The sequence below is a fragment of the Plectropomus leopardus genome, chromosome 18, assembly GCF_026936395.1.
Source record: "Plectropomus leopardus strain MGB_pleo_1.0 chromosome 18, ASM2693639v1, whole genome shotgun sequence".
In the NCBI taxonomy this organism is placed as follows: domain Eukaryota; kingdom Metazoa; phylum Chordata; class Actinopteri; order Perciformes; family Serranidae; genus Plectropomus; species Plectropomus leopardus.
This window is the reverse complement of record NC_142193.1, coordinates 13,594,098-13,738,276: the sequence shown is the minus strand read 5'-3', so window position 1 is coordinate 13,738,276 and position 144,179 is coordinate 13,594,098. Positions and strand designations below refer to the sequence as shown.

Sequence of the window (144,179 nt, the reverse complement as noted above, 5' to 3'; positions counted from 1 at the left end):
AACTAGGTACTTATCTGCGCTTTGCATATTTTGCAGTTGATGTCATGACACTGCAAATTGATTTGTAAGACACACAGTCAGTGAAGGGATATTGAATATTTACTCTCGCCATGTAATAAAACCTATCATGTCTGCGGTGGGGAGGGTTTCGTTGGCCTTTGGGTCTAGGTAATTTCTCATTGTTCTGCCCGGGCTGAGTGCAAAGCTTCCCGCAAGGCGGCACTGTGGCTGTGAATCACTGCAAAGCCACAGCGAAGGGCCAACACATTTGAATTCATCACCCGTGCTGATAGCCTGCCACTAATTAATATGTAAATTTAACATTGTTTGTTTGCCGCTGTGTCAAACTTTGATGCGAGGAACGGCTTCCAGGTTAACAGAGATTTAGTTGGAGATTGAGGGCTGGAGACCTGCCACATATCCCAACCAGCAATATTTTATTTAAATACATCGACTAATACTGTATGTCTCCACAGCTTAGAACCTGGGAGACAGGCTAATGATATTTTATTAAGCCAGAGTAATTGAGGATCCCATCAAAATATGTAATTAAACACTTAAGCATAATTATCCAACACAGTAGGAACCCGAATGAATTAATTAAAAAAACGTCAATACATCAATTTATTTGAATTCCTTTGTCCCTTTTCCACTTGTAATAATTAACATTTTAATTGCCTTAATTTGTGATGAGTAAAAGAAACTCACTTGTTATTGGACACCGGCAATAAAGCAAGAAATTTGAGCTCACAGGAATGTGATCGCAGGAAAATGATGATGAATGTTATAGCCACATGCAGCTCATTGCAGCGGAGAGAAGGAAAAACTGTTAAAATCTTTTTTGTGGAGTAAAAGTGGGGGATGTGATGGTGTGTGCATGCATGTGCATGTGTGTGTGTGTGTGTGTGTGTGTGTGTGTGTGTGTGTGTGTGTGTGTGTGTGTGTGCGCGCGCGTGTGCATGTGCGTGCATGTGTGTGTTTGTGTGTGTGTGTGTGTGTTTGTGTGTGTGTGTGTGTGTGTGTGTGTGTGTCTTTGCTTGCTCGCTTGCCTGGGTATATGTTCATTATCAGCAGGCTGCCGGGGTTTGATGCATACCTGGAGAGCAACTTAATATCCTCAGGCCACTACTACATGTCAGGCCATGAGAAAGATACACACACAAGACAGAGGAACATCTCTGGCCCCGGTGGAGCCATTTACCTTTCTCCAAGTAGGTTCAAGATATTAATTAAGATAAATCTACCTCAATTCACACATTCTGCCATCTGCCTATTTATCAGAATTATGTTAATCATTTCTGTAGGGCACAAGAATTATTACCCATTTTGTGCGTAATTCGTATTAACATTCAGAACTAAATGATTTTGCATTCTGCTCCATATGGACTCCTTACACCATGACATCTTTTCAGCGTACAGTAGTAAAATAAGTGACACATTTGTAACACGCACACACACACAGCGCATGACAGTGCCTTCCCTCCAGTGTTCCCACAAACAATATGGAAATGTATCCATTCTAATCATACACAGCCTCTCAGGATTTATTCGTCATGATGCACCTCCTGCGTTTGAACAGCTTTAAACAAAACAATAATCTTATGATGATCCGTTCTGTCTCGGTGGCTGTGATTTGAAGTGGCGGCTTTTTTTTTCTTTTTCTTTTGGCCAATAGATGAGCTGGTTAATTAAACTCTGAGGAGATAATTAAGATGAGACGGCTGCTTGAATCACTCCGGTCATTCTGCCATTATCTGGGGCAGGCCGACAGGTGGCACAGGCCTGCATCAGGTGACAGCTCAGCCAACAGATCACACCATATGATGGTATGAGCAAATTTCATAGCATCCCCTGGTGCAAGAGTTGTTGGACTTGATTTTTTAAGTTTTGAGCTATGTGGATGCTTCTGGCTGATGGCACGTCGGGGTCAGAGTTACAGGGTGGAAGGAGAGGGCCTGAGCTAAAACAGGGCAGATCATACTCCTGCACAAGCCAAGGACTAATGAGGGTGAGGACGGGGCCAGGCGATGCTATGTGATTAAATTTAGATCTAGAGGGAGATCTTGACCCATGGTGGCCTACGTCTAAGTGACATTTACCCAAGAGAAACACACTGCAGCTGAGGCTTATTAACCTTTTATAGATCTAAGCACTGCCGCCTATCTTAATTGGCAATTGGATTATTAAATAGACCAAATTCAGAGTGATTTGATCCAACAAGGTCTACAATGTGGAGGCTATTTTGAAAGGTCTGGTCTGTGACAACGGGCGCATCCGATTCATGTAAGGGGTTCAATCTTCTAAAGCAAAGATTCTCAGTCAATTATAGGATTGCAACCAGTGTTATTGGAGGTAAGTCATTAGGTTAACTGTGAATTACACTGTCAATACTACAGAGCTGGAATCAGTTCCTTGGAAATATGAGTGAGAGCAGAAATTATGTTGTTATGGGCACTGTGTTGACCACTTATACCTGGATCTGCATGAAGTTTTTTTTTTTTCCGTTAGTGCAACAAGATTTAATTCCTCAGTTGTGTTTATTATTCAAACTTCTCCCCATTTAAGACCAATTACAGTGAGTAAATGTAATCAGTTGAATATAATGGATAAAAATATTTCTGTAAATATACTGCCTTTTTTTGCTGAATTGTTTACACGTGTTGTGTACCAATTCAACTTGTCTGGGTATAAATTAAGTTTCCTGCAAGTGCCTATAACTATGCACATGTTTTTTGATACTTTGTTTTACTTTTACTAGTTAACCAGTTAAAAATTAAATGGTAAAGTAACTGTTTAATTAATTAACCAAAGTAATGTAACTTATAACATATGATTACTTTAAAAAAAATAGAAAAGAATATAACCCTTTTGTAATCACCAAAATTGTGATTAATAATTGTAATTTAGTTACATATGTTTTCAAACAACCTGTGACTGCTCACGATTATTCTGTAATCTAATTGCATGAAACTGAATACGTGTTATTCCAAAACACTGGTAATTACAATGGTGTTTTCCTCAAGTTTTGCAGAGTAAATTCTGTTGACTGCATAGTGTCTGAGCTTACTGAGGTTAGCATTTGCATGTGTTAAGCTTCTGTTGTTACATGATTTTAAGTACATAAATGATTTCAACAACAGTATGCACGTAAGGAAAAGCAATTTCTCTGTGGTATAATCACTTTCATTAGGCCAGGGAAATGTTTCAGTATTATGAAGCCTAGGTATCGCGATATGAAACTACATATAATCATAGATTTTGGATATTGTGATATCATAAGTGTTGTCTTCTTGGTTTTCAAGGTTGTATTACTGTAGAGTTATGTAATTTCCTAAACTTACTAGACTTTTTTTGCTTTTACCTACTTAGTCGTTTATCCACATTACTCATGATTATTTATCAAAAATCTCATTGTATAAATATTTTGTGAAAGTACCAATAGAACCAATAGACCCTACAATATTGTCGTAAGATCTATGTTTGATTTTCTCCATATTGCTCAGCCTCGCAATTAAAACAAATGAAGCATCATGGTTTCAGATTTGAAACCGTTTTTATTAATGCATGTTTTATACGTGAACAAATGTACTAAGGATAAATATCACTAGAGGTTGATGAGTTACATTTTTAAAGTCGCCTGCATGTTGTATCATTTGATTCTGTATCAAGTTTTAAGCCTTGCCTTGCAGTACCAATCTTGTTTTTTGATATTCTTAAAGCAGATTTTAACAGCCTGTGAAAAAATGTCATTTTTCAGACTGACCCTGAAAGTTACATGATGTTGCAGGTAGAACTTGATCCCAGTTGCAGCTTAAACATTTTAATCATCAGTTTAACTGTGATTATTCACAGACACAGTTTATTTACTCAGTGAGTCTAATGTAAAATAAAGAAGATGAAGTGGCTGAGCCAAATATCATCAGTACAACAGATTTTCCCAGCTCTTAAACTTGTGTGTGTCCTGTGGTGTTGATGCAGATATTCACTCGGAACAAGACGGCCACTTTTATGGACTTCTTACAGTCAGTTAAGATGACCGACAAGCACTGGGAACATTAGTTCTGTGCCACAAGTCCCATACATCAACTGTCTTGTGACGAGTAAGGGAGAGGATCAACATATTCTAAATGAGTAGACATAATCCCACTGAATGTGGAGTTAAGCCATTTCATAATTAGCAGATTTTCTAATGTATGCCAGGCTTTAATGACCTTTGCAAATGAGAATGGTTGTTTGAATTTCCATCCTTCACATCGTTTTATCCCTGCCATATCTGCCTGATAGAATGAGTGCACCAGTTGATGATATGCATAAGCTTAATGAACAAGTGCACACACTTCTGAATGGAAACTGATGGGCTCAAGCCAGGGAGATTGGAAATGCATTTCCACACCTTGCATATCATCATCGTGCCCATAAGTGGTGTCTCTCTGACCCGTTAACAATGCATTTCAAGCCTTTTCCTTCAATTAGGTACACTTCTCACTCAGATTTCACTCATCAAAATACCATTAGCATACTATAGTATAAAAATATATTAGACTTCTATAGCAACACATCCTTTTAACTATTGGAAATGAAAAAAAAAAATTCGTTCAACAGTGCAGATGACAATCAGGAGGAGCAGAGTAGGCTATTGTCTTTGTAGCTAGTTAATATGTTGCTCTCAAGTGCTCCTGTGTAAAATTATAACTGAAAACTCAAATATATCAAGCACATTGAATCACATGACCACAAGTTATGAGAAGTTGCTCACAAAGTCCACAAAGGATGTTCTCCAGCTCTATAAAAACATCTCAACAGAGCCTTTTTAGTATCTTTCAGCTTGTTTTGATTTTTTGCCGACAACTTCACAGTTTTAGTTCACGCTCACAAAGTGTCGTTTTCACAATTATGGCAGAAAATAAGATCCAATAAACTTTCTGCACACAACATTCTCAAAGTAAAGTGCTTTGCAGCTAAATATCCAGATATTTCTGATATTTCAGATAGTGATGGAGACCAAAAACAGAGCTAACAGAGGATTCAATGCCTGTCTTACATCCACCAGAAACACAACTCCTGCTGGATGTGTAAATAGGCAAGTGTTTATTAGTTTTGCATCGCCAGTGCTGAGGAAAGGTCTGGCTGAACCTATCCCAATTCCACACTAAGGGAATAAACACTGGGTTCTGTCTATTTCTTTAAACCAATCACAATCACTTTTGGAGGTGCGAAACCCAAGATCTAGCAATGGTGCCCTTGCAAAACAGTGTCAGAAGGAAACATGAGGTAATTCCATCTGAATTAGGTGGCAATGGCAGGGTTATACGCATAGTCTACTGCTGATGAATCAAACTGTGTACTGAGAAGCTCACCAAAAGGCACACTTAGTTATCACTGCCCCTAAGTGCCCCAAAAATTGGTTATTGCAGGTTTATATATACACTTGGAAATAAATGACCAATGATTCATTATTAGTAGTAGCCATAAATCACACATCCCAGCCTATAACTGTGCGAAGGTAAGGTCAGGACTTTAAGCAGCACAACATTAAGAGGAAGCTACAAAACTTGTGACCACATTACAAAAAATAAATAAATAAAAAAATAAATAATAGAGATGAACAGTGGCATTGACCTGTGTTCTGTTGGTGGGGTAGATACCAGCAGTCATTTTAGCTAGCTTCCCAAATGCCTTGCTTACATTACAGGTAGACACAGGCATACCAATTTTAATTAAAAAGAAAAAAGAAACATCAAATCCGAATTAGCTCACAGCAGCAACAGAGTTCCAAATGCTAGTAGTTAGGATTTCATATGTGGCAATAAATGTTATAAAATGTGTGTTGTCCAAACTATGAAATCCTCAGCTATGAACAATGTGTATTTGCCTACTTTTGAGCAGAGCTGGTACTGATTCTTAAGACATCCTGTAACTTGAGCTGAGCTAAGATCACCACTTACCTTGAAACAGAGATATAAAAAGACATAGATAGATTATTATTATTAATTTATTTATTTAATATGGTTAATTAGGAAACAATCCAGTCACAATAAAACATTTCTTAAAGTTAAAGTTCCACAGTCAACAAACCTACCAAGACGCCTATAAGCAGTTTTTTCTGGACAGAAGTTTCAGGATATTTAACTCGCTGGCTATCAAAGTAGAAAGTTTCATTAAATTCTACCACTGATGTATTTAACGTTCCACATAGTCGCGCTGCATAACTCTTCTCTCGTCAGATGCTTGGTAAGAAGCCACGTGGCGGGCTCTGCTAAAAGCCACCAACATTCATCATGGCTTTAATGCTATCAAACTCTAATCTGTCTGGGATTTCATGTGTGTTAACACAGCTACAAATGCAGAGAGCAAACACTCCAACAGCACTACATAAATGTCTCAATATATTAACTAGACAATAAACAACCTATTCAATTCCAGGGATTTGCATGAGAACTGTGAGCATTAGTGAACAGAGACAAGTCTTGTGCCTTTCTGCTTAGGGGAAGGATGGCTTCAAACATGATCCTTTGTCAGACGGGATGGGAGACACAGACGCACAAGCCTCTCGCTTTTGGCAGATCTGGGCTCACAATGCCATAGATTAGTAACAGCCTGACCACAGAGCCGAAATGAGCTAATTGCTTAATTAGCTGACCCAATTCTTTAAGCTTCTTTTAGCATATTAACAAGAGCTATGTAACAAATAGTAGTGTTTCACAGAGGTGGTGTTTGTTTATGGAATTACAATAATGAGGATCAAACACAAAACATACGGTCAATGGCACTGTGCTTCAGAAAATCAAAGTATTATTTGATTTCAGCAACACTGAGGCGCTTTTATTCATGTAAAACCCAAGTCAGCCTTTGTCTTATCCACATGCAAATGATCACGGTGCTTATTTGTCATTGACATCAATTTTACATCTGCAGTCCTTCTAGTTTTGTTGTTGTTGTTTTTTTATTATGTTAACCAATTAAGCTGCTTCAGGGAACAGTTTGACCGCCCTCTCAATATTTCTGGACATTTGAGCAATGAGGGACAAACGAGAGAAGGGAGAAGAAAAAAATCTTATTAGATTGAATGATGATTGAAATGGATTAATTTACATTTTCTGCATGCATACTTTACATACATGATCTTTGCTCAGCACAGGGAGTTCTGGGCAAAAGAGCACTATTTGTATGAGATGAACTCATCTATATGCTAATTCATTGGCATGTAGACCTGCTTCATTTCTTCCATTCAGGACTGTTTACCTATTAGCTCTTATAGATGCAAAGGGAATTGGAATATTAAAACCAAAAAGCTAAGGAATACAGAGCATTAGTAGTACATCACCTGTTATTATATTTATATTAGGGTGGCATTTCTGCCCTTTGTTTAAGCTGAGACCATGTCAACTTCCAAGACAGTTATTACGAATAAAATAAGCTTTCACTTAAGTGAGACTTGTTGCCCCTGACAAAAGTGGGTTTTTAAAAGTCCTTCAAAGGAATAAAACAGGCTACACCCTGCTGAAAACCATATGAGCGCTGCTGATTCAAATGAGGAATGATCTGACGCCCAAAGACAGAAAACAAGTTGGACTGTTTAGCATTTCACAAGTCGATTTCCAGGTTTTAAGGTGCTCTAATGTTCTTTTGTGCATCATTCATAACATTACAGAGCACAAAACCTGACTTAAATATTGCTTCGAAACATCACCATCGCCTTATAAGGAGATGGTTGACGGATCAAGTTACAAGTGATGCCTAAATGCTAATGTAATTTCATATGAACCAGGCTGAAAGAGATGCAATCAACCATTCCTGATTCCGACCACTGTTGTGTTTAAGAGGATGACAACCCCCTTTCTTATTGTCTATGTAATTCACCAAAATTGCCACTTACAGCCGCTAAGAGCAGGACGTTTCATCTCCAAGCTTCCTCTGGTCTTTGCTACTCATCCCATTTCTACTTCCTCCAAAAGTGCCACCACTTCATTAACCTTGCCAGGCATGAGATAAGAGAGGCAGTGCATCAAAGCTGCCTGCCCACAGAGAGAACAGAGCCCTGCGTGTCTCCGCTACACAGCAGCCATCACACACACTGGCAGATACACAGTCCACAAACCATCCAACATGCAGAAAAAGACCTTTTGTGTTCCAAACTGTCATTCAGAAGTGTTTTTTTTTGTGTGTGCAGGACATCATTATGTTTTAAATATAATTCTAAGTAGGGTGAAAACATTTCCTTGTTCTAGAGGTTTTAAGGGTGTTTGATTGGGGAGGAATGCAAAATAATTGGTCCGGGTCAGACTCTTGATTGCCTCAGACTGTGCAGACACTTATTTTTTGGTGTCTCATAGTCATGTAAGAGGAGTTCAGGTGCTGTCATCGCTATGACCCATGCACTTAAAAGCTTGAAAATGAGAAAATTAAACAAGAAAAGCATCAAAGCCAACTTCAGCGCGATGAGTAACAACTCCTGACTTCCTCAAAGCATGAAAGTAGATGGTAGGAAATGTATTAACTGAGTCACAATATTGTTTTACTTGCACCACATACAAATCTCTCTGGTGCATTTAATCCCTCTACCCACAGTTTCTCAGAAAGGAGGATATAAATTATTTTCCTTTGGTGGAAACTGCAAATCCCTGTCTGGATTCTGTTAAAAGGCTTAAAATGTCACTAAATGCCAAGGCTGAGACTCCTGCTAACACGTAGGTCTTTAAGACAAGATGTTAAAGCGTTGAAAGTTACCTGAAATTGATGAGGTTAATATTCTTATCGCAAACTGAGGCTTCTGTGAGAGTGGATATTGAAAATAGCCAGGTAACCCTTCATATTAGGGGCTATCACAGGGATTAGCAGCATAAACAGCAATTACACATTTAATTGTTTATTGTCAATGGTATTTAGAAAACCTGCCATAGTGCATAAATTAAAAGGGATGTAGAGGGGGGAATTTGCCACAATATAGTATCATCATAAGTGTGTATTTCAGCGAAGAAGACAAGGAAAATGTTCCCAAAATAACAAGTCAAAATGCTGAATGCTGGGCTGTAAATGAGTAATTTACCATGAATATCCGCCCTCTATCCCTTTACGACCATATGAATTTCCGCACCACGTTATACTAGCATGGAAGGGTCTGTCACTGAAATTTGAAATAGAGGACAAAGGGCCACGGAGCAAATAGGTTTTTTTAGACACCATCCTCTGAGTTCTCTGCCAATGTGAATCAGAGGTAAAATACAGTGCATTAAGTCGACCTCTGAGGCAGCACAGAGGAGGGTAGAGTGAGACATTCTGCTATCTATTAAGACTTGCGTTATGTATATATTGTGTTTTGAAGGAATTTTACTGATCCACAAAACCAGCAGGAAAGGATAAGAGTGAGTCCCTAAGACCATGTGGTAAGCAACTGCAGTGCAGAATCTCAGGCAAGTTGAAAGTTGCTGTGCCGTTAAGGAGAAAGTCTGGCAGAATCCTGCATGCCCGCTGATAACATGGTTGGATTAAGGATGTTTAAGGGAAGTGAAAATTATTCATTTGAGATGGATGAAAGCTGCACTTGTCAAGTCTACCAGTCATGCACTTTATACATTTCATTTCCACTAGCCAGCATGCATAATTTCCCCTCAATGCAAATTTCTACACACCGAAAATTGTGAGCATATTTACCCCGCTCCCTTAACACATTCTCTGACACAGAAAATGGATCATCTCTATTGAACAGGGAACAAAACAATGCAATTTTGTTTGCAGAGGTGTGAGAATCTAATTTTGTGCAGGAAGATAAAGTCACAAGACTCGGCACAATACAAACAATGGCTTTCATTCCAAATCTGAGCCAAAAAGAGACAATGTTTTGTCGCCCTGCTCATCAGAATGACATCTAATGGACATAATTTTAGCACACGCCCAATTATCCAACATGTTTTCAGTGTAATTACTGGGTTTAAGTTGCAAAAGTCTCGGCCTCAGCGTTAGTCTTGGAGCATTGTAACTGAGTACATATATATACTGTATATCTGTCTCTCTATACAAATATTATGATCTCTCTGATGAGAATTAAGTCTCCAGCCTGGATGGCCAATAAATTAGAGGCACGCTTCTCGTTTACTCATCAGAGCTAATGAGCCTGATAAAATTACCTCGAGGATCATAATTACAGGCTAGTGGCAGAGACTCTGGCAGGGACTGGAATAAGACGACACACACACACACACACACACGCACAATTTAGATTGTGTTGCAAGTGGCAGCGTACAACAGCTAAAACATCACAAAGCACTCACAGTCTTATTAATAGAATAATATCAGTGTGCATAAGCAAAGATCATACATATTAATTCAGCTAATGAGTATAAAGAAACCTATATTGTTTGACATCTCTACATTTAAAGAAAAAATGCACAAGATTAACATAATGTTAGGCGATGAACAATATTACAATTTCCACCTTTCTGTCAGAGCAGTTCAAACTGATTTTTACCACCGTTTCATAAAGATTAAGCACTTCATGGGTAATGGCATATTTTAATGAACGATGGCAGCCTGGACACAAGAGCTCACCTCAGAGGATTCCATTTCATCACACATTCACAGGATGAATTGTTTTACTTATGAATATTAATGTCCCTCTAATTTGAGGCTGTTGTTAATGCTTGTCGCTAGGAGCTTGGCAAATCAGGTCCCATTCCTGTTAAAACCATGTATTAGACACCCCCCTGACACTAAGCCCTCGCCTTTGATTCTTAATTGCAGAAGTGCAAGCATTTGCAGTAGATGGGGCGCAAAGCTTTAATTAACTCTAATATCACACATTCAGTCTCGACTGTCACCCACATCACGCGTGGCATTTTGTACCAATATCATCCCCAACTCTACTCAGCTAGAAAGATTGTGTTCCAAGTTCATGATCACAATTTCATGCATCTCAAAATGAGGGATATGTAGTTTATAAGTAGCTGCGATATATTGATGCCAGTGAATTATCTTGATGCTGTCCTGAAGAGAAAAAAAAACTTATTAAAAGCATACATAATGTAGCTCTGCGATTTATGCACAAGAGTCACAGCATTGTTGGTTTCTTGGACGTCTAACTTGGCAGTCGTTGAATCAACAGTCGTTGGTGAAGCTTGCAACACGGGGAAGTGGGGTGATAAAAAAAGTTCAAGGATGTGTTTAAATAGAAAGATGTGTGCCAAAGGAAGTTGTTAAGTAAATAATTCAACCTCTCATACACGCTAATCTTCAAAGGATTTATTGGACTACAGATTTCAAGTTTAAAAATACTATAAATAGAGTACAAGAACATCCAGTAACACTTAAAAAGCAACATTACAGTACATTCCTTACAAACACTGCGAATGCCATTTTCACACATGACCGACTCCACACAACGTTTGAACATTTTAATAGCTCAGGTGCGGAGCATTTCTGATGCAGATATTAGTAAAGAGTAATGTTTAATTAAACCCAGTTTGAAGATAAAGAGCTCAATACAACCTATAGTTTATAAGCCTTCCTCGGCCATAAGCTACTGCTCTACCCTAATCCTCTTTCACATAACATTATTGCATCAGCACAGCTGAACATTTTTGCAGCATTTATAAAATTAGCAAAGAAATTAACTGTCCGCACTGTGGCAAATTGGATTTCCAAGTTCCTGCCTTGTGATACAGCATACCCAGGCTGCCACCTACAGTACAGTGTGAGAGAAGATCTGCAGCCTGCAACATGTGTGGCTCTCCATTTTACACTCCACAGCCATTCAAACTTAATTGTCAGGGCGTTTTTTTCTCCGGCTAATATCCTTATAGGAAATTTGTTAAAATCCATTATTGAAAAAATACTGAAATAATTTCATTTGGGATCAGGACTGTTGAAGGATTACACATTTATTCTGCTCATTCATATTTGCATGTGGAACAGCCAGTGTTCACTCGGTAATAAGAAAACCATGATAGCTTGTGTTTTTAACACCCAGCATCCATTTTTTTGACCCAGTGCAAGCTGATGTGCGAAAATTATTAATTAAAAATCTCATACCAATCATTCAATAAATATACAGAATCTTAACATAACAAACATATCCATGATTGATGGCTTTTTCCTTGTTACACTCCTTTACTGAGGTCTAATCAATATAAGGGAAATGCTTGCAGCTGCAACAGTAATTAAGCACCATTTTCATCTTTTGGAAAAAAAAAATTAAAGCAATTGTGAAAAAAGCAAAGATTGAATCATGAGCTAGAAATGTTCAGCAAACGAAGATTTGAAGGTGAACTTTGAACAAATGTAACATGTTTTGATCCATTATCCTTCCCTAATTTGACGTCTTTTCATTTGTCTTTTCATTAGCACACTGTGCAGTACTTAAATATAAAAGCCTTAAAACATTTTAAAATGAGTATTGATAATGCATACAGGACAATAATGCAAATATAGTAAAAATTGCCTTGAAGATTATTCCACTCGCCTTTTACTTCTTCGCCTGAAAAGTTTTGAGATGGAGGATTTCCTCTTATTTTTGGCTTTCTTTACCCCTATTCACAAAAAATAGTGCATATTAGAATGATGCTTTCCAATTTGTATCTCATCTAAAATAAAAAGTATTTCATGCAATACTTACCAAGATTTTGCATCATTTCATTCAACTGCTGATCCTCCTCCACTTCCCTGAAATCAATCAAAAATAAAACTCTAGTTAAACATTTTGTTTGCATATCAAGGTGTTATATTAGTACCGCTCTGCATTACTGATCCCATCACTGTAAGAATTAATCCTAAAATCAAGGATCCTAAAAGCATCGTGTTACCTCAGCCTGTCTTCATCCAGACCCTCCACTATTGCATTCCTGCCATCCACAATCTCCATCAGCCTCTGCATCAACTTCTTCTCCCGCTGGTGCTCCGCTCTGGACTTTAAATGATCTGTGATAACAAGTTGACAAACTTAAGCGTTGCAAGAAGAGCCTTAACAGAGCTGATGTTGAAAAGAGTGTGTGTGATCTGTCACCTGGCTTCTCCAGCAGCCTGCGGAGTTCCCCCTCCACACCTGGCTGCTGCTGCTCCAGTTCTTGAGTCCTGGCTCTGACATATGCATCATTTATATAAAAAGATAAATCTGCTTTATTATGCCCCCCACCCCACAAACTAATATTGATCAATTACAATTGCAAACACATTTGGTTTATAACAAGCATTATGTAAGTGTATAGGAATAAAAAATAAAAATTAAAAAAAAAAACCCAGTTACAACAGGAACTAACAATGGAAACAGATGTTTAAATAGACAGTACAACAACTTACATGTACACAAGCTCTGACTCCTTTCTAATGTACATCTGCTTCTTTCGAATCAGGTTGAACCAATCGACCATCAGTGGATCCATCAATATGTCTCCCTTCCCCTCTGAAGAACACATAAATATTAGTAATGCACTGAGAAACTATCTGTGACCCTTGATAATCTTTTATAATGGTCAAGTTCTAATATCGAAGCACTAATGGTAACATATCTAGTGGACATTCATGAACCAGCTGTGGTTAATTAGTGTACAAAATAATAAACAACTCTAAGGCCTGTCAGCCTTCTAGAAATTTCTGGGGAAAAAAATAGCATTTATTATCTGCTTCAGCAAACTACATTTTAACACAACTAAACTAAATGTTTATGACTTGCACTTCAAGTAAATATAATTCTGCAGGGACAAATTAAGCTCAGAGATTCCAGTGTTCAGACAGCAGTATTTAAATACAGTTTGGACTCCATGCTCTCCTGATATCATAATGCAGTGAGTGAGGTCAAAGAGCAAGCTGTAGATTAATTGTTTTCATTCAAATTATATATTTTAATTGTTGTTTGAAAACAAACAGACATTTTACATCCTTTTATTTAATTTAACAAATCAAAAAGCCTCCACTCATCCAGAATCAGAGCTCATTTTATTTTCACCAGCTCACTTCTTTGTTTCTATGTGACTGTATTAGTTACACAATAATACAATTAAGGGCAATAACACATTAGGGTTTGTTTGGTTTTTTTATATATATATTTGGCTGATTTGAAGCCGGCTGCTGGATTGTTGAGATGGAGGGTGACTCACCTCCTGGGACCATGTCAACACTTCACTGAAAGAACTGTAGCAGCCAAAAATACGCAGTCCTGATCCGTTCATTGTCTTAAATCTGATACTTAACACTTAATGCATTGTCTGACCATTATTAGTAACATTTGATTTATTATAACATGATGTGCACCACTCAGCAAAAGTTACTGATGTAGATGTCTGTCCAATAGTGCTATAGCTAAATTTAAGGAATTGAGTGTTGAATTTTTGTTGTGTGCTGCAGAACAAACATATGTTCAACAGTGAGGAATAAAACTGTCCTGTGTCCTGTGCTGTCCTGTGTCAACATTATTAGTCATCCCTTCTGTTGCACAGACTGCAGCAAAGAACATAACATTCCTTAATCGCACTGAAAGCTTGGGGGAATTATTTATCTTACACTGGATTCAGTTTATTTTCTATAATACAAAATTAAAGATAAAATGATTAGTCGACCAAAATAATTGCTTCAGCCAGTTTTTAAAAAAAATACCAATCATTCTCCGGTTCCAGTTTTTCAAATGTTTCAAATGAAGATAAACCAAATATCTTTGGATTTTCTACTTTTGGTTACACAAAACATGCATTTTAAATGTCACCTTAGGGAATTATAATGAGCATTTGTCATGATTTTCTTACTTTTTATGTAAAAAAAAAAAAACATGAAATGATTAATCAATAGTTAAAATTCTCATTAGTTACAGCCCTAAATACACAGGTCCAAGAACTCCCATCTATAGTACCATATCTCATCTATGCCCCAAAACATTGTCTTATTTAGGCCTATTTTAATTAGCAATTAATCTGTCATTTTCTCAATGACGGGATTAGTTGTTTGGTCTATAAGGTGGTAAAAGAATGTGTATCAGTTTTTTGCAAAGTCCAGAATGACGACCTCAGAAGGTTTTTTTTAAGTCCATAACCGAACTATATACCATTAAACCAGAAAATATTCAAATTTTAGTAACTAGAGTCAGATTATATTTACTTATTTTTTTCTGTATATTTTACTCAGACCTATCAATAGATTCGTCTTATTAGTTGGGGATTAATTTAATAGCTGACAACTAATTGATTAGCCAATTAACAGTTGCAGGTTTCATCTTAATATGCAAGCTTTAACACGCAGGGGATGAAGAGTAATAAAAAGGGAATACATGATGAAGCACAGGTTTGTCTTCATCCCTTATTTGATGATGACTTAGCAAAAATCCAATAGGGACCGGATTTAATTGATTTTTTCACCCAAAGAGCAATAATTAATATATTATATAAAATGTTAAAGGCTGTTTAAATATTCTCCTAAAGTGATATTCATGGGGAAGAGACTCTTCTGGTCCACCTCAGTATTTTGATATACACAGCAACACTCTTGCATTTTCTGCTTTTCTAAGTCAGACTAAAATACGAGAGTAGGTGGATCAATAGATTTTTTTCAGTGAATATTTGCCAATGCCAATTAATCCTTTAAAACATACACCAAAGCCACATTTATAATAACGACTAATCGGGACAGCGTTTAGGGTAAGACAGTCTACATCCTTTTATCACCAGAACAAATGTGATGTTATCCTAAACTTGGGTACCAAGGTTTAGTTTTTACACGACAAGTTGAGAAGTAGATGATCTCGTAGGTGGTGTGCAATTGATGTCAAATTCCGGGCAAGTGATTCCACGCTCAGACTTCCTGGGTGGCGGGTAGGTTGAAGGTGGGGGGGTGTACGTAATCGACCAGAATATATATTACTATACCCAAGTCATGTTGACCTTGAGCAAAGCAATCAGGCCCCCTACTCCCACTACCTCAAAAAGAGAAGCAACATCCCTGTGGGCTGTCTGTGCCTCTCACCTCATTTGGCTGCAGAAACAGTAATAGAAATGGCAGGAAAATCCCCCCCGAACACACACACACAAACACACAGACACACCAGCCCCAGCTGATGTCGAGTGAATGTGTGTGTGTCCCATGTGAAGCAACCAGGATGCAACTCTGCACCAGAGATGCTCTCCCTGAAGTAGCAGTGGGATTTAGGAGTTTGCACAAATACAATAAAATATCAGTCAGGTTATTCACTGCAAGAGAGCAAAACTGACCACTGCATTGACACATACCGCCCCTAAATAACTGATTTTGAGAGAGTGTTTATTTTCAAAATTGCACGGCTTGTTTTTGGCTTCGATTTTGTGTCTAAACAAGGAAAAGGAAGCAAGGGGGGGAGAGGAAGGAAGAGTGACGGGACTAAAGTACCTTCCTCACAGCTTCGGAGTTTCTTTTCCAGCTCCACACCCTCCTTCTCCAACTGAGCCACGTTTGTCTCAATATCATTCAGTTCCCTCTCAATCTGCTCCACTGGAATATGATAAGACTTCACCTGATATAAAACAAAAAGAACTTAAGAGTGTAGATAACTTTAATTTGAAAATTCCGACTTTGGACGCTTAAATGTAAAGAAGGTCGTCCATTTTTTACTGGGAATATAATGAAAGCATATTTGTAGAGCTGTTAATTAATCTCTTAAGAGACTTAATGGAGGGAACTTACAGAGGGTGACCTCATTTCAGTCCTGGAGGCGTTGGTGGGTGACAAATACTTTCCCTTTTTAGCACCTAAGAGGTAGATAAAATAGGATTAGATAGTCCTTTCATGGCAGCTTTTCAGAAAAGCATTGTCACATATGACTTCACCTGATTTTTTTTCCAGTGAAAAATGACTGCTCATATGAAATCAACAAGATGGCTGAGGTTGTGTACGTGTGGCTTTGATGATGACATTTTTAAAAAGCCGAGAACCAACCTGACGAATTTCTGTGATTGGCTGGAGCACTCGTCGAAGAGCTAATAGATTCCACAGCTGGCCGTCTGGTTGGGGATTTCACAGGCGAGTGACTCCCATGTTTAAAACCTAAAATAAGGACGGGAAGGCAGGAAGGTTTACATGCTGGAGATCTGTAGGGAGTTTGATCTGTTAATGCCTTTTTCTGTTTCAGCAGAACACTGAAAAACATATGAAGGGTTCTAAAAACTCAGGTCAGCATTGTTTTTAGCCATGCTTGTGGTGTAGTGGTGTAAAGGTACGGAAATGTTGGAACATCTGTGAGTCAGTCAAGCAAATTGACTGTATAGTTTACGTAGATGTAGCCACTTTGCTCTACCTTTTTAAAGCCTTAAGTTCGGCATTGTGGCCGTCGCCATCTTGGTTTTTTGGAGCCAGAGGTTTTTGATGTGGAGGAGCCGAGAGCGACTCTGACTGAGAACCCAAGGACACCAATATAGTAGCAACTTGTCAATCACAAGGTAGCCACATCCTAAAGCATACACTGCTTTATCTTCCATTTCACTCTAAACTATAAACATAATTTACAAAAAATCATGCTGTATTGAAGAAGACAAAACTGTAAACTCATTAGGAAACTCTTTACTGAGGTAATAAATTAAGTGAGAAGTAGGGTCACTTTCTCATAGACTTCTATACAATTAGAGTTTTTTTTGTAACCACTAAAACTGCCCCCCTGCGGGCCATTTGAAGGAATGCAGGTTTAAGTTATTACCACATTGACTTCCACTTTTCAGACCCACAGATAATCCCTTGGTCCACCACATTGTTCATTCATAGTCCCCAGAAGGTGAGGCAAAATGGCTTTGGAGATCCTCTGACTTTTCCTCTGGCACCACCATGAGGTTGACATTTTTAGTTTTGTCTGAAGAGTCAAACTACTGAATCAGTTGCCGTGAAATTGGGTACAGACATTCATGTCCCCCTGAGGATGGATTGTTATCACTTTTAAGGTCCTCTGACTTTTCCTCTTGCACCATAATCAGGTCATCATTACTTTATTTGTCTAAGACTTTAACGTGTCCACATACAACAGCTAATATTATCTCTTACAAATTAGCGCCCCTACTTGTTAGTTTAGGTTTAGGAAAAGAATCAAGGTTTGTGATGTGATGTATGTAACTTGAAATAAATCAATATTTTTTTGTTTTTTGTTTTTTTCAGATGGGACACAAATAACAGTCGTCTGGTTCAAAGTCCTGTTTGTCTGACCCATTCATCAACCCCTACTGCCTCCCTATGCAGACCTTGTTGTTCTTCATACTATGTAACCTGAGTTCCTCCTTGCACACATCATATGACGGAGGAAAGCCTGCAGCTCGTAAGTCAGATGATCACAGCCTCCTGACTCATGATTATGTGGAATATTTACAGATTATTGTGCATTACTTTATTGGGTATCAGTGCAAATAGTAAATGAGAACAGCCTGAATACTTTGGATTATGATCAAATACTTCCAAAACTAAAGACATCATCAACCTAAACTGTTTGTTAGTATACTAACAAGCTTAGCTAATATGTTGAGTATGGTTAACTTAAGGCATTAAGCAGCCATAATCAATATGATAAAAAGATCAAATGCAAAAACAGTGCTAAAAAAAGGGTATATTGGACTTAAATTTGCAAATAGTCTATTTAAAACAGACATGTAGAGATAGTCACTTAATTTTATGCATGGGAACTGCCTAGACAAGTTAAAAAAAAAATGTTCTATGCACTATGTTCTATGCCACAAGCTCATTATTGACAAATAGCATTACAGAAAATTCTGAACATGGACACTCAGACTACAAATTGACTAAGCAGGTAGACAGATGTCTCTTATTATAATGTACCGTAGGGACTCACCAAGGTTTCCAGAATCAAGCTGAGGTTTCTGGGGAGACACTTGCCTCAAGTGTGCCGGATCAAACAGAGCAGCGCTAACCGGAGGTGCTGCAGATGCTGGAGCCGAGGGAGGCCTTGTTGTACTGATGGGGACATTAGATGAAGTCGTAGACATGAATCCTGGCTTATGTTGCTCAGTAAAGGGTTCAGCTACAGGATCTCTGTTAAAAAGACACAATGAAGTGAGCCTTTAGATGTTACCATTTATAAAAGGTGTTTAAGTACACAATGTACACCATAGGCTGAACATAAAGAATAAAACTACAAGAAAAGGTCTCACCTTTTCATTTTGATAAAAGATGAAATGGAGGAATCACAACAGGTATTTGAAATAAGAGAGGTTAGAGTAGGAAAAGTTCAGGCCAGGCACTTGTCAAGGCTTATTATGATGGAGGACAGAGCTAACTCCTGCACTCTCAGTGAGTCAACATTAACGGTGATGGACCAAGTTCGGTGATTCTGCATTCTGCAGAGTGAATAAGCTAAATGGTCAGGGGTGTTGAAAGAAAAATCCTTTAAGCCATTTTTGTCCACCTGTGTGACATTCTCACTCCCGCCTAAGTGAGTTATGAGGTAAAAGTGAATATTAAGATGATTGAGGATACTTACTTTAAACCTAGCTCAGTTTTCACAGGTTTGAGCTCCAGTTGCCCCCAGACTGGATCTGCAGACAAATGATTACATCAGAGAAGACTGAAAACATAACATATGAGTATAAAAGCATGATGACAAAGGAAAGCTTATCACTACTTTATCACATGAATCACATGAATAACTGTTGAAACCATACTTGATTTTAAAACCAGGGAGACATTATCACAAGGACTGTTTTTTAAAGCTAGGCAGTAATTTTCATATATACTGGGGTCATGAAAAAGTCAGAAAATGTCATAGAAAAGTATATCAGAAAAAAGTCATAAAATATATCATATATATATATATATATATATATATATATATATATATATATATATATATATTTTAGTATTATTATATTATTATTAGTATATTAAGTCAAAAAAAAGTATATAGTATAAAAAAAAAAGTATATAGTATATTAGTAGTATATAGTATATTAGTAGTCAAAAAAAATGTCATAGTATATGTCACAAAAAGTTTGTGTCAAAAAAGTCATAACAGTCACAGTACAATATGTCATAAAGTCATGAAAAATTTCATAGTATAGTGCATCATAAAAAAATCATAAATAATGTAATGTAAAATTTTTTTTTAGAATCATAAAAAATGCCATAGTATAGTTTATCATAATAAGGCAAATGTCAATGTATGTTATTAAGTAAAAGTCACAGAAATTGTCATGGCATAGTATGTCATCAAAGTCATAAAATTGATTTAGTATAGTTATCATTAATAGTCATGAAAAATGTCATAGTATAGTACGTCATAGAAAAATATTCTAAAAAATGTCATAGTATAGTACATCATAAAAAAATGTCATAGTATAGTACATCATAAAAAAATGTCATAGTATAGTATTTCTTTTTAATTCATTAAAAATGTCTTATTATAGTATGTCTTTAAACAGGTCATAAATATGTCATAGTATAGTTTGTCATAAAAAAGTCACAAAAAATCTCATACTATAGTATTTTATTTGAAAATTCATTTAAAAAATTCATAGTATATTATGTCATACAAAATGTCATCATATAATACTTTAATTTTAAAGGTCATAAAAATGCTATAGTATTGTATGTCATAAAAAAGTCACAAAAAATCTCATACTATAGTATTTCATAGAAAGAAAGTCACAAAAAATGTTTAAAATTTATTATCTGATCTCACAACAGTGCACTGAAGTAACTGATCTTCACGTGCACATCTGTATTAGAGATCCAAGTGCTGCTCTAAGCTGTGCATATCAAACAGATAAGCGCACAAACTCAATAAAATTTGACAAGAGGTGATCTTGATTTCACTAATATCCATGGTCAATATGTGGTCCATATTAACAGGCAACATAATTACTTTCCATGATGGGGAGACTTCTCTAAAAGATTATATTTTGATGACCATTTCTATCAAAAACCAACAGTAATTGTGTTTCTGTCTACAAAGCTACCAACTGTCAGGCTGCTGTACCCATGCATGCACATCCATCCAAAGAGAATGACAGTTCAACTATGAAAGTTTATTAAAAGTGTGAGAGAGAAATTAAAAATGTCAGTATCCAGCATTGCGCTAACATCATGCTAAATGCACTTGCTGTGTATAAATAGGGCAGAAATGACAAAAGGGGCTTTGTTTTCTATGAATGCGTTCTGAGACAGACAGACAAAATTGGAGGGGGGAGGTGTTGGCTAGATGTCAAATAATGGATCGAGAAACACTGAAATGAATACAACTTGCCTTCGGCGGTTGTGTGTACAGTTGTTGGCCTTGTGTTGTCTTTGTTGATGGCCTTCAGACATGGCGATTCCTTATTGTTTGTCTGGCTGGTGGAGGGTTGTCCTGCCCTGTTTCCTGCTGGGCCTTGGCTGCATTTATCTTTTCTCAAACCGGGGCTGCCAGCTGAAATTGGCTCATCTCCAAACCTGCAGAGAGAGGAAACCCTCACCATCAGCCTTAATAACTTAAGTCATTACAAAACCATACAGGCAGTGGTGTTAAAGGACATGAAGTACCCACCGTCTCTCTGCTGTTCTGATGGTGAATTGACGTTTGTTGTTATTGTTGCAGTTTTCCTCTGCCAATTTCGTTCCAATGGTTGTCCTGGCTTTGCTCTTCTCATCATCAGGGCTCAGTTGGACCTTTGGCCTTCCTAAAACACTTGATGGCTCTGTGGACTTCCTGTTGCCTGTTGAGGACTCTGTGATTGGCGCTGCAGCCTGGAAAAACCTCTGCCGGGCCGTCTGCGTCTTTTGGGCTGAGGCTGTCCAGGACTTGGAAGGTGGAGTAGGACTAACTGGCTTCAGGACAATATTCAGTGGGGCTGACAGCACTGAAAAGGGGCGTGGTGCAGGCTGGGTCTGGCCAGCACTATTTAATTGCCCAGCTGAACTGGCGGGTCCGTTTTTGATCGCAGCCTCGGAGGAGGAAGGTTTGCAATTGTTCTGGTGGGCGTTACAGATAAAAGTGTCTGGATTCTTTCCAGGTTTGTAGCCTCCTGCATGAAGCACGCTGGAGCATTCACTGCATCTAGTGGAAGTTTCTTAATGTGAAATTATTCTCAGAGAAAATGATAGGAAAGTATCGATGAATATAGATAAAATACTTACTTGAGGCAGCTTCTGTGATAGAGCTTGCCTTCCACAAAGTGCCGCTGAACGAGATGAACATGACTCTTACATGCAACACATTTGCTATTGAGAGTTCCATTTTTGTTGGTGTTTTCTGCCAGAACCACCTTCTGTGGAAGAAAACTAAAACTGAGTTAATGTTCTACGCAAAACTGTTGTAACATGTAACTTATCCAATTAAAATAAATAAATTCCTTTTTCTTAGACATAATAATTAAAAAAAGTATTTGTATGTAACAAGTTGAATTGTGTACACAACTATAATTTCACATTTTTGATTATGTATTCTGACCTGAGTACCGACCTGACCAGCAGCTCTGGCCAGCTTGGGTGAGGTCTGACTAGAAGGTAAACGATTTTCAGTTGCGGTTTTAGACAAAAAGGTCTTGGCAACTACTGGGAGATTTTTCTTCTCCGATGGCTCCTCCTTGGAGCCCTCTGCTGGCCTTTTCACACCTCCCACTGAGGAAAAGAGAAGCACAGGAGAGAAAGCATTTACTTTAACCTCAGACTATGTAGGAAATCTGTAAGAAAATACCCTGAATTGAGGAAAGTATACTTTTTTTTACAGGGATGAACATGTTAAACGTATCTACAAGTGAGTCTTTAGCTATTGTGATTTTTGAGGAGGAAAAAAAGATATTCTTTGTTTTTTCACTTTTGTCCTATTGGACAGAAAAAATAACACATAAAAATTAAATGACAGATTAGTCAATATTTTCATTATATCCAAAAAAGTGGCGTTTTATGGGTGTTATTTTCTAAATTTAATTTGTCCCTGAGGCCAATTTTAGACAATCAACCCTGCTTAATTTTGCATTTATTATATATCTAATATTAACTTACAATACCAATGACACATAAATACCTATTTTAATGAAATGCATCACGTGTTATAAGATATATTCATATTTTATGTATTTTGTCGCAAAAAAAAACAAACAAAAAAAGCACTTGCTCCTTGAAGTTACTGGCATTTCCATCAATCTTAAAAAAAATCTTAATTCAGGATTTTTGTTTTTATTTTTTTTTTTTAGAATTTGTACGTTTGGTAAACACAGCCATAGTCACACGAAAGGCCGATTTGTTGTAATATGAAAACAGCATTTATGCTGTGTACTAGACATTATAGCAAGCTAACATGACATTATTTATTTATTTTTTTATGTGAAAATGTTTTTTCTGCACCCGTCATTCCCATGACTTTATTATTATTAAAAGGAATATGGAAATGTATAATATTGCTGAAAATATTGTATCACTCCGTTTTTCTAAACATGTAACAGATTTTCTCAAAGTCTCGAGACAGAATTAGACCATAGTTGAAGAATGAACCCTAAAGAGTTGCTAAGGATATCTGAAGCAGCTGTATTCTCACTGGGAGGCTGTGCTTTGAAGTAGTTGTAGTACTGGGAGACATAGGTAAGAATGCTCAGCCTGTCTGGGATTCTTAAAGCCACCATGTCTTCTGCATCCAACAATGCTGGAATCCCCAACTTCTCTTCTGCGACTTGAAAAGCCTTAAGAAAAATAAAGAAAAAATGTCACAGTTTAACAAACAGCCCTTCACTCCTGCCAAAATTTAATGGTAGTGTATGATGCACAAAGTAAATGCATCTTAAGCATTTTTGCCCCATAAAAACACAGTATTCACTGGGCACAGCAATGTCAGCTCCTACAATTACACCATGTGTAAAAATGTGAGACAATATAGTCTACTTTAAATAGACTTGCAGTATTCTGTGGCTTGGCCCAGAGAGTCTGTATAATGAATAGCACACTTCCTGTGAGCTTGTAGGGATAAGAAAGGGGATGGAGGGAGCAGGATATCGAGGCATTGTTTAGGATCAGCCTGGACATGCTCATTAAATTTAAAGCAAAGCCTTACTGAATACCACGTCTGCTAATATAAAAGACAAGCACAAAAGATAAAGAATGTGAGGATCTGTTTTGCTGGTTTTCCCACAAACACACACAATTTCTTATTTAACAAGTCTAGAAAAAAAACCTGCAAGAAGAAACATGACACTATTCATGAAAAATAGAAGGGTGTGAATTACATGCCATCCATGTGCTCATGTTTCAGTACAGGGAGCATCTTCAGCAGTTTATTAAAACTAAAACCTGATAAAAGACACTATTCTGTGGCCAAAAATCTGTTTTAAAGTTTTTCTTCTTGTGTAACACCCAAGTATTATACAACAACTGTGGCTTCAAGTGAACTGTCATGATGAGGATTGAGTGGCAGAGGATAGCAAGCCTCATTTAAAATGAATAGCCTGGAGAGCCTCTCCCCTGAGCTCAGGTTTGTTGCTGACACTGCCAGCATCATCCAAGACAACAAGGAAGTCGTATAGAGTGCATACTGTAGCACTCTGCAGGGCCTGTAACCCTCAGAGGAAGCTGGTAAAATGGACGAGGACTAAATAATGGAGAAGCCCCAGCTGTGCTGCTTAGGTCATGTTGAGGTTAACAAAATAAATTAGGTCAAGTGGACAGAAGCTGAGTACAGATTCAGAAAGTTTGATAGGAATCCTGAAAACTGCTACAAAAATTCTTCTTAAAGTGCTCTGCTGTTAAAATGTTGAAATAGCTAAATATTTAAACAATCTGTTAAATACCGAGTCAAGAACAAACACTCTCTGGTGTATCTCTGGATGTGCCATCATGTGTAAGGGGTTAATTAAGTGGATGTTTTGTGCTGCATCAGATTTTACAGCACGAGTATGAACTCTATTCCACTCAATGTGACAAAAGGTTCAACAGCTTGACATCTCACCAGTCTGTTGTTCTCAAACACATCCTCCTCTCTGAGTGAGTCATAGTCTCTGGGAAAACAGAAATACAATGGACAGAGAAAGAAGTTAGACATGCGGGCGGAAATAAACCTCTTCCAACTTGGGCTCTGAAGATTTAAAATATATCAAGGATATATATAGGATAATGGAATATATCTTACATGATAGATGTCATTTGAAATAGCATTTGTAAGAGCATAACTAACACCCCTCACTACATGGAAGCCCATTCCCACCAGTGTGATGGAAAAAAATGTCATTCTATTGTCATTATGATGAGAAACTTTATCAAAAATAATGAGTTAGTATCTCAAAATAATGACATACTTTCTGAAAATGAGTTCTAAAACTAATAAGGAACTTTCTGATACTGAGTAAGTGTTTAAAAAAGTGAGAAACTTTCACAAAATAATGAGTCAGTAGCTCAAAATAATGAGAACTTTCTGGTAACAATGAGTTAAGTTACTTTCTCAATACAAACGTTTAAAGTAATTGGAAACTGTAGCAAAACAATGAGTCTATATTGTTTCTTAATATTCTCACATGCATTCTCACTACTTTCATACACAGTCATAATTTTATGATTACCATTATACCATTATTTTGTGATACTAAGTCACTATTTTTAAGACCTTAATCATAACGAGGGTATTTTATTTTTTCATTAACTTGGCAGAAATGGACTTCCATATAACTAAACTACAAGTACAGCTGAAAAAAACGTATCAAGATTACAAAAGAAGACCACTTTAAGATTAATACATTGTACAAAAAGATACATATAAACCGAAAGCTACAATAAATTATTCTAATGTGTGCAGGCTGCCCAAGGACTGGACATAAGTCGCCTCCTCAACTGAACCTCATCGCAATTTACATTTGAACCACTTGTTAAATACTCACATCAGGTCCGGTCTGTACTTGTGTATGAGCGCGCAGAAAGCCAGTCCGTTCTTGAAAGAGGTCGTCATGTTGGTAATGGCCACATCTCGGTAGCCGTCACATTGTATTTTACACCACTGCTCCAAAGCCTTGATGGCAGCCATGCTCCTAGCGCTGTGCACTCAGCAGCCTCCAGACAAAGTGTGCAACAGGCTGAGGTTTGAGCGTGGAGGAGTCTGAGGAAAGAGTGATAAAAACAAAGTGTCTGTGTTCAGGGTTTGGCCGTGAACTGCGGCGCTGCAGCTGCGTCCTGTTTCCTTCGCTTACCTGACAGGCGGGCGGTGGGACGAGCTGCTGGTGTGCGTCTCTCCGTTTATTACACTAATTGACATCGACTGCTGATTCAGCGATGTAACAATTGAATAACACCCGGACAGAAAGGAAAATAGTTTCACCGGTGTCCATAATGCATACATGCATTTCTTTGCAATTTGCGAACTTAATTAATGCAGAGTTTTCTCAGATGCCCAAATAAAAAATATCAGTGACTTTAACCACTAGCTACTTTCCTTTTTAATGCAGCAGTCATTACAGAAAGCAAATCTACAATTTACAAAACAGTACTGAAGTATTATTATTTAGTCATGTCGATATATTTGAAAAACTTTTTTTTTCTAACGAGTTTTTAACAATAGGACTTACTTATTAGAGTATATATATACTATATATATAGTACACTAAAAGGCAGGGTGCGTAAGGAGGGAGGGTGCGAAGATATGACAACCAACTACAACAAATTAGTATCATGTTTGTTTGTTTTTTGTTGTTGTTATTGTTGTTCTTGTTGTTTTATTATTGTAAAATGCCCCCTTCATGAAATGGATTGTCATAACACAATATTTTATACAGCAGAAGACAGCAAAAATTGATCAATGTATTGACTTACCCCATAGGTGAAAAAATCGCCTACAAAATCAGATCACTCTGAACTTAGTGGTCATTTTTTATGTATTTGTTGTATAACAAATACATGAAAAATGTTATTGATGAGATTGCAGAACTGAAACTACTCACAAGTGCCAAGCATACTGGAGAACTACGATGGACAACGTAAAAGTGCAAATGACCCTGTCCATAGTCACTGTTTTATTTGTCAACAACAGGGCAGACTATGTGAAAGAGGATCCCTTTGAATATTGTACAATTTCTACCAATAGATGCTCCTAAATCCTACACTCTGGACCTTTAAATAAAAACTTGACTTAGGCAGCAATTTCACATAGACACATTTTTAAAGATTTTTTTTTCAAGTCATTTCCAGCTGTGTTTGTGTTTGTTTGTTGTTTTGCCTTTTTTGATATAGCATTAGTTTTCGTACTGTAAAAAGAAAAATCTATGTCCTTAGTGCCCCCCCAAGAGCCTCTGTATTTTCTTATTTTTTTATGATAAAGTATTTCACTCTGCTTTATGTAATGCATGCAAAAGGTCCATTGCAATCTTTTCTAGCTAATATTTCTTTATAGATTATATGGACATAAAATTGAATGCCTCCCGAAATTAATTTCTTGGTGCCGTTGAAGTTGCTGGGGGTTTCAGAGTTGGAGTAAAAATGAAGATACTAGGGTTTCTGAAGTAATTAAATAGAATACTTGTTATTTCTGCCAGCATGTGGGGGTCGGTGTGCACTATGAGAAACAACAACAGAATCTACGGCATACATTTTTTTCACTTCAGTTGTCTTTGTGTGGGGCCTAATTGGAGACTAATTAAGGCCAACTATGGTCATGTAAGAATTCAGTAGCCTATATTATGGTGTCCCATCATGTTTTAGGGAAAATGTTTAACTTGATTTCTCAACAACTTTTACAAAGTAAACTGATTATGAAATATTATACTCAAAGTTTGCTGGAGAATGTCACCTAAAAAAAAATACTATCTTTCTCTGACCCATTTTGAAAATTAGCTTGACCCAGTGACCTCATCAGTGAGTTGAGACTAGAGATGAACTTGAGTCTTTAAAATGCAATCCACACTGACCTCATTCACTGTAACACAGAAACTGTGTAGTAATTGTCAGGACAACAGGATCCACCAGTAAAAAAGCAAGGCACCAGTATTCATGAGTTAGGTAATTAGAACACATATTGTACATATTGTATGTTGTCTCCTCTGAAAAATCAGTCTCATCCAACATGTCTGAGGACATCTTCATGCCCAGAAGGGGGCAGCGTTACACTGCACTGGTGGAGGACTGTCTCACCACTCCAAACCTCTAACAGTCATAGTATAGCATGTCGAAAAACACCATACTAAAGTATATTGAAAAATGGTTGAAAAATTTGTGTTTCCAAATTTCCAAAAGAGTCATAGTATAGCATGTGGCCAAAGGGCCACAGACCGGACTCGAACCTAAGCCACTGCAAAAACCTCAGTCATATGAGGCACGCTCTACCTAATGAGCTAAAGGTCAACCCCTCTCTGCTTAGTTTAACACTCACCCTCTGGCTTACAAAGAAGCCATGTGCCAGACTTTTCCTGACTAAATACTCATTTCAGAGACTGACTGCCCACACCTGCTCTGAGGAGGAGGCAAGTGGGAGAGAATGATTGTTCACACCTGTACTGAAGAGGAAGGAACCAAGTGGAAAAGTCATTTTTATTGTGTTAAAAATGGAAAATAATCGTCACCACTCAGTTTTGTTGCCAATACAACAGAATTTAAATGTGACATGTTAAAGTTAATTGTTGTAACAAGGGGAAGAACCCAAACTAACGTCAGAAAAGTAAGTCTAAAAACAAAATGCGACTATTATGGTTTATGCGAAGCAGGCCAAGCATTGGAGGTGTGAAGGGAGAGTACAAAGGTGAGGTTTGATCCAGTGCCTCAGATCCACTCTGCTCTGCTGACATACTGATACGCTGTGAGGAACCAGTGAAAGCCTGCTTTAAAGGTGATGTAATCCCAATTTTTACCTGCAATCACGATTGACATATGCTGTTTGTTTTGATTTGGAAATTATTGTTTATTTTATTATTAGCTCATTTGTGTTAGTAAAATGCTGGTATTTGGTATTTCATGTTTAACTCTATGTTCTCTACCGCAGGCAAACAAGGGATCGCCCTTGTAAATTGCCCCTCTTTTTCTTAATTTTGAAAGAATAAATCACCCTGACCTGGTACATCTGTGTCCTCGCCATCCTTCCCATTTGTTTTGAGAATCCAGGGTTTTATCGGTATGTTGCCTTCACGTCAGACATAGGTGTGACACATAGTATAGTATGACAAAAACGCCATACTGTAGAATGTCAAAAAAGCGATCACTCCGAATGTAAAAAAAAAAGTCATAGTATAGCATGTTGAAGAAATTTATATTGTGGAATGTTGAAAAAATGTTCCAAAAAGTCAATATTTTAAGTGTTTTTAAATCACTGAATATTATGTCGAAAAACGCAATACTATAGCATGTCCAACAATGGTCAAAAAAGTTGCTTCCAAATGTCGAAAAGAGTTATAGTACAGCATGTTGAAGCAGTATATAGTATAGGACGTTAAAAAACGGTCCAAAAGGTCAGTAGTGAAGGCGTTCTAAAACAAAATTATGTTTTTTAAAAATTCTATATTATGGTGATTTGGACCATTTTTGCAAAATTCTATCCCATGACCTGTCTTGGCATGCTATCTTATGTTTTATGTGGTTTTCAGCTATTTTTTTGACATGTCAGATTTTGACATTTTTGCCATACTATAGCCTTGCTTTTTTCACCATTTTTTCAACATGCTATTTTCTTGGTTTTTCTGCCGTTTTTGGATGTTTTTTCAACACTGTGTACTATAACGTGTGTCTACGTACTTTATAGAGTGTTTTTCAGCTGTTTTTTGGACATGTCGAATTTTGACATTTTTGCAATACTATAGCCTTGCTTTTTTGATCAATTTTTCAACATGCTATTTTCTTGGTTTTTCTGCCGTTTTTGGATGTTTTTTCAACACTGCGTACGATAACATGCCTCTACGTCCTGTACTAAATGGTTTTCAGTGGTTTTTTGGACATGTCAAATTTTGACATTTTTGCAATACTATAGCCTGGCATTTCTTTCTCCATTTTTTCAACATGCTATTTTATGGGGTTTTATACCGTTTTAGGATGTTTTTTCAACACTGCATACGATAACATGCCTCTACGTGCTATACTAAATGGTTTTTTAGCTGTTTTTTGGACATATCAAATTTTGACATTTTCGCCATACTATAGCCTTGCTTTTTTCGCCATTTTTTCAACATGCTATTTTATGGGGTTGTATACTGTTTTTGAATGTTTTTTCAACACTGTATACCACAACATGCCTATACGTGTTACACTAAGTGGTTTTCAGCTGTTTTTTGGACATGTCAAATTTTGACATTTTTGCCATACTATAGCCTTGCTTTTTTTTTCCTCCATTTTTTCAACATGCTATTTTATGGGGTTTTGTACTGTTTTTCGATGTTTTTTCAACACTGTGTACTATAACGTGTGTCTACATACTTTATTAAGTGGTTTTGAGCTGTTTTTTGGACATGTCACATTTTGACATTTTTGCCATACTATAGCCTTGCTTTTTTTTCCTCCATTTTTTCAACATGCTATTTTATGGGGTTTTGTACTGTTTTTGAATGTTTTTTCAACACTGTATACTATAACATGCCTCTACGTGTTATACTAACTGGTTTTCAGCTGTTATTTGGACATGTCAAATTTTGACATTTTTGCCATACTATAGCCTTGCTTTTTTTCTCCATTTTTTTCAACATGCTATTTTATGGGGTTTTATAATGTTTTTGAATGTTTTTTCAACACTGTATACTATAACATGCCTCTACGTGCTATACTAAGTGGTTTTCAGATGTTTTTTGGACATGTCAAATTTTGACATTTTTGCCATACTATAGCCTTGCTTTTTTCACCATTTTTTCAGCATGCTATTTTCTTGGTTTTTCTGCCGTTTTTGGATGTTTTTTCAACACTGTGTACTATAACGTGCGTCTACGTGATTTATAGAGTGTTTTTCAGCTGTTTTTTGGACATGTCAAATTTTGACATTTTTGCCATACTATAGCCTTGCTTTTTTCGTCAATTTTTCAACATGCTATTTTCTTGGTTTTTCTGCCGTTTTTGGATGTTTTTTCAACACTGTGTACTATAACATGCGTCTATGTGCTTTATAAAGTGGTTTTCAACTGTTTTTTGGACATGTCAAATTTTGACATTTTTGCCATACTATAGTCTTGTTTTTGTTTTCTCCATTTTTTTCAACATGCTTTTTTATGGGGTTTTATAATGTTTTTGAATGTTTTTCAACACTGTATACTATAACATGCCTCTACGTCCTATACTAAATGGTTTTCAGCTGTTTTTTGGACATGTCAAATTTTGACATTTTGCCATACTATAGCCTTGCATTTCTTTCTCCATTTTTTCAACATGCTATTTTCTTGGTTTTTCTGCCGTTTTAGGATGTTTTTTCAACACTGCATACGATAACATGCCTCTACGTGCTATACTAAATGGTTTTTTAGCTGTTTTTTGGACATATCAAATTTTGACATTTTTGCCATACTATAGCCTTGCTTTTTTTCTCCATTTTTTTCAACATGCTATTTTATGGGGTTTTATAATGTTTTTGAATGTTTTTTCAACACTGTATACTATAACATGCCTCTACGTGCTTTATAAAGTGGTTTTCAGATGTTTTTTGGACATGTCAAATTTTGACATTTTTGCCATACTATAGCCTTGCTTTTTTTCCTCCATTTTTCAACATGCTATTTTATGGGGTTTTATACTGTTTTTGAATGTGTTTTCAACACTTTATACTATAACATGCCTCACGTGTTATATAGAGTGGTTTTCAGATGTTTTTGGACATGTCAAATTTTGACATTTTGCCATACTATAGCCTTGCTTTTTCGCCATTTTTCAACATGCTATTTTCTTGGTTTTTCTGCCGTTTTTGGATGTTTTTTCAACACTGTGTACTATAACGTGCGTCTATGTGCTTTATAAAGTGGTTTTCAGCTGTTTTTTGGACATGTCAAATTTTGACATTTTTGCCATACTATAGTCTTGTTTTTGTTTTCTCCATTTTTTTCAACATGCTTTTTTATGGGGTTTTATAATGTTTTTGAATGTTTTTTCAACACTGTATACTATAACATGCCTCTACGTACTTTATAAAGTGGTTTTGAGCTGTTTTTTGGACATGTCAAATTTTGACATTTTTGCCATACTATAGCCTTGCTTTTTTCGCCATTTTTTCAACATGCTATTTTAATGGTTTTTATGCCATTTTTGGATGTTTTTTCAACACAGCGTACGATATCATGCCTATACGGGCTATACTAAGTGGTTTTCAGCTGTTTTTTGGACATGTCAAATTTTGACATTTTTGCCATACTATAGCCTTGGTTTTTCGTCAATTTTTCAACATGCTATTTTCTTGGTTTTTCTGCCGTTTTTGGATGTTTTTTCAACACTGTGTACTATAACGTGCGTCTACGTACTTTATAAAGTGGTTTTGAGCTGTTTTTTGGACATGTCACATTTTGACATTTTTGCCATACTATAGCCTTGCTTTTTTTTCCTCCATTTTTTCAACATGCTATTTTATGGCGTTTTATACTGTTTTTCGATGTTTTTTCAACACTGTATACTATAACATGCCTCTACGTGTTATACTAAGTGGTTTTCAGCTGTTATTTGGACATGTCAAATTTTGACATTTTTGCCATACTATAGCCTTGCTTTTTTTTTCTCCGTTTTTTTCAACATGCTATTTTATGGGGTTTTATAATGTTTTTGAATGTTTTTTCAACACTGTATACTATAACATGCCTCTACATGCTATACTAAGTGGTTTTCAGCTGTTTTTTGGACATGTCAAATTTTGACATTTTTGCCATACTATAGCCTTGCTTTTTTCGCCATTTTTTCAACATGCTATTTTCTTGGTTTTTCTGCCGTTTTTGGATGTTTTTTCAACACTGTGTACTATAACATGCGTCTACGTGCTTTATAACATGGTTTTCAGCTGTTTTTGGACATGTCAAATTTTGACATTTTTGCCATACTATAGCCTTGCTTTTTTTTCCTCCATTTTTTCAACATGCTATTTTATGGGGTTTTATACTGTTTTTGAATGTGTTTTCAACACTGTATACTATAACATGCCTCTACGTGCTTTATAAAGTGGTTTTCAGCTGTTTTTTGGACATGTCAAATTTTGACATTTTTGCCATACTATAGCCTTGCTTTTTTTTCCTCCATTTTTTCAACATGCTATTTTATGGGGTTTTATAATGTTTTTGAATGTGTTTTCAACACTTTATACTATAACATGCCTCTACGTGTTATACTAAGTGGTTTTCAGATGTTTTTTGGACATGTCAAATTTTGACATTTTTGCCATACTATAGCCTTGCTTTTTTCGCCATTTTTTCAGCATGCTATTTTCTTGGTTTTTCTGCCGTTTTTGGATGTTTTTTCAACACTGTGTACTATAACATGCGTCTACGTGCTTTATAAAGTGGTTTTCAGCTGTTTTTTGGACATGTCAAATTTTGACATTTTTGCCATACTATAGCCTTGCTTTTTTTTCCTCCATTTTTTCAACATGCTATTTTATGGGGTTTTATACTGTTTTTGAATGTGTTTTCAACACTTTATACTATAACATGCCTCTACGTGTTATACTAAGTGGTTTTCAGCTGTTTTTTGGACATGTCAAATTTTGACATTTTTGCCATACTATAGCCTTGCTTTTTCCTCCATTTTTTCAACATGCTATTTTATGGCGTTTTATACTGTTTTTCGATGTTTTTTCAACACTGTATACTATAACATGCCTCTACGTGTTATACTAAGTGGTTTTCAGCTGTTATTTGGACATGTCAAATTTTGACATTTTTGCCATACTATAGCCTTGCTTTTTTTTTCTCCATTTTTTTCAACATGCTATTTTATGGGGTTTTATAATGTTTTTGAATGTTTTTTCAACACTGTATACTATAACATGCCTCTACGTGCTATACTAAGTGGTTTTCAGCTGTTTTTTGGACATGTCAAATTTTGACATTTTTGCCATACTATAGCCTTGCTTTTTTCGCCATTTTTTCAACATGCTATTTTCTTGGTTTTTCTGCCGTTTTTGGATGTTTTTTCAACACTGTGTACTATAACATGCGTCTACGTGCTTTATAAAGTGGTTTTCAGCTGTTTTTTGGACATGTCAAATTTTGACATTTTTGCCATACTATAGCCTTGCTTTTTTTTCCTCCATTTTTTCAACATGCTATTTTATGGGGTTTTATACTGTTTTTGAATGTGTTTTCAACACTGTATACTATAACATGCCTCTACGTGCTTTATAAAGTGGTTTTCAGCTGTTTTTTGGACATGTCAAATTTTGACATTTTTGCCATACTATAGCCTTGCTTTTTTTTCCTCCATTTTTTCAACATGCTATTTTATGGGGTTTTATACTGTTTTTGAATGTGTTTTCAACACTTTATACTATAACATGCCTCTACGTGTTATACTAAGTGGTTTTCAGATGTTTTTTGGACATGTCAAATTTTGACATTTTTGCCATACTATAGCCTTGCTTTTTTCGCCATTTTTTCAACATGCTATTTTCTTGGTTTTTCTGCCGTTTTTGGATGTTTTTTCAACACTGTGTACTATAACGTGCGTCTACGTGCTTTATAAAGTGGTTTTCAGCTGTTTTTTGGACATGTCAAATTTTGACATTTTTGCCATACTATAGCCTTGCTTTTTTCGCCATTTTTTCAACATGCTATTTTCTTGGTTTTTCTGCCGTTTTTGGATGTTTTTTCAACACTGTGTACTATAACGTGCGTCTATGTGCTTTATAAAGTGGTTTTCAGCTGTTTTTTGGACATGTCAAATTTTGACATTTTTGCCATACTATAGCCTTGCTTTTTTTTCCTCCATTTTTTCAACATGCTATTTTATGGGGTTTTATACTGTTTTTGAATGTGTTTTCAACACTTTATACTATAACATGCCTCTACGTGTTATACTAAGTGGTTTTCAGCTGTTTTTTGGACATGTCAAATTTTGACATTTTTGCCATACTATAGCCTTGCTTTTTCCTCCATTTTTTCAACATGCTATTTTCTTGGTTTTTCTGCCGTTTTTGGATGTTATTTCAACACTGTGTACTATAACGTGCGTCTACGTGCTTTATAAAGTGGTTTTCAGCTGTTTTTTGGACATGTCAAATTTTGACATTTTTGCCATACTATAGCCTTGCTTTTTTCGTCAATTTTTCAACATGCTATTTTATGGGGTTTTATACTGTTTTTGAATGTTTTTTCAACACTGTATACTATAACATGCCTCTACGTGCTTTATAAAGTGGTTTTCAGCTGTTTTTTGGACATGTCAAATTTTGACATTTTTGCCATACTATAGCCTTGCTTTTTTTTTCCTCCATTTTTTCAACATGCTATTTTATGGGGTTTTATACTGTTTTTGAATGTGTTTTCAACACTTTATACTATAACATGCCTCTACGTGTTATACTAAGTGGTTTTCAGCTGTTTTTTGGACATGTCAAATTTTGACATTTTTGCCATACTATAGCCTTGCTTTTTTTTTCTCCATTTTTTTCAACATGCTATTTTATGGGGTTTTATAATGTTTTTGAATGTTTTTTCAACACTGTATACTATAACATGCCTCTACGTGCTATACTAAGTGGTTTTCAGCTGTTTTTTGGACATGTCAAATTTTGACATTTTTGCCATACTATAGCCTTGCTTTTTTTTTCCTCCATTTTTTCAACATGCTATTTTATGTGGTTTTATACTGTTTTTGAATGTGTTTTCAACACTTTATACTATAACATGCCTCTACGTGTTATACTAAGTGGTTTTCAGCTGTTTTTTGGACATGTCAAATTTTGACATTTTTGCCATACTATAGCCTTGCTTTTTTTTCCTCCATTTTTTCAACATGCTATTTTATGGGGTTTTATACTGTTTTTGAATGTGTTTTCAACACTTTATACTATAACATGCCTCTACGTGTTATACTAAGTGGTTTTCAGCTGTTTTTTGGACATGTCAAATTTTGACATTTTTGCCATACTATAGCCTTGCTTTTTTTTCTCCTCCATTTTTTCAACATGCTATTTTATGTGGTTTTATACTGTTTTTGAATGTGTTTTCAACACTTTATACTATAACATGCCTCTACGTGTTATACTAAGTGGTTTTCAGCTGTTTTTTGGACATGTCAAATTTTGACATTTTTGCCATACTATAGCCTTGCTTTTTTTTTCTCCATTTTTTTCAACATGCTATTTTAATAGTTTTTATAATGTTTTTGAATGTTTTTCAACACTGTATACTATAACATGCCTTCACGTGCTATACTAAGTGGTTTTCAGCTGTTTTTGGACATGTCAAATTTTGACATTTTGCCATACTATAGCCTTGCTTTTTTCGCCATTTTTCAACATGCTATTTTCTTGGTTTTTCTGCCGTTTTTGGATGTTTTTTCAACACTGTGTACTATAACGTGCGTCTACGTGCTTTATAAAGTGGTTTTCAGCTGTTTTTTGGACATGTCAAATTTTGACATTTTTGCCATACTATAGCCTTGCTTTTTTCGTCAATTTTTCAACATGCTATTTTATGGGGTTTTATACTGGTTTTTTGAATGTTTTTCAACACTTTATACTATAACGTGCGTCTACGTGCTTTATAAAGTGGTTTTCAGCTGTTTTTTGGACATGTCAAATTTTGACATTTTTGCCATACTATAGCCTTGCTTTTTTCGTCAATTTTTCAACATGCTATTTTCTTGGTTTTTCTGCCGTTTTTGGATGTTTTTTCAACACTGTGTACTATAACATGCGTCTACGTGCTTTATAAAGTGGTTTTCAGCTGTTTTTGGACATGTCAAATTTTGACATTTTGCCATACTATAGCCTTGCTTTTTTTCTCCATTTTTCAACATGCTATTTTCTTGGTTTTATACTGTTTTTGAATGTTTTTTCAACACTTTATACTATAACATGCCTCACGTGTTATACTAAGTGGTTTTCAGCTGTTTTTTGGACATGTCAAATTTTGACATTTTTGCCATACTATAGCCTTGCTTTTTTTATCAATTTTTCAACATGCTATTTTCTTGGTTTTTCTGCCGTTTTTGGATGTTTTTTCAACACTGTGTACTATAACATGCGTCTACGTGCTTTATAAAGTGGTTTTCAGCTGTTTTTTGGACATGTCAAATTTTGACATTTTTGCCATACTATAGCCTTGCTTTTTTTGTCAATTTTTCAACATGCTATTTTCTTGGTTTTTCTGCCGTTTTTGGATGTTTTTTCAACACTGTGTACTATAACGTGTGTCTACGTGCTTTATAAAGTGGTTTTCAGCTGTTTTTTGGACATGTCAAATTTTGACATTTTTGCCATACTATAGCCTTGCTTTTTTTTCCTCCATTTTTTCAACATGCTATTTTATGGGGTTTTATACTGTTTTTGAATGTGTTTTCAACACTTTATACTATAACATGCCTCTACGTGTTATACTAAGTGGTTTTCAGCTGTTTTTTGGACATGTCAAATTTTGACATTTTTGCCATACTATAGCCTTGCTTTTTTCGCCATTTTTTCAACATGCTATTTTCTTGGTTTTTCTGCCGTTTTTGGATGTTTTTTCAACACTGTGTACTATAACGTGCGTCTACGTACTTTATAAAGTGGTTTTGAGCTGTTTTTGGACATGTCACATTTTGACATTTTGCCATACTATAGCCTTGCTTTTTTTTCCTCCAATTTTTCAACATGCTATTTTATGTGGTTTTATACTGTTTTTGAATGTTTTTTCAACATTGTATACTATAACATGCCTCTACGTGTTATACTAAGTGGTTTTCAGCTGTGTTTTGGACATGTCAAATTTTGACATTTTTGCCATACTATAGCCTTGCTTTTTTTTTCTCCATTTTTTTCAACATGCTATTTTATGGGGTTTTATAATGTTTTTGAATGTTTTTTCAACACTGTATACTATAACATACCTCTACGTGTTATACTAAGTGGTTTTCAGCTGTTTTTTGGACATGTCAAATTTTGACATTTTTGCCATACTATAGCCTTGCTTTTTTCGCCATTTTTTCAACATGCTATTTTCTTGGTTTTTCTGCCGTTTTTGGATGTTTTTTCAACACTGTGTACTATAACATGCGTCTACGTGCTTTATAAAGTGGTTTTCAGCTGTTTTTTGGACATGTCAAATTTTGACATTTTTGCCATACTATAGCCTTGCTTTTTTTGTCAATTTTTCAACATGCTATTTTCTTGGTTTTTCTGCCGTTTTTGGATGTTTTTTCAACACTGTGTACTATAACGTGCGTCTACGTGCTTTATAAAGTGGTTTTCAGCTGTTTTTTGGACATGTCAAATTTTGACATTTTGCCATACTATAGCCTTGCTTTTTTTCCTCCATTTTTCAACATGCTATTTTATGGGTTTTATACTGTTTTTGAATGTTTTTTCAACACTGTATACTATAACATGCCTCTACGTGCTTTATAAAGTGGTTTTCAGCTGTTTTTTGGACATGTCAAATTTTGACATTTTTGCCATACTATAGCCTTGCTTTTTTTTCCTCCATTTTTTCAACATGCTATTTTATGGGGTTTTATAATGTTTTTGAATGTTTTTTCAACACTGTGTACTATAACATGCCTCTACGTGTTATACTAAGTGGTTTTCAGCTGTTTTTTGGACATGTCAAATTTTGACATTTTTGCCATACTATAGCCTTGCTTTTTTTTCCTCCATTTTTTCAACATGCTATTTTATGGGGTTTTATACTGTTTTTGAATGTGTTTTCAACACTTTATACTATAACATGCCTCTACGTGTTATACTAAGTGGTTTTCAGCTGTTTTTTGGACATGTCAAATTTTGACATTTTTGCCATACTATAGCCTTGCTTTTTTTCCTCCATTTTTCAACATGCTATTTTATGGGGTTTTATACTGTTTTTGAATGTTTTTTCAACACTGTATACTATAACATGCCTCTACGTGTTATACTAAGTGGTTTTCAGCTGTTTTTTGGACATGTCAAATTTTGACATTTTTGCCATACTATAGCCTTGCTTTTTTTTCCTCCATTTTTTCAACATGCTATTTTATGGGGTTTTATACTGTTTTTGAATGTGTTTTCAACACTTTATACTATAACATGCCTCTACGTGTTATACTAAGTGGTTTTCAGCTGTTTTTTGGACATGTCAAATTTTGACATTTTTGCCATACAATAGCCTTGCTTTTTTCCTCCATTTTTCAACATGCTATTTTAATAGTTTTATAATGTTTTTGAATGTTTTTCAACACTGTATACTATAACGTGTGTCTACGTGCTTTATACTAAGTGGTTTTCAGCTGTTTTTTGGACATGTCAAATTTTGACATTTTTGCCATACTATAGCCTTGCTTTTTTCGTCAATTTTTCAACATGCTATTTTCTTGGTTTTTCTGCCGTTTTTGAATGTTTTTTCAACACTGTGTACTATAACATGCGTCTACGTGCTTTATAAAGTGGTTTTCAGCTGTTTTTGGACATGTCAAATTTTGACATTTTTGCCATACTATAGCCTTGCTTTTTTTGTCAATTTTTCAACATGCTATTTTCTTGGTTTTTCTGCCGTTTTTGGATGTTTTTTCAACACTGTGTACTATAACGTGTGTCTACGTGCTTTATAAAGTGGTTTTCAGCTGTTTTTTGGACATGTCAAATTTTGACATTTTTGCCATACTATAGCCTTGCTTTTTTTTCCTCCATTTTTTCAACATGCTATTTTATGTGGTTTTATACTGTTTTTGAATGTGTTTTCAACACTTTATACTATAACATGCCTCTACGTGTTATACTAAGTGGTTTTCAGCTGTTTTTTGGACATGTCAAATTTTGACATTTTTGCCATACTATAGCCTTGCTTTTTTCGCCATTTTTTCAACATGCTATTTTAATGGTTTTTCTGCCGTTTTTGGATGTTTTTCAACACTGTGTACTATAACATGCGTCACGTGCTTTATAAAGTGGTTTTCAGCTGTTTTTGGACATGTCAAATTTTGACATTTTTGCCATACTATAGTCTTGCTTTTTTCGTCAATTTTTCAACATGCTATTTTCTTGGTTTTTCTGCCGTTTTTGGATGTTTTTTCAACACTGTGTACTATAACGTGTGTCTACGTGCTTTTATAAAGTGGTTTTCAGCTGTTTTTTGGACATGTCAAATTTTGACATTTTGCCATACTATAGCCTTGCTTTTTTTCCTCCATTTTTCAACATGCTATTTTATGTGGTTTTATACTGTTTTTGAATGTGTTTTCAACACTTTATACTATAACATGCCTCTACGTGCTTTATAAAGTGGTTTTCAGCTGTTTTTTGGACATGTCAAATTTTGACATTTTTGCCATACTATAGCCTTGCTTTTTTCGTCAATTTTTCAACATGCTATTTTCTTGGTTTTTCTGCCGTTTTTGGATGTTTTTTCAACACTGTGTACTATAACGTGCGTCTATGTGCTTTATAAAGTGGTTTTCAGCTGTTTTTTGGACATGTCAAATTTTGACATTTTTGCCATACTATAGCCTTGCTTTTTTTTCCTCCATTTTTTCAACATGCTATTTTATGGGGTTTTATACTGTTTTTGAATGTTTTTTCAACACTGTATACTATAACATGCCTCTACGTGCTTTATAAAGTGGTTTTCAGCTGTTTTTTGGACATGTCAAATTTTGACATTTTTGCCATACTATAGCCTTGCTTTTTTTTTCTCCATTTTTTCAACATGCTATTTTATGGGGTTTTATAATGTTTTTGAATGTTTTTTCAACACTGTGTACTATAACATGCCTCTACGTGTTATACTAAGTGGTTTTCAGCTGTTTTTTGGACATGTCAAATTTTGACATTTTTGCCATACTATAGCCTTGCTTTTTTTTTCCTCCATTTTTTCAACATGCTATTTTATGGGGTTTTATACTGTTTTTGAATGTGTTTTCAACACTTTATACTATAACATGCCTCTACGTGTTATACTAAGTGGTTTTCAGCTGTTTTTTGGACATGTCAAATTTTGACATTTTTGCCATACTATAGCCTTGCTTTTTTTTTCCTCCATTTTTTCAACATGCTATTTTATGGGGTTTTATACTGTTTTTGAATGTGTTTTCAACACTTTATACTATAACATGCCTCTACGTGTTATACTAAGTGGTTTTCAGCTGTTTTTTGGACATGTCAAATTTTGACATTTTTGCCATACTATAGCCTTGCTTTTTTTCCTCCATTTTTCAACATGCTATTTTATGGGTTTTATACTGTTTTTGAATGTGTTTTCAACACTTTATACTATAACATGCCTCTACGTGTTATACTAAGTGGTTTTCAGCTGTTTTTTGGACATGTCAAATTTTGACATTTTTGCCATACTATAGCCTTGCTTTTTTCACCATTTTTTCAACATGCTATTTTAATAGTTTTTATAATGTTTTTGAATGTTTTTTCAACACTGTATACTATAACGTGTGTCTACGTGCTATACTAAGTGGTTTTCAGCTGTTTTTTGGACATGTCAAATTTTGACATTTTTGCCATACTATAGCCTTGCTTTTTTCGCCATTTTTTCAACATGCTATTTTCTTGGTTTTTCTGCCGTTTTTGGATGTTTTTTCAACACTGTGTACTATAACGTGCGTCTACGTGCTTTATAAAGTGGTTTTCAGCTGTTTTTTGGACATGTCAAATTTTGACATTTTTGCCATACTATAGCCTTGCTTTTTTTGTCAATTTTTCAACATGCTATTTTCTTGGTTTTTCTGCCGTTTTTGGATGTTTTTTCAACACTGTGTACTATAACGTGTGTCTACGTGCTTTATAAAGTGGTTTTCAGCTGTTTTTTGGACATGTCAAATTTTGACATTTTTGCCATACTATAGCCTTGCTTTTTTTTCCTCCATTTTTTCAACATGCTATTTTATGTGGTTTTATACTGTTTTTGAATGTGTTTTCAACACTTTATACTATAACATGCCTCTACGTGTTATACTAAGTGGTTTTCAGCTGTTTTTTGGACATGTCAAATTTTGACATTTTTGCCATACTATAGCCTTGCTTTTTTCGCCATTTTTTCAACATGCTATTTTCTTGGTTTTTCTGCCGTTTTTGGATGTTTTTTCAACACTGTGTACTATAACGTGCGTCTACGTGCTTTATAAAGTGGTTTTCAGCTGTTTTTTGGACATGTCAAATTTTGACATTTTTGCCATACTATAGTCTTGCTTTTTTCGTCAATTTTTCAACATGCTATTTTCTTGGTTTTTCTGCCGTTTTTGGATGTTTTTTCAACACTGTGTACTATAACGTGTGTCTACGTGCTTTATAAAGTGGTTTTCAGCTGTTTTTTGGACATGTCAAATTTTGACATTTTTGCCATACTATAGCCTTGCTTTTTTTTCCTCCATTTTTTCAACATGCTATTTTATGTGGTGTTATACTGTTTTTGAATGTGTTTTCAACACTTTATACTATAACATGCCTCTACGTGCTTTATAAAGTGGTTTTCAGCTGTTTTTTGGACATGTCAAATTTTGACATTTTTGCCATACTATAGCCTTGCTTTTTTCGTCAATTTTTCAACATGCTATTTTCTTGGTTTTTCTGCCGTTTTTGGATGTTTTTTCAACACTGTGTACTATAACATGCCTATGTGCTTTATAAAGTGGTTTTCAGCTGTTTTTTGGACATGTCAAATTTTGACATTTTGCCATACTATAGCCTTGCTTTTTTCCTCCATTTTTCAACATGCTATTTTATGGGTTTTATACTGTTTTTGAATGTTTTTCAACACTGTATACTATAACATGCCTCACGTGTTATACTAAGTGGTTTTCAGCTGTTTTTGGACATGTCAAATTTTGACATTTTTGCCATACTATAGCCTTGCTTTTTTTTCCTCCATTTTTTCAACATGCTATTTTATGGGGTTTTATACTGTTTTTGAATGTGTTTTCAACACTTTATACTATAACATGCCTCTACGTGTTATACTAAGTGGTTTTCAGCTGTTTTTTGGACATGTCAAATTTTGACATTTTTGCCATACTATAGCCTTGCTTTTTTTTCCTCCATTTTTTCAACATGCTATTTTATGGGGTTTTATAATGTTTTTGAATGTTTTTTCAACACTGTATACTATAACATGCCTCTACGTGTTATACTAAGTGGTTTTCAGGTGTTTTTTGGACATGTCAAATTTTGACATTTTTGCCATACTATAGCCTTGCTTTTTTTTCCTCCATTTTTTCAACATGCTATTTTATGGGGTTTTATACTGTTTTTGAATGTTTTTTCAACACTGTATACTATAACATGCCTCTACGTGTTATACTAAGTGGTTTTCAGCTGTTTTTGGACATGTCAAATTTTGACATTTTGCCATACTATAGCCTTGCTTTTTTCCTCCATTTTTCAACATGCTATTTTATGGGTTTTATACTGTTTTTGAATGTGTTTTCAACACTTTATACTATAACATGCCTCTACGTGTTATACTAAGTGGTTTTCAGCTGTTTTTTGGACATGTCAAATTTTGACATTTTTGCCATACTATAGCCTTGCTTTTTTCACCATTTTTTCAACATGCTATTTTAATAGTTTTTATAATGTTTTTGAATGTTTTTTCAACACTGTATACTATAACGTGTGTCTACGTGCTATACTAAGTGGTTTTCAGCTGTTTTTTGGACATGTCAAATTTTGACATTTTTGCCATACTATAGCCTTGCTTTTTTCGCCATTTTTTCAACATGCTATTTTCTTGGTTTTTCTGCCGTTTTTGGATGTTTTTTCAACACTGTGTACTATAACATGCGTCTACGTGCTTTATAAAGTGGTTTTCAGCTGTTTTTTGGACATGTCAAATTTTGACATTTTTGCCATACTATAGCCTTGCTTTTTTTGTCAATTTTTCAACATGCTATTTTCTTGGTTTTTCTGCCGTTTTTGGATGTTTTTTCAACACTGTGTACTATAACGTGTGTCTACGTGCTTTATAAAGTGGTTTTCAGCTGTTTTTTGGACATGTCAAATTTTGACATTTTTGCCATACTATAGCCTTGCTTTTTTTTCCTCCATTTTTTCAACATGCTATTTTATGTGGTTTTATACTGTTTTTGAATGTGTTTTCAACACTGTATACTATAACATGCCTCTACGTGTTATACTAAGTGGTTTTCAGCTGTTTTTTGGACATGTCAAATTTTGACATTTTTGCCATACTATAGCCTTGCTTTTTTAGCCATTTTTTCAACATGCTATTTTCTTGGTTTTTCTGCCGTTTTTGGATGTTTTTTCAACACTGTGTACTATAACGTGCGTCTACGTGCTTTATAAAGTGGTTTTCAGCTGTTTTTTGGACATGTCAAATTTTGACATTTTTGCCATACTATAGCCTTGCTTTTTTTGGCAATTTTTCAACATGCTATTTTCTTGGTTTTTCTGCCGTTTTTGGATGTTTTTTCAACACTGTGTACTATAACGTGTCTCGTGCTTTATAAAGTGGTTTTCAGCTGTTTTTTGGACATGTCAAATTTTGACATTTTTGCCATACTATAGCCTTGCTTTTTTTTCCTCCATTTTTTCAACATGCTATTTTATGGGGTTTTATACTGTTTTTGAATGTGTTTTCAACACTTTATACTATAACATGCCTCTACGTGTTATACTAAGTGGTTTTCAGCTGTTTTTTGGACATGTCAAATTTTGACATTTTTGCCATACTATAGCCTTGCTTTTTTTTCCTCCAATTTTTCAACATGCTATTTTATGTGGTTTTATACTGTTTTTGAATGTTTTTTCAACATTGTATACTATAACATGCCTCTACGTGTTATACTAAGTGGTTTTCAGCTGTGTTTTGGACATGTCAAATTTTGACATTTTTGCCATACTATAGCCTTGCTTTTTTCACCATTTTTTCAACATGCTATTTTAATAGTTTTTATAATGTTTTTGAATGTTTTTTCAACACTGTATACTATAACGTGCGTCTACGTGCTTTATAAAGTGGTTTTCAGCTGTTTTTTGGACATGTCAAATTTTGACATTTTTGCCATACTATAGCCTTGCTTTTTTCGTCAATTTTTCAACATGCTATTTTATGGGTTTTATACTGTTTTGAATGTGTTTTCAACACTTTATACTATAACATGCCTCTACGTGTTATACTAAGTGGTTTTCAGCTGTTTTTTGGACATGTCAAATTTTGACATTTTTGCCATACTATAGCCTTGCTTTTTTCGTCAATTTTTCAACATGCTATTTTCTTGGTTTTTCTGCCATTTTTGGATGTTTTTTCAACACTGTGTACTATAACGTGTGTCTACGTGCTTTATAAAGTGGTTTTCAGCTGTTTTTTGGACATGTCAAATTTTGACATTTTTGCCATACTATAGCCTTGCTTTTTTTTCCTCCATTTTTTCAACATGCTATTTTGATGGTTTTTATACTGTTTTTGAATGTTTTTTCAACACTGTATACTATAACATGCCTCTACGTGTTATACTAAGTGGTTTTCAGCTGTTTTTTGGACATGTCAAATTTTGACATTTTTGCCATACTATAGCCTTGCTTTTTTCGTCAATTTTTCAACATGCTATTTTATGGGGTTTTATACTGTTTTTGAATGTGTTTTCAACACTTTATACTATAACATGCCTCTACGTGTTATACTAAGTGGTTTTCAGCTGTTTTTTGGACATGTCAAATTTTGACATTTTTGCCATACTATAGCCTTGCTTTTTTTTTCTCCATTTTTTTCAACATGCTTTTTTATGGGGTTTTATAATGTTTTTGAATGTTTTTTCAACACTGTGTACTATAACGTGCGTCTACGTGCTTTATAAAGTGGTTTTCAGATGTTTTTTGGACATGTCAAATTTTGACATTTTTGCCATACTATAGCCTTGCTTTTTTTTCCTCCATTTTTTCAACATGCTATTTTATGGGGTTTTATACTGTTTTTGAATGTTTTTTCAACACTGTATACTATAACATGCCTCTACGTGTTATACTAAGTGGTTTTCAGCTGTTTTTTGGACATGTCAAATTTTGACATTTTGCCATACTATAGCCTTGCTTTTTTTTCCTCCATTTTTCAACATGCTATTTTATGGGGTTTTATACTGTTTTTGAATGTGTTTTCAACACTTTATACTATAACATGCCTCTACGTGTTATACTAAGTGGTTTTCAGCTGTTTTTTGGACATGTCAAATTTTGACATTTTTGCCATACTATAGCCTTGCTTTTTTCGTCAATTTTTCAACATGCTATTTTATGGGTTTTTATGCCATTTTTGGATGTTTTTTCAACACTGTGTACTATAACATGCCTCTACGTGTTATACTAAGTGGTTTTCAGCTGTTTTTTGGACATGTCAAATTTTGACATTTTTGCCATACTATAGCCTTGCTTTTTTTTCCTCCATTTTTTCAACATGCTATTTTATGGGGTTTTATACTGTTTTTGAATGTTTTTTCAACACTGTATACTATAACATGCCTCTACGTGTTATACTAAGTGGTTTTCAGCTGTTTTTTGGACATGTCAAATTTTGACATTTTTGCCATACTATAGCCTTGCTTTTTTTGTCAATTTTTCAACATGCTATTTTCTTGGTTTTTCTGCCGTTTTTGGATGTTTTTTCAACACTGTGTACTATAACGTGTGTCTACGTGCTTTATAAAGTGGTTTTCAGCTGTTTTTTGGACATGTCAAATTTTGACATTTTTGCCATACTATAGCCTTGCTTTTTTCCTCCATTTTTTCAACATGCTATTTTATGGGTTTTTATACTGTTTTTGAATGTGTTTTCAACACTTTATACTATAACATGCCTCTACGTGTTATACTAAGTGGTTTTCAGCTGTTTTTTGGACATGTCAAATTTTGACATTTTTGCCATACTATAGCCTTGCTTTTTTCGTCAATTTTTCAACATGCTATTTTCTTGGTTTTTCTGCCATTTTTGGATGTTTTTTCAACACTGTGTACTATAACGTGCGTCTACGTGCTTTATAAAGTGGTTTTCAGCTGTTTTTTGGACATGTCAAATTTTGACATTTTGCCATACTATAGCCTTGCTTTTTTTCCTCCATTTTTTCAACATGCTATTTTAATGGTTTTATACTGTTTTTGAATGTTTTTTCAACACTGTATACTATAACATGCCTCTACGTGTTATACTAAGTGGTTTTCAGCTGTTTTTTGGACATGTCAAATTTTGACATTTTTGCCATACTATAGCCTTGCTTTTTTCGTCAATTTTTCAACATGCTATTTTATGGGGTTTTATACTGTTTTTGAATGTGTTTTCAACACTTTATACTATAACATGCCTCTACGTGTTATACTAAGTGGTTTTCAGCTGTTTTTTGGACATGTCAAATTTTGACATTTTTGCCATACTATAGCCTTGCTTTTTTTTTCTCCATTTTTTTCAACATGCTATTTTATGGGGTTTTATAATGTTTTTGAATGTTTTTTCAACACTGTGTACTATAACGTGCGTCTACGTGCTTTATAAAGTGGTTTTCAGATGTTTTTGGACATGTCAAATTTTGACATTTTTGCCATACTATAGCCTTGCTTTTTTTCCTCCATTTTTTCAACATGCTATTTCATGGTTTTATACTGTTTTTGAATGTTTTTTCAACACTGTATACTATAACATGCCTCTACGTGTTATACTAAGTGGTTTTCAGCTGTTTTTTGGACATGTCAAATTTTGACATTTTTGCCATACTATAGCCTTGCTTTTTTTTCCTCCATTTTTTCAACATGCTATTTTATGTGGTTTTATACTGTTTTTGAATGTGTTTTCAACACTTTATACTATAACATGCCTCTACGTGTTATACTAAGTGGTTTTCAGCTGTTTTTTGGACATGTCAAATTTTGACATTTTTGCCATACTATAGCCTTGCTTTTTTCACCATTTTTTCAACATGCTATTTTAATAGTTTTTATAATGTTTTTGAATGTTTTTTCAACACTGTATACTATAACGTGCGTCTACGTGCTTTATAAAGTGGTTTTCAGCTGTTTTTTGGACATGTCAAATTTTGACATTTTTGCCATACTATAGCCTTGCTTTTTTCGTCAATTTTTCAACATGCTATTTTCTTGGTTTTTCTGCCGTTTTGGATGTTTTTTCAACACTGTGTACTATAACATGTGTCTACGTGCTTTATAAAGTGGTTTTCAGCTGTTTTTTGGACATGTCAAATTTTGACATTTTGCCATACTATAGCCTTGCTTTTTTTTCCTCCATTTTTTTCAACATGCTATTTTAATGGTTTTTATACTGTTTTTTAATGTTTTTTCAACACTGTATACTATAACGTGCGTCTACGTGCTTTATAAAGTGGTTTTCAGCTGTTTTTTGGACATGTCAAATTTTGACATTTTTGCCATACTATAGCCTTGCTTTTTTTTCCTCCATTTTTTCAACATGCTATTTTATGGGGTTTTATACTGTTTTTGAATGTGTTTTCAACACTTTATACTATAACATGCCTCTACGTGTTATACTAAGTGGTTTTCAGCTGTTTTTTGGACATGTCAAATTTTGACATTTTTGCCATACTATAGCCTTGCTTTTTTTTCCTCTATTTTTTCAACATGCTATTTTATGGGGTTTTATAATGTTTTTGAATGTTTTTTCAACACTGTGTACTATAACGTGCGTCTACGTGCTTTATAAAGTGGTTTTCAGCTGTTTTTTGGACATGTCAAATTTTGACATTTTTGCCATACTATAGCCTTGCTTTTTTTTCCTCCATTTTTTCAACATGCTTTTTTTTGGGGTTTTATACTGTTTTTGAATGTTTTTCAACACTGTATACTATAACATGCCTCTACGTGTTATACTAAGTGGTTTTCAGATGTTTTTGGACATGTCAAATTTTGACATTTTGCCATACTATAGCCTTGCTTTTTTGTCAATTTTTCACCATGCTATTTTCTTGGTTTTTTTGCCGTTTTTGGATGTTTTTTTAACACTGTGTACTATAACGTGTGTCTACGTGCTTTATAAAGTGGTTTTCAGCTGTTTTTTGGACATGTCAAATTTTGACATTTTTGCCATACTATAGCCTTGCTTTTTTCGCCATTTTTTTCAACATGCTATTTTAATGGTTTTTATACTGTTTTTGAATGTTTTTTCAACACTGTATACTATAACATGCCTCTACGTGCTATACTAAGTGGTTTTCAGCTGTTTTTTGGACATGTCAAATTTTGACATTTTTGCCATACTATAGCCTTGCTTTTTTTCTCCATTCATTTCAACATGCTTTTTTATTGTTTTTTATAATGTTTTTGAATGTTTTTTCAACACTGTGTACTATAACGTGCGTCTACGTGCTTTATAAAGTGGTTTTCAGCTGTTTTTTGGACATGTCAAATTTTGACATTTTTGCCATACTATAGCCTTGCTTTTTTTTTCTCCATTTTTTTCAACATGCTATTTTATGGGTTTTATAATGTTTTTGAATGTTTTTTCAACACTGTGTACTATAACATGCGTCTACGTGTTTTATAAAGTGGTTTTCAGATGTTTTTTGGACATGTCAAATTTTGACATTTTTGCCATACTATAGCCTTGCTTTTTTTTCCTCCATTTTTTCAACATGCTATTTTATGGGGTTTTATACTGTTTTTGAATGTTTTTTCAACACTGTATACTATAACATGCCTCTACGTGTTATACTAAGTGGTTTTCAGCTGTTTTTTGGACATGTCAAATTTTGACATTTTTGCCATACTATAGCCTTGCTTTTTTTTCCTCCATTTTTTCAACATGCTATTTTATGGGGTTTTATACTGTTTTTGAATGTGTTTTCAACACTTTATACTATAACATGCCTCTACGTGTTATACTAAGTGGTTTTCAGCTGTTTTTTGGACATGTCAAATTTTGACATTTTGCCATACTATAGCCTTGCTTTTTTTCTTCCATTTTTTCAACATGCTATTTTATGTGGTTTTATACTGTTTTTGAATGTGTTTTCAACACTTTATACTATAACATGCCTCTACGTGTTATACTAAGTGGTTTTCAGCTGTTTTTGGACATGTCAAATTTTGACATTTTTGCCATACTATAGCCTTGCTTTTTTTTTCCTCCTTTTTTTCAACATGCTTTTTTATGGGTTTTATACTGTTTTTGAATGTTTTTCAACACTGTATACTATAACATGCCTCTACGTGTTATACTAAGTGGTTTTCAGCTGTTTTTGGACATGTCAAATTTTGACATTTTTGCCATACTATAGCCTTGCTTTTTTGTCAATTTTTCAACATGCTATTTTCTTGGTTTTTCTGCCATTTTTGAATGTTTTTCAACACTGTGTATACTATAACATGCCTCTACGTGTTATACTAAGTGGTTTTCAGCTGTTTTTGGACATGTCAAATTTTGACATTTTGCCATACTATAGCCTTGCTTTTTAGTCAATTTTTCAACATGCTATTTTATGGGTTTTATACTGTTTTTGAATGTTTTTCAACACTGTATACTATAACATGCCTCTACGTGTTATACTAAGTGGTTTTCAGCTGTTTTTGGACATGTCAAATTTTGACATTTTTGCCATACTATAGCCTTGCTTTTTTGTCAATTTTTCAACATGCTATTTTCTTGGTTTTTCTGCCATTTTGGATGTTTTTCAACACTGTGTACTATAACGTGTGTCTACGTGCTTTATAAAGTGGTTTTCAGCTGTTTTTTGGACATGTCAAATTTTGACATTTTTGCCATACTATAGCCTTGCTTTTTTTTCCTCCATTTTTCAACATGCTATTTTATGGGGTTTTATACTGTTTTTGAATGTTTTTTCAACACTGTATACTATAACATGCCTCTACGTGTTATACTAAGTGGTTTTCAGCTGTTTTTTGGACATGTCAAATTTTGACATTTTTGCCATACTATAGCCTTGCTTTTTTTTCCTCCATTTTTTCAACATGCTATTTTATGGGGTTTTATACTGTTTTTGAATGTGTTTTCAACACTTTATACTATAACATGCCTCTACGTGTTATACTAAGTGGTTTTCAGCTGTTTTTTGGACATGTCAAATTTTGACATTTTTGCCATACTATAGCCTTGCTTTTTTTTTCTATTTTTCAACATGCTATTTTATGGTTTTATACTGTTTTTGAATGTGTTTTCAACACTTTATACTATAACATGCCTCTACGTGTTATACTAAGTGGTTTTCAGCTGTTTTTTGGACATGTCAAATTTTGACATTTTGCCATACTATAGCCTTGCTTTTTTTCCTCCATTTTTCAACATGCTATTTTATGGGTTTTATACTGTTTTTGAATGTTTTTCAACACTGTATACTATAACATGCCTCTACGTGTTATACTAAGTGGTTTTCAGCTGTTTTTGGACATGTCAAATTTTGACATTTTGCCATACTATAGCCTTGCTTTTTTTGTCAATTTTTCAACATGCTATTTTCTTGGTTTTTCTGCCATTTTTGGATGTTTTTTCAACACTGTGTACTATAACATGCCTCTACGTGTTATACTAAGTGGTTTTCAGCTGTTTTTTGGACATGTCAAATTTTGACATTTTTGCCATACTATAGCCTTGCTTTTTTCGTCAATTTTTCAACATGCTATTTTATGGGGTTTTATACTGTTTTTGAATGTTTTTTCAACACTGTATACTATAACATGCCTCTACGTGTTATACTAAGTGGTTTTCAGCTGTTTTTTGGACATGTCAAATTTTGACATTTTTGCCATACTATAGCCTTGCTTTTTTGTCAATTTTTCAACATGCTATTTTCTTGGTTTTTCTGCCATTTTTGGATGTTTTTTCAACACTGTGTACTATAACGTGTGTCTACGTGCTTTATAAAGTGGTTTTCAGCTGTTTTTTGGACATGTCAAATTTTGACATTTTTGCCATACTATAGCCTTGCTTTTTTTTCCTCCATTTTTTCAACATGCTATTTTATGGGGTTTTATACTGTTTTTGAATGTTTTTTCAACACTGTATACTATAACATGCCTCTACGTGTTATACTAAGTGGTTTTCAGCTGTTTTTGGACATGTCAAATTTTGACATTTTTGCCATACTATAGCCTTGCTTTTTTTTCCTCCATTTTTTCAACATGCTATTTTATGGGGTTTTATACTGTTTTTGAATGTGTTTTCAACACTTTATACTATAACATGCCTCTACGTGTTATACTAAGTGGTTTTCAGATGTTTTTTGGACATGTCAAATTTTGACATTTTTGCCATACTATAGCCTTGCTTTTTTTTTCTCCATTTTTTTCAACATGCTTTTTTATGGGGTTTTATAATGTTTTTGAATGTTTTTTCAACACTGTGTACTATAACGTGCGTCTACGTGCTTTATAAAGTGGTTTTCAGATGTTTTTTGGACATGTCAAATTTTGACATTTTGCCATACTATAGCCTTGCTTTTTTGTCAATTTTTCAACATGCTATTTTCTTGGTTTTTCTGCCGTTTTTGGATGTTTTTTCAACACTGTGTACTATAACGTGTGTCTACGTGCTTTATAAAGTGGTTTTCAGCTGTTTTTTGGACATGTCAAATTTTGACATTTTGCCATACTATAGCCTTGCTTTTTTTCCTCCATTTTTTCAACATGCTATTTTCTTGGTTTTTCTGCCGTTTTTGGATGTTTTTCAACACTGTGTACTATAACATGCCTCACGTGCTTTATACTAAGTGGTTTTCAGCTGTTTTTTGGACATGTCAAATTTTGACATTTTTGCCATACTATAGCCTTGCTTTTTTTTCCTCCATTTTTTCAACATGCTATTTTATGGGGTTTTATACTGTTTTTGAATGTTTTTTCAACACTGTATACTATAACATGCCTCTACGTGTTATACTAAGTGGTTTTCAGCTGTTTTTTGGACATGTCAAATTTTGACATTTTTGCCATACTATAGCCTTGCTTTTTTCGTCAATTTTTCAACATGCTATTTTCTTGGTTTTTCTGCCATTTTTGGATGTTTTTTCAACACTGTGTACTATAACATGCCTCTACGTGTTATACTAAGTGGTTTTCAGCTGTGTTTTGGACATGTCAAATTTTGACATTTTTGCCATACTATAGCCTTGCTTTTTTCCTCCATTTTTTCAACATGCTATTTCATGGGGTTTTATACTGTTTTTGAATGTTTTTTCAACACTGTATACTATAACATGCCTCTACGTGTTATACTAAGTGGTTTTCAGCTGTTTTTTGGACATGTCAAATTTTGACATTTTTGCCATACTATAGCCTTGCTTTTTTGTCCATTTTTCAACATGCTATTTTCTTGGTTTTTCTGCCGTTTTTTGAATGTTTTTCAACACTGTGTACTATAACGTGCGTCTACGTGCTTTATAAAGTGGTTTTCAGCTGTTTTTTGGACATGTCAAATTTTGACATTTTTGCCATACTATAGCCTTGCTTTTTTTTCCTCCATTTTTTCAACATGCTATTTTATGGGGTTTTATACTGTTTTTGAATGTGTTTTCAACACTTTATACTATAACATGCCTCTACGTGTTATACTAAGTGGTTTTCAGCTGTTTTTTGGACATGTCAAATTTTGACATTTTTGCCATACTATAGCCTTGCTTTTTTTGTCAATTTTTCAACATGCTATTTTCTTGGTTTTTCTGCCGTTTTTGGATGTTTTTTCAACACTGTGTACTATAACGTGTGTCTACGTGCTTTATAAAGTAGTTTTCAGCTGTTTTTTGGACATGTCAAATTTTGACATTTTTGCCATACTATAGCCTTGCTTTTTTTTCCTCCATTTTTTTCAACATGCTATTTTAATGGTTTTTATACTGTTTTTTAATGTTTTTTCAACACTTTATACTATAACATGCCTCTACGTGTTATACTAAGTGGTTTTCAGCTGTTTTTTGGACATGTCAAATTTTGACATTTTTGCCATACTATAGCCTTGCTTTTTTTGTCAATTTTTCAACATGCTATTTTCTTGGTTTTTCTGCCATTTTGGATGTTTTTCAACACTGTGTACTATAACGCATGTTCACGTGCTTTATAAAGTGGTTTTCAGCTGTTTTTTGGACATGTCAAATTTTGACATTTTGCCATACTATAGCCTTGCTTTTTTTCCTCCATTTTTCAACATGCTATTTTATTGGTTTTATACTGTTTTTGAATGTTTTTTCAACACTGTATACTATAACATGCCTCTACGTGTTATACTAAGTGGTTTTCAGCTGTTTTTTGGACATGTCAAATTTTGACATTTTTGCCATACTATAGCCTTGCTTTTTTTTCCTCCATTTTTTCAACATGCTATTTTATGGGGTTTTATAATGTTTTTGAATGTTTTTTCAACACTGTGTACTATAACGTGCGTCTACGTGCTTTATAAAGTGGTTTTCAGCTGTTTTTTGGACATGTCAAATTTTGACATTTTGCCATACTATAGCCTTGCTTTTTTGTCAATTTTTCAACATGCTATTTTATGGGGTTTTATACTGTTTTTGAATGTGTTTTCAACACTTTATACTATAACATGCCTCTACGTGTTATACTAAGTGGTTTTCAGCTGTTTTTTGGACATGTCAAATTTTGACATTTTTGCCATACTATAGCCTTGCTTTTTTTTTCTCCATTTTTTTCAACATGCTTTTTATGGGTTTTATAATGTTTTTGAATGTTTTTTCAACACTGTGTACTATAACGTATGTCTCACGTGCTTTATAAAGTGGTTTTCAGCTGTTTTTTGGACATGTCAAATTTTGACATTTTTGCCATACTATAGCCTTGCTTTTTTTTCACCATTTTTTCAACATGCTATTTTAATGGTTTTTATAATGTTTTTGAATGTTTTTTCAACACTGTATACTATAACATGCCTCTACGTGTTATACTAAGTGGTTTTCAGCTGTTTTTTGGACATGTCAAATTTTGACATTTTTGCCATACTATAGCCTTGCTTTTTTTTCCTCCATTTTTTCAACATGCTATTTTATGTGGTTTTATACTGTTTTTGAATGTGTTTTCAACACTTTATACTATAACATGCCTCTACGTGTTATACTAAGTGGTTTTCAGCTGTTTTTTGGACATGTCAAATTTTGACATTTTTGCCTTAGTAAAGCCTTGCTTTCATCGTCATTTTTTCAACATGTTATTTTATGGGTTTTGGGGCCATTTTTGAATGTTTTTTCAACACTGTGTACTATACCATGCCTCTACATGATGGTCAAAGTGGTTTTCAGCTGTTTTGTGGAAATGTCAAATTTTGACATTTTTGCCATACTATAGCCTTGCTTTTTTCGTCAATTTTTCAACATGCTATTTTATGGGGTTTTATACTGTTTTTGAATGTTTTTTCAACACTGTATACTATAACATGCCTCTACGTGTTATACTAAGTGGTTTTCAGCTGTTTTTTGGACATGTCAAATTTTGACATTTTTGCCATACTATAGCCTTGCTTTTTTGTCAATTTTTCAACATGCTATTTTCTTGGTTTTTCTGCCGTTTTTGGATGTTTTTTCAACACTGTGTACTATAACGTGCGTCTACGTGCTTTATAAAGTGGTTTTCAGCTATTTTTGGACATGTCAAATTTTGACATTTTTGCCATACTATAGCCTTGCTTTTTTTTCCTCCATTTTTTCAACATGCTATTTTATGGGGTTTTATACTGTTTTTGAATGTGTTTTCAACACTTTATACTATAACATGCCTCTACGTGTTATACTAAGTGGTTTTCAGCTGTTTTTTGGACATGTCAAATTTTGACATTTTTGCCATACTATAGCCTTGCTTTTTTTGTCAATTTTTCAACATGCTATTTTCTTGGTTTTTCTGCCATTTTTGGATGTTTTTTCAACACTGTGTACTATAACGTGTGTCTACGTGCTTTATAAAGTGGTTTTCAGCTGTTTTTTGGACATGTCAAATTTTGACATTTTTGCCATACTATAGCCTTGCTTTTTTCGCCATTTTTTTCAACATGCTATTTTAATGGTTTTTATACTGTTTTTGAATGTTTTTTCAACACTGTATACTATAACATGCCTCTACGTGCTATACTAAGTGGTTTTCAGCTGTTTTTTGGACATGTCAAATTTTGACATTTTTGCCATACTATAGCCTTGCTTTTTTTCCTCCATTTTTCAACATGCTATTTTATGGGTTTTATACTGTTTTTGAATGTGTTTTCAACACTTTATACTATAACATGCCTCTACGTGTTATACTAAGTGGTTTTCAGCTGTTTTTTGGACATGTCAAATTTTGACATTTTTGCCATACTATAGCCTTGCTTTTTTTTTCTCCATTTTTTTCAACATGCTTTTTTATGGGGTTTTATAATGTTTTTGAATGTTTTTTCAACACTGTGTACTATAACGTGCGTCTACGTGCTTTATAAAGTGGTTTTCAGATGTTTTTTGGACATGTCAAATTTTGACATTTTTGCCATACTATAGCCTTGCTTTTTTCGTCAATTTTTCAACATGCTATTTTCTTGGTTTTTCTGCCGTTTTTGAATGTTTTTTCAACACTGTGTACTATAACATGCGTCTACGTGCTTTATAAAGTGGTTTTCAGCTGTTTTTTGGACATGTCAAATTTTGACATTTTTGCCATACTATAGCCTTGCTTTTTTTGTCAATTTTTCAACATGCTATTTTCTTGGTTTTTCTGCCGTTTTGGATGTTTTTTCAACACTGTGTACTATAACGTGTCTACGTGCTTTATAAAGTGGTTTTCAGCTGTTTTGTGGACATGTCAAATTTTGACATTTTGCCATACTATAGCCTTGCTTTTTTTTCCTCCATTTTTTCAACATGCTATTTTATGGGGTTTTATACTGTTTTTGAATGTGTTTTCAACACTGTATACTATAACATGCCTCTATGTGTTATACTAAGTGGTTTTCAGCTGTTTTTTGGACATGTCAAATTTTGACATTTTTGCCATACTATAGCCTTGCTTTTTTTGTCAATTTTTCAACATGCTATTTTCTTGGTTTTTCTGCCGTTTTTGGATGTTTTTTCAACACTGTGTACTATAACGTGTGTCTACGTGCTTTATAAAGTGGTTTTCAGCTGTTTTTTGGACATGTCAAATTTTGACATTTTTGCCATACTATAGCCTTGCTTTTTTTTCCTCCATTTTTTCAACATGCTATTTTATGGGGTTTTATACTGTTTTTGAATTTGTTTTCAACACTTTATACTATAACATGCCTCTACATGTTATACTAAGTGGTTTTCAGCTGTTTTTTGGACATGTCAAATTTTGACATTTTTGCCATACTATAGCCTTGCTTTTTTTGTCAATTTTTCAACATGCTATTTTCTTGGTTTTTCTGCCATTTTTGGATGTTTTTTCAACACTGTGTACTATAACGTGCGTCTACGTGCTTTATAAAGTGGTTTTCAGCTGTTTTTTGGACATGTCAAATTTTGACATTTTTGCCATACTATAGCCTTGCTTTTTTTTCCTTCATTTTTTCAACATGCTATTTTATGGGGTTTTATACTGTTTTTGAATGTTTTTTCAACACTGTATACTATAACATGCCTCTACGTGTTATACTAAGTGGTTTTCAGCTGTTTTTTGGACATGTCAAATTTTGACATTTTTGCCATACTATAGCCTTGCTTTTTTTGTCAATTTTTCAACATGCTATTTTCTTGGTTTTTCTGCCATTTTTGGATGTTTTTTCAACACTGTGTACTATAACGTGTGTCTACGTGCTTTATAAAGTGGTTTTCAGCTGTTTTTTGGACATGTCAAATTTTGACATTTTTGCCATACTATAGCCTTGCTTTTTTCGCCATTTTTTTCAACATGCTATTTTAATGGTTTTTATACTGTTTTTGAATGTTTTTTCAACACTGTATACTATAACATGCCTCTACGTGCTATACTAAGTGGTTTTCAGCTGTTTTTTGGACATGTCAAATTTTGACATTTTTGCCATACTATAGCCTTGCTTTTTTTTTCTCCATTTTTTTCAACATGCTATTTTATGGGGTTTTATAATGTTTTTGAATGTTTTTTCAACACTGTGTACTATAACGTGCGTCTACGTGCTTTATAAAGTGGTTTTCAGCTGTTTTTTGGACATGTCAAATTTTGACATTTTTGCCATACTATAGCCTTGCTTTTTTTTTCTCCATTTTTTTCAACATGCTTTTTTATGGGGTTTTATAATGTTTTTGAATGTTTTTTCAACACTGTGTACTATAACGTGTGTCTACGTGCTTTATAAAGTGGTTTTCAGATGTTTTTTGGACATGTCAAATTTTGACATTTTTGCCATACTATAGCCTTGCTTTTTTTTCCTCCATTTTTTCAACATGCTATTTTATGGGGTTTTATACTGTTTTTGAATGTGTTTTCAACACTGTATACTATAACATGCCTCTACGTGTTATACTAAGTGGTTTTCAGCTGTTTTTTGGACATGTCAAATTTTGACATTTTTGCCATACTATAGCCTTGCTTTTTTCACCATTTTTTCAACATGCTATTTTAATAGTTTTTATAATGTTTTTGAATGTTTTTCAAGACTGTATACTATAACATGCGTCACGTGCTTTTATAAAGTGGTTTTCAGCTGTTTTTTGGACATGTCAAATTTTGACATTTTTGCCATACTATAGCCTTGCTTTTTTGTCAATTTTTCAACATGCTATTTTCTTGGTTTTTCTGCCGTTTTTGGATGTTTTTTCAACACTGTGTACTATAACGTGTGTCTACGTGCTTTATAAAGTGGTTTTCAGCTGTTTTTTGGACATGTCAAATTTTGACATTTTTGCCATACTATAGCCTTGCTTTTTTCGCCATTTTTTTCAACATGCTATTTTAATGGTTTTTATACTGTTTTTGAATGTTTTTTCAACACTGTATACTATAACATGCCTCTACGTGCTATACTAAGTGGTTTTCAGCTGTTTTTTGGACATGTCAAATTTTGACATTTTTGCCATACTATAGCCTTGCTTTTTTCGTCAATTTTTCAACATGCTATTTTATGGGGTTTTATACTGTTTTTGAATGTGTTTTCAACACTTTATACTATAACATGCCTCTACGTGTTATACTAAGTGGTTTTCAGCTGTTTTTTGGACATGTCAAATTTTGACATTTTGCCATACTATAGCCTTGCTTTTTTTTTCTCCATTTTTTTCAACATGCTTTTTTATGGGGTTTTATAATGTTTTTGAATGTTTTTTCAACACTGTGTACTATAACGTGCGTCTACGTGCTTTATAAAGTGGTTTTCAGATGTTTTTGGACATGTCAAATTTTGACATTTTGCCATACTATAGCCTTGCTTTTTTTCCTCCATTTTTTCAACATGCTATTTCATGGGGTTTTATACTGTTTTTGAATGTGTTTTCAACACTTTATACTATAACATGCCTCTACGTGTTATACTAAGTGGTTTTCAGCTGTTTTTTGGACATGTCAAATTTTGACATTTTTGCCATACTATAGCCTTGCTTTTTTCACCATTTTTTCAACATGCTATTTTAATAGTTTTTATAATGTTTTTGAATGTTTTTTCAACACTGTGTACTATAACGTGCGTCTACGTGCTTTATAAAGTGGTTTTCAGCTGTTTTTTGGACATGTCAAATTTTGACATTTTTGCCATACTATAGCCTTGCTTTTTTCGTCAATTTTTCAACATGCTATTTTCTTGGTTTTTCTGCCGTTTTTGGATGTTTTTTCAACACTGTGTACTATAACATGCGTCTACGTGCTTTATAAAGTGGTTTTCAGCTGTTTTTTGGACATGTCAAATTTTGACATTTTTGCCATACTATAGCCTTGCTTTTTTTGTCAATTTTTCAACATGCTATTTTCTTGGTTTTTCTGCCGTTTTTGGTTGTTTTTCAACACTGTGTACTATAACGTGTGTCTCACGTGCTTTATAAAGTGGTTTTCAGCTGTTTTGTGGACATGTCAAATTTTGACATTTTTGCCATACTATAGCCTTGCTTTTTTTCCTCCATTTTTTCAACATGCTATTTTATGGGTTTTATACTGTTTTTGAATGTGTTTTCAACACTGTATACTATAACATGCCTCTATGTGTTATACTATGTGGTTTTCAGCTGTTTTTTGGACATGTCAAATTTTGACATTTTTGCCATACTATAGCCTTGCTTTTTTTGGCAATTTTTCAACATGCTATTTTCTTGGTTTTTCTGCCGTTTTTGGATGTTTTTTCAACACTGTGTACTATAACGTGTGTCTACGTGCTTTATAAAGTGGTTTTCAGCTGTTTTTTGGACATGTCAAATTTTGACATTTTTGCCATACTATAGCCTTGCTTTTTTTTCCTCCATTTTTTCAACATGCTATTTTATGGGGTTTTATACTGTTTTTGAATGTGTTTTCAACACTTTATACTATAACATGCCTCTACATGTTATACTAAGTGGTTTTCAGCTGTTTTTTGGACATGTCAAATTTTGACATTTTTGCCATACTATAGCCTTGCTTTTTTTGTCAATTTTTCAACATGCTATTTTCTTGGTTTTTCTGCCATTTTGGATGTTTTTTCAACACTGTGTACTATAACATGCGTCTCGTGCTTTATAAAGTGGTTTTCAGCTGTTTTTTGGACATGTCAAATTTTGACATTTTTGCCATACTATAGCCTTGCTTTTTTTTTCTTCATTTTTCCAACATGCTCTTTTATGGGGTTTTATACTGTTTTTGAATGTTTTTTCAACACTGTATACTATAACATGCCTCTACGTGTTATACTAAGTGGTTTTCAGCTGTTTTTTGGACATGTCAAATTTTGACATTTTTGCCATACTATAGCCTTGCTTTTTTTGTCAATTTTTCAACATGCTATTTTCTTGGTTTTTCTGCCATTTTTGGATGTTTTTTCAACACTGTGTACTATAACGTGCGTCTACGTGCTTTATAAAGTGGTTTTCAGCTGTTTTTTGGACATGTCAAATTTTGACATTTTTGCCATACTATAGCCTTGCTTTTTTCGCCATTTTTTTCAACATGCTATTTTAATGGTTTTTATACTGTTTTTGAATGTTTTTTCAACACTGTATACTATAACATGCCTCTACGTGCTATACTAAGTGGTTTTCAGCTGTTTTTTGGACATGTCAAATTTTGACATTTTTGCCATACTATAGCCTTGCTTTTTTTTTCTCCATTTTTTTCAACATTCTATTTTATGGGGTTTTATAATGTTTTGGACTGTTTTTTCAACACTGTGTACTATAACGTGTGTCTACGTGCTTTATAAAGTGGTTTTCAGCTGTTTTTTGGACATGTCAAATTTTGACATTTTTGCCATACTATAGCCTTGCTTTTTTTTTCTCCATTTTTTTCAACATGCTTTTTTATGGGGTTTTATAATGTTTTTGAATGTTTTTTCAACACTGTGTACTATAACGTGCGTCTACGTGCTTTATAAAGTGGTTTTCAGATGTTTTTTGGACATGTCAAATTTTGACATTTTTGCCATACTATAGCCTTGCTTTTTTTTCCTCCATTTTTTCAACATGCTATTTTATGGGGTTTTATACTGTTTTTGAATGTTTTTTCAACACTGTATACTATAACATGCCTCTACGTGTTATACTAAGTGGTTTTCAGCTGTTTTTTGGACATGTCAAATTTTGACATTTTTGCCATACTATAGCCTTGCTTTTTTTGTCAATTTTTCAACATGCTATTTTCTTGGTTTTTCTGCCGTTTTTGGATGTTTTTTCAACACTGTGTACTATAACGTGTGTCTACGTGCTTTATAAAGTGGTTTTCAGCTGTTTTTTGGACATGTCAAATTTTGACATTTTTGCCATACTATAGCCTTGCTTTTTTCGCCATTTTTTTCAACATGCTATTTTAATGGTTTTTATACTGTTTTTGAATGTTTTTTCAACACTGTATACTATAACATGCCTCTACGTGCTATACTAAGTGGTTTTCAGCTGTTTTTTGGACATGTCAAATTTTGACATTTTTGCCATACTATAGCCTTGCTTTTTTTTTCTCCATTTTTTTCAACATGCTATTTTATGGGGTTTTATAATGTTTTTGAATGTTTTTTCAACACTGTGTACTATAAATGCGTCTCGTGCTTTATAAAGTGGTTTTCAGCTGTTTTTGGACATGTCAAATTTTGACATTTTTGCCATACTATAGCCTTGCTTTTTTTCTCCATTTTTTCAACATGCTTTTTATGGGTTTTATAATGTTTTGAATGTTTTTCAACACTGTGTACTATAACGATGCGTCTCACGTGCTTTATAAAGTGGTTTTCAGATGTTTTTGGACATGTCAAATTTTGACATTTTTGCCATACTATAGCCTTGCTTTTTTTTCCTCCATTTTTTCAACATGCTATTTTATGGGGTTTTATACTGTTTTTGAATGTTTTTTCAACACTGTATACTATAACATGCCTCTACGTGTTATACTAAGTGGTTTTCAGCTGTTTTTTGGACATGTCAAATTTTGACATTTTTGCCATACTATAGCCTTGCTTTTTTTTCCTCCATTTTTTCAACATGCTATTTTATGGGGTTTTATACTGTTTTTGAATGTTTTTTCAACACTGTATACTATAACATGCCTCTACGTGTTATACTAAGTGGTTTTCAGCTGTTTTTTGGACATGTCAAATTTTGACATTTTTGCCATACTATTGCCTTGCTTTTTTCACCATTTTTTCAACATGCTATTTTAATGGGTTTTATGCCATTTTTGGATGTTTTTTCAACACAGCGTACGATATCATGCCTATACGTGCTATACTAAGTAGTTTTCAGCTGTTTTTTGGACATGTCAAATTTTGACATTTTTGCCATACTATAGCCTTGCTTTTTTTTCCTCCCTTTTTTCAACATGCTATTTTATGGGGTTTTATACTGTTTTTGAATGTGTTTTCAACACTTTATACTATAACATGCCTCTACGTGTTATACTAAGTGGTTTTCAGCTGTTTTTTGGACATGTCAAATTTTGACATTTTTGCCATACTATAGCCTTGCTTTTTTCGCCATTTTTTCAACATGCTATTTTATGGGTTTTTATGCCATTTTAGGATTCTTTTTTAACACTGTATATTATAACATGCCTCTACGTGCTATACTATGTGGTTTTCAGTTGTTTTTTAGATATGTCAATTTTTTATATTTTTCAGCATGCTACAAATAGCAACATGCTATTTTATGGGTTTTGGGACCTTTTGGGGATGTTTTTTCAACACTATATACTAAAACAACTTAAAATAGTATGCCGAGACACATCATTGCATAGAATGTTTCAATAATTAAAAAACACCACAATATACCATGTTGTAAAAACGATCAAAAATGGCATACAAAATGTCTAAAAAACAGCTGAAACCATATAAAACTACATAAAAATAGCATGCTGAGACACAACATGGCATAGAATGTTGCAAAAACAGCTGAAAACACCATGATATAACATGTTAAAAAAAACAACGACAAATGCCAAACTCTACAACAAAATGTCCAAAAATTACGTCTTAAAAAAAACAGCTGAAAACCACATAAAATAGCATGCCAAGACACATCATGGCATAGAATGTTGCAAAAGTGGCCCAAAACACCAGAATATAGCATGTTGAAAAAACAAGAAAAAATTACATGTGGTAGTATGGCACAAATGTCAAAATATGACATGTTTAAGAAACAGCTGAAAACCATATAAAACCACATAAAATAGCATGCAGAGACACATATGGACATACATGGACTTACTATACTTTGACTTTGTGTTGGGAACTCTATTTCGTGATGGGGCACTATTATATAGCAGGCCTCACGCAAGGGTAACCAATTGTTAAGAGAATGGCGATCAGAAATAATTAATAATTATTTTAAATAATTATTAGTTATGTTACATAATGTGACTTAATTGGCATTATTTCACCTCATGGGGCACCACTCCCAAAAAGGGAAAAATGATAGCCGGTCAATAAAAGTATTCTCAAAATACACTAAAATATCAGGTTGGTACTCTGATTAATAATTGAATTAAAAATCATAACCAGAATTACCACACTAATAGCAAAGGCTAAAGGATTTGGAGCACTTGACACATTAGTTGGCAATTCAGTCACTTTTGTACAATATTAAGCAGACAGCAAGTATATTTTACATTTATTAAAGAAGTAAAATAAAACCAAATCACACAATATATCCTAACAACTGATTTACAAGTATATACATGTCTGGATGTGTAAATGTGTGAGAGTGTGTGCGTGTGTGTGTGTGTGTGTGTGTGTGTGTGTGTGTGTGTGTGTGTGTGTGTGTGTGTGTGTGTGTGTGTGCGTATGTGTGTGTTTGTGTGTTTGTTAGAGAGAGAGAGAGAGATGGACAGTGAAGGTGTGTGTGTTGGTGTGAGTGTGAACACACCAAGAGGCAGAGGTGAATTGACTGAAAACAGAAGCTACAACAAGATGCCACATTCAAGTTCTTGACAATGTGGATGGTCAAACAAAGGAACAAAGAAAAGGCAGGAACCATAAGTTCTGCTTCTGTTCAGAGCCAATTTGTGAGTGTATGTATGTAATCTAATATGTAAAAAAGGTGCCTTGGTTAGTAAGAAGGATGTTTAGTCGCATGCAAGACAGTGTCTGTGTGAATCATTAACTAACTAAATTCCCAAACTAACCGATAACCTAATTACAAACAGATCACAACAATTACTCATTCAACAGCATTAAGTCAATGCATGGTAAACATGATATAACGAAAGACAGAATAAACAGTCTTGCTCAGCCTGTACTTATGTCCTAATGCTATGCTCAGATGTTACTTGCCAAGAGTTCTTTAGGTTGCTGGCTGAAGCAAAGGAGGTTCCGGGTCAATCCTTGCTGTGCAGTTCCAAGGATACAGGAGGAGGCTGGCTGGTCCTGGTGTCCTTACAGAAAAAGCAGTTCAGTGCTATCTCGGCTCTGTTCTCCTCATTCCTCTAAAGTCTCTTTGGGCTTGAAGAGTTGAGCTGAGACAAGCCTGCAGCTCCCGCTGAGCTTAGGTGTGAGCGTGGGAGGAAGGGCGAAACAGGTCCTCCAGACTTGCAACCTTCCTCAGAAGAGGTCTGAATGCAAGAGCCAGAAGATCAGCTGAAGCTCTTCTTCTTGGCTTGGTGACATCCTGGAGGGCCAAGTGGTAAATCAACCATGTTTAAGATGGGTCTCTGGGAGAATTTAACACTTTCGTAGGTGTCAGAACATTAGGCGCTCTGGGAGTTAAAATCGTTGTTCATTGTTTGAGGAACAAACAAGACAACAGTGATCATTTTAAGAAAGGAACTCAAAGGACATGTGAAACTCCAAATGAACAAATCATGTGGAGTTTCCAGGTCCCAACAATAATATAACTTTTTAATTTGGATGACATACTACAGTATGACATTTTAATGCCATTTCGGATGTCATACTATTGTATGATTTTTTTTTTTATACAATTTTTATTACTTTTTATGCCATTTTGGACGAAATACTATAATATGACATTTTTATTCCATTTTGGACAACACTATACTATGACGTCTTTATGTCCTTTGGACGACGTAATATTTAGCACAATGTTTTTATTTTGTTTTTGACGATATACTATATATACTTTTCTTTTTTAACAGCATACTATACTGTGATGTTTTTACGACATATTGAACGACATAGTATGCATTGACGTTTTTATATTTTTTTTGAATGACATACTATACTATGACATTTTTTAGGCATTATAAACACCATACAATACTCAGAAAAAATCAATAAAGAATATCATTATATAATAAGTCATATAAGTCATTTAAAAATTTATAGTATAGTATGTCATTTAAAAAATGACATAGTATGAAAGGTTGAAATTAATTAACAACGCAGTGGATTTCAAGATGAGACCTCTGAAAGTGGTCTTGTGACCAAGACCCGTCTAGATCTTTACAACACTGTCATCATGATTCTAAATTACTTTAAACAATCTACACCTTGGAGTTTTCTCCTCTTTAGATTTACAGTTTGTTTTTCTTTTTTTAGATTATCATTGCAAACAGAAAAAAAAACAGTACAGTTCTCTGTGACATATATTGTTTTTTGGGCTTTTTTCAGCCGTTTCAATTGTTTCCGATGAGGACATGTGGCTGCATCCTGCCTGTCTGTGAGGGGTACCCGAGAGGTCAGGGATAAACTCATCATTAGTGAAATCTTTTAGAAATAATTTAATTGTATCCAATTTCAGCTGTGTCCTGATAGGCTGATATGATAAAAAGGGCAGTATTTATATTATCTGGTTATTATTATCTATTATCTGGTAACAGACCATTAATGAATACCATTCAGTCACATTCATGACTTGAATGAAAACGGGCATTCAGAATATAGAGAGACATAACCAGCACATGCACGTGAAATAATCAATAATTTCTTGAAGGAATGAAAAATTTCATGTACGGAGAGTTTTTACTGTTTACATTTGTATAAATGTTAACCATTACAAATTTAAAATAAGTTTAAAAGTTCTACTTAAATAAAGATGTCCAGAAAATGTCATCAAAGGAATGTACCAAGATAATATTTCAGTTTTGAAATATTATTACATGTTTAGAAATGTATTTTAAAAATCATGTAGAAGATTACTATAACACTGTATACTGCAAGAAATCCGTGAAGGCTAAAGAATGAACCACCTCAGCCCAAAAAGGTTGTTCTTGAAAAGTATGTTCTTGCAATAATGTCTATGCTGTTTATTATTATCATTATTATCTGTACAAACAGGAAAACGGAAAACTATTTATCACTGTGCATGGCATCATCTTCCTGTCTTTGTGATTGTGTGTCACCTCCTGACATGTTTACAGTGCCGTGGATCTCGGCCTCGTGCTCCCTGGCTTTGGCCCTTAGCTTGGCAATGCTGCAGGAGCGGAGCTCCTCTGAGCTCGGCCCCTCCAGCCTCTCCCACTTCCCCGACCTCTGGGTCACAGGCTGCATACACACGCTCAGCGCAGCACTCACAGCTTTTGTCCATGGATAGTTCTCTCCTTCCTGTCGCCTCTCCCAGTGCTCGCCATCAGAACTTTCTGTCGGCTGTTTTAAACTCCTGCTTGCTTTCTCGGATGTTTCATCATTGTCTCTTTTTACATAAGGCCCTGCGAGCTGGCCCTGGAGTTTCAGCTGTCGCCTCATCTTGGCACGGCGGTTTTGAAACCAAACCTGAAAACAAATGAAGGAAAATAGAAATGTAAAGGATAAGGAAGTGTAAATAAACAACTAGATTTGTAACAGTGTAACAACAAAAACTTGGAGAGTCAGCAAAACGTCTGGTACACGACTTGCTGACGTCACATATGTCGAGATGTGTTGGATTAAAGTAAGCATGTTTGGTTGATGCTAAGAAACTTTAATTTAATTCACATAATACATATACAGTTTTTGCTATTTTATGGAGTGTGTTGCTGAAAAGACAGCTATCAATGTGTTTTTTAAAAGCTCTGATCAATAAAATACAACACCTTTGTAGCATCTGCGTTGTTTCCTCATTACAACTTAAAATCTCATGAACACACTCGTCCGAAAGACAACTTTGGAAATGGGACCATCAGAGTAGCATGTGAACACAGCATTACTTTTTTCCACACTGAGTTCTTTCAGCACTGAATTTGAGGACATGCTCACATATTAAGTCAACTTATATGACTTTATGGATATTGACAGAGCTATAGGTTGCGGTATTCCTTCCTCCCATCATCCATCCCTGTCTGACACAATTATAATATAACACTAAAAAGAACTTCGTTATAAGAGGCCCGCTTTAATCGAAAATAACTTGCACAGAAAGCCCCGAATATTTTGACTCCCATTTCTTACAGTGTAGACATGTTGGTAAGGAATCTCATCAGGAAACTGTGTATAACTTTAACACATATGAATCTATCTTTTAAAGATATATTGCATTGATATTACCAGAAATATTTTTTCTGAGGCATATTGTACTGTTAAATGATGCACCTCCCTTACATTTTAAGTAGAACTGAATTAAGAAATGTGTGTGGATTTAAATAATGTTTGACACGTGGGAATAATGGACCTGTACAAGAGTCTGTGCAGCTGAAGAGCTTCATCTCTATACTGTATAAAAATGAATATCAGCTGAATGAGTATGAAGTGAACAGTTCCAGAAGGAGTTCAGTGTGCCAATTACCTGTACTCTTGCCTCGATGAGGTCCAGTCTGAGGGCCAGGGCTTCCCTCATGAAGATGTCTGGGTAGTGGGTGGTCTCGAAGGCCTTCTCCAGCTCCTCCAGCTGCCAGCTGCTGTAGTTGGCCCGTGCACGACGCTGCTTCACTGGCCTCTGTTCATCTGGAAAGCACAGTGCAAGCACCAATTACACAATCGCCAACGGGTGACAAGGAACTAATGGCTCTAGATTGGATAATTAGCACAGCGATCATTAGGCTCACGTTAACACTGCTTGATAATTGATTGTTAGTTACGAGCTGTTAGCCAATCTTTTGTAAACATTTACACTGCGATCAGATGGTGCCCGCTGACTGTCTTTGAGACTGTTTTCAAACTGTGCCAGTTTGGCTGTGCACTATCTGCACATGTCCAGTGTCAGCGGTCCCTTTATGGCCACAGCAGCTGCAGTCTGAACTCACCTATGCTCTCTGTGAGTGGTGCCATCCCCGCTGCCTGTGTGGCTAGAAGAAAGGCTTCTTTTCGTGGCTCTGGTTGCAGATAATTCCTCAAAGATTCATAGCTGATAAAGGGTCCCGGGATCAGAATCTGAGGATGGGAGGTCAGTCTGGTTGGGAAGGCAGGGAAAAAGTGAGCTGCAGGTGAATGGAAAACCGCAGGCAGGAGAGTTGATACCAGTTGCCCCGGGCCAAACATGTCCATGCTGTTTAAAGTCCAATGTTAAGCGTCAGTCTGCTGAAAAAGGCTAGGTTGACTCCTACAAGGATGCTGATGAAATGGTGAAATGCATCCCAACGTCCAGGGAAAAAAGAGCAGCTGTGATGGTCCACTATCTGTCCACTTGGTTGTTGAAGCTGCTGTGTGTGTCTGAGAGGCTCACACAGGTATAAAGTGTTGCCTGAAGACTAAAGGTAATGCTTGAGTAGTGGAGGTGGTCTCACCTTAGCTTTCTGTGCTTCTCCTCCAAATCTGCTCCCCCGCCTTTCCCAGTCACATGACCTCCAAACAGACAGCAGGGCTTGGTTTAAAGGAAGGAGGTGAAAATCCAACCTGTGATTCAGCTTTCAGTGGATTATCATTATCAGCGTTCCCTGTATTCGTCATTACTTTCCCAACCACATTCTGTTCCTTACATTTTAGTGATAGGGTATGTTTCCCCTGAGTTTTCCTCTCTCTGCCTACCCGGGACAAGTTGCAACATCTTTGGCTTCTGAAATTTCAATCAGTGAGATGGACAGGAGCTTAGTGCGTGAAAAGTCACCTGTAAAGATGTGTGTGTATGTGCTCATTTAGACACGTTCGCCTCTACGTTTTGCACAACTCTTCTCTGACTGTTTAACAGTTGTCAAATATAATAAGAACAAATCACTGTGCAGTAGACATAATGAAAACACAAGTTGTTGAGTTCTGTGGGATGAAAACAAGCACACAAGCAGCCAACTCTGAACAGCAGGCTCCAGGATAAACACACTCCTGTTAACAATGAGACAAACCTGAAAGCTCATTTGCTAAATGATTTTTCTACCGTAAAAAATCACCAAAAAAGCTTTTCACAAGCGGACATGTTACAGCAGAAATATGATGCAAAAACAAGATAACATTTTTCCTTGATGTTTACATGTCGTTACATGTAGCAGTGTACAACGAAGGAACGACTGTAACATAAAATACTATCATGAAAAATCACCATTAAAAAGCTTTAAAACAAAAGTCTTAATAATTGTACATATTCCAGCAGAAATATGATCTGAAATCAGGGAGAACTTAAAAACATTGGCAACCATTAAATGTTTCCCTGACATTAGCATGTTGCTACATGTAGCAGTGTAGGCTACATAATGTACACACTTGAAGTAGAGTGCCTGGAGCAGATCACCATATAAAGAGATCCAAGCTGATATTTATGATATTTTTACGGAGGACTCGCAAAAAATTTAAAAAAGTGTAAGGAAAGGAATGTAAATCGGCCAAATTGGGAAAACAAATTTGAATTTCATTTATTGAACAACCAGGCCTCAGTTAACACATTGAACCATAAATGCAGAGTTCCCCTCCTAAAGAGTTCAACAACTGCCTGGTGAGGGCATTTGTGGGTTTTTTTTAAAAGTGCCATTTATTTCCACTTTGAACTTGCAAACATCTTGTAAGAGTTTGCCTGCTGCAGTCTCAGTGAAACAGCTTCTCCTGATCATTTACAAAAACATTCAATCTCCGTGTTTGTGCTTAGTATTCATGTTATAACCTGTGTTTGTTAATACCTGATATACTGCAATGATTAGCGGTGATGTATAAAGACAGTAGTCAAAGTGTTACCAAACACTTACAGGATTTTTCCATCTCAGATCAAAGCATACACATCAACACATTAGAAGTCAAGACAAGGAGATTATTAACACTTTTTTTCCATGAGCAAGGCAGCTGTCGTTTAGTGTTGATAGATCTCTGATGAGATGATGGCCAGCACTGTCCATGTGAATTAAACACAGGTGTGCCAATTAATCCGAAGATACATATCACCTAACAACACATCTCGCAAACTGCTCATCAGCTCAGACGGCGGTGAAAACACTCAGCTGTCAGTGTTGTCACCGCCGAACTGACGTGCTGAGGCCGCTTTGATCAGCCCGGGACCTCTGCGGCAGGCAGCTGGTCAGAGCTCAGGTGAGTCACGAGATGGTCATTCCTCTGCAAGCAGCGGGGACTGCAACTCCCTCATCTGTGGCCCTTTCATCTGCACCTGTTTAAACACTAAATTAATGCCTTAGAGGAGGCAGTAAGGAGGTCAGGAATAGGGTTTAACTCTCTAGGATTTCTTTCAAGTTTGTGTTGAACCTGAAAGCCAATAATCAGTTGAATAAGTTTCACCCATCATTTGTTAAAAAAAAAAACCTTAACAACATAAGAACTTCACTAACTCTCCAGTGAAACTTGACTAAGAGAAACATTTTCAGCAATAGAATCTTTTTAAAAGGTACAGAAGTGTATTGCTGCCACACTAGAGAAAAAACTGATCTGAATCAGATAACAATGTGAAAAGATTCTTGTTTAGCAAGATGTTTATCACATTTTTATGATTTTTTAAAAGATATTTTTATGTTATTACATCATAACATCCTATCACGTTGTAGAAAGACACTTTTCATGTTTTAATAAGATACTGTTCATCTTCTTAAAACATGAAACATTTCATGTTAAAATGTCTTGATATAACATAAAACATCACATTATAATGTAATAAGTTTGTATGAGGTTATTACGTAAAAAAGTGTCATAATGAGAAACTTTTCATGTCATTAGCTGATACAGATTTTTTTTTTTTCTGGCGTGGCAGCAAAACCCCACCACAATAAGAGAATAAGAATGCATCTATAAAATTAACTTAAAATACACATTACTGACAAGGTACACTGAATTAATAATAGAAATAATTTAGGCTATGCACTACTTTAATGTAGGTGCAGACAGGAAAGTTCACTATTTATTGACCATCCAATTGAGCATTTAACATTTAAGTCTGTTTGTGTGTATTTGTGTGTGTGACAGAGGGAACAGACAGTCAAAGACTGAAAGAAGTAATGTCTTTGGTTTGCAAGTTCCACAGAGAAAAGCAAAATAGATTAAAAGTGTCTGGTTTGAGCTGTGGTTAAATAAACACTGTGTGTGGTGGGACTGACGACTGAATAGCCATCTCCGTTTGTCCCTGCTACACAGGTAGTTACAGGGATTTCTGGTCTGTCTGAAAGTAGACCCTCTTCTCCCAACCCCCCAAACTACTGTGTTTGTCTGTGACTGGGTCCTTTAATGCCCATTGATCCAGATAATCAGGGACTAAATTGGTGAAAAACCGGTGGGGGAGGTTCTGACAGTAGTTGCTCAAAAGAGCTGTTTGCGGATAATTGAAGGAGGCATTAAGACAACAATAGTAATGGCTAATGCCAGACCTTATTGGTCTCTCAGGTGTCTCTAGCTGCCTGGATGAGAAGGCAACACTGGAGATCCTCAACTAAAATGGCAATCATCAAATCATTAGCAGACCTTCAGCTGCAAGGACAGAATGTGTATTATCTGTGGGTTTAGCAAGTCACCAATGGGATGCCCTTCAGATGGCTTTTGGCTTGAAATGGATGTGTTGGAGCTTGCATTCATTCATTGCAAAGTGGAGGGTAAATGACATTTTAGATCCACCGCAAATGTGTGTGTTTCTGGATTGAAGAGAAGGATTCTCAAATCTGAAAACTTAAAGGAATACTTCACAAAATGATTAAAAAAACATACAATTCTTGATGATAATGAGCAAAAGGGGGCTGCATTTAACAAGAACAAATATCAAAACATTCACAAACTCTCACACAACTCGTGCAGTATAATTCAAATCTTATTTATTCAGTCGTATGCTCAGCTCTTCCCATACACATGCAAAACATTTCCGCATATGAATAGCGTGCCTGGGCTAGATTGTGTATTTAAAATCTGCTTCTGCTCTCCAGTGAGTAGAGTTCAAACACACATTCTAGTTCAGGTGCACCACGCATCCATGTGGAAAACTGTTTATGCGGAAGTGTTTTAAATAGTAAGATTTTAGTGAAAATACGTGTGTTTAGGAACTTTTAACCTATTAAATTAGACTTGGATTATACTGCACAAGTTAAGTAAGAATTTGTAAACTGATGTTTTGATATAGTTTTGCTGTTATTGAACTGGGACCCCATTAGCTGCAATTTACTAGATTCTTTGTTTACTATGAAGAATTGTGATTAAAAAAATGAAAAATTAATGTTCTGTCTGTGAAGTATTTATTTAAAGTTAAAGTTGACAGACATAGCTGAAGTGGATTAACTCACACTCTGTCCTCAGTGTGATAAGACACAATCTAACATAATGGAGATCGTGAACGCTTCACATTTTATTATTCTTTCTCATCCACTACAATGGCACTTCAGCTCGTAACGCAAGAGTTCTGCCAAATGTCATGCGAAGATGGATGATTATCGTCAGCTGCACTGTCATGGGAATATATCTATCTGGTGTAATTTGCAGGCTGGAGCAGCAATGAGCACAGATAAGATCAATATTTAATGAAAGTGTAAGTGAAGCTTAAGGGTTGTCACTTATGCCTCTGCTGTTAATGACATGTCACATTATCATACTTGTCAGATTGGGTCAATCTTAACTGCAATTACTAGCCTCATTTCTTTTTAATTCATTACAAATGTTGAATAATTTCAGTCATCCTCTTCTGTGCAAACAAACGGGGAATGATTCTTCGGCTGCTTGCATATGTATTTTAGTGTCAACTGCCCGCACAAACTTTAAACTAAAATCTATTAATGGGAGCGTGGATTGGTATAATTCAATCAACACACCTAAAATGTGTTTGTAACTTGGAAGAAAAGTGTATTTCATGGCTGAGGAAGCCCCTATTGTTGGTGCCTCACTCTCCCTGGTAACAGTATCCCGCCATGAGCAGGCTGATTGTTTTAGTCCTGGATCACTGGCCGTGGGATAAACCTGAGAGCCCTGCCTGCTTTTCATGTCAAAACCTTCAAGGGAAAGCAGCCACAATCCAAGAGCAATCACACTTGAGACATCAAAGTGCCAAAGAGAAGAGAGGCGAGAGACGGTCCACATTTTTTCCACGCAAGCCAAGTGCAACTCAAGCGTGGAGCAAGAGGAGATGATCTAAGGCGAGGGTGCCATTGAGAGGAAGACGGAGAGCAGACAGATGTGCACGGGCAGGTAGCGGCACATCGGGGGCCCTCCTGTAGCGGAGAGAGACATCGAGAAGCCTCCGCCGGTCGCATTCCTACACTTGCTCATTCACTGTCCACTTTCACATAGGCAGGACAACCACTGACAACCGTGGGCCTGAGCTCTGAAACAACGCTCCCATGGTCAGTGTCGAAGGAAGTGTCGCAATTAAGGTCCTGCATTCAAACTTTTACATAAAAGCAGGGGTAACAATTATTTGCAGTATCATCTGCAAAATATACTCAAAATATCAAAAGCAAAACTCTTAGGCTGCCAAAAAAAAGAGAAGATGTTTAGAGTTTTAGCAGGTTCAGGTGGAGCTCATTTTAACTGCCACTTTGTATACAGTTTGGTTAAGTCCAGTGGTTCCCAAACTTGGGGTCAGGCATTCTCAAAACTATCAAAAGCTATAATTATAGGTTTGTAAGATGAATAATAAGGAAGGAAGAGAGTTAAATTTTTTTGCATTTTTAACTATTCTTTACCATTTTTGTGAAATATAAGCCAATTATAAATTTTGGTCCTGCAACAATAATTTATATGAACCCATCTTTTTTTTAATTAATATTTATATTCTGTCTTGATCCTCATCATTATTATTATTATTATTATTATTATTATTATTATTATTATTATTATTATTATTATTATTATTATTATTAATAATAATAATAATAATAATAATAATAATAATAATAATATAATAATAATTTTTATTATTGTCATTATTATTATTATTATATGGTGTTTACCGTCTTTATTGTTTTTAATTATATGTATTTCTATTTGTGGGTTTTCTCATTTTTATCTCTATATCTCATGAGCTATGGTCTTCTTTCTAATGTATTGTTATTTATTGTATAATTTTACCTGAAAATTTGTTTCACCTTAGTTCGGCATTACTGTTTCGCTTATATTGTTATATTGCAGCTGGGTTATCTTGCTTCTTCCCATGCTTTGTTTGTCAAAGCACTTTGTAAACTCTGTGTTTAATGGTGCTTACATTATAACTGCTATTATCATTATCATTAGAGAAGTCAAGAGAAGGAAATATTCCTTTGAACTGCTAAAAACTTGCAGACATGTGAAACATGGCCAGAGACCTCAACAGGGACGCAAGCAAAAGTAAAAAAAAACCTCAAAACTTGAATAAATGTAGAAAGTTACTGCCTATGATTACATCAATAAATATGTACTATCAAGATATTTCATTACCATTTAAAAAAAAAGTTCAGCATGGATGAAAATAAGTGGTTATCTCTTAGCAGCTGTGTTTCCGGGCATTCGGCCTGGTATGATGAATAAAGGCAGAGGTTGTTAACTTGTCAGTGGTCCGTCAGACTATTCAGCAACACGCCATCCCCCAACCACCTCCCTCCCTCCCTCCCTCACAGCACTTCCTCGTTAGCTGTCACTCATCTCTGTTCCGCCTCACTGCTGCCCAGCCAATAGGATGCTGGCGCCTGACCAAGAGCCCAGGCTGCTAGGACTTGTGTTGTAAGTTGATAGATAACCATAAACAGAGCTTTCGGCTAGTTATAGGACACCATACAGGTGCAATTAACACACCAGACAGGCAGCAGAGAGAGGTACGAGGCATGATGGGAAGGACATGATCGTGTTTACATATGAACAAGTTAATTATAGGAATGGATGTGTGAATACATATTCATTAAGGGGGATTTGGAGGCATCACGAGGGTTCAGAAGGCAAAGGGACATAATGTATTCACAATGCCTTTGGTTTGAATTCTGCGCACGACTCAGTCTATTTATATATTTTGTAACGCAAACGGATAAAAGAAACATGGTTTTCAGTTTGTCCTTGTTTTACACAATATAAGTAGGCGGTTTTTAATTTGACTCTGGAGCACTTTGACCTCTAGCCATGGTTATTGTGTTACATTTTAGAAGAAAAAAGTGCATTAATGTAGTCTGAGACAACCAGCCCGGGTATCTCATTGAATGCCTGTTATTGTTGAATGACAGATTCCACTGACCCACCAGTGTGGGCATGTCTCACCCTCACTGAGGATCCCTAACCATGCCGTGGCTTCATGTTCATGTCCTCCTCTGTAACAAAACACCAGCAGCAGTCTGTGCTGCAAAATGGCCTACCCACATCACATCTTCAAAGCCCCCTTTGGTCTGTGTGATTGAACAATTACCGCCATGGTTAATTTACTATCAATGGGGACGTCCACTTTCCTCATTTACCGGCATGCCTACACGTTGTTTTACTTATCCTTTTGACTCCATCAAGAGGTTTTCAGATGAAGTCAGTGGCACTGGGCAAAACAACTCGCACTTTCATGGCAAAATGGTTTCCATCACAGCGTGTGCATCACGCCGTTAATTTGTCGGTTACACGCCAATGAAGAGCAAGCGTACCTATGACAGCTGTTTCCAGTTTTATCAGGATCCAAGAATTATTGGAAGGAAATGAAAGGCCACAAACCCGCACCACTTATTTTTTCCCATCCATCTTGTTTGAGGTGCTAAAATATTTTTCTGAAAGGCTGTAATTGGTTTTTGTGAAATTTGAGTTTTTACATTTTCAACATTTAACTGCTTTCCAGTCATATCATGATAAAATGCCTCCATTAAATCCCTGAACTATAGCGGATGACTGCTGGAATATTTAACACTGTTCATTTTCTATCAGGTAAAGCAGAATTCAAAATTAAGAAGCAGATTCCAAAAGTTGTTTTATTGAGTTCACATCAAGGTGGCTCACAAATGGTGTGTTTCTGTTGAGGTAAAGTATTATAACTTTATTTTTAGCTATTTTAATGATTCTCAGAAAACCCCACCGTATTTTGGTTTAATATTCTTAATAATTTGAAATTCAACAGAATCTTGACTACAGTCAAAGAAGAAGAAAATTGTAGCAAAATTTCTGCCATCAGATACAACACTGGAAGGGGGACCATGACCACAAATATTTAGTTTATTTCAGCTGTTTATTGTGATAACTACGTATGAAGCATACAGTACAATCTGCTCTCTAATTGTAAAATTATGTTGTGTTTCAAGTTTAAACTGTTGAAAATAGAGCCGAAACTAGTGTGCCATTTTTCAAAAACACATTGAGCTCTGCATATTGTATTGATGTGTCAATAATTTAATAACTACAAAAGCACAAAAATCCCCTACAATGTCCAAAAATGCAATAAAACAGATGTTTCAATTTAGATTTCAATAAACCAATTTTGAAAATAATTAAAATATAATATTTATTATCATGTTCTTTTAAGTATTGTTGACTCCGACTCCAATTATATGTATTCTCTGTTGTATTTAAGTGATAATGTAATAATATCAACATACAATATTCCAGCTCTTATCTTTTCAAATTATTGGTAAATGTACCAATTAAAAATAACTTACACTCATTAAGAAGTAATAGATGTACTAATTACTGCATTACTACCATAACAGCAATTTAATAGCTTTAAATATCACATTTTCAACTCATTTAGAGGGAATTTTAATGCATTTTTTTTTAAGTCACTAAATTATCCATACATTGTTGGACCAGGACCAATGAGCTGGTAACTACCAGCTGCAGCACTGAAAAGCTACAGAGTCTGTTCATCTGTCATTATGGAATTAGAGCAATATTTGAACTAAAGATGACAAAATAATAACGATCGTACTCTGAAAAGAAGAAAAGTAAATGACACTACTTCTAAATGGATGTGGAGTTTTACGCTTTGTCGTTATGTTGTTGCTTCCATGTGAAGGACCTTCATAGACTCTGCGATCATTGAACTGGTGTCAATTTGTCCATAGATACCCACTAAAAATGCCTTGTGGAGCAAGATGTCTGCATGTTCTGTGAAGGAAAAAAACACATGGATGTGTGACCCTGACTTCAGTTCATGCTTCATCCATTTTTAAATTTTTTAAATTTTTTTTGTCTTCCTAAAAAATATTGCTTGGTCATGTGACTATACGGGAGGGGCTGTTTCTTACGAAATTACTGACTAAAGAGTGTATTCTTACCTTGACAGAGAAGCACATATTCTGGAAGATTCCTGAGAGCCGTCTGTACCACGTCGAAGTTACCACTGCCCATACAGTACATAAAAGTTGGCAGGAAGTCTGTTGCCAGGCTGCAGTAGAAAAACACACAGTATTATGTAGTGAAATGGCTACAAAAGTATGCAGACAGAAGGACTGAAGACTGATTGACAGACAGATAGGTATCACAACACCATCATTGGCTTTTCTTTATTTATCTCCACACATTCCCTATCATCTAAGCAGGCTTCCTATAGCTGTTTTGTTCCCCTCAGTACTGTAAACTTACCAGGGATTATTCTGGATGCAGCGCAGAGCCAAACTGAAGGCCATGTTGCGACACAATTCCTCCGAGGACGTCATGAGTCTCTGCAGATCATTCTACAAACAAGGTGGTGATTGATGTGTTACACACTGACAGATACGACTCCTGACCTTCTTTTTTTTTTTGTTAATGTCGTTAATGACTCACAATGAAGTACTGGATGATCTCTGGGCTCCTCCTTGACTTCTCATCCACCTCTGTCAACACCTCCAACACATCTATAACAGATAGGAAAAAAACAGCGTATTGCTCGTTTTGATATAGGATTTGTACATTGTGAAATTGCTGTGGCGGTACGTTTGTTACCCTCGACTGCCTCTCCTCTCGACATCTTTTTCAGGTACATTGTCATGTCAGCCGCACTCAGTGAAACAGAGGCAGATATGTTGACTAGGGGCAGGGAACCAGTGGACAAGTCGTCTGGTTAAGAGCAAAAACAATTATTTAGCAGACTTGTAGTTAGCAAGACAAGAGAGCAAAAGTGGACAGATTTATTATAAAAAAATGTAACCTGGTATCAAGACATACCTAAATTATTATTTTTATTTTATTTTCTTATGTTTCTTTCTGTTGTTGTTGCTGTTATGCAGTCTTCGCTAAAGGAAAATATCAATTTTTTTACTGTTTCTATTTCTAGTTATAACTTTTGAAAGACATTGTTGCTAGTTTTTGTTTTCATGGAATTTACTGCATTATTGTGATTGCTATCATGTTATATGTCCCTTTATGTGTCCACTTATGTGATTCCAGGACATTGCTGTAGGAAAGCCTAATGCTCAGTTCATTTTCCCTGAAAAAAGCAATGGTTTGATGATGAAGATGTGGACTCAAAAGATCCTCTTGTGCTTACCATCTCTCTCCTCTGGTGCAACCTCTGCAGAGGACCTTTTCACTGGCAAAGTGAGTCCAGCCAGCAGAGATTTGAGCTGAACCAGGTCTGGGTTTTCTGCACACAGACCCCTGGCAGGAGAAACAGAAATAAAATCTTAAAACAAAGCCATTTTTGCTGTAAATAATGTTAATTAACTCAAAGTTTGCCATTTAAGTGTCACATTTTTAATCATTCAAAAGTATATGTTACTTACTGCAAGATGTCAGAGTGTTTCTGTAAATAGGGAATGGCTGCTGCTGCATCGTGGGTGATGTACTTCTGTGTGAACTGCAAAAACTTGTTGATGAAGACCAACGGAGAACGAGTCCTCTGGAAGTTCTAAGAGAAGAGAGACGCACAAATGAGCATTGTACACTGATTTGAAGCTCATTAAATAAGTGATTACATCTGATCTCTAAATCCTGTATGGAAGATTTGACAGTGTGCGAGCCGCCTACCCGAAGGACCTTCATGAAAGACAGAAGGCAGTCTTGAAGCGCCCTCTGGTGGTCGCTGTGGAAAACAAGCGGCTGCAGCAGCTCCAGGATAGCGAGCACATTGCTGAAGAATGTCATGTGGTTTTGCTGCCGAAACTCCTGCATGTTGAGGTGGATGCGGCCGTGGAGGAGACCTGCGATCATAGGCAGGTGTCTGGGGAAAAAAAAAAAGGAAGAACAGTGTTGGAGTCCCTTTTTGCAAACTAAATTGAAAACATACTACTGCAGAGAGTAACAGCTAGTTTTTTTTCACCTTAGCAAAAGGACAGGATGCGACACAGCCAGCTTCCTGCATGCGAGGTTGGCATCAGACACACGACCCTCAGCTGACTTTGAGTCTCCTATATCAGCCAGCAGTGTGACCAGGCGATGCACCAGGACATCAAGCTGCAAAAAGACATAAAACAATATAATAAAAGTATATACAGCAATGCGAAGTATTTTTTTTGTAAGTGATGAATATACAAAATTATTCAATCCAAATACACAAAGCCTTCTTTTCTTCAGGCCATCAGCTACAGACCAAAGTGTTTCTTTTAAGGATACAAAAAGATGGTTATCACATTCGATCCCAATGTTCAGAATCTGGAATCGCCTCCCACCCAAAATTAAGTCTTAAATTAATAACACTGATCTAAATTAAAGACACATCTTTTTTCACTTGCTTTTAGTCTGAGGCTGACCTTTTAACATCCTCTTACCACTTTCAATTTGAATTCTCTTTCTCTAAATGTCCCTTGTTTTTATGAGGTTATGAGGTTGTTTTAGCTGATGTTACTCCTACTTTATCTCCTTTTTTAAATTTGTTTTATTGTATTGCATTCTGTATTGCTGAATTATATGCACCTTTTAATTCTTTAATAATGTAATCGTGTTGAGGCAGATTCTAACTCATCTGCCTCACTGAAAAGCACTTTGGTTCAACTCCTGTTATTTTTCAATGCGCTATATAAATAAAAGTGACTTGATATATGTCAAGACAAGTAGACAAAACAAGCAGAATAAATAAACGTAGCGTTACACCACGGTAACAGGGCATATGAATTTAAATGTCCAAACAAAGAAATATGTTGTCTATGAATCTGGCAAGACATTTTTTAAAGATCGGGCTCTTGTTTTTTGCCTTTGTTGGACAAAGCAGTGGAAGATATGCAGCAAAGGGACGCAGGTTGGACTCAAATCTGGGCCCCTGCCAACGATCCAGCCTCCACGAGGCACACACTCGACCAGGTGAGCTACAACGACCCTCCATGGCGAGACATCTTTACCTTACAGCTGCTGCCGTCCGCAGCCCCCCCACTGCTGAAGGTGCCTTCGGGCAGGGTGACGTGTTGGATGACTTCAGGGAAGTGCAGATAGATCTGCAGCAGCAAGTTGTGGCACCGCTTACTCATCGCACTGACAGACAAGATAAAAAAAAATGGGATGTATACAGTTTAGAGACATGGCACCAACTACAGGAATGTGTCACTCACTTTAGGGGAAATACATTTTATTATTGGCTTAGGACAGTTCAGCTGTCCATGGTAAAGCTAGAAGCTTAGTAACAAAATAATCAACACTGTAATCCCTGATGTTATTGAGTTGTGTAGCTTGAAGCAATATAATTGACAGTGACTGGTTGACCAATTTTGTGCAGCCATAGAAATTTTGTCGCAGCTTTTCAACTCAAGAGAGCTTTACTTTATAGTAGCACTAACATTTATAAAGCGATATTTTGAGTTTGACAGAAAAATTACATTGTTTTTTTTTCACAAATTCACTTTCTCATTCATTTCTTTCAAAGGATTATGAATGAAGCTGATACAAAATCACAGATTAGAGCTTGATCTCTATTGTTTCTGTCTACAGGCAACAATAATTAATGTATACACTAATACAAACTAGGCACATGAATAGCGTAAAGTCATTCTGAGGCATCTGCCTTGAAGTCACTGTGGTTTCATGAAATCCTTTAAGGCTCTTGTCAGGCTCAAATAATGTACCCTCTACTAACTGAAGAGTTTATTACAGCCACGAATTAAGCAAATCAGAGCGACCTTGACCAAGAGTAAAGCGCCCGCCTGTTGTTCAATAGTTGCTGTGTAATTGGAATAAACACCAGCTTATCTGACAGCGAGGTTTCCCAAGAAGAATGCTCAACATACAATCAAGTGTTTACTCAATACAAGGCCAAAACCCTTTACTTTCAACATGTTTTTATCCTGCCATATTTTCACGAGCAACAATTTTACCAGACAGCTTAGCTGTACTTAAAATACTGTAATTCGGAAGCTAATTTTGCTTGACCTTGGCCAAAGTTTCCTCATTAAAGTGGTTTAATAACCAGAGACATATTCATGAAAGGAGGGTTTGCCTCCACAAAGAGTTGCACCCTGATCTCTGACAGCTAAGTCAGAGCAGGAATTCACAACACAGGCAAGTTTAGAGCTTCAGCCTTAATCCTCTTGGCTTCATTATAATACACTGAGCTTTTAAAGAGATCACAGTACAGACGACTTCTGCTGGTTTTAATTTCACACCAATAGACCTAATTATCGAGTTTTCCCTGGTCCACAGCATTGTGGCTGACAGAGGAAGTCTGAAAAGTTCATCTGCACTGAGAAGGAAAATCTAGTGCGATTTATCCCAAAGTTTATCAGCACACCATAACGGGGGGGGGGGGGATGACTTTCCATATTTGGGCTAATTAGGAATAACAATAAAATGTGTCGAAAGGGATGGACTGAAACTTATACGACAGAAGGTGATGAGCATACGTGTCTTCGAATATGGAGGGATGAAACAGAAAAAGATCTGAGAATAGAAGATCAGCATGGAAACAAAAAATATACGAGATCGGTGATTCTCAAACTTTTTACACCACACACCATCTCAGAAAATATTTGGGTGAATAAACCCATCATAATTTTACAAAATGTTTGTTTTTCTCTAAACCAATCATAATGGGCTGGGGCGAGGCTAAGCCCCGGGTGCAACGATGCAACTTGTTTTGGTGGAAAGGGGGGAAAACTGGCATTAAAATGGCTAAATCTCTGCAAAATAAAATGTCAAATAAAACATTAAGTCATTTCAGCTTTTAGGTTGCTAGCTCGAGAGATGTTACTGTTTCACACACAGTGCTAAAATGAAGTGGGAAGACAAGGTGTGACCAGAAAATATTCGAATTTTAGAAGCTTGAATCAGAGATTTTGTCATAAAATTACTCAAACAAATCAAAAAAAATATCAAATTGAATGCTGATAAATTCAATTGTGGATAACTAATCATTTAATTACTGCAGCTCTATTCACCATACCTGTCCTCCCATTTCTTTGTGCAGTTGATGAGGTACTCTGACACTTTCTTGATGTTTTCCAGCTCCCCGCTGCAGTAGGAGTGGAGGAGAGGCAGCCTAGACTGGATGAGAGAACAGGAGGCCTGGTCCAAGCTGCTTTTGTCATCGTGGGGCGAGTCACGACTGCTGAGCTCTGACTCTGACAAAATGAGGTCCACCAGGCTGATGAGCTCCTGCGAACTGAGTCGTAGCACAAACTTCTCCGTCTTCTTCTGCACAGACAAAAAGAAAAATGCATGAGTCATCAGCTCCAGCAGAATGAACTCTATCTGACTTCGGTCTCATCAAAAATGCAGAAAAAAGGGGTGACAACTCGGAATTGTATAAGCGGGCATTTGATCTCACTTGAGGGATCTTCTGGTCGCGTCCTTGCCAGATTCGTGGGATGTGGCTGCACGCCCACAGGAAATCCAGAGCAGAAGATGGGTCAAGTCTGAAAAAGCGTTACACAGACACTTTACATAATCTCTCACTGTAAACCATCATTCTCAGTAAAACCCCATCTAGTGAAAAAAAAAGTTTGGCTGGGTCACACAAAACAGTGGCTGACTAAAATGTTTTTATAAAAATGGGCGTACTTGTAGTCTCTGCGCTTGCTGAGAAGAGCACTGATACACTGCAGGAGGGTGGACCAGTTTGACTGATGTGTAAGCAAGGCCAGAAGATAGGGTCTGTAGGCAGGAGTCCCTCTTGCCTGAAACAGTAGCAATGGAAACAAAGGATGAATAAGGAACTCCAAACACACACTTGCTCCGATCTGCCAAGACAAGAGATGTGCATTACCTGCAGGCGGAGTTTATCTTACCTTGTTGAGGGCAAACAGCAGTTTCTGTTGAAGATCTGGACACACTGAAGTGACTTCCGGGTCGAGATGCTCCAGCCAATCAACCAGCAGCCCAGAACTCAGACCTGACTTTGTCACCTCAGAGCTGTTCGCAAAGGTGAAAGCGAAAGGTTACTTCAATGGAAATGTGATTGAAAATCTGTTCAACTCCAAGCTAAAGATCTTATGCACAATGTTCATGTGCTTTCTGGGGCCAACGTACTGGTTCATTACAACCAACAAATCAAACGTTTTACCATTCGCATTGATTCACTCGGAACCTGTCTTGGTGATACAAAACGTTTCACACAGTAGTAACATGGTTTCAACAGCTTGAGGTAACTTAGGTATTTTTCAGCTAAGACTTTGTTTTTCCCATGTTTTGAAAAATTGGTCCCGTGTTGACCAAGGGTGCTGTGGCCAACACCTGTAAAACAGGCTGCAAAGTAACCACTTGGGGCTTACTGTATGTACCGTCAACGTCATCCACTAAAAGTGCTTATTTTTGCCACCGACAGGCTCAGAACGTCATAATAGCTATCTGACATCATAGCTACAGAGACAGACCTTTTCGTTTAAGAGTGAGATCTTTAGTACTTACCCACAAACAGCCCCATTCACGGTTTCCAGACCAACCAGACTCCATTTTTATTGCAGTAATTTTAGCGTGTATATAGCCAGTCTATTTTCACATCTAAGTAAGTGAATTAAGGGTTTATTTCAACCAAAACGCAGCTGGTGATTGTTGGGACAGTGAAAAGACTAACCAAGATGACATTTGTGAGTTATTCTGTTTTTGTCGACAAATTTGAATGAAGTGTGTTTTATGATAATAACATTGCTGTTAATCTAAGCAGAGTCCGGTGGATTAGGCAAAAGAGTTTTCAGTTCAGCAAAAAGGTCCAACCCTGCTCTTCCTCTCAATACCAGACCAACTTCAAAGTTTGTTGTTCCCATGGAAAAATAGGATCCAGGTTGAAAAATAAACTAGTTAGCCTTTAAATCAACACCTTCCCTTTTCTAACATCATACAAAAAGCATTCTTCCCAAATACATGCTATCACTCCATCTACTTGCACTTGTTGGATACGACCATGAGCAACCTTTCGGTATGTACCCGCCTCACCAGCAGTGATTCTGTAAAATATTCTATGACTTTCACAGCAGGTGAGTCTGTAAAGCCAATGTAAAGCTGCAAAACCAATTAAACCTTTCCGAACCAAATCCAATAGCAGTTTGCAAGTACAAGGCCACAGACAGTGAGCGCCGCTTTGGTATTTTTGTCACAGGCAGCCGTGTTTGTCATTTAGTCCCGTCAAATATAAATGTTTCTTGCATGACTTGAGAGGGAAATAGAATTGCGGAGCTCACTTGTTAGAATCCACTTCTTTTTTCACAGCTCGCTCCTCACTTTCCTGAAGCAGCAAGGAAATCACCGTGGCAACAGGGCCAGCTGTCCCGTTCTGTGTACCAACAGTCATCAACAGAGACAGCAGCTCCTCCAAATACGGTGACTTCACCTCCATCAGCCCCTGTAACACTGGGATATTACACAAACAGCATGCTTAGTTTGGACTCCTATTATACGTCCTTACACAACAAAACGAAATGTTAGATGTGGCAACAGCTTTTGTGCTTTAATGGTAATCTTTTTGGCAATATAATTTTTATTATATCAATCTTTCAGTGCGAGGCTTTTGATTCGGTTCACATGGATTATCAAAAGCTTCAGCACATTTTGTCCTCAATTCTGCTTTTGTTTTCTTTTAATTACAAAAGCTATATTTGTCTTGTGTTAAACAGGGTTCCCTCACCTGATTAAAAATTAGATTCAAAGACTGTTCAAGGACTGTTCAAGGACTTTCCAGGTCCAATTTTCTAAAGTTCAAGGCCCCAACATGGCATAGTTTGAAACACTGATCAACATTAATTACTGTTACAACATTGACATTTTTATAATGAAAACTATCAGGTTTCACAGAAGCTCACAGGTAACAATTAAACAGAGCCCATTGACTTAATATTTTGTAAAAATAAATAAATAAATGGCAAAATTTCTCCCATACATAGTCAAGTGCATTTAAACAACAACAAAAAAGTCTATTTATGTGTATTTTCAAAAAACTTCAAAGTCTACATTTTTCCCTCGAATTCACAAATTTTAAGGAATCTGAAGAACTATTGGGAACCCTGGTGTTATATGCTGCTGTGGAAAAATCTATAGTTAAATTTTTTGGTGCCAAACTGTATACTTTTAACAAAATTATTTAAATACAATTTAAAAAAAATATTTTAAAATATTTCTTCTGTACTGAAAACACACAGACCCCCTACAGCGTAACAAAAATAATGGAGATATTTAAGTTAAGAGGCCTCAAACTTTCAAGGCCTTGATTTTTATCCTCTCACACACGAATTTCAAGAACACATGAACTTTATATGTTGCTGTGGAAAGGCTACAGTGGTTCTAGGTATACTTTTATCAAAATTATGATGATAACAAATTAAAAAAATGAACTTTTTCTGTAGTGAAAATATCCTAAACAACTTAAAGTAGCACAACAATAACCAATATATCCAAGTTAGGGTCAATGCTAGTCTTTGCTAAAAAAAAAAACAAAAAAAACAAAAAACAACTTAACAATAATAGAAAACCTTTTACCTGATAAATGAATAAATCGTGTTTCAAAATTGTGATGAATTAATTCTCTGTAAATCTATATCTGTAGCTCAGTTCAATCTATGTCAATGCACATTCACATCCACACAATGACTCTATAAATACCTTTCCCTATGAGCTCTGCTTCAGCATTACATCTGTCTCCGGCTTTCAGCACTGCAATGACGGCCTGCAGTGGCACTTCAGTATCTCTGCGATATGCCAAAGCCTCAGCCAGGTGGAGGAAACCTGTACGCACTGCAGGGCAGAGAAACTTGTCACTCATTACAAAAAAAATGAATTAATTCACATTGTAAAAGCTAAAGAGTTGAGGTGCTCACCATCATTGTGCCTGTGTTTGTGAGAGTTCTGACCAGCGAAGGATTTGAGCAGAGTCTTCAGTGGTCCTGCCTCCACAGTCGGATTGTCTAACCAGATTAACATCTCAACAATAACCTTAAGGAATAGTGAGGAAAACGCCACGTCCTGGGACACGAGACGCTGGAGGCAACAAGAAAAAGAGTTTTATATTCCAGTATTTCATGACACAACCTGAAATAATGCTTTGATTATCAGAAAGCCTCACCTGGTAGAGGTGAAGCTGGCGCATGAGAGGACAGGAGAGGGCATGGCTGTGGTGCATCGACATGACAATAGGCCCTGCGTGTACCGAGGTGAGCAGGGCCGCTATGGCCTGTAGTAGCCGAAATGCCAACCCACCCTGCTGAATTTGGCCCTGCTTGGCCCGCATCAGCTCTTTAGCAAGGGCCTGCTGCAAGGCCAGAGAGAGCTGGCTGGGAGGGGGGCCGTGCCAGCGAGGGTCCACTTTTAAGGGGAATATCTGTGAAGGCAAAGGAGACATAACAGGTCAGTTTAATGCAAAGGTGACTCAAAAATAAAGGGAATAAACCTAAAGGGGATTTGTTTTGGAGTACACCTGACATTAAACATTTTTGAATTGAGAATAAATCAGCTAGGGAATCCCACCTGAAGCAACATGCCAGTGAGATCATCATCAGGCCCAACTGCAGGAAGCTGACTGGCTGCTCTCATCTTCACAGAGCTGTGCGGTGTTTCCACTGTAACTTTGACCTTACTGGTTTCAGAGGAATCTGTCAGGCATAATGTAGCAGAGGCAAATTTGCATTATTTTTATGCATTTTCACATAGATTATGTGTCAGATACTTTATATTTAAGGCTCTGTGTAATCTATGATCATGTGTGAGTAAAGTGTAATTCTTAATATTGTTAAACATATTTACAATATTGTGAGTAATAAAGACTTTTAATGTTAATGGTTTAAACATTTCATGAAGAAAATGACAGCAGATAAACAATAATTTGGAGGCGAAAGTCACTAACCTCTGTGTGGAGGAAGTGAAGAGCTCAGTAAGGAATGGAAAGTGTGCCCCCCTGTGGCACCTCGCTCATGCTGCACTTCAACCAGGTGGGCCATGTAGTCTATTGCAGGATAAATACACAATGAAATAAATCGGATCATTACAGCTATATTTCAAAACCTTAACTCATTTCAAATGTTGGATATCTGCAGCCTGCTTACGCTTGTCCATGATGTTCTGCTCAAGCGACTGTGGATCATGAGAGACAGCCTGATCCAAATACTGCAGCAATTTACTCATGCTGGATACAGGAATGCCGAAGGACTGAACGAACAGCAGCAGTTGCTGAGGCTCCAGGTCTTGCAAAGCTGATGGAAAAACATATATCGCTCCGTTAAAAGGTAAAAATGTATTTATATGGTAGCAACACATTTTTGTGCACTAAGACAAGTTGTACCTGCATCGACCAATCGAGAAACCTCTGAGCGGATCATCCTCAGTTTCAACCAATCAGGTAGCAGAAGGGCCTCTTCTGAGGTGTCAACAAGGAAGGCAGTGGGTAGAGGTTTCTTGTCGGGGAACCAAATGTCCAAAAGAGAATAAAAATCACTCTCTCCTGTAAAAATACACACAATGGTAAAAATGTTCTCACAGCCCCTATAACACAGCTAATGTTACACTATACACTCATCACAATATACAGTGAACAGGACTACCTTTGGGTGGCCCCAGTGTCAGCAGGATAACCATCGCATGAACAACAAGAATGTGCATCGTAGCAGTCTCTCCTGTGGTCCAACGCAGAAACACCTGGTCCTGAGATTCCGACTGGAAAAAGAAGTTTGTCAAACACATCTTATAATACAATTTCACTACAGGCCAATGAAAAAATATCAAAGTGGGATTAAACTTCAACTGCAAAGAAAATGCACTGTCGAAATTTCCCACACAATTTAGTGTGATTTTTTTTTAAATTAAAAAGGACAGAGATAACATGTTTAACATTCCCTCTGAGCAAATAATTAATGAGAAATTCTGTATCTGTATTTTGTATATACTCTGTGGTTACACCTTATTTTGAAAAGCAGACATGGTCATTGTGTATCCTGGGTTGTTTCAAAGCATTAACCATAAATCTCAGAATACGGGAGCACTCCAGTTTCAGTGGCGGCTGGTTTGACCACAGAGATGCAAGTGACAGCTAGCTTCAATCATCAGACGCTGCCTCTGGACGAGGAGGACGGGATATGATCGAGCTTGGCTGACTGAGCAAAAAGCGGTCAAGTTCACCGTAACACACATTGCTGTGGTCAAATCATCCAACGCTAAAGTTGGGGACAGACACAGGCAGAGCAGAGCAGTCTCAGTTAGTGAAGCAGAGGTAGCGATGTCGCTAGCGAAGCAACACACACACTCACACACACACACACACACACACACACACACACACACACACACACACACACACACACACACACACACACACACACACACACACACACACACACACACACACACACACACACACACACCAATTCTCACTCCCTCATGGAGTTTACATGATATATGCTGGGTTTGACAAAAAAAGAAGAAAGAAAAAAAAGGGCATATTTGCAATTTTAGTTATACATTTTTCAACAGTCTCTCCAAAAATGGTCCCAAAATGCAACTAAATAGTCACTGTCTGAAGCCCTGTTTTAGGGAGTGTGTAACTTGAAACTTATTCTCAAATGTTTCACTTACTTTGATCCAGTAAGAAGATCAATGGAAAGTTAACTATAATGGAAATGATGATGTGCTTCAGTTAGTAACATGACTCTTGCTCACCCAGCTGTAAAGATCCTCGCCCTCTTTGGTCTTCCTCATCCTCTTGATGTATGTAGAGAAGATGGTGAGGAAAGCACTGAGCACAGCATCTGACTCGGGTCTGCAGGAGTGTTTGCAGAACAGGCTGTTCATGATGGTGGAACGCTCGACGATTAGCCGGGCAACGTCCTGCAGAGAGTGACTGAGGTCAGCACTGCTGAATGAAAACAAAACAGATTTAAAGCAACTCACTGTGATTACCAGGGCAAGGTCATTGTGAGAGGCCTGCTCCTCCACTGGTGCATGCTGGGACAGGTAGATGAGATAGGCACTGATCGTCTGTGGATCTGTCTCCATGTGTATAGCCTTCAAGAGAGCAGACAGACATAACATCCATCAAACTCTTGGTCATTAATCCTCCTAAAAGGTCTACATTTATATCCACTTATTAAGAGTTTAATGTGGAGTTGCTGACCTGCTGCAGAGCGGTGGACGTCATGCCTCTGACGCTGTCAAACAACGGGAGCTTTGGGAGGTCTTGTAACAGCCACTGGTATCCTGGCAAGAGCTCGGCATCTGCAGAGTCTTCCTCCATGGGCTGATCCCGCTCATCTCCGTCTTTCAAACCTCCTTCACTCAGCACCAATGACAAACCCTAAACACCAACAGATATTGTAAATTCAATCATTTTTAACACTAACAATGCTACTAGAGATATTTTTTTTCTGCCTACAATACAGTACCTTCATGGCTAGGACTCTGGATGCCACCTGAGAAGAGCTGAGACGTCGCAAAAAGTAGTCCAGCACTTCGCATGTTGTCTGTTCGTCAGCCTTAGGACCTAACAAAAGATCCTGCAGCCGTCCAAGTAGCTGTCTTTGCTTTTGCTGTCTCTACAGGAAGAGTTAGAATTCAGAATTAGTCAGTAATAAGCTGCACATAAGAAGTATAAATAAGCAGTGATATGAATTCAGCATATAGCATGTTAAATTGAGACTAGTGAGTCATTAAGAAAAAATCTAAAACGATGCCAAAATAGGACAACTTCCTTCCTGCCAAAAGTAAGGTATGGTGTTCTCATCAACATACTTGTCTCTTCTTGGCTTTCTGCTCTTTGCTCTCTCCCTCTTCGTCATCCTCTATTGGCAGACTGTCATCCGCTGCGTCATGCAGAAGGAATTCACACAGGCACTGCACTGGAAGCACATCCAAGGACCCCTCGCTGGACTGGACCAAATCAGCCAACCACGGCATGGACTGAGAGGAAGCCTGTGAAGCAGTGGAAATGTATTGCAGTTACCGGGTTCATACTGAAGACAAAAGCCTAAGAAGTCTGGCTCACATTGTGTTCTTGATACCTCATATCCTGGATACTAATCCAAAGCAACTCCAGTAAAGAACTAAGCCACAATCTTATACAAATTGTGAGCTTGTTGAGAAACAATCCCCATTTTGGAAGCAACATAGCCATCAACACACCTGTAACATTTTTAGTGAGTCAGAGAGGAATCTTTACAGACATTTTACCATTTTGAGGCATGCTCATTCTGTCCTATCAGCAGTAAAGGGGTGTTACAGTAAGTTTTAGGCAGTATTTTAGTGTGCAGTAGTATCTCCATGGCCATTACCTGTCTCTGGATGATGTTGAGGAGGAAGTCTGGATTGCGGCTGCGACAGAGGAGATGCCCCAAACGCAGAGACTGGTTGAGGCTTTTCACCTGCTCCTGGATCTGAGGAGGGGGTCGCCGAGGAGGGCCCCTGAACACAAAAAATGTGAGTCCATCTTCCAGTCACACAACTGTAAAAACACTTTTATCAAGACTTAAAAGTTTAAGCGCTAATACAGAATAATAAAGGAGTTGTTATATTATGGACTGACAGTGATTTTTTTAGTAGAAAACAGCTAGATTGAACTGTCCGCTGTGTAAAAAGTTAGAATGAGGACACTGTTCTCCCCCCAGTCTTAAGAAAGTGGGGTTAGTTGGAAAAGTCTCAAGATCCAATTCAACTTTTTCCACTCTATGACTGAGTCATTCTCTTTTAGAATATAATCAGCCAGTTACAGGGTGCATAAGGTAATTCCTTTTGGTCTCTTACTGTGGATCCAGACTGGTAAGCTGAGACAACAGCAGGCTGTTGCTCTCTGTGATGGTCTGTTTGGTGGAGGCTGCTGCCAAGTGGCTCTCAAAGGCCAGGATCTCCTGTTTCTCTCTCTGGGAGATCTGCAGCTCCCTGTTGATCATCTCTGTCTTTGTGTCCTCGTCCGCAATTGTGCATGGAGGGTAGGTATAGTTACTGTGGGAGCATGGAGAGATGTGTTAGTCGTTTGGCATCATCTTGAAACAATATTATATTCTAAAAGATAACCTTTACCTACTTTGTCATTACCATCTCCATGAGCATCTTCAGTGTAGGATAGCCATCCCAAGCAGCCAAACCTAAAGGTAAAATTGTCAGAAAATATATTAATGACAAATATTTAATAGTTTAAAAATAGCAGCTCATATGTATGCAATATAAAAACGTGTGCCGTACCGATTTTCTGAGGATTAAACGCAGCTACCACAAGCAGCAGCAGCCATGCCTTCCAATACAGGGTGGATATTGCCAAATTTGGCGGCTGATACCTTAAACATTAAAAGTCACTTGTTATTTTAGACTGTAAACTGTACGACTTCAAAGTGTTTTTAAAAGCTAGTTTAAGTACCCTGCAGGCAGCTGAATGTTTTCTGGGTGATGGTATGTACACAGATTCAGCACTGCATCAATGAGTTGGATCCTCTCCACTTTCAGGACCTCCAGATCTGTTTCAAAGCAAACAGTCAGTCAGCTTTATGGATTCAAGCATAATATACATCATGAATCATGCCAGGAGTGTTTAAGCAATTACAATAAAAAAGACATAATTCCTCTGTTCATACTATCCTAACTACTTTTTGCTAACTTGGGAGGGTAAGATGTGAACAAAGGGTTGGCCCTCTGATAGACTTCAGTTGGCTGCTCCTTAAACTGAAGCACATGTGTTTACTAAATGTGCCAGAGGGTGATATACACAGCTTTAACTGCGATCGTAAACAGTTAAAGACTAAGTGGATCTTCACACACCATCAGACTGAACTCCAGCAGCCCTCTTAACCAAGTGATCCGCAAGCTCCATGGCATCGGCCGGGCCCAGGGGCAAATCACGTGACAGCCCGATCACCAGGATGCGCATGAGTGTGTCCTCCAACAGAGGCACCTCGGAGCAGAGGCGAAGGAAGAAACTGAGGAATAAAAAAAAAAAAAAAAGCTTAGTAAGGTGACAGTTAGATAGTCAGAAAAAAAACACCATTAATGTAGCAGAACTGATGAAAACTGACTTTCTGTCACTCTCTGGAGGCCAGTTGTCCCACTTGTAATATGTCTCCGGTTGCTCAGTGAAAAGCACTTTGTGAAGACTGCAGACATAAAAGAGAGTTTTCATATTTAAAGTTGCTAAAGACATGGTTAGTGAAGTTAGAACACTAAACAAAACAGATTCATGCAGTTACAAACCAGTGAACGTAGTCTTTTGCGCCAACTTTGCTGATGGTTGGAACCACGGTGTGCAGCCACCACACAGCGTCTCTCTGGATGGCAGCTATCTGATTCTGGAACGACCTCAGGACCTCCAGATCTGAAACAAACCAGACATGGGTTTCAGGCAAAGCTGATCATGCATTTTCAGACTAAAAAAAAAAAACATCATTAGAACAAATACTCAACACTCACTCTTCTTCTCTCCTTTGTCCCACGCGATGCCAGCTTCTTTGACCTGAGCCGTGATGCCCAACATCATGGAGACAGTCAGTAAATCCGTCACCTGGATAACAAAACGCTCCTGTGGGAGAGACAAAGTCCAGTGTAAACACATGAACATTAAAGATGAAATGACTAGAGGGATTTTCTTATAAACACACTTTAAACTCCATGTCCACATAGCTGCTCTCCTTTCTCTCCTGCATTAAACCAAAGCAGAAGGACTGGAAGTTAATCTCATGCTTGGTCTGTTTGATGATCTCTCTCAGCAAAGCTCGGGAGGCGCGGAGGTAATCATCCTTATTGGTTAGCAGGTCCTGGAAGACCATCGCCAAGAACTGCGGATAAAATGGAAGAAAACAAGAGATTTTAAATACGAAAGACTAATTACATAAAGAAAAACACTTATGAACTACTGTTTGTTTAACTTTTTAAGAAATTTGAAAAGTCTCTGGTTTCACCTTTGGAGCCTGCTCTGGGCTGTGCTGCAGCACCGTGTGGAGGACTTGCATGTTGTTAGGATTCCTGGCGTTGGACAGCTCATTGAAGATCACCAGCTTCACCATAGTGCCCAGGTTGTCTCTGTTTGCATTGAGCAGCTCCCTGGAGGTTTTCAACCAAAGTACCAGTTAGAGTAAGGAGGCCTTTACATCAGGGTCCCAGGTCCAGATCTGAGGACGCCTGATCAAAAAGTCCAGTTTGTTTGATTATTGTGAACATTGTTTACAGTATCCAGGCAGCCTGAGTGCACTTGAAAAGGTGGTCGTAAATATAGTTTATGTGTACTCAGGTATGGTTTGTATCAGATATGAGAACCAACTGTAGCAAAACACCAAAGTGGACTGCTACTTAATGTTAGTAGCCATTGGCAAGTAGAGTTGCAAAGGCATTTCTCAGCACTGCCAGTCTCCTCCAAAATGTGCATATGTGTGCAGCAAGCCCCAGTTTTGTCTGAGAGGGATGTTCTTGGCATTGTTTTCAAAATATAAATCATATTAGGCATTAATGCAAAGGTCGACTCGATTGTATCATACCTAATATAAAAACGACCAGCTCACTGCATGTAATTACAAGATAGAAGTGAGAGAAAGAGAGACTCCACAGACCTGACACAAAGCATATAGTGGTTGAGGAGGACTTTAGGTTTGAGTCGGATCTTAATCAGGTTGGAGATCACCTCCATGTCATCTGCTCCCTGGGTGTTGCAGTTCATGCACAAAGACATGAGGAGGTCTTGAGCTGGTCGGGTCAGCTGCAGACAAACAAAAACAGAGTTATTAATCATTAGTTACAATAACCAACATTCATCTTCATACTCAAGATGAAGTGAAATTTACAAAAAATATTTGATTCTGTAATTCTGCAATCTAGCTGTACATTTAATAATAAATACTCTAGTAAAAATACTGCACAAGAAAGTATCACAATATTGATAACAACGTATGGACTTTATAGTGTTTTTTTAATTTTATTTTTTGCCCTTATAAGCACCTTTTACTTTTCATTATAGAGATTGTGACAAATTCACCCTGCAATTCACTGACCAAATGCAGTATATTACTACATTGTGGACAGAAAATATGGCTACTGAGATCCTGGGAAACTGGGCATTACAACTAGTTTATTTTAGAATGTTTGTTACTCACCTTTGGGTTCTGAAGCCACATCTCCAGCCTCTGCACAGCCATGAGCCGTGCCTCTTTATAGCCACACGTGGCCGTGAGGAGACGCAGCAGGTTTCGGGACACGTTGTCCATCGGCTGCCTGCGGTTCAACTGATCCCTGAGGACGTCAAGCACATAGTCCTCCACACTCTCTGCCAGTTCATCATACCTACAGCACGCCAGAAGGTGAGACAAAAAATTAAAATTGTCCCGGAGCTCAGTCCATCTTTTGCAAGAATCAATTTTTTTTTTAATTAAGTGTGACAATTGCTTATTTACATTATTAAATTTACAAATCTTAGCATCTAGAACAAAAAAAGCAAATTTGAGTTGTATCTTGAATTGAGTTGTGCCTGTCTGAAGCTGTGGTACCCTCACATCTGTATTGGTAGTTGTCATACCTCGGCATAATCTGGCCCTCATCCTCAGGGCTGAGTTTCTCCTCAGCTATCAGCAATTCTGTCTGGCTGTCATCCTCATCTGGGGTTGAGGGGTGAGGGCTACTACCTAAAAAAAACAAAACGTGCAAACCAAACCAAAAGCAGCATAAATAATCAGCACGCATTTCCTGCATCACCAATCCCAACATCCAACACGCTGGTGTCTGTTTTCTTCATGAAACTGTACCTGCACTGAGATCTCCACCAGTGCGACCAGTGTCAGCCTGCAACAGCATACTTTTAGGGGGCATCTTTGTCCCAAAAGCAGTCTGGATGTTGTCAACGAAATTCTTGCAGTGAGAACTGTCGACCCAAATTCTTTCCCCCAAAGAGTCCTCAATGTACACCTGAAAAGACACTTTCAATTATCCCACTGCAAGAATTTCTACATGGCTCAAATAAAACATTTTAAAAATGAATACATTTTGGAGTATTTAGGATATTCTCACTTTCACAAAGATCTCTGGCCAGTTCTCGTCCTCCTCGTAGGCTGCCATCAGCAGATTGCAAGCGAGAACAGACACAAGGCTGTTCCCCTTTGCTTTAAAGTTGATCGAAGCATCCCGTCGCAGGAGGCTGCACAAGGCCTTGTGACAAGAGTGAGACAGGTGGAGTCCAGTCAAATTCCAACATCTGTGACGTTCAAGATTTCTTTAGCAAAGATAAAATTGACAATGAGAAATCTTACCTCAATAATTCCTTCAGTAGCAAAAACATTGGGCTTGATTTTGGCCAGGAACATGAGACTGAGGTACAGTGTTATGTCAGGCTTGGCTCTGTTCATCTTGAGTTGTTTCACCGCTCCACAGAGCAGCCCCTCGATGCGGTCATCATTTCCTTCAGACTCTGCAGCTTCAATCTCATCCAGTAACACTACAGGTGACACTGCAATAAAAAAGGGGTTTTAATTAACTACTATGACAGTGTAAAAAATTTGATTTTAACAGGCACAAAGCTGTTGATTTACCTTCAATAGGTACCACTGATGGCTCCTTTATTGAGGGTGATATTGCCCTCTTGTCCACAGCTGCAACATCAGCGAGTCGTCCCAGGGCACTGACTGGAGGGGTGGTGGATAGTTTGGGTCGCTTGGTGAGGCTGGATAGACCCGATGAGGAGGGCAGAGCAGATGAAGTCTCTCTCTTTCGATCAGCAGGTAAATTTGTGGATGCCGGCTTCAGGAGGACAGCGGGGGCTTTGGGCTCTCCAGCCTGGCTCTTTGATCCAAGAGCAATGAAATCTCCTGGTGGAGGGTGACCTGGGAGAATCAGACGTCGTAGTCATATTATTCTTAATGATTTGCTATCATCTTCAGCATTAGATGAGGTTGTTATTTTTTAAATCACTCAGATGACACAGTGGTTAACTTCATACCCGATGGTTTTGCAGCACTGGGGCGCCTAAGAGTTGTAGGCTTTGGGCGATTCATCTTGAACAAAAGGCACAAAGTCAAAGCCAAATTCACAGCAGGTTACGCAGGTGACACTGCCTAGCTCGGAGAAGTCTGTGTGAGAGAAAAAAACACGAAGAACCACAAGATGAACAAACGTAAAACACAAGGTTAATGCTTGAGCAAAAGTAACGACTAGAGCTCGCTTAGCATCAATTAGCTATTTAAAACTCTAAATCGCAAAGCTGATCACAAACAACATTAACGTTACAGAGCAAAAGTAAGAAAAATGATGTGTTCGTGGTCAGTTGTACATCCCGGACATACCTGCTAAGCTAACAACACAAGGCTACACCTACATAATGTAGCTGTTAGCAACTTTAGCTAGCTTCCCGGTGTAAAGCGCAGCACTGGCGGTGAAATAGCCATTATCAAACAGAAACTTTGAATTAAAAGTGGCTTACGTACTTATTCAGTCTCATAAAACTGATCGTGGTTACGGCGAACGATGAATTTTAAACAGTATTTTCGTTTGCCGACTCAAAACCCACCAAACAGTCTGAGCCATGACGGCTTCTTCTTCTTCGCTGTGTCGACGCTGTTCGCTAACAAACGTAGTAAGTACGTACCGCCGCCTAGTGGTGATGTTGTGCTGAAAGCGGTCCACTCGACATTTTTCCCTTAAAGCAGAAATAAATTAATGTTTTGCTTTAAAACTTACAAAAAACTTTAAGTGCGAGTATTTGTTGGGTTTGTTAAGCGTTACATCGTTGTTCCGCCAGTCATGGCGTGTATCTACACTTCTAAGTTTTATTTGAAACTACACTACGACGCTGTGTGTAACTTGACCGTGCGCAACTGTAGTTACTCACTGTGACCACAGGAGGCACTACATGAGGGCCGACAAATCATTTTATTATACAATCACAGTTTTACTACATAATACACCTATATGGAATAACGGATATATTACAGTGAAAAACAAATCATTACATAACAAGAACTGTGTGGAGAAAGGAATTGGGTCAGTGGCTCACTTAGTTGATAGTAATGTTTCTCCCTGCTGAAAAGCCCTGACCAGCTTAAGATGGCAAAGCTTGTTGACCACCTTGTTTGACCGTGCAGCGTTTGATATCTTTTTGCATTATTTTTTATGGTTTAGCTGGTCATACCAGCTTGTGATCGTCACTCTAGCTGGTTCCTGTAAAATATAACCCAAATCAATGTCCATGAGCATGGAGAAACAACAGTGTCATGAGGGGGAAGTTTGAAAAGCAAAGGACATTAATCAGTTATGTCTTCTGTCACGTGTTAACAAAAACAGAGAGAGGTTCGCACTTCTGTCAAGTGTTATTCATAAAGATAAATGTACAGCTTGACAGGCTGGTCACCCCAGCATGTCAAACGATGAAAGACCAGCAAGGACCGTCTAAGACCATCTTCAACCAGCTAAAACTAATAAAACCAACTAAACCAGCAACCAGCATTAGCTGTTTTTTAGCTGTTTTTTTTTCTATCATGTCATGTGAGAATTTCTGTCTTAGACATGATTTAATTGGCAACTGTAACATCCTCAAATCTAAGACTCAAGCAATCCCCATCTATATTATATCCTTAATAAAAGGAATTTTAACATATTCTGTTCCTATCACCCCCTGTCTCACACAACGTTTAATTGAAGGCTGTGATTTCAACCAAATAAAAATTCCAAACAAAACAACAAGAACGATATTTAATCACATCTCATGTCCTAGGCCTATATTATCTTCGTCTTCAGAAATTCAACTTCACAAAAATATTATTCAAGTCAGAGGAACTAAATACCTAAAATTCCCCATAACTCTGCAAGCCAAAGAAATCAATTAAAACAAATTAAACAGTGTGTATACGTCCAGTGATTTGCGACAACAATTTGGAATTTAATATCTTGTGATGATCTTGTGTTGATGCGGTCATTTATTTTTCCAGTGTATTTATTCTAGTGCTTTTTGGCTTTCCCCAGAGGGTTTTCTTTTAATTTTTCTCTCAAAAGTACATTATTTATGGACTTGTCATGCACACCATGTCAAGATGACTTTCTGCTTAATAACATGTTAATACTTTGAAGGTTTTATCAACACAAATCCAAGTATATAGAGGTAAAAACTTAGGACTAATGTGTTTCACTATGATTTTCTTTTCTATGTGAAAGCCTTTAAATGCATGACACATAAAATGCAACAAAACAGTTAAGAATACTAGATTATGATTTACAACAAAAGCCCTAGCCCTTAATTTAAACAACAACAAAAACAGACACAAAAATCAAAACAGACACGAAGTTGGAGCATCAGTTGTAGCTATAAAAATATATGTGTATAAAGAAAATAATTATTTGTACATTCATTTTGTTCAATTAAAAGAAGGCCTTAATGGTGCATCAAGGCTGATAAAAATATATTTGTAAAGGTCGAATACGCTATTTTGCCCTTCGGAGGACGGTAACTACAAAGAAGTGCTCCTATACTAAATTAACAATTAAAGAAATGTTATTATACACAATGGCCACTGGAGTGCAGTGTTTACAATGTACTTCTATGGCAGGCAACAACAATGCAATATCAGGTCAGACACAATAGCATAGTGGAACTTCCGTTCAACACTTTCAAAGTAAAACCCAAAAAATTGTTGACTAGAGAGTATCAAAAGTAAGGGAAAATAAATAAAAACCCTTTTTTATAAAAAAGAGAATAAGACATTCACTAAAGAAGACAGAACTCATGGTCACAGATTCTATGAGATGCGTAAACCATGTATTTTTCTAGTTATATTTTTAATATAGTCCCATTACAGGAGGCTACAAAATCATCAACATTTCTTGCGTCTGCAGACGCAAGTATTATAGTTCTGATAATCATGAAAAGAGGTTCATTCCTTAAAAAAAAAAAAAAAAAAAAAAAGGACTAATTTCTGAAACAAAAACAGCATGTGTTGTTTATGGCATAGTTTATCTGCATAAGACATAAGGGTTAATAAAGCTGTTTCCTTCTGGACAAAATAAAAGCACAAAAAGAAGAGTAACAGGATTTTACATGAAGGGACGTTTTGACATAAATATCTCATTTTTTAATATTTTTATTTCTCTTCTTTTTAATATTATTACACTAGCTTAACTTTCGTTTTCAAGTAAATACACTACATTCACTTTCTTTTCATATGAATACACCAGATTCACTTTTGTGCCTAGAATAGCACACCACATTTTAATGCTTATGTTAAATGCCACTAATCTAACACATGGGGGCAGCAGTCTCCATTGTATTGCACTGAAATGGTAACATTAATGTACAGGGTGGGAGGTTTCTATCTTACCAGAACAGACTCTTATCATTTGTGTAAATACATAGACATGAATGAAAACAGAACAAGGCTTAATCTAAACAGAACAATCGGCCATGATGAAATATCAGCATTTGGTGTGACTTTATCTCAGACCACACACCTGAAAGGGAGAATAACAGCAACTTTATCCTAACTTTCCACACAGATAGCACAAAACATTAAAAATGCCTTTCAGCTACACAGCAGCCGCAACCATCAGCTTTAATCATAAAGGAAACAAGATGCAGATTTTTTCCGTCTTAAGTCATCGAGAAAGTTTTGAATCTGTATTGGTGAGTCACACGGTAGAGCAATGTACTGTTGATGAGAAGTTTTCTAAAGAAATTACAGTATGCAAATGCTCATCCTGACAGCTGTTTTCATTCTTTAAAAATATCCATGCCTCCAGGAGAAGAAAGTCTGAGCATCAAAGCTTTACCACCCTTAATAATGTCCATATTTAGTCCCACCCATGGTCAGCGGCAGTGCCGGTTCATTCCTTGAACACTCTCAACTATAATGTGAGCAATCTGCACTCCTCTTGCTTTGCTGTTCCCAAACTTTTATTTTGATTACCACATATTTTTCAGCTTTAAGAGAATCTTAAAGCTTTAAACAGTCCACCAGGGCCTGCTCCAGCTGCTGCCACCACCACTACTGTTACTCCACCATGTTCGTTTTCATGCAGCTCTAACCTACCAACCGGTTACGTAAAGTGTTTTCATATGAGACACATTTTGGTGAAGTCAGTGGAATGTCCAGTCAATGTTCCAAATTAAATCTTGTGTCATAAGGGAAGTCTACAAATCTGCAAAAACAATCCTTTTACTTGTGAAATTCCGTACGGTCTAAACTGTGCCAGAGGCAGCTGTCAGGCTCTCTCTGTTAGCTGAACAATGTAAAAAACACTTGGAAGAAGAAAATGTGATTAATAATTTCATGGTTTTTTTTTTATCCAGCGCGATGCATTTGGCTCATTTGTTATGCTATTACTTAACTTTTAAAAAAATCTGTCTGGTCAATATCAGCCTTTTAACTCATTAATAATTTGGAGCATTTGGAAGTAAAAAAAAAAAAAAAGTGATCCCCTTACAACAGGGGGCCTCTTTGTGCCAGATCACATTTCTGAGTTCAACAGTCTGAGTCACAAAGAAGCAAGATTAGTGACTCAATGTTACTTCCTGTAATCCAAAACTGCCTGTAAGAACTCAGACCCCACAGCATGTTGATCTAACGAGAACCCCGACAAGTCTGCTGCTGATTTTATTGTTTTACACACAATGGGTGTATTTCAGGTCATCTAAGTAGACTGTTGCCAGATGGACAGTAATTGGGTGGTACGGTGTCAACTGAGCAGCTGGATGTTTGACAAGAATATCAGTGGTGGCTCTGCAGAGACTTCCTCTTTGACGACTCCTGGCAACAAACATACCAGCACTACAATCTTTACTCTTTGTTGGTTTGTTTCTCTTCTCTAATATTGTGGTCTCATCTCTAATGTGACCCAATTTCATCTACACTTATCACCTCTCATCTGCTGCAATCTCTAATGTAATGTATTCTAACGTCATGTAATGTCTATTATATTGCATTTTTACATCATTCTCATGTTATCCCATCCTATTTTATCCAAACTCAGTATACCAGTGTTACAATCCTTTCCATTTTATTGTTTGTTTCTTTATAATCTCGAATAATCTGGTCTCATGTCATTTATTCTCATCACATCTCATTTTATATGTTATGTGAAATCATCCAATTTAATCTACACTACTTTCCTCCAATAAGATCTAATGCAGTTTCTTATTTAATGTAATATATTCTCATTTAATCTATTGCAAAATCTATTTAATCTCATACCCACCTACTTCCATTTCATCTAAACTCTCTAACCTAATTTTTACTTTTATGTAACCTGATCACACTTGATCACCTCTAATCTAACGCAATCTCATTTCATCTTGTGTTTTTCTCATCACATCTCATTTTACCTCTAATGTAATATAATCGAATCTAATCCACCCTACTTTTTTCTCATCTAATGTAAAATATAATTTATTGTAGTCTAATCTTAATCTCCTGTAATACCATCCCAATTTATCTAAACTCCTTGTTAATCTAACCCTCATCTAATCTAATTAAATTAACATAATCCCACACCATGTCATCTCTAATCTATTGTAACCCAATCTAATCCCTCATCTTTCATCTAAAATAATGTAACAGATCTCATCTCAAATCTATTCTAAAAGAATGCAAACCCATCAAGTTCTGTCTCTAATGTAATCTGATTCTATCTCATCTCAAATTGAATCCGATCAAATCCAATCCTACATCATTTTTCGCATCTAAAAATCCTGCTCTGGTGCTTTACAAGCAGTTTCATTATTTGCAGAAAACACTGAGTCAAAAGAGAACTGTTTCACTAAATGATGCTTGAGTTTAACTCATTACAGGAAAGCCAAACAAAGGAAATGGTGTGTTGTTGTTTGTGGTCAACACAAAGGTGACACAAACTAACCAGAACACAAAGCTGGTTCGTCATCTGACAGAGTTAGTTTGCTTTTACTCGAAACACGCTCTCATGCAGATTTAAAAAAAAAAAAAAAAAATCTCTAGTTAGTAATTGATTCCATATGGGATTCAGTGGAAGAGCTCCATCTGTTGAGTCACTAGCCGTAAATTATGACAGCACCATAAATCTACGCCAATCTTGGTATCTGGCACAGAGCCGAGGTAAAAGTGATGATTTGTCAGGAGTTAGTCAGATTCACTGGAAGTGTGATTTGTAATGTGACTCAGAATAATCAATATTCAATGTTTGTTTGGCTAACGTCAGTGCTTTGGAAAACTGTAAAAAGCAAAGAGAGACGTCAGTATAGTGCGTGTTCAGTGATTTGATTCTTTTTGGCCAAAATAGTCACAGTAACAAAATCTAACTCAATATTGCTCATTTATTTACTGCTAGTCACACTTTAGCTAAAGGTCAACATTACATCATGCATCTGAGACAATGTGTGCCTTTTATTTGTGTGTCTTTGCTTCCTCTTTTGTCTCTCCAGTGGCTAAACATAGCAACATAAAACAGAAAACATCATGGAACAAAAATGGCTCAATAATGAAGTGACTTTTGGCCTGAAATGGGCAATTAAACAACTCAAAACTTAAACCACAATATGTTTATATCTGCCAAATAGACAACTGCAGTTTTTTTAATCCAATTTTTTGTCAGTTTATACTTTTTAAAGAAGGTATTAGACAGTATAATCAACTGTAAATGCTACATTTGATAAAGGATGTGGTTTCTGATGTCTACCTTTTCTATGCATGTGTTGTGATCTATGCTTTATTTTCAAAGGGATGGTTCAGATTTTTTTTAAGTGGGGCTGTATGGGGTACTTATCCATAGACCATACATGACAAACAGAAGACGTCAGTCAGCATGCACCCAGTTTGGAGAAGTAGAGTTGATTCTGACATGGAAGCTAAGCTGGCCACCTAAAAGAAGTCCCACTGAAAAAAAATTAAATTAGTTTAAGTGTACACTATACTGGGTGTATTTTAACTGCTTTAGCTTACTCAACATAAAAATGGAGCAGTTAACTGTCTCTCTTCGAAGCCAGACTCCACTGAAAAAAACAGTGATTTAACATCACTGAACACAGGAGCTGCTGGTGTACTGCTGCCTCTATCACTTTGTTTGTTTGTGTTATTGTGTGACTTTGGTGTTTAAAAGGATTAGTTTGGATTCCTTTAAGGTGCACAATAACAAAAACTAACTTATTGATTGAAGCACCAGTAGACTAGCAGCTCCCATATTTAGCCAGCTAAATGTATTGGTTTTGTCAGTGGAGTCTGGTGGCTTTGACAAGAGAAAAGATTGGAAACTGAAGCTGTTATCAGCTTCCCTGTTGAAACTGGCTGTCTGACGGAAATGCAAAGCAATAAAAAAAAACTCTCAATATAGCACTGATTTAAACTGTTATCATTTTTAGGAGGGTATTTTATTTAGGTGGTTAAAATCTGTTTTGTTGCTGACCCCCATCCACAGCAGTACAATTAGCTTCCTTGTCGAGCCCCAGTCTGCTTCACCAAACCAGAGGCATGCCAGAGGCATGTAACAAAGTCATAATACTTTGTAACAGTACTTACATATTTTTTGAGAGTCTCTGTACTTTTCTTGAGGTTATATATTTTTGTCAACTTTCACTGTTACTCCACTACATATCCTAATTAAAATGTCCATTTTTACTCCACTACATTTCCCCTGACTTTTAGTTACTCATTACAAAGTAAGGAAGGAAGGGAGGGAGAAGGGGACGGACAGATGAATGAAGGAACGTGTGGGAAGGAAAAGCTGGATTTTGTTCTTCAAATCAAGTTTTGAAAAAGAGTGTATTTTTCTTCAAGTGTTTTACAGGCTCCATTTTTAAGGTGGTGTATGTTAGGAATAAATATAAACCATAATTCTCAAACTTCTGACCCCTTGCTTTTTTTATTACCAGCATTTACTTGTACTTTTCCTTTGAATTCTTAAGTACATTTAATTTGATAAAATTACTTTTGATACTTAAGTACAGAAAATATCACATTCTTTAAGACTTTTACTCAAGTAATATTCTCATAGGTAACTTTGACTTCTACCAAAGTCATTTTCTGGTGAGATATCTGTACTTTTACTCAAATGTGGCTTTCACTTTCAGGTACCACTGGTAATACACCGAGTAGCACTGGATAAGTACCTCATACAAAAATTGAACTATCACTTAAACAGGTTTTCATTTTTACTAATATTATTATTACTCACATACTGTAAAACTTCAAATGAAAGCCTAGGACCAAATAAACGTCCACTCCCTTTTACATGTAGCTACACCCGGCCTGGTTGCCATGCAGTTCATTTTTATAGAAGTTCTTTGGATGTATAAAACCGGGCGGTTGTAGAAAACATCTTTTAAAAAGCTAAGGAAAAATGTCCAGTGAACTACATTCATAATACTAATTATGATAATAATCATAATTACAAATTATTTTACAGAATTGTTTTAATTTTTAAGCATTTTTTTCCCTCCCCCCTTTCTCGCTTTGTTTTTTCTTTTTTTACTCTCTTTTTCGTTTGTTTGGGTTTTTTTGTTTTTGTAGGTTGTTTGGCAAACTTTTAGGTAATTTTCTTGTGCTTTTCACAGATTTCTTGCTAACTTATGGGTGATATCTTCTTTTGTTGGTCATTATCTTATTCCCATGTTTTTGAAAAACTAAAATAAAAAATAAATAAATAAATAAAGCCACTTTGGCCAGGTTGCAAAGATTTAAATAAAACATTTGATTGTATTTCTCATCTTTGGTGATCAACAGTTTTGTGTGAGAGGAAATAAAAGCCAGTCCCATACTGATGCCTGTCCCAAATATGAGCCTGTTGAGTTCAATGATTTAAGCAAATAATACCCCAGGCGAATAATTAAAGTTTTACAGCAAGTTACAGTTTATCCGGCAGAAGCCTGTGGTTATTTAAAAGTATTATTTTAGTCTTCAAGAATTTGCTCCAAGTCATGCTGCTCCAGTCAGCAGTAAAACATGTGAAAGTGCATTTTTCTCCTGTTTTTTTTTTTATCCTTGTTTGAACTGTGTAGCCCACTGTTGTTTACAGTGTTAACACACTGCATCTGTTTTTAACGAGCACTATAGTCTGAAGCAGCCTCAAAACTGAAGTCTTTGTCTATGGAATAGGTGAGCTGGGGAAACCCATAACAGAGCGGCAGCCCTTAAAAGGCAACTGACTTAACATATTTACATTCAGTACTTAATTACCCAGAATAACCTGTGACGCCACTGGCAGCAGTGAAGTTAAAATAAGAGAAATCCTGTGACTGCTGGGCTACTACGCCACATACTTTCCCCGGGAAAGGAATGCTGCTGCTGCTCCAGAGTCAGGCAGAGGGAGGAGGTCGCTGTTTTCTCTCAGTTATTGCACATTTTTGAATACTTTGTAGTGTAGAGACCTAACCATAAAGACGTCTACTTATAGTAATGGGGTAGCAGACTGAGAAACTTCCGATTTAAAGTTTTTCCTTGAGTACTCTGTGGTAATATTGGCAACATGAGCTGAATTTGCTCTGATTACTTTTGTAAAGTAAGCAAAAGCAGTCGCCAGCAATATCTATCTTCTATTTATGGCCTCCCCCGCACCCCCCTTCCCAGACTGACGTAAGCAGAAAGTTATTTTCATGAATGGAGGGGGCGGTCACGAGGAATCGGTGACGTGAGTGCTTGCGGAAGCAGAGCGTGGAATGTTGGTACATTGTTGTTGTTTTGTAGTTAATTTAGTACGAGGATACACCGCTGCCCGGCTGCTGGACGTTTTATACCTACTGTGTCAAGTTACTTCGCCGCCTGTATCGGAAACCTACTCCGACAGTTTTTACGCATCACGGTCCACAGATACCCGCGTCCACAGAGGTAAGCTTGTGTTTCTTTTTTCTTTTTTTATGGGAAGATGTTTTGACATCCCTTTCTAAATTGCTGAAGTTGTCACGGTGACATAGTGGCGCACGCAGACAGGATTAAGTTAGCGTCACGCGCCAGTAATGTAGGATAAGTTTTTGATCCCGGTTATGAAAGTTGATGTTGACTTTGTAGATTGTTTCAGTCGCGTGGACACGTGTTGTGTTAGTAACACAGCGCCCAGAAAGTGGCTCACAGCTCGGGGTGGTCGCGCTAAAGAAGTGCGGATCGATAGGCAAAAAACTGGGAGAATTATTTTTTTTATATAAATTCTCTTTTGTTTCTACTTTATTTTATTTCATTGTTGTTTTTTTTGCCGAATGTTAGTAATCTGAACCAGTCTGGTAATTTTTAAAATTAATCTAAGTGAATAAGTTGCCCCAGTGAGTAAAATCTTATATGATATCTAATACATTTTTTAGTCTATAACGACTGCATAAAATATGTATTAAACACATTCAATAAAATCACACCATTTTTGCAAAAGCAATGTTACGGTTACAGTGTTACTTAATGTTGTTAAAGTCACTGTTACAAAACTGTTATATATTTATCGATGAGCGCCACGCAGCCATTGTAATGAGATCTCTTATAATAACATGAAAAAAGCGATTTTGTTGTTGTTGTTGTTGTTGTTGTTGTTCTTGTTTATATCCGTCTTTCTGTCACTTGAATGAGTTTTTTGGTGAAAATAGAAGTGAAATAAATTCACCGACTGTCCCATTTAAACTAATTCATATTAAACATTCTCACATCCCCTTTATTTTTGGCCCTCTTGATCATTGCACCGCGGATTTTAATTTGGGTTGCTAAAATGCTAAATACCAGCCTACTTTTGACATTGGAATCAACACGTGGTCCGCATTTTAGACATGTGGGACAAAGGGCACGATGTGAAGTGAGACCACCAGGGCTGACTGGCTTACACAGGAGAAACAAGCAGTCACTAAACAGCAGGAGGAGCCCATATTTCCACTAACAATAAATCACTGAGGAAGGAGAAAAGGGCTTTATCTTATCTTTCTGTTAGCAATCATATATCAATGTATCTTTATGACTTAGGTAAAGATAAGGAAAGTTTCCAGAAAGTGTATTATTTTTTAAAAAAAATATAATTAGCCTACATAACAACAAAACAATTTTAAACCAGAAATAATACTGCTTGACTGTCTCAACATTTGGTTTTTAATTTGTTTTTATTGAGCAACTTGGACCTATGCCCTTTCAATGCCATTGTGGTGAATATATGGAACATATTTGTCTTTGAGTAACTTTTTATTTGGTCACAGATTTGTATCTAAGAGGCTTTTGTGATTCACTGTTGTTTCTGGTGGGTGCACACAGTGTCTGCTGCTTTTACACAGGCAGTGGGAGCTGGTGCACTCCTCTGTCATGAGGTTAACATGTGGTTAAATAACCGAAGTGATGATGTATTCTTTGGAGAAGTAACGGCGGCTGACTCATTTTATCACCAGAATATTCTGTGACAGTGACGAGACACATCGGGAGAAATCCCCCTCAAATCACAGGGTATAGTGTCATTATCACCAGATATATTTCCTCTTTTTGCTGGTCGGTAGTGATAGATGTAAGCATAGCAGAATGCAAAACGTTTTTGTGGTGGAGTATTGTGAAAGTGAAATAGCTGCGGTTAGTGATGCTGTGACTCACAGGGAACACGTTGGCCAGGATGTGTTTTGCTCCTCTTACTGGAAAAAAAGACGTTGAGTTTTTGATTATTGACTTTGGAAGCCAGTGATTTTATCCACAACTGAACATGCCAAACAGAGTGTATACAGGCAATAACAAATGAATGTGTGAACAGGCCTGTGGTGTATCCGTCCAAAGTGACTCCCTGACAGTTATACGGTGTCTGAGGCTGCTCACTCTGCCACCCACAGTGATTTGCATCCTGCCTTTTTTTCCTGTCAGTGACCGAATCTCAACCCACTGCATTCACCTCATCATGGTCAGAGGTGTGGCAAGCGTCAGGTTTACTCATTTATTTATTTTGTGGGGTTGTCATGTCATTTGGGGATTCCTTGTTTGTTCCCACTGGGGCTGACTTGCTGATCCAATTGTTGATCTTTTTTCCTTGGCAACTTCCCGATTCCACTGTGACTCAGACTGCATGTTGGCAGCAACACAAACAAACACTTAACAGCTCCACAGCATTAAGAATGTATGTTTTGATGTCACTTCCTGTCTGTCCTTGTGTCTCAGAGAGTTGTTTTCGAAGGAGAAGCACTGAAATCTGGATATGAACAATGTTTTTCAATAGTTTTGGTATCTTTTTGGAAAAGGTGTTTTTTTTGGAAACAGGATGTTTATATTTTCCTAGTATTCACTATTCATTATTGGGTTCCAGGAAGTAAAAAGTGGGACAGGTATGTCCTTGTCTTTTGCATTCTTGACATTTCTTTGAATCCCAGCGTCCCTGATTGAGAGAATGTCTTAGCTCAGACAGTCTGTGAGTTCTCCTCCCTTTCCGCACAAAAGTTCTGGTGTTCACGCCAACCATTTCCAAGGTTCTCTGTACTTTTCCTTCCTCCCCACGAAACAACGGGATTTTCCAGGAAACGTCAGATCAGGAGGGTGTGTGATTCCCTGCCGCTGGTCGTCGCTTTTACCAGTAAACAGCATGACTCACTGCTCAGCTATGCTCTCCATTTCCCTCACATAATATCCCACCAAATGTGCTGCGCTGGAGAAAGAGCAGAGTGCTGCGCGCACCACGTCTGTGGAGAAATCTCTCCACCTCCCTGAGAAAAATGCAAGAAAAGCAAGAGCTTTCTCAGTGTTATCAGGCTGTCAAGGGCAGCAGCACTTTTGCTTTCTGCTCAACCTGCTCCCAAATTGAAACAAAAAGACAAAGTAAACAAAGAGTCTGGACGAGCCAACTCTGCATTTATCATCAGAGCATGAGCGTGCAAGTCTTTGATATGCTGTTTATTTTAGGAGGAGGTTGGGCCCCACAGTTACCTGCTGTCACTAAAGTGCAGCCTTGAACTTGACCAGATGCCTGGCTTTAAAAACATAACAATTTGGCATCAGGGAACAAATGGGACATAGGTTTATCAAACTGACTTTGTCAAAAAAATTGACTAACTAGGGGTGGGAATTACAAGAGGCCCTTTAATATGATATATTATCATGATATGATATTATTACCACAATATTACTTTAGTGACGATACAATATTATTGCATTTTTAAACATGTTAACATGTATTGTGATAACATATATTGTGATATATTGCGATTTATTACTTTTGTTCCACTGCTAATTGTGTCCTTAGAGGAAATCTTTGTTAACAATCTTTTTCAAGATAACATTATCAGACTATTTATTTCAATCAAGTCATTTTTATTGCAGCAAAATATATCTAGTAGCCTGTAAAAGCAATTGATTTTAGAAGGCAACCAAAAGTTTTATTTGCATTTGTAATAACATTAATTTATATTAAAAAAAAAAGATTCTTGGTGTCCATGTATCGATTGGATATTGCCAAGCAAAAATATTGCAATACTATGCTGTATTGACCCCCCCCTCCCCCTTAAAGGGGTCAGTCCATCTTCAAAGCAAAGTGTACACCCAAAGAACAAAGTAGCAAGTTTACCAGAAAATATTTGGCTGTCCACATCAAATAAGACACATGCTTAACACACAAACATAGTCATGAAATGTGTGTATGCTGTTTGTAGCAGACAAATCAGGAGTTACTCTCATGCCACCTCTTGGCTGTGATCAGCATTTTTGTGACACTTTGTCATTATCTAATGATAGTATTGTTTCTGATTAAATTGCTTATTAGTCATCAGAGGTATGAAACATTATTCACTGTTGTACTGAAAGATAGATCCTACAAAGTGAAGGTATAGTGGATTTCCACATGTGTGCACACAGGCTGCCTTTGATTTGTTTGGGCAAGTAAAAAGATGGTAGACGCTTCTGAATTCCAGACATTTTGTGAATTTCGCAGCCGTTGTTTTACAAGTGGGATTGTTTGAACTCCACCCCCATAGCTGAGTGCATTGCGGGACATATTCAGACTGAATGTTCCTTCCTCGGTGAAGATCTGCCTGCTTTGTGCATGTGAGGGTTTGCACATGTGTGTTCACTCAGGAATGTGGTTTTGTTCTTTACCCTCCATCTGTGGCTTTTCTTTGAGGTATTTTTCCCAGACTCCTTTTCTTACTGTTATGGAAACCTAATATGAGTTGTTTTCTTGACTAAAGCGAGAAGATTTGTTGTGAAATATGCCCGTCTCGTCTGAGTGGCAAAATCATAAAGAGCGGATTTGGCTGTGTAACATAATTGATGTTTTTCCTCTAAGGAAACTTTGGCATCTTGATCAGGAAAACATCGTCTCTTTGTGAGTTGCAAAAACATAAGCGCATGCCTAAAGAATTTGAGGGAAACAACCTGGCCTCTTGCAAGCTGGAGGCCTCTTGTATGAAGTGGGGGAGGCCCCACACCACTTTTCCATGATCTTTGCAAGGAATATACCCAGGGACCCCCTCTGATGCAATACCACTTAAATTATGCTGTTTGGGCCAAAGTGCTTTCGAGGAACGTTGTGTTTCAGTTCTTCATCTTTATTTGATGCTTCTCAAATCCCAATTATACAATTCTTTGCTGCATATTTTGCAAAATGAACAAAGGACACCAGAGAGAGCAGCAGATGTTTGCTAAATGTCTAAACATGATTTTATGTGGCTCTGGATTTAGCTGTTAGGTTGGTACATGTCGGATATCATCTGTTTACTTTCCAAGTCAAGAAAAGCCTTTGAGGAATTTGCTTATGACAAAAACACTAAAACCATTCTCAGACAGCGGTGTTGAATTTAAAAGAATACTTTACCCACTAAATGATCATTTTTATATCAATTACTCACCCCATGTTACATTGAATTCCTGAAGAAACCTTTGTTTTGGGATTCTTTGTTCCCTGTGAAGGCATGTGAGAAAAAGATAAAATTCTTTATGAATTGGAGAAAAAAGGGACTGCGCTTAATGACAACAAAACTGTATCAAAACTGCCATTTACAAACTCTCATACAACTCAGTATAATCCAAGTCTAATTCATCCAATTGTATGCAAATATATAAGCTATATATAAATTTGTGGGGAAAGTTCAAGCAGTGTGCACATCCAAAATTGATAAAGACTAGGTGCTGGACAAAACCAAAACAGATATCAAAGAATAGATAAAGTCTGCACTTTATCTATTCCTGCTCCCATGAAAGTTTAGTAAATGCTTGAAAGATGTAAATGTAAAAGTAAATGCTCCCATGAAAGTTAATTCGATAACCTCCACACGTGTGACGTTTAAGGCATTAGCCCTTCCTCAGACATGATATAACTTTGTCTTTCCTGTATGCCATCACAATAAATGAAGGCATACTTGGTGTCTGTGTATCGATTCGATATTGCCACGCAAAAATATTGCAATACTATGCTGTATTGATTTTTCCCCCCACCCCTAAGACACACAGTATTTCACAAATTTGTTTGTGCCCAAAGTAAAAATGGGTCTTAGTCTGGTTCTGTGTTCTTTAGGTAAAAACAAAGACAATTCTTGATGAATTGAAGCCATAGGGGACCATGTTTCACATCAGCAAAAGTAAATCAAAACATCCATTTGCAAACCTTTACAAAACTCAATATAATCCAAGTGTAATTTGTCCAGTCGAATGCTCAGTACTTCCAAAACAGACAGCTCTGTCTGACAGGGAATTGCTGTAAGTTTAAACTTACCTTTACTCTCTTAGAAGATTCATTTTTAAAAAAATCCAGTACTTTAACCTTGCTGAACATGGGAGCTGCTGGCCACCACTGCCTTGATCAGTAATTTGACTGTGTTATTGTCTGATTTTTGTGTTTAAGTCCGGATTCTGTAAAGTCACTCAATAACACAAAAAAACTAACTGGTTGAGGCAATGATAGACCAGCAGCTCCCATGTTCAAAGATGTAAAAATTAAAGTTTTTGTCATTGCAATCGGGCTTTGAAGAGAGCTTAGATAAGATTCACTTTTAGTCCTGTTCCCTGTTCGAGAGAGCTTTCTGTTTGGGAAGTTCTGAGCACACAAAGTTGATTTTCATGTTCACTGCATTATATCTTGCAATCAACAACTATATCATCAAAGTGCTGTATTAGCAATTTATCCACAGGATGTGAAAACATGACAAACATCCCAAAAAGAACAGCCACACCCAGAGTTTTTTTTTCTCCCATGAAAGCTGCAGCTAACAGGACTGCAGAGAATATCTGCGCTCTTACTGAGGTATCACTTATCGCACACTCACTTAAATTGTTTAGTTGGCAGAAATTTGTGTCAGCACTGTGGGCTAAATATATCCGCCAGAGTTAAATAAGGGCATAGAGCGGCTCAGGAAAGCCCAGTGTAAGAGGATCCAACCAGCGAGACACAGCACTAAATCGATAGACTACATTGTCTCCCAGCAAAAATACATCAGTGACTATAAAGGAAACTATTTCTCTGTGACACTCTATCTCCAGGAATTTTCCACATGCGTATCTGCTGCCCCGTAAAGTTCAGCATAACTGTAAATGTTATGCTGATGTGATGGACTGTTTTAATGTTTGATGAGGACACAGAGTTGTGTGTGCAGTTCAGATTAGGGGAATAAACACTGGGCTGGATTTAAGGAAAAGTAAAGACAAAGATCCTGGACACATTGAAAACTTGTGTCCACGGGATGTTTTTTAAGCTATCAGCACAAGTTGGTGCTTCTTATTTGTACTATGTATAGACTGTGGTTATGAATGAGACTTGTTTACCCTTTTGGTGACCATGTGACTCCCACTCCCACGCCCCATTTGCAGGGCGTTTCCATGGTAGCAGTCGAGCATGGAACAGTGCACTCGTAGTCAGGCTGGTCTGCAGGTCCTGAAATGGAGCCTTGGGGGATGTGTGCCTCTCACAGGATCACAGCTCAGCGCTCTCGCTTTTTTTGGCCATGGCAGCAGTCCGGAAAGCATGTGCCTCCACTGTAATGAGTACAGAGAGGTTTCTTTAAAGACTGCCCTGGCCCAGAGAGCTTCACTGCAAACTTGTTTGAAGAGACAGGAAGAGAGGTTGCCTGTTTCTAATCTTGCTTGGTCTAGTGAACTACATTGTCAGCACCCTCGTCTGTCAAGTAAATATAGGCGTGCTTCTGTGTTTTTGGGTTTTCTGGTGTCATGCTGCCCTCTGCTGGCATCCAAGGCTCTAACATGCAAACATAAATGTTGACACATGACGTAACCCTGGAATGTTGTTGTGGTGCCTTTGAGGTGAATTTGTGGGGAGGAGGGCCAATATTATGTCCTACTCTGAATCCGCAACTCATGAAAACATGCCTTTGTAGCAGAAGTATTCACATTTTGTTTTAAGTAAAAGTATCAACTATCACATTTTAAAAAATACTTACAACCAGAGGTGGGGCAAAGTCACTGTTTTGCAAGTCACAAGTACATTTCAAGTCCGTTCACATTAGAACCAAGTCCCAAACATTACATTTTGAGTGCTAAGCAGGTCATAATGACCTCTTAACCAAATGTAATGCCATTTTAAGTAAAAAGTGATAATTTATTAAACTTACAAGTTATTAATGTTTTTTTAACAATTGTATTTATTTGTTGAAACAAGTACGACTGAATCAAGTAATAAGGAAGTGGTGATGACATCAGCATATAGCACTCTTAACAAGTCCGACAACAAAATGATTTTTTATGTTTCTGTCCTGTCTGTTTAACTCATTTCATATTGGAAAAATGACAATAAATGTATCTCTCCAAATTGGCTAGGAAGTGAAGTCAAAAGTCAATGGAGTTTAAGTCCAGGTTGAGTTGACTCTTTTTAAGATTTTCTTCTATATTGAGTCTGAGGTCATCAAATTTGTGACCGCAGTCCAAGTCATGTGATTCGGGTCAACACCTCTGCTCACTACTGTGTCCAAAATCATATTAAAGTACATTAGTGTTGTCAGCAAAAATATTTAAAATGTAAAATAGAAGTACTTTTGCTGTGAGCAGCAGCAGTGTATCTTGTCAAAAGGGAACAAATTTAAACTATTTTGATAGTTTTATCTGTAAGAGCGAATCATATTTTAAAAAAATGATGTTTTGTGTGTTAAATATTTCTATTAGAAAAAGTTTTCAAAAAAATATGGTGGACTGGCAAAGTGCATTAGTTCCATTTTATAAAGTAGCATAAAATGGAAATACTCAAGTAATATGCCAGAATCTCTAAAATATAAAGTACAGTGCCTGAATAAATGTACTTTGTTACTCTCCACTGCTGATAATGATATGTTGTATTTCACTGTTTATTTTTTCTTCACAGTGTGTCTTCTGTGAGATTCTGGCCAGTTGTCTGCATGCAGGGAATGACGACTCAGTTTAAGACGAGCAAAGCTTTAAAGGTAAGTACGAGAAGTTTGAGAAACATGTGTTTTGTTTTTGTTATTATTCAGACAAAGTGCAGTTCCTCACCCGCTGTTCATGTCCTGCAGGTCAAGAAGGAGGTGGGTGAGAATGCCCCGGTGCTCAGCGACGATGAGTTGGTGGCCATGTCCGTGCGGGAGCTCAACCAGCACCTGCGTGGGCTGACCAAGGATGATGTTGTGAGGTTGAAGCAGCGACGACGGACCCTGAAGAACCGGGGCTACGCCGCCAGCTGCCGCATCAAACGTGTCACCCAGAAGGAGGAGCTGGAGAGACAAAAGATAGAGCTGCAGCTTGAGGTGGACAAGCTGGCCCGCGAGAATGCCAGCATGAGGCTGGAGCTGGATGCCCTGCGAGCCAAGTACGAGGCCCTGCAGTGTTTCGCCCGGACTGTGACCCGTGGGCCCCTCTCGCCAGGCAAGGTGGCCACCACCAGTGTCATCACCATCGTCAAGTCCGCCAACCACAACAACTCCAACCCGACCCAGTTCTCGACTCCCTCCTAGTGTTGACAGGACTGGGCTCTCCTCCTCCTGCCTGGTCCTTCCCGGTTCTGACCCCGCCTGACCCCGCTCATCCTGAACTGAGAGGACGCTCAGTAGTTAGACTGAGGGATGGAATGGGGTGGCAAGCTCAATGTGATGTTATGCTGCATTCACAACTCCGTCTGTCTCCTTCTGTCTCTTTTACACAATCTACATTGTCTGTGCACTGTGCAAAACCAACCCTTCCCGACCCCCCCAGCACCGGCAGGGTACTGGGCCTTTGTGACCCGTCCTCCAAGACTGTTAGCAGAGATTTGCTCTTTACTCCAGTGACGTAAAACGTATTTTACATGCCTTATAGTGGCAGCACTGGCCTGGGACTGCTCTTATGCTATTTAGCATAAAACTTGAGAAATATAAGTAGAGACATATGTGACAGTAAAGCTAATCACATTTCTTTATGTTGAAGTGTCTCAATGTAAATTGAGACTTTGAAGCTGTTGCCTTTTAAAGATCTTTAATATAAATTATTGTAGGATACTGACATGTAGTTTAACACAAAGAGGATTACCTGTTCCAGCTTTGACGCCTCTTCACAGAAACCAGTGGTCTCTAACCAGTTGCCTTTACGAGCCAGCCAAACATAACAACAGATGTTTTCACTGATTAGCTGCTCTTCTCTTTTGGAAGGTGCTAAGCTGTAAAATCACCTGTTGTAGTGTTTTGGTTTGGAGTAAAAACCTGCCTACACATGGCTCTCTATGGCCCGTTTGGAGAGCACTGCATTATGCAGTTTGATAACTGACCAATGTTCATCCTCTACTCGCAATGCGCTATTGTTTATATTTCTGTCTTAGTTATGCAAAGTTTTACTCGGTGGTCATGCCAAATAGCTTGTTTAGTGTGTTGGAAAAGTAACGCTAGAGAACAGCAGTCAGTACCCTCCAGTAACGGCGTCCATACATGTGCTGATAGTGGTTTAATTTAGGAGTTTTAAAGTAACATTTTTCGTTTGTGTTTGAAAAGTGTTAGACTCAATCATGAGGCCAGAATTTGTATGCAAACCTTTGCTGGACTATATCGACTGCCCTTGTAGAATATTATTATAGACAGCCATTTTATGCCCTTTTCTCTCCTATTAGAAATTGTACAAAAATGAATTTGCAGTCATTAGAGCTCATCCATGGATGTTTTTGTAGTTTGGTTGAGAAATTGTTGGATTTGTCTGTGGGGCTGGCAAGTGTTGTAAGCGATTTTGTTGAAGACATCAGAGGGTGTTGGGCAGGTGCTGCAAGTGATTCTGTTGGTATCTTTGTGGCCTTTTAATGAGAGAAAATAATTAAAGTTTTTGCTCGAATATTTTGAAAAAGCAGGTGAATACTTGTTTTCCATGGATTGGAAAGCTCTTTGACTAAAAAGGTAGATGTAGAAAAGAAAGATGTAGGATTAGGAAATGATTAAGGAGCAATTTGGGGTCAGATTTGTTTGGATCTGGAAGATCTGACATTTCCCAATGTCTATCATTTTACAGTACTTAAAAGAAAACTGTTAAGCTGCAGTATAAACGAAAATTCACAGGGCAACTGATTCATAGAATTAAAGAAGATGACAAAAAAAACTTTTCTTGCATTTCTGAAGTTGTTTAGGTTTAATTGTATGCTTTTTAAATGTGGTGTGACCACTTCCTTTAAGGTCAAACATAATGTAACTAAGGATACTCTCTGTTATGTATGCCGCAGCACTTACTGGGTGATGTTTTGCCTCTTTCCTTTATACGGCACTCTTTGGTAGGTAATCCATATTGGATATAGTGACAATGAGCGCGGTCCTTTCAAGTGAAATGCAATTCAACTTACTTCCTGTATATTACAGACTGCCAAAATGATAAAGCTCCCACTGCCTCCGTTGTCACTTTACATTGAGAACTCCGTCCAAATAGAAATCATTCCTACTGCTGGGTCACGAGAAGTGCTGCTGCTGGTGTTGGTCACTCTGAGACAGTAGCTTTTAACCTTGCTTTTGACACACTCTTCTGCAAGAGAACTCCTGACGCCCATCTCTAGAAACAGTGGTGTCATAACAGCTAAATGCAGTAAACACCTTCCTCCTGTTGTACATTTTGAGATATTTAAATCTGAAATTCACTTGAAATCAAGTCGTTCTTACCGAGGATCCATTCCTAATTTGGAGTGAAGTCAATAGAGATTGTTCATGTCAGGATTTTCTCTTGGCTAAGAGGACATGACTGTTTTTCCCCTGTTCCATAGCTGCAAAGAACAGTATGGGGAACTTTGCTGCTGTACAACCTGCTGTGATTTTTAAGCAGGGGCAATGCTGTGTTCTTACTATTTTGTATTTTCACTTGGTTTCTATGTTGATACATCCTGTTTTCTTTCTGATACTTAGTTTTATACGCATATACAGTATATAAATATATATATAAATATATATTACATATTTTTCTATATTTATGTCTTATTATCCTGGGAGTGGTGTGATTATGTAATCATTCTGAAATCAAATTATGTCAATGCTGACCTTCTTCAGTTGTATTCAGATTTACAATGAGAAAACTATTTTCATACCTAAACTCTTCTTTGTGAGTATTTATGCCCCATGATTAAGTCTTCTCAGCACATTTATTATGTTTCATTTGCATATTGGACAGACGGTGGCTAGGGTTACATATAGGCTGCAGCTAATTATTTGTAATGGTCAAGAATTTACATTATAAAAACAGCAGAATTTCAAGCTGTATAGATTCTTTGTGTTAGTAAAGAGCACATGTCTATGACATTTTACTTTATAACTTAAAAATCTGTTATAACATTACAACGATACAAATTAAAACGTAATCACGTGAGAGGTTTGAATTTAAACTATCTCTGCAAAATGAATTTAAAGGCAACAAAATTCTGCATAATTTCTGGATTATTTAGCTGGAAATGTGTGTTACACATTTATTTTAGTGAATCAATAATTTCAAATATTGAAAACATAATTCAATACAGGAGCACATTGGTCTGATTTGATCAGATTTTGAAAAGCCTAGTTTTGACCCATTGTTTTACTCTCAGTTGGCACTTTCAAATCCGTTATTTTAATAAAAATGAGAACATTTATTCAGGAAAAAAATGGTCTAATTTTAAAATGTTAACCTGCATGTAAACCTACTCAGTTGTTCTGGACACAAAGACGATATACTTTTCTATAGATGCAAATCAGTTTAGTCAACAGTTTCAAATGATGATAATGGTAATACTTTTTGTAAACTTTGAGAAACCTTACCGGAAATAATTCCAAAGCTGCTAAAGACTGGCTGCCCAGACTTCTAATGTTTACAATCTTTTTTAAGCCTGAATCAAGAATGAGTCAGAAGAATTTATATTAGATGTATACATCTGTCATTTTTCAGCACATTATCTAACACGTCAATACAGCTTGACAAATTTTCTGTCAAGCATTAATGTGAGGTCTTGTGGTTAAGATTCAAAACAAAATGCTGTAAAATGGCACCTTATTTAATTTTAGCACATATTACTGTATTTGGATCTGAGGTGGATGCTTTCAGGCAGCACACCTTCAAAATAAAACTCTGGAAATTAAAAAAAAAAAAAAAAAGATGGAAAAAAATGCATTTCCATACCATGCCATATTAAAAGACAAACCTCTCTCCAGGTGAATTAAGTACTTTGTTGTTAATTTTACATCTGCTGTGACCCAGCAGAGGTCCATTCATGCTCTCAAATACATGTTGCTCTTAGGCTAGCTTTCGGCAAGCATAACTTACAGTTTCTACAAGAAACTTTTTTTTTAGCTAGACGAACAGCAGACCTGCAAAATCATTTTATGGACAGAAATGTAGACAAGTTTAGGGATGAAAAGAAGTATACATTACTTACCATGGATGTTTCTTTCTTCCCCCAGGCAAATGCAGCTTGTAACACTTTACCAAGCAGCTGTAATTGAACTATTAAAGATATCAGTGGTTATTTTACATTTTTACATGAACCACAACAATGCAAATGTTTGTATGGAAATGACATTTCCTGTATATGTTGACTAGGTATTCAAGGTTTTAATTTAAATTTGCTTCCTGAAAACATGTCTTTGATTAAATAAGCTGCAAAACAAAATCTCTGCCAGTCCTACAAGCTACAGTATTTAACTTTAGACATGTAGAAAGTCAGTTGAGGTTTTGACTATAAATTTTAAAAAAAAAAGCCTCATAATAAGAAGAAATGGAGCATGTATGTGGATAATAGGGTTGAGGGTGAAATGTGTTAAATGTTAGTTTAACAGCAGCAGTTTATATGTTAAGTTTGTATGGATTTCCTTGTTCTAGTCTCATAGCAACATGTTTATGAGTGACGACAGTAACAAGGACAGTAATAAGGCAGCATAAACTGAGTATGTACCCATCGCAACTTGTTATTACTCTGCTCATATATATTTTATATTTATTTCATTGAATTGTGTAATTTTATTAAAACAAAACACCTAAATTATTTTTTATTTTACTTTCATTTATTTACATGTTTTCTCAATGAACTACCCTCATGTACAAATAAAGTCTGTATTTGTTTCTGCTCTGATTTAAAGTATGGTAAATTATTCCTATAAATAAGTCTGCTGTGTCTGTTTTTGTACCTTCAAATAAAGCTTTTTTTCCTCATTGAGAAGTGCAGATTCACTCAGTTCAACTTACACAAGCAGAAACGACTGTTTAATTTTGTCACACAGAACTAAGACACACAAGTCAACTATTTCATATAAATTTTAAATATTACTAGTACCCAACGCTAAATTAAATCCTGCTTTCCCAGAAAGACAGCTATAATTGGCACAAGAGGGTATGAAAATTAAAAACAATATATGACTTTGAAAACTATTGTGCTAAAAACCTATTTGTCTCCCATGTGACATAATCACAGATGATAACATTCCTAGAGAGAAATAAAATAGGACAAGAAATAGGGCTGGGCAATATATCAATATTATATATAGATTCTAGATATCAATTTATATTTTGGATATTGTAAGTGTTGTCTTTTCCAGGTTTTAAAGACTGCATTTTGTAATTGACAGAAGTTACCAGAATGTTCTAGCTGTTCTACTATTTGTCTTAGCTCACTTAGTCATTATATTCACTTTACTGATGATTATTTATCGAAAATCTCATTGTGTTAAAGAAAGCACCACTACTCCACCTTACAGTTTTGCCGCTATGTGGGTAGAGGTATTTTATCAAATATATTGTGATATTTGATTTTCTCTATATCCCAGCCCTAAGAAGAAACTACAAAATCTCTTAAAGCATACGTTTGTGTTTCTCTATTCCCCACATAGAATTTGGTTCAGTCCGACTACGCCTGAACTACACACTTTAAATACATTTGAATCTTCCCAATTCATAATCCAAGCAGAGCTTTTTACACAAATATAACATTGAATACCAAAATTTACAACAAACACATTCTGTGCACATTTCATAATCCCTGGAACTTGGAATGTGAAAACGTCAAACATAAAAAAATTCTGCCAAAAGCATTTACAATAGTGCAGAAGCTGCAAAAAGCTTAATTGTTAGCGTCTGTTGAACGGCTGTCTAGTTGCACTGAATTAAACTCTTTAGCATGCTGGGAAAATTAATGAGAATAACACAACTCCCACTTTGTCGGAGACAGGTTTATCCAATTTGTCCATGCTACAGTAGATACAAAGGACTGCAAAGTGCTATAGTCTGCAGTTTGAAGTGCCTGCTCCAAAACGAAAGTGTCTCTGAACAAATTTTTCCATTTGTCAGGAAACCATGCAGAGGAATGCTCAGCAAATACTTCAAACAAGCAGATGCGAGAAGACGGTCCATAAAGTGTCATTCCCAGCCATCGCTGGCTTCCCTGCTTCCCTCCCGGAGCCACATATTAATCATCTCCTCTTTGAAACTGACATGAATCAGAGAGAGCGAACTTCAGACGGCCAGAGAGCGAGAGCTGACATAATGAACGAAACAGAATCAGGATCAGGGACACTGCTGAACATCCGGCACCTTGATTTAAAGAAAATGCATAACTCCTGATGTCTCTGATACAGCAAAGGTGACATGTCATTTTCCTGTGATTATTACTGCCCAGATGCAGAAGTGTCAGCTATCAATTTCAAAAACTACTATTAATTTCATCCTCCCCTTGGTGTTTAAATTATTCATTAAAACAGGACAGAAGTAAGCGTCATCTTAAATACTTGGATAATGAAAATTAAACACCTGGATTCAATCCAGCTCTGCGTGACATGATGAGATAGAGGTGGCAAGGACACAAACACCTGGATCTTGCTGGAAAAATGCCTAGAATTCGTCATCAGAGGTAATCAGCATGATTTTGTCAGACTTGCGGGAGGTCTTGTTTCCTGCGGCCACTTTTCCGTTGGCGCTGGGCTGGACCACTTCCTGTGTGGACTGCTGGGTGTACTGCTGGTAGGCTGGGGAGAAGTTGTGGATGGCATCCTGCACCATGTCTCCTGGATTTATAGTCTCCTTCAGACCGCTGGAGATGCTCTGCATACGAGGGACGTTCTCTGTGGGAACATTGACGACATTGGCAGAAGAAGGATTGGACAATCACGCATGTGACTGCAGTATTACAACTTTAGAAGGAATAGTTTCACATTAACTTGCTGCAGGCAAATTTGCAATTTTTAGGATGGTGAAGGAGTGGCCCACCTGAGTCTGCTTCTGACTGGCTTACCCTGACATTCTTTAAGGGTTATTTTTGGGGGCTATTGCCTTTATTAATAGGCCAGGTTAAGTGTAAAAAGGGAAGACAGAGGGGATGACATGTAGCAAAGGGCCACAGGTTGGAGTTGAGCCTTTGGCGGCTGCATAAAGGATTTAGCCTTTATACATGGGGTGCCCGCTCTACCAGGTGAGCTAGTGAACGCCGCTCACTCTGACATTCTTGACCTACCCTTATCCAATCCCACTCCTCTTGCCTAAACCTAATTAATCCAACCAACAAAGGCAACAAGTACCAGGCACTCAGAGAAAGAGTAAGGCAGATCATTCCTTCACTATCCTAGGATTCGCAAATTTGCCTCCTGGGGTCTCCTCTGGTTGCCTAGCAACTGCTCCCTGACAAGAAATAGACTAGCACTTACCTCCTGTAAAACTTTAAATTGTTGTTTTAACTTAAGATTTTTGAACAAATGAAACAAGTATGATAAAACGTTTTAATTTAAACTTATAGCAAGAACCTGCATATCGCAAAACGTGAAAGCGTTTTTTTAAATCCCTGAACCGAGGGGATCAAACTGAGCATGAGCACATCATGTGAAATAAAAATCGGTTTCAGTGCAGAATAAGAGAATGTTATATGATTTCTTTAAGACCAAGAAAGCTAGTCATGAAAAGGATGTTGTTATTTCTTGGCGTCCCACTGATTTCACAATTTGTCAAAGTTTCATTTCAATTATTCATTCCATTGTCAAAAAAAATGTGAAAATGTAAAGTTCCTGAAGCCCAAAGCGACTTATTGCTTGTTTTGTCTTACATTGGCAGAAATCATATAAGACAGAAATGTGGCAAATCCTCCTACACGGAAGCCAGAACAACAAAAGATTTTGCATTTTTGTTGGATAAACAGCTTATTGGCTCATCAAATTAAATTTGTCTGTTGTTTAATTGCCTATTTGTTTAATTGGTACTATAAACTGTCCACTGTGCAGCATTGTAGCTGTAATATTTGACATTCGGTTAAAAAAAGATCACTAAATGGGCTGATTTATTTCTTTCATCATGGCTTATTCACAGGCTGCAGTCTATAAATGGACTGAACACAACTCCCAGCCACTGTCTTCACTGATAGTCTCTCAGCATCCAGCTGTGAGCCAGGTTCAATGTACCCCAGAACTAAAAGGGTGTTCAAGGCAAAAAAGAACGGGCAGAAATCCACAGCTTTGTGTGTCAGGGTCACTGGCTGTACATCAGTCTGGATTGGCTTGTAGAGGTGGCAAAGTGAAGGGCAAGGTGGGGTGGGGGGTGGGGGGTGGCACAGGGCAGTTAGGCACGGTCTGCTGAGTTTCTCCTTACTGCCTGACCGCTCTGCGGGGCTAGAGCAGAGGAACGGTAAACCAGAGGTGTGGCAATCTCTGCACAATTCAACACCTGAGGGTGTATGTGTGTGGCTGCAAAGCTAGAGTGCAAATGTTAGTGGAGTTTAGTTCAGCAGGAGGGAACAGGATGGCTGAAGCAATACAACTAAACATAAAAGAAAGAGTGGAATAATGAGCTTTGGAGCAACATTATTATAGACGAGATGAATAATGGATCTTTCCATATGGGAAGGATGAAAACCAACAATTTCATCTCATCCCTAATTTGATTTTCATTTTGATTAAAAAAAATGTCTTCATCAAGTTGAAATGTTTCTGTTTTCATCATCACTTCCAGTGCTTCTGCATGTTAAGTAACTCAAGGGAACAGAGGGTTTCCTATAGCAGGAAAAAAAGGTAAAATGACTGATATCGCTGCAGAAGGCTTTTCCCATGGCTTCCATTTGTCTTTTACTTGGAAGCAACACTGACGTCAGAAGGGTGCCGCTCCCTCCCTGTAGTAACTGTACCGTTGCTTTTGAATTCATTTTCCTCTCCATTGTTTTAATGCCATCTCTCCTCTGAGCCACGAGTAACAGTAAGTGCCCTCAGGCTAATGAAACCCCCAGCTGGATTCGAACCTGACTGACACACTGATCATGATACCAAGCAAAAAAAATTGTGAATCTGTGGACGCAAGCTTGTGTATTTGTTAAAATAGAGGGACTGGATGTGAAATGTAACTTTAAAAGTCAGTCTGACTGAACTAAATGGGTGCAAAAGGCACAGAGGAATGCAATTACAGCCATTGCTAATACTTTCAAGTCTGTGTCAGTCCTTATTCTGTGTGGGAGATGGGCAATTAGCTTTGGAACATGTCAACATAATTTCGTGGAGAGGGCAAGAGGTAATGATGTACAGACTACAGCACTCACCTGGCACTTCATTCTTTTTCTCCTGGTAGACGGTGCAGGTGAAGGCATATCTGAGGGCGATGGCAGCAAAGAACATCTCTATGCAGATGATGAAGTTCTGCCAGCCTGCCGCCACCGTGCCAGCGCCGACCTCTTCTCCATCGATGAAGAGCGCGTTGGGTATGACGCCGCAGCGCTCCAGGATGGCGAGCACCATTCCTACAAAAGCAGCAACATTTTCATCACCAATTTATTAAGGGTGGGGGGAAAATTGATACAGCATAGTACCGTGATATTTTGCATGGCAATATTTTATCGATAAACAGATATCTATTTTTTATATCAGGTATGTGTTTTTTATTATATCAATTATCAATACTGCAAATACAAATTAAACCTTGGTAGCCTACTCAAATAATGAAGTTATTTGCTTTTTAAGTATTATTGCTGCAATGAAAATGATTGAAGTGACATGAACAGACTGAAAACTCTACTAGGTAAAAACAGATGTTGACAAAGTTTTTCCTTAATTTGGAGTTGGAAAAAAAAGGTCATAAATCCCAATAAATTGCCATAAATGTTATTGCAAAACTCACATTTAAAACATTTAAACTTGCAATAATATTGTATTGTGATGAAAGTATTGTGATAACATACTATTGGGGGGCTGTGGTGATTCCCACCCCGACAATGTACATATGCATGTGCTGATAAAAAACAAAAGTAGGGGTGAACTTACCTTGCCAGAAGGATAAGAATATGACAGATTTGATTGTGAGGAATTTGAGCACTGGCTCATATGGCCTGAGCAGGTCACTTGTTGCAAAGAAGAAGAGGAACAGAGCGTAGAGAGCCAGGCTGACTGAGAAGTTGTAGATGATTGTGATATACAGGTATCCTCCATTTATGCTGCACAGACACAGAGTAGTAACATTTTCCATCATTACATAATTAGCTACAACCATGACACTTTCCCATCTGTGATCATATCCTTGAGGTTTTGGACAGCGACAATTTATTTACATTTTGAATCCATTTATTACTTCGGGCTGTATGAAAAAAATGGCAGCCTAAATCTGATGACATTTTCAACCATATTACCAGAATAGCTGGAAATCCAGCCTTTTTGTCGTCTTACTTGAAGCTGTTAATAAAGCCTGTTTGTATATGGCCTTCTTATTTCAGGATGCATCTGACAAAGAGGCAGACTTGTCTGTATTTCATTGTCAGGCTGCATACCAACCCTCTTTGCATTCTAGAGAGCTTCTCTGATGCCTCAGCTGTGACTACACTAATTACTCCCATGCAGTATAGAGTGCATGGTTGGCTGAAAGCGTATAAGTAAACAATCTGTGAATCATCATGGTCTTGCTACAGAGCTTAAAAAAAGACCTAAGCCTGCTAATTTTGCTGTTGAAGTATATGGAGAAATAAGCAGGAAGAATTTAATCATGTCTATCTTTTAGCTCGACAGTAAGAGGGTAATGATAGAAAGCTGATTGGAAACGTCTGTCTTGAGCTCTTGTTGAACTCTGTGCTTCTTCTGAGTAGTTTAGAAACAAGTGTTGTCACAGCTGAATCTTCAGAAAGAGATGCTGAGCGGAGAGGCGGAGAAGAGCACCTGAAAAATAAGTCAGGCAGACTTTATGGGCTCCAGATTATATAGCTTTTGATTACACACTAAAGACTATTTTATTGAATGTATTACCCTCTCCATATTCTGTTGAGAACCTTATTGGCTCATCTGGTGCGACTGGAAATACACTGGAATAAAGTTCGTCAGTCACATCTGAAGAAAAAGTAGGAAATGAAACAATATATCGCTTTATATTACAGCACTTCACTGAGTGCAACATACAATGAGAATTAAATGTCTTCATTTCAGAACACTTACATTTGGGGGAAACTCAAAGAAATATAAAATTCTTTACTCCATATATCAAACCCTTGAATTATTTTTTGAAATACCACCAATGCCCAAAAGGATGTGATTATGGTTAGGGTGGTGACACAATATGCAGTAAAGTACCTGCAAAGTCTCACAGGAAACTTTGAAACCCAGCACTCTACAGCCTGAAATGAAACCCTTTAATTCTAAACATCTTCATCGTGCCAACTGTGAGGAGGTGATAGAATTATCTCAATTTGCAAATTATTTCCATGTGCATGTAAACAGCAAACAAGCCTGCTGGCAATGACATGGAGTGTGTACGACACATAAAAGAATGGGATGGAAAGAGGTGATGCTCACTTAAAATCTCCATCGTGGTATTTGCCATAGGCCTGCAGGATGATGGTGATGACTGCCATAATGGGTTTGACAACGCAGAACTGGAGAGTCGCCTAGAGAACACATTACAATTCAGAATGAGACACCCAAACAAGCAAGGACACCATGAAGGCGGGGGAGGATGAAGGACGAAGACTGACGTCAGAATGTGTTTGTATATCTAATCACCTGGAAAAGCTCCGTTACTGCTCACTGAGAACAAGCAAAGCTCACCAATTAACCGGTTGTAAATTGTTTGTTTAATCCACACAAAACCTTGCAAGTGTAAAAGACATTTTTCATATTAGTCTGACTATTTCTTGGCCGAAAAAAAGTCTGGCACATAACCTCTCATAAAACAGCTGTTGTTTTTAAACTTTCGTTTTTACAACAAACAAGATGTAATGGATGACTTTAAGAGCTGCTGGAAGGTGGATTTTTCGACAGAGTCAAGTTCGCTGTTTTCCCCTGCTTTCACGCTTTGTGCTATGCTAAGCTAACTAGCTGCTGGGTGTAGCCTTACACTTAAAGGTCCAATGTGTAAATATAAATACTGTTTTTTGTTAAAAAAAATAATCACCTGAAAATGATAAATGTTGTGTTTTTGTCACTTTAGAATGAGACGTTTATATCTACACAGGGAGCAGGTCCTCTCCCACAGTATGCACCAAGTTGCACCACCGTGTTTCTGCAGAAGCCCAGAACAAACACTAGCTCTAGATAGGGTTGTTACGTTTTCACGTTGGCCATCGGTGTTGGCATCCCTTCCATGAGAAGTCAAATGGCGTTAGAAAAACAGAGATTTTTAATGTGAAATTGCTTTATTCCGTGTTTTTACCAGTTTACTAGTTTACCTGTTTGTTTTGGAGAGGAAGAGAGCTCTGCAGACAATTCATCTCCCGCTAAAAACCTCTTGAACGTCTGGATCTTAAATTATCAGAAATAAAGGTGAGCACAGATTAGCAGGTGCTGGGCTACCAGCCTGTCTGCGATGAGCCGAAAAGCCTCAGAGAAATGTAATGAATGAATGTAATGTCATGAGAAACTGCATTATTCTGTATTTTTACTGGTTTCAATAAACTGGTCATAATTTAGCTCCCAGTGAAAAAAAATCCTGAGCATTTAACACTAAAGGAATTCCAACCAAGAGCTCATGCACTGGCACATGGAAGAAGTTTCAGCTGGTTGCAATCTGTAGTCCTCACCACTAGATGCTACTACACACTGCTCCTTTAATGGACAGATATGAGAGTGGCATCAATATTCTTGTCAAACTCTCTGCAAGGAGGCAAAAGATATATTACATATCCTAAAATGTAAAACTCTGGCTTAAAGTTGAATACTTAAAAAGGGCTTAAAGCAAACAGAATGCATCTTTTGTAAAAATTTGCCCTCCCTTTAGTTCTAGAGAGTAAACCAGCTGAAACTGATGTCTTCATGCTGATGTGGATAGGGACTGGCTGGAGGATGCAGGGGAATGTAGACCTGCATGCAGTATAAGACTGGAGGACAGGTGTCCTCTGTTTTGTGTATTGAAGCCTGAACCAACCAATTTGACAGAGGCTGCTCTAAACTCCCATCACCGCTGCGGCACTTGAAAGCAACAGACCAGGAGTGTTCAACTTGACTAGCCGGAGGGAGGCTTTTCAGAATGGCCTGAGTCGGTGGTGGGCTTGACAAAATGACATCAATAATGATTTACATTACTGATGTGCTTTGAGAATATTCAGAGTGACAAGCTGGCACTAGAACAGGCATAGGGAGAGCAAAGACTGTCAGTGCTAAAAGCTTCAAAGAAAATAATTTTGCATGATACTTCCTGACATGCTTGATATTCAAAACACAATGCACATTGATAATGCTCATGGATTAAAAGTCAGCTGCAGTTTCTGCTTCAAATTAATTTAGTTACTGCATCCATGCGTGCAGACTCTATATAGACCTCATAATACATTTTCAGACTAAGCTACATGTGAGTGTCAGTGTACACTGTAAGACACATGTAAGATAAGAGGACATGTTAATTCTACACACTTATCAGCGGCTCAAATAACAGCTATATTGAAAAAAGGTGTATCAAAGGGTTATGTGAACTAGGACAATGCGCACATCTGTTATATTCACTACATTTGACTATTCACATTTTTTGTTCGCAACCCGTCTGCCTTTCCCAGTACAATACTAAATAATGTCTCATGGCGAATTCACAGCTTGAAATGACCTAAAGCATTTTCTTTCTGTTAATTTTTTTTTTTTTTTTTTTTTTAACACTTTTGAGTTCCCAGTAATAGTTCACTGGTGGCAGCCATCGACAGGACTGTTTTTTAAATTTCTCCCGAGTCCTATTAAACTGCTACACCCATCTTCTCTGTGTAATACAACACAGGCGCTCAAAAATAATCCTTCTAAATTGATAAAAGTTTAATTAACAAATCCACGTGTCTACCACACGGCCACTGTTTTTTTATTTTATTTTATTATGTTGCCTTGTACTATTCTCCCAGCCTCGGTGCTCTGTGCTGTCCGCTCTTGAATCTTTCATTTCTGCAGGGAAACCCTCAGAGGCTTTTCTGATAAAACCTCTGCCCAACATCAATAAATTATTTCCATTTTTTTAATCAGCTGCTTGTGTATTCTTGCTGCTGTTCTTCCCTTTAAGAAAAACAAAAACTAAGGAAAATAAAACATAAAAACACTGTTGTTAAATGATTATATGGTGGTGAGAAAACACAGAAAAGCCAAAACGTAGGGTTCATACAGACGTTACAACATGAAACTGAAAGACTTTCAAGCGCTTCCTTTTCATTTTCAAAGACTTTACTCAAAGCAAATAGGCTAATATAATATATTGAAAATAATTGTACATTTTTATTAAACATAAATTATGTAATATACATCTCTCTCTTTCAGTGAAGGTTAAGTAATCACACTGTAGGTGTACTGTATAAAATCCTAAACACGGCATGTGAATGTGATAAAACCATCCGATAAAAGTACAAGGAAACAGTGCTAGCTTAAGTTTCACTTTCAGTTTTTGATGAAAGCTATAACATTGGCGCACTGCTGGAGAGTGGAAGACAAATCACAGGAAAAGCCATCTGATTACGTGACAACATGTTAAGTTTAACCATATCAACATATGCCTATTGGTCCTGCCCGGGTGTTAAGAATGGAGCAAAGTGAAAATGAATTGTGATGTCAGGCAGGACATCATCAAGGAAAATGGAGAGTGCACCACGGTTGCACTGGGGAGGGGTGTGAGACAATGACATGTCAATTTTAAAAAAAGAAAAAAAATTGATTCAAGCAAGTGAATTATAATGACTTGATGAACAAAACTTGGGTCAAATACAAGGCAGTGTTAGGTGATATATTTGGAATTTCAAGGACCTTTTCTTTGTTCAAAATGACTATTCAAGTACTTGATTTCCCCCCTCAAAATTCAAGCACTTCAAGCATATTGAAATACCCTGCAAATATATTGAGTCTTGTTCTGGTGTAAAGCCAAGTGTAGCATGAGTGTAGTCACAGTGCACATTTGTCAGATGGCAGTCTATTTTGCTGTGCTCTCTCCCCAATGGCCCTCAACAGTGCAATAGCTGCCCCCTGCGGTCCACAGGATTCCACTTTTGCCCATTTCTTAGGTAGAATAAGACCTTAAAGTGTCTACAATACGATAAAGGACTTAAAACTGAAATGTCAAAAAACAGTTTGGGATGCAAGAGCAGCTTATCCTCTAACCTTATCTCTAAGAACCACAATTACTCTAGGCTGCTTTTCCATATCAGCGATTCATTTGTTAACCCCTCTCTAATCACACATTGAAGCTTCACTAAAATGTGCAAAGAATTTCAATGGTTTTACTCCCATCCCACCCAAAAATGGATCAAGGCCTTTCAGATCTTGTGCTCTGCCAGGGTCCTATCTGTGAGTTTTACAATTTGACTTTGATGAGCTGTTGCAGATATGCTTCTCCTTGAAGTTTTCTCTCAAAGACTAACATACTGGTGCTTTCTCCAAGTGACAACACTATGTGATCGATATGATTTAAATGAATATGTCCTACAGCAGTTTATCATTACTTTAATCCAGCTAGCCTTTGTGGGAGTTGACCTGCAAAACAGCTTTTTTATTTTTATATTTCTCAGGTGGTCAATACATTGAATTCTGAAAAATTCTGTTCAATGAATGTTAATAAGGTTAACCCATTTCAAAGCAGAATAATTCAGAGCTAAGTCCTTGCTCCAGGCCAACCCTTTCACTGCACTGACACCCAGTTAACTCCAATAAAACCTATGGGTGTTTTAGCATAATGCTTTTAAAAAGCAAAACAAAAAAACCCTGTCAATGTCTTCTCACAAAAAATATCCCTCACTCTGTTTCCTTTTACATATGCCACCAGAGAAACTCGCATGGTTTTCCTTTTAAAACACTTCACGTAGGACTCCTGTGAGGGCACATTGAGTGTTTATCACTTGCCGCTTAAAAAAAAAAAAAAAAGTTCATTTCACCATGTATTTTGTTTTGAAGACATAAATCTCACTTCCAATTTTCATCAGCGTTAGGCTGGGAGCTCGTGCAGCATCCCAAGGCACTGGGAGGGAGCGCTGCGCTGACAGCTCGTATCATCTCTCTGTGTTTATTATCAAGCTGCTTTCACCTGGCCTCAATTGCCTTTGTTTCCCCCTTTTTTTTTTAAACCCGAGGATGTTATCCTCTGAAAAGCACACAGCCAATTATAACAGCTGTCATCTTTAAGCAGTCTGGAGATCTGGGCAGAATGGTAATATACAGCGCAGTATTATTTTTAAGACAATCTGATGTATTCTTATTTTCAATGTGTGTAAATTTATTTCAGTAGTCAAATGGGAGCTTCTCTAGAGCGCAGATAAGGGGATGATTGAAGCTCACCTGTTTGCAGAATCTTAAAAAGCCGATGGAATAGCTCATTCCAACGAGGCAGCAGGTGCCATACATACAGCTTGACCTGTGGAGACAACAGGAAATGATGCTATTAAGCCAAGTCAACACATCATATTTTCAACACCACATAAAGAAAGCGAGATAAAATATGTACTGAGTGACGTGTAAAATAGAAACAAATGTGCAATGTAATACAGCAGCCACACAAGAAAAGCCAGCTGCTTAAAACAGGGTTTCCTACACATTCAGTTATGTGTGGCTGCCTGCCACCATTAAAACGTCTGCTGCCACGTACTGATTTTATATTTTCGGAGCTGGACTGCACATTAGGAGTGCAGTATATATGTATATATATGTATGTATTTCTGCCTGCGCTGTGTTCACAGTGTTTTGTCGATATTAGAGCTAAAAGTTGGTTAATTAATGGATTAGCTAATCAATAGAAAAATTAGATGACAACTATTCTAATAAATGATTAGAAATTTGAGTAATTTTTTCAATGGCAGATATTTGCCTCTGTAATGTCAGTGAGGATTGGCTGTTTGTTCTCTGCTTTAAAACCTAAACTGAATATCTTTGGGTGTTGGACTATTGGTTGGACAATACAAGACATTTGAAGACGTTACTTAGGCACTGTGTAAGATCTTTTGCTATTTTCTGACATTTTATGGACAAAACAACTAAGCAATTAACGATAACAATAATAACAATAATCAGCGCATCAATCATTTGATGAACTACTGACCGTGGTTGGCATTACTAAAGTTGGTTTTCTGTCGACTCTGTTATATGGTGCATTTTCTGAATTTGACTGCAAACTGACTGTAGTGAGACGTTCCTCATATTTTGGCCACGCTTATTATATGTAGGAGCAAAAATATGAAAAACAACAATAACAACATACAAAAAAAAAATGGATAAAATGCATGGCGAAAAAAAAAAAAAAAAAGGCAAAAACGGGCACTGACAATTGACAAAATAAATGTTACAAATCAAGACCATAGTGTTCATGTAAAGCTGCCTACATGACAAAATCCCAGTTGGGAGTTATTTAGAGCTACACAAAGCCAATCATGTAAACTGAAAGACAAGCTGCTTACACCATATTGTGTGCGGTTATTGAGCATATGCACATACAATAAACATTTTAATTGGGAAAGCTTTTTGGAACCTTCATGCAAAATGAAGGATATGTTGCTCTTATTTAACATGTCCATCTTAAAATATAAGGAACTTGTACAGAGGATCAAAGAGTTGTGTGAGACAGTGGATTTAAAGGCTTCTTGGTGTCTTTGACAGATAAACTGAATAGCTTTAGGCTAAAAAAAAACAAAAAAAAAACAACAGTATTGACAATAAACGGGACTGATCTGAAAATACTGCTGAACAGGACGAAAGAAGGCAGATAAGGCAAATGTAATCAATTTTTTCTTAACTATTCTTTTTTTCCACTGGGCAGCAGTGTTGTGTTTAGGAGGCAGTTTAGGTTGTGGGAGAGGAAGATATAATAAATATACTGGTGAGAAACACTGGCTGAGCTGTAGGACTGAGCCTGGAAGCAGCAGAGAGGAAGATTAGGTCTAAACTCGCTCCAACAGCAGCTCACAATCAGGCTGCTCTGTAGCTGCATTAGACTTTTTCATGCTCCTAACCATCAGACTGCACAAAGACTGTGCAACATTTTATTACTTGCTTATGTCTACATGTCTATTGTTTTAATTTGCTTGTCTTTATCTTCTTTACAGATTACTGATGCCCAAGCTCTCAAATGCATCGTCATTACTTGCAAATAAGAGCATGGATATTCAGTCAAACTGAATTTGAGAAACAAATTGGGATTTGCCTGCAGAGTGAAAGTAGTCCATGTATTTGTTGCGGTCTGTGTTGAGTCCCACAGAATCTGTGTGCATTCAAGGTGTTTTATTTAGAGAATTCACACTTAATCTAGTTTATTAATGGGAACATGACATATTAAACTGAATCTGATTCGGTGTACAATACTAATTAGAATATGAGCGTGCTTAATGATTACACACTTAAATTTTACTTCACTTAAATTCACTTAAATTGCACATAGTAATGGCATATATACATAAAGCATGGGATCTAATTTATCTGCCATGCTGCTGGTTAAAACATACTCAACCTGAACTTTAACACGCTACAATATTATCCACAGTATTGGATGTCTAAAAGAAATCCTAAAGGACGAGTAACAGCAAGGCACTGCAGTGCATTTCTGTAAAACAAGATGTAGAATTTATGCCTCGTCTCCAGTGGCTGGTGTTGAGCAATGCTACCATTTATCAGGGCTCAACATTAGTGTCTCCACTGTCTTAAGAACCTGGCAAAGAGCTGCTGCCCTGTGGCTGAGTCAGCCATAAAACACAGCCTGTCTGAGGCTGGTCAAAAGCTCTGAGATAAAGGATAAGTGTCATAGATTAACAATGCAGTTGTTTATTGCCGGCTCTTTCGCTGTGCTGTTCAAACTAAATGCTAATTCAATGGCAGCAAGATGCACCATGTGTCATTTGTGATGTAAACATGAAGACAAAACAACACCACAGTTTGCCACAGTAAAACTGAAGATGAGTAATATTCTGTCAACTTATCATGCGAAAAATATTTTAAATATTTATTATTTATAATAAATAATATTTATATTTTGATCTGTGAATTAAAACAAATGTGGGCCAGGGGCGTACTACACCGCCCCCCTTCCTCAGACCACACACATCCTTGGCCTTCATTGTGATCTTAACTGCACACCTGTAAAATTTTGTGAACCCGAGACATAAAGTGGGTGCAATGACCCCTCCTCCACTTCCTACCAGAATCCTGCAGAGGTCTCAGTTTCTGGACCTGCTCCCGAATCAGAATGGCAACATGCAAAACTGCACCTGCCTTACCACTCATACATATGAACGATTAGTTTCGCCACCCAACCCCACCCACCAACACAAGAACTGCAGCTCAACCCAAAACTACAACTGCGTGCTGTTAAAATAATACTTTATCAATTTGGGACATTTCATACATGTGAAACTAACTATTTTAACATGAAAGTTATTCAGAAAATAAAATTTTAAATTCATATTTCTTGCTTGTTTTTAAAATATAAAGCAGCACATTTTCACAATGAACGTGTCTTTTCGTAGTGCACCTGATTGAAGGCGTTCTCATTTTCCAGCTGATGGCCAACACACAGAGTCAGCAGTCAGAGGATTAAAACATTAAATTATCTTAAATTATTGTTATTCATTTTCATATATGTCTCAACCAACACCTACAATCTGACCCATATATATTCTTTAAACGACCCAAAACCCAACCCGAACATAAAATTAAGACTATTATATATATATAATTAAAGTACCGCCCATGAAGCACCTTTCTGGTGGGTCATCCTCCTGGTATCTGATCCAGTACAGGACTCCCTATTCTATGAGGCACTTGCTTAAAACCACACCCATCTTCAAACTCAGTCTTCATTGTGATCAAAGCAACACACCTGTAACGTTTCAGGGCTCATTTTGCAATCCTCATTTTGTGATGCAATCCAGGTGATGAAATCTGTGTCCTGACATATAAACGCAAAGTACTCAAACCGGCTTCTGTGGTAGTTCCCACTACAATCGGTGTTTCCAGGACCACATTTTGCCATCATGACACACAAAAATTTTCAATCTAGAGCTAAATCAAGCATGTACATGTACGCCACAACTGAATGGAGAATTGGAATGAGAGCACTCACTGAATGGGCTTCCCTCGGATCTCTGACATGATTGCACTCTCTCCTCCCAGATACTCAAAGGACAGGCTCAGGAAATTGTAAATTACAAATGCTGTGACAGAAAGAGAACAGTTACTTCTTTAAACCCTGCACAATACATGGCATGATTTTAACTGTAGAATAATTCTTCATCACCTTCAAGTATAACTTTATTTAAAAGGTTAAATCATTTTAGAGGAGAAGACGTCCGCATGATAAAAAAAAAAATAATTAGTCCTACATTTTGGAACAATAACTGTTTCAGTCCTTACATTAAGAAGCTTCCAAGGGTTCTGTGTCTTGGAAATCCCTTCCTAATCCTTTGTTGCTATTTAAGGAGGGATTAAATGAAGCTAATGCAGATGGTGTCCAGTCAAGAGAAGGTTCATTATGTTTTAGCCGCAGCCGCTGGTAGTATTCCAGTCTCCCTGCTTTCTGATGCGCTGTGCTATCAATCAGCCACAAAATTGGCCTGCAAACTGGAAACTAATCTCCTGAATAATGTATTTCTTACTTTTCCCTTTCTCAAATTACTTGTAATCCATTTTGCATATGATTCACCTTTGCCATTGGTGAAGTGCTTTGGTCTTTAACCAATACACAATTATTGTTGCAATGTATAAAGACAACTACACTAAAATGTATAGAGCAAAGTCTATTTATTTAAATAATGACAATCACTCTAAAATTACAAATACATGTCAAAAACTAATAAACATATTCAGAATATTTTTTAAGTTCACTGTAATTGTCTCTTTCCATTTGCAAACACAAGTAACACAAAAGGATGCTTCTATAATTACTCCTCCAAGAAACGTAACACCTTGAATAATGAGGTCTACATGAAAACAACCACTGGTGTGTCAAACAAGTTTGGTCAGTTCCTTGTCTTTCCTTTCCTGGCAGCCATGTAAAGTATGAAAGCAGGCAAAAAAAACCCTGATTGTCCAGGAAGGACATTATCAGGCAGATAATGGGAGGGGAGTGCTTGTGGTACTTACCTTCGTAGCAGTCTCGGACAGAATCAAAGTAAACATAGTACTGGTCGTTGCTGATAAAGAGCAGGCTGAGCCATGAATCAAAGGCATAAACCGGCACGATAAACAGGATGCGGATGATGTAGCGCTGCTCATTGGGAACAGTGTAGGATCGAAGATGTGTATAGATCTACAATAAAAAAATACAAACAAAGCAAATAAAAAATGTCAGTAAACAGGAAAATCCTAATTACCTGATCTTGGTAAGCACTGTTAGACTCAGAACAGAGTTATGAATTAAACAACTAGGGAACTTAATTTCTGCTCATGATGGATGAGATTATTTAATAGGAACTTGGATGCTTCCCTGTATTGACTTTGACGCAGTATAAACCACAGGCATGTGATCTACGTGATATGTCAAGCACCAGACAGCTAACAGAAAACAATCAACAAAAGTAAAATACATTGTATATATTGCTCTGTTCGTGTAAAGATCTGTAACCATGAAACACAGAAGCGGGGCTGACCAACTAAAGAGAGATCACCCAACTCTCACTGTATAATAAAAACATTCCAGCTCTAATATCACGGGCCACACCTTTTATTGTACAGCTTTGACTTCAGATACAGAAGCAGGCAATGTGATCAAGTAAACTTTTTCCACTAAGCCCATAAAAGGTCTTAACCTTTACTTTTGAACACACGCCTCCCACATGCCCTCATATGGCCTCCATAAAGGTAATGTGGTGCAGCTGAAGACATTTATTGGAATACACACAGCATATGGCAGAAAATCCTATCATCACTCTTTTCAGTGACCTTTAGCCAGGAGATATATTGCTTTTTAATTACCCTTCTGCTGAGATAACTGGCTCTGTCATGAATGTAATTGTTTACATACTCGCTTATGTTATACATGTTACTGAAGAATTCCACTAAAGGGCACACCAATGTGCACATTGCATCTTGTGTAGATGTTGTGTTAATTTCTGAGGACATGCGCAACCAACACTTCAAACGGATGCAAGATATGCGAATGTGTGATGAAAAGCAAGTTCTTCTCCAGCCTTGGTTTTATAGATTTTAGACATGGCAAAACTAACTTGTATTAATATACAAATAACCACTGTACTAACAGCAAGGTAAGTGCTGGCTCCAAACACGCATTTAGTCAGCGTGGCTGACTAATAGGAATCTAGCTTTCCCTTGTGGAAATAAAATTTCAACATTAACATGTTAATCTAAGATATCTGGAAAATATTTTTGACTTGTTACAAAAATATTTTCACATGCAGAAAATGGCATTTTGACTGTCAAAACCAATTAACAGACATCTTTAATTTAGTTATAGATATCAGTAATTCCTTTTTCACCAATACAAATAACAATTACAGACACCTACAATTGAATTTCCACATGATGGAAAGGATTGTGACTGGTCAATATTAACTACCTATTGCAGACATCATCAACTGCATTTCCAATATGCCTAACATGTCATCAAACTATATCGGATATGTGGGCATCATATCAGTCATTGGTCAGCTTTTACATAACTACACCATACCATTTCGGCAATGTTGCACAAACTACCGTATTCATTTTCAGATATGTATGTACGTCATTAAAGATATCCACAGTAAGATATTGACTATTGCAAAGTCCTTTTTGGATATCTTATTTCAATTCTGACTAGTTATAAAAGGAATTGTAGAAATATAGTATATATAGTTGTAATAGTACTGATATAATTTTCACTAAATACAGTTGTATTCCAGATATTTCAGATATATTAGATATTAAATGTTAAACGGGCTTGCCATTTTGCCACAGGCTTATCCATACTGATCTCACGCAAATACAGCACTTTATGATCTGTATGTCAGTAAAGTAAGATACATTTTCAACAGTGTAATTTAAACATAGCTAAACTGCCCTCTCAGGTAATGTTAGCAGGTGAGCACAGGTTGGCTAATCTCACCAGTGTTAATAAATCAAACCAAAGCTACTGCGACATCAAGCTGTGGGGAAACTGCCATAACCTGGCAACGTCTCTGATCCAACAAACAGTATGAAATATATATACATCAATAGTTTATAATCCTGCAAATTTAATTTATCCTCACATAAATTAATTCTTATCTGACTAATACTCCCAGGATCTCTTCAACTAAACAATTTGCATATTTAATAGGAAAATCTGTCAAACTGTTTCTCCAGTATTATTGTCCTTCTGCAGATGACTGCAGTCATGCAGAAAGAGCTCCTAAATGTAGCACTTATCACAGACCAAAGCATATTAGGGAATATTATTATAGTGCCAGAGACTTGGCAAATTATTTTCTAGTGATGAGTGATGACTCATTTTTCATAAAGAGACCATTTAAAAAATGACTAACCAACTAAAATTTTCTCAATCGACCAAGATGGTTATTATGAACCATTAGTCATGTAACTGAGGACATGGGGGCAATCCAAGTAATCAAACCAAGCTCACTGCTCACTATTAAGGGAAAACAAACACAGCATCATGACTATATCCATGTTACCTCATCAGACATTCGACTCATTTCTAAAACAATTAGTCAGTTTATTGACTTGAAGTAATTTTTTAAGTAAAAATGCCAGTACCTCAAATGAGATGATTTCTGTTTTTTCTTTGTCTTAATAGAGACTTGTCTTCGATAAATAATCTTCAGGATTAGGGATGCAACCCACAACTGTTTTCATTATTGATTTATCTGTAGATTATTTTCACGATTAATCATTCAGTCTGAAATGTCAAAAAACGACTTGAAAAATGCTCATCACACTTTTCCAAAGCCCAAAGTACTTCTTCACATTACTTCTTTTGAGGATTAATTTACACGACAAATGACAAAGAATTGTTATTGTTCTAGCTCAAAAAATGAGCAAAAATAATAACATTGTCAATTACAAAAATAGTCGATGATTATTTTTCTTTCAATCGATGTATCGATTAATGGTTGTAGCACTATTTGGACTGTTGGCTGGATATTATAAAAAATATGAAGACATCAGCTTGGTTCTTGTTTACCATGGGCATTTTTCATTCCAACAATTTATTAATACTAATTAATTCATTCATAGCATCACACTCTTAAAACACAGAATGTACTCTGGGCATAGACGATTATCGTGCTTGCTCCAAATGTATGCTTTCACTTGCCTCTCATTCATCAATCTGATCTGATCAGCTCTGACCGGATTGACAGATCAGTTATCCATGTTGAATTCAACCCTAGCTGTGTTCATGGACGCACAAAAACATCTAAATTTAGACAGGGTGCACAGAATGATTGAAAAAAAAGGGACACACACGCACACACAAGAGGTAAAAAAAAAAAAAAAGAGAAAAAAAATAGAAGTTTGCTGACTTAATTTCATCAGTCTGAATATTTTGGATTTTTAAAACCTCCATTTGTAGGAGCAAGCTAAACGACATCCAGAGTCTCACTCTTCTCAACGCATTCAACTTGATTAAATGCCCATTAGAGGCTGCACATTAAAGCCTGATTACTGTGAGGGTGGGCAGGGGTGTGATGCATTTGGCCATCGCAACATGTGAAGTGAAGCGGACTGTTGACTGATGTCCTCCATTTGCCTGAAAAGCCAGAAAAGCCCATGTCCTTCCTGACTCCATAACGCTGACCTGACAATAATTCATAGCTGTATGCTGAATAATGGCTTCAAGCCCGAGTAAAGCTCAAACCCATTCCCTCAATTTCTGCCTTGACGGGAGAGTTAGAGGTATCGCATTTTTTAAAACATATATTCTAAAGCAGAAGCGACTGCACATACTATAACTAAATGAGCAAGACATGTAAAAAAAAAAAAACCCCAAAACAACAGGATGTACAGCACATGATAAGTGCAGTGCGCTGCTCTAAGTCTTGAATGCTTCAAGTTGCAAAGGGACCAATAAAACCACAAAGAAAAGCGAGCCACACTCCACCGATTACCAGTGCAAAAAGCATTGGCAACTTTACAGCAAAGAGGATCTAAGGTCATTGTCTCTCTGTGTTTAGTATTCAGAATGTGAGTTTAGGAGTCTATAGCAATCCTCCGGAGCCAAGTCAGATGAAACACCACCAGCATTGCAACACTAGTCCTGCAGACCATTTTATTCTCCCTGTGTGACAGAAGGGATGCCTGTTGCAAACCTGCTCCATCTCCCTGCAGTACACTTACTATTTATTTGTTCAATTAAAATGTCTTGTGGCAAGAGTTTGGCCAAACAAGCACTATATTAAAAAAGATAGAAACCAATTTACTGGATATTGAGTCACAAATCCCTAAACAAGAATTGTTTTCATACTCACAGGATACAACATGTTGATGCTTTATGAGTTTTTTTATTTATAAAAGGTACCTGAAAGAATGACAACTCTTTAACTAATGACACGATAAAGATACAGTTATGACTATTGCTGTGCGACATGGCGTTAAAATATAGCACAATATTTTTAGACTACATTGAGACTACTGTAGGCTAATAAAATACAAAATTCTTAAATTAACTAGTAATTATTACGTTAAATAAAGTTTTACAGTTACTGTCATTATGTAATTAACTGTCATAATAAAGTTAAACAAAGTATTATTATAATAAAGTACTGTTATGACTGAATAAAGCGCAACCAGTGGTCCTTTTATTTTGAAGCACAGGACTCGTCTCAGGCCAGAAGTGTTTAAATACCAAAAAGTTAAACTGGTGCCCCTGCACCATTAATTTAACGTTAAGATTTATTAACTGTGAGCTGGAAACAAACTAACAGCTCTCAAGTTTTTAAATTAATAGTATTTGTAGTTGCTCTGGTGCTCCATGGTGGTGAAATGTTACTTAATAGTCACGGTTTAGAGCCTTGCAGATAGAAAAACACACATTTGCCTGCTCATACTATTGTTTAACTCATTAAGTTAAACTGCCACCGCAGCACTGTTAAACGTGAAAAAAGAACCACAGAGTATGTATTTCTTGCTCCTTTGTAGAAGAGGTGGTGGGGCCTTTTATGCATCTGTGCCCAGGGGCCTGTTGTCTCATAATATGCCCATGCCTTCTTTCTGAGAATATTGGATGGATGCATACTCAATACAATGGTTATACAATCATCAACTAAATATGGGGACTATTACAGCCGCACGACATTAAAAGCACAGCGAACAAGAAAACACCCTCATCCTTTATAACGCTGTAAATGGTATCTCAATATCAATTGATTTCCCTGCTGATAATACACTGCACCCTGCCGCATTCTCTCCGAATGATAAAACCATAATGATAAGCTATCATCTGTGCACAGTGGGTAACTCACCCACACAAGAGGAAACACTCATTTACAGCAGCACTGAAATGGTTTCTGGGTAAAGGTGGCCTGTGTTGATCCATTTATTACTCCTTTCCCCCCCACATAGAGAGAGTTTGCTGTGTATTCATTGTCCTTTAATCAGCTAAAGGAATTTTGTCCATTTTAATCTAATAGACAAGTGAGCAAAACATTTTCACAATGCAGAGAGGCAGTATGGAAACAAAGTAGAAAGAATAATACCTGCCTGGAATACTTTGACTAGATAAGACTAAGTGTGAGTATGAAAATCAGCGGTGTGAGCTGAGACACTGCTGTGTAATAATCCTTTATGGATGTAAGAATTTCTCCCTGTCCTCTGGCGAGGGAGGTGCAATGTGTCACCTTGCAACCATCTCAGATTACAACATTTACATTACAGAGTGCACCATGCTTTGAGGCAGTATTACTGGCAAGCGTTATGAGGAGCAGTGATTTAAGTTTCTTCAAGTGTATTTATGTGGAAATCTTGTCTGCAACAACACAAACTCACCTGGTGGCATGTTATGAGCAGAGCGGACCAGACAAATATCCCTGAGAGGGCCTGGGCAGCCAGTGTGTTCAAAAACATCTGGTCTTCTATCAGTGTGCCATTGCTGGTTTGAATGATGGTCATATTGGAGATGTCTGACTTGTCTGGGAGAATTGGTGCAGCCAGGTGAACAATAGTATTATTTTCAGTTGATGAATCCATGTCTTTTAAAGAAATGTTCATCTGTAAAAGAAAAAAAACAACAACACACAAGTCGAATAAAGTGACTGTAGAAACATCTCCCCTGTTGCCCTGTTAAATTTGATTGTCTTAACACTTTATTTATTATACTACAAAATGAATTAATTAGAGAATATACGAACTTACCTTAGACAGAAGTGACCGACTGTGCCGTTTAAATGATCATTGTCTTTGACTTCTTTACAGTCAACAAAACAGCTCACCTTGAGGGGACGGTGGCAGCAGCTTTATCCCGTTTAGATGGCACCGTGTCCACACAAAGCCAACGTTATAGGATCAACATCGAAAATAAAATCACTGTTCAGAAGAGCCAACCGACCTCATTTGCTGCCATTTACAAACGCCCTGTCGATGTAAGAATCAACGGTCGGGTTCAACAAGGCGGACTTCCTTGTTTGAAACAGGTGCCTGTCGGAGGTCGAAGTCCACACAGACAGCGAGAAAAAGCTCAAATAAAACCCGTCACAGAAAACTTACTGTGGCAGCCTGAAGCGTTTACTCTGTGAAACCAGTGGAAACGACAAACTTTCTGTTTAAACGACGAGGATTTGAAATGTGTCCCGCAGCGACGAGTCTGAGGAGCAGCAGAGATAAACAGGTTGGGCACAGGTGAAGGGGTCACGTGTCTGCAGCTCCGTGTGTGTCGTCATCACGTTGCCTTTATCATCGAGAGGTTACGTTTAAGCCAAAGGTCCAGTGTGAGTTGAACTGAAATATTTCTTATATGTTAAAGTAGTTACCATTTCCACCTACATATATGAACAACTTCAATTTAATATAAGGAACCACAAACTCAGAAATAATAGTATAATAAAATGAAAGTGTATATCTGTGCATTAATAACTTCATGTTACAAGAACAGACTGGACAAAAAAAATCAAAAATCTACTTTACAAAGTGAAACTACTTGCACAGAAATTACAAAATAAAAATACAGAGAAAAAATTGATTAAATTACAGTAAAATGGTGGTGATAGCACAGCTGTTACAGCTGAATGTATTCTTTTCAGTAAAAAGTTTATTAGTAGAATTAAACATTTATACAGCAATGCCTTCTTTTGGCATAGACTATTTTCAAATATTCATCAGCTTTATTGCCCAAATTTAAAAAAAAAAAAAATGCTAGAAAAGCAATCAAATTGAAACCCAAGACCTTACCTATTTATTTATTGACTATGTATTTATACATTTTAGTCTGTTTTATTGTTGTACTAGATTGTATATTATTTTATTTTTCATTATTTATATTTTATTATTTTACATTTTTTCTGTTATTTGTTCTGTTCCTTCTAGTTACCTTTTATCTACTATTTAGAGTATTTTATTTATTTTACATATTATTAATATAATATTAATTAATTAATTTATTTATTGATGTAATATTTATTTATATTTTATCTGAAGGTTTTCATCCTGCCTTCGGTATTTCCTCACTTAAAATTGCATTTCCTCTGTTCCTGCTTTTAATGAGTACTTTTATTTTAGCACTTTAATTAATTACTTTC

The 144,179-nt window shown here is 36.8% G+C and overlaps 5 protein-coding genes and 1 long non-coding RNA gene across 10 annotated transcripts; 1 reads left to right on the top strand and 5 right to left on the bottom strand.

The window, feature by feature from the left end:
- Window positions 1-11,213: 11,213 nt before the first annotated feature.
- On the bottom strand, window positions 11,214-26,053 carry micall2a (mical-like 2a). 3 transcript variants are annotated; one of them, XM_042505808.2, is made up of 17 exons: window positions 25,770-26,053; window positions 24,848-24,896; window positions 23,447-23,588; window positions 22,361-22,530; window positions 22,048-22,178; window positions 21,458-21,967; window positions 21,179-21,363; window positions 19,418-19,472; window positions 18,770-18,969; window positions 16,882-16,989; window positions 16,630-16,694; window positions 16,336-16,459; window positions 13,288-13,390; window positions 12,995-13,068; window positions 12,795-12,909; window positions 12,608-12,654; window positions 11,214-12,521 (listed from the first exon to the last, which is right to left on the bottom strand). In XM_042505808.2, the coding sequence occupies exons 1-17, from the start codon at window positions 25,910-25,912 to the stop codon at window positions 12,442-12,444; spliced, it is 2,301 nt and encodes a 766-aa protein (XP_042361742.1). In that variant the 5' UTR covers window positions 25,913-26,053; the 3' UTR covers window positions 11,214-12,441. The 3 variants fall into 3 exon arrangements, with proteins under 3 accessions (XP_042361742.1, XP_087925383.1, XP_042361743.1); XM_088069257.1 differs by having other exon boundaries at window positions 22,048-22,175; window positions 22,373-22,530; XM_042505809.2 differs by having other exon boundaries at window positions 22,373-22,530; window positions 25,770-26,052.
- A 38,040-nt stretch (window positions 26,054-64,093) lies between these two features.
- On the bottom strand, window positions 64,094-70,540 carry LOC121956229 (visual system homeobox 2). Its single transcript, XM_042504360.2, has 3 exons — window positions 68,588-70,540; window positions 68,131-68,288; window positions 64,094-67,142 (listed from the first exon to the last, which is right to left on the bottom strand). The coding sequence occupies exons 1-3, from the start codon at window positions 68,826-68,828 to the stop codon at window positions 66,720-66,722; spliced, it is 822 nt and encodes a 273-aa protein (XP_042360294.2). The 5' UTR covers window positions 68,829-70,540; the 3' UTR covers window positions 64,094-66,719.
- A 6,024-nt stretch (window positions 70,541-76,564) lies between these two features.
- On the bottom strand, window positions 76,565-97,458 carry ints1 (integrator complex subunit 1). Of its 2 annotated transcripts, none has more exons than XM_042504763.2 (48): window positions 97,381-97,458; window positions 96,814-96,943; window positions 96,407-96,697; window positions 96,128-96,324; window positions 95,889-96,026; window positions 95,627-95,786; window positions 95,401-95,506; window positions 94,982-95,168; window positions 94,442-94,587; window positions 93,797-93,938; window positions 93,497-93,673; window positions 93,309-93,417; window positions 93,093-93,213; window positions 92,918-92,995; window positions 92,664-92,821; window positions 92,266-92,362; window positions 92,094-92,185; window positions 91,936-91,996; window positions 91,656-91,853; window positions 91,187-91,316; window positions 90,648-90,827; window positions 90,302-90,451; window positions 90,034-90,213; window positions 89,820-89,924; window positions 89,580-89,747; window positions 88,469-88,580; window positions 88,210-88,368; window positions 87,974-88,120; window positions 87,775-87,873; window positions 87,399-87,523; window positions 86,998-87,252; window positions 86,753-86,912; window positions 86,538-86,669; window positions 85,124-85,292; window positions 83,735-83,858; window positions 83,508-83,623; window positions 83,275-83,362; window positions 82,891-83,141; window positions 80,861-80,990; window positions 79,846-79,979; window positions 79,554-79,746; window positions 79,310-79,434; window positions 79,075-79,184; window positions 78,531-78,644; window positions 78,372-78,442; window positions 78,189-78,280; window positions 77,882-77,991; window positions 76,565-77,711 (listed from the first exon to the last, which is right to left on the bottom strand). In XM_042504763.2, exons 2-48 carry the CDS (start codon window positions 96,866-96,868, stop codon window positions 77,596-77,598), a joined length of 6,558 nt encoding a protein of 2,185 aa, XP_042360697.1. In that variant the 5' UTR covers window positions 96,869-96,943; window positions 97,381-97,458; the 3' UTR covers window positions 76,565-77,595. The 2 variants fall into 2 exon arrangements, with proteins under 2 accessions (XP_042360697.1, XP_042360696.1); XM_042504762.2 differs by having other exon boundaries at window positions 97,298-97,434.
- Window positions 97,459-106,444: 8,986 nt separating this feature from the next.
- On the top strand, window positions 106,445-120,304 carry mafk (MAF bZIP transcription factor K). Its single transcript, XM_042505557.2, has 3 exons — window positions 106,445-106,645; window positions 115,044-115,122; window positions 115,213-120,304. Exons 2-3 carry the CDS (start codon window positions 115,078-115,080, stop codon window positions 115,648-115,650), a joined length of 483 nt encoding a protein of 160 aa, XP_042361491.2. The 5' UTR covers window positions 106,445-106,645; window positions 115,044-115,077; the 3' UTR covers window positions 115,651-120,304.
- Window positions 106,655-115,310, bottom strand: LOC148186449 (uncharacterized). The gene is made up of 4 exons (XR_015779606.1): window positions 115,193-115,310; window positions 113,498-113,707; window positions 111,589-111,641; window positions 106,655-109,452 (listed from the first exon to the last, which is right to left on the bottom strand). It is a non-coding gene; the product is annotated as an uncharacterized LOC148186449 (long non-coding RNA).
- Window positions 120,305-120,820: 516 nt separating the features above from the next.
- Window positions 120,821-143,311, bottom strand: tmem184a (transmembrane protein 184a). 2 transcript variants are annotated; one of them, XM_042505556.2, is made up of 9 exons: window positions 142,801-143,311; window positions 142,435-142,656; window positions 136,597-136,762; window positions 135,578-135,668; window positions 131,812-131,887; window positions 126,883-126,974; window positions 125,371-125,540; window positions 124,653-124,850; window positions 120,821-122,205 (listed from the first exon to the last, which is right to left on the bottom strand). In XM_042505556.2, exons 2-9 carry the CDS (start codon window positions 142,654-142,656, stop codon window positions 121,976-121,978), a joined length of 1,245 nt encoding a protein of 414 aa, XP_042361490.1. In that variant the 5' UTR covers window positions 142,801-143,311; the 3' UTR covers window positions 120,821-121,975. The 2 variants fall into 2 exon arrangements, with proteins under 2 accessions (XP_042361490.1, XP_087947098.1); XM_088090972.1 differs by having other exon boundaries at window positions 142,878-143,311.
- Window positions 143,312-144,179: the final 868 nt, after the last annotated feature.

Bases quoted from the DNA above. Each gene is read 5' to 3' on its own strand.
- micall2a (XM_042505808.2), bottom strand. From the start codon at position 25,912: ATGGCTGCCATCAAGGCTTTGGAGCAGTGGTGTAAAATACAATGTGAC. The intron at 21,968-22,047 runs GTAAGTATTTTA...AACTTCCACTAG, and splicing joins TATCACAGAAGCTGCCTCAA to ATGCAGTGAATGCTCCAGCG. The intron at 18,970-19,417 runs GTAAGTATCCTC...TCTTTTTAACAG, and splicing joins AAAACTGAGCTAGGTTTAAA to AGATCCTGTAGCTGAACCCT.
- mafk (XM_042505557.2), top strand. From the start codon at position 115,078: ATGCAGGGAATGACGACTCAGTTTAAGACGAGCAAAGCTTTAAAG. The intron at 115,123-115,212 runs GTAAGTACGAGA...CATGTCCTGCAG, and splicing joins AGACGAGCAAAGCTTTAAAG to GTCAAGAAGGAGGTGGGTGA.
- tmem184a (XM_042505556.2), bottom strand. From the start codon at position 142,656: ATGAACATTTCTTTAAAAGACATGGATTCATCAACTGAAAATAATACT. The intron at 135,669-136,596 runs GTAAGTACCACA...TTTCTGTCACAG, and splicing joins TGTCCGAGACTGCTACGAAG to CATTTGTAATTTACAATTTC. The intron at 131,888-135,577 runs GTGAGTGCTCTC...TTGTCTCCACAG, and splicing joins ATCCGAGGGAAGCCCATTCA to GTCAAGCTGTATGTATGGCA.
- LOC121956229 (XM_042504360.2), bottom strand. From the start codon at position 68,828: ATGGACATGTTTGGCCCGGGGCAACTGGTATCAACTCTCCTGCCTGCG. The intron at 68,289-68,587 runs GTGAGTTCAGAC...TGTGCTTTCCAG, and splicing joins ACCACTCACAGAGAGCATAG to ATGAACAGAGGCCAGTGAAG. The intron at 67,143-68,130 runs GTAATTGGCACA...ATTTGTTTTCAG, and splicing joins TCATCGAGGCAAGAGTACAG to GTTTGGTTTCAAAACCGCCG.
- ints1 (XM_042504763.2), bottom strand. From the start codon at position 96,868: ATGAATCGCCCAAAGCCTACAACTCTTAGGCGCCCCAGTGCTGCAAAA. The intron at 95,787-95,888 runs GTGAGAATATCC...GTGTCTTTTCAG, and splicing joins GGCCAGAGATCTTTGTGAAA to GTGTACATTGAGGACTCTTT. The intron at 94,588-94,981 runs GTGAGTAACAAA...GTTTGTCTGCAG, and splicing joins TGTGGCTTCAGAACCCAAAG to CTGACCCGACCAGCTCAAGA.